The 144,179-nt window shown below is 45.7% G+C and overlaps 5 protein-coding genes and 3 non-coding genes across 9 annotated transcripts; 5 read left to right on the forward strand and 3 right to left on the reverse strand.

Annotated features, from left to right (window-relative positions):
• Window positions 1–2,187: 2,187 nt before the first annotated feature.
• Window positions 2,188–37,019, forward strand: LOC119450542 (apoptosis inhibitor 5). The gene is made up of 11 exons (XM_037714038.2): window positions 2,188–2,532; window positions 2,855–3,016; window positions 6,203–6,520; window positions 6,999–7,229; window positions 11,066–11,248; window positions 12,844–13,028; window positions 22,822–22,915; window positions 24,999–25,124; window positions 28,620–28,663; window positions 29,354–29,496; window positions 35,591–37,019. The coding sequence occupies exons 1-11, from the start codon at window positions 2,464–2,466 to the stop codon at window positions 35,677–35,679; spliced, it is 1,644 nt and encodes a 547-aa protein (XP_037569966.1). The 5' UTR covers window positions 2,188–2,463; the 3' UTR covers window positions 35,680–37,019.
• A 1,008-nt stretch (window positions 37,020–38,027) lies between these two features.
• Window positions 38,028–70,778, reverse strand: LOC119450541 (acyl-CoA synthetase short-chain family member 3, mitochondrial-like). The gene is given in 17 exon segments (XM_049665956.1): window positions 38,028–38,184; window positions 39,814–39,989; window positions 48,428–48,527; window positions 49,311–49,334; window positions 49,336–49,434; window positions 49,495–49,576; window positions 50,920–50,983; window positions 53,942–54,037; window positions 55,251–55,354; window positions 56,611–56,651; window positions 56,713–56,823; window positions 60,563–60,739; window positions 62,539–62,679; window positions 63,197–63,331; window positions 65,000–65,188; window positions 68,230–68,374; window positions 70,495–70,778. Coding segments are annotated over 17 exon segments (2,064 nt in total). The 3' UTR covers window positions 38,028–38,088.
• Window positions 42,180–42,261, forward strand: Trnas-gcu (transfer RNA serine (anticodon GCU)). The gene has a single exon. It is a non-coding gene; the product is annotated as a tRNA-Ser (tRNA).
• On the reverse strand, window positions 43,998–44,079 carry Trnas-gcu (transfer RNA serine (anticodon GCU)). The gene has a single exon. It is a non-coding gene; the product is annotated as a tRNA-Ser (tRNA).
• Window positions 70,779–81,504: 10,726 nt separating the features above from the next.
• LOC119450545 (transmembrane protein 41B) lies at window positions 81,505–111,160 on the forward strand. Of its 2 annotated transcripts, none has more exons than XM_049665953.1 (7): window positions 81,505–81,550; window positions 85,195–85,327; window positions 86,346–86,474; window positions 88,713–88,806; window positions 91,338–91,442; window positions 100,700–100,838; window positions 105,748–111,160. In XM_049665953.1, exons 1-7 carry the CDS (start codon window positions 81,517–81,519, stop codon window positions 105,915–105,917), a joined length of 804 nt encoding a protein of 267 aa, XP_049521910.1. In that variant the 5' UTR covers window positions 81,505–81,516; the 3' UTR covers window positions 105,918–111,160. The 2 variants fall into 2 exon arrangements, with proteins under 2 accessions (XP_049521910.1, XP_049521911.1); XM_049665954.1 differs by having other exon boundaries at window positions 81,506–81,550; window positions 85,198–85,327.
• A 2,534-nt stretch (window positions 111,161–113,694) lies between these two features.
• LOC119450544 (uncharacterized) lies at window positions 113,695–124,764 on the reverse strand. The gene is made up of 6 exons (XM_037714040.2): window positions 123,910–124,764; window positions 123,647–123,807; window positions 123,380–123,561; window positions 122,054–122,189; window positions 119,438–119,567; window positions 113,695–116,061 (listed from the first exon to the last, which is right to left on the reverse strand). The coding sequence occupies exons 1-6, from the start codon at window positions 124,274–124,276 to the stop codon at window positions 115,970–115,972; spliced, it is 1,068 nt and encodes a 355-aa protein (XP_037569968.1). The 5' UTR covers window positions 124,277–124,764; the 3' UTR covers window positions 113,695–115,969.
• Window positions 124,679–124,750, forward strand: Trnaa-cgc (transfer RNA alanine (anticodon CGC)). The gene has a single exon. It is a non-coding gene; the product is annotated as a tRNA-Ala (tRNA).
• Window positions 124,765–125,405: 641 nt separating the features above from the next.
• LOC119450543 (uncharacterized) lies at window positions 125,406–133,104 on the forward strand. The gene is made up of 2 exons (XM_037714039.2): window positions 125,406–126,696; window positions 131,922–133,104. Exons 1-2 carry the CDS (start codon window positions 125,821–125,823, stop codon window positions 132,123–132,125), a joined length of 1,080 nt encoding a protein of 359 aa, XP_037569967.1. The 5' UTR covers window positions 125,406–125,820; the 3' UTR covers window positions 132,126–133,104.
• Window positions 133,105–144,179: the final 11,075 nt, after the last annotated feature.

Consider the following 144,179-nt stretch of genomic DNA (forward strand, 5'->3'; position numbering starts at 1 on the left):
ATCCTTATTTTATTCTTTAAGTAACCGTCGCGTCGCTGCTTAGCACGAGGTCGTAGGTTCGATTCCCAACCACATTCCGATGGGAGCGCAATGCAACCACGCTTTTGCACCGCGCTTTGGTTGCATGTTAAAGAACCCCACGTGACCAAATTAATCCAGAGCCACGGCGCGTCTCTCGTGTAGGGTCCTCCGTTTTAGTTTTTTTTTTTTTTTTTTTTTTTTGAATTTCGGTGGGTAAAATCGGGTGGTATTTTTAAAGGAAAGAACCGGGGAGAAATCGGGGGTTTTGTTGTCAGGCAGCAAGAATTAAAGTTAGGGTATTTCCTGGTAACCTTTACAAAGTATTCACACAAGCAATAATCTCTCTTTGAACAAGCGAATTCACTCACAGGAAGATGCAATGGCGAAGAGAACTGCTCGCAAATCATGTGACTAACTGACAAACTCATCTCTACAAATCCTCGTTGTCAGGTATTATTATTGTTATTATAAGGGTGAGCGAGTAGCGATTTTTGAGACCGAATCGAATACGAATCGAATAGTGTCAGAAACGAATCGAATAGTTTTGAATAGTTTTTGAATAATGAATGTCCATCACAATTAATATAAAACGATGTTAACATCCTAGTATTCTTAAGGTTACCAAGTTTCTGTCATAACATAGTACGTTATGAAGCGTTGTTTATTGAAAACAGAAATAGAGCATTAGGACCAAACAAGTATAGTTTCTTCGCATACACAGGGCTCTTCAGAGTGTGTAAATGATCGCTGTACAGCCTGTACAGTACGGCCACCTAAAACGACGTAGCCTGCTCCACTACGTAAGTTCTCAGGTTTTATGTCTATACCATGCCTGCGGGGGTGGAAAACTTACCGTACTTTTGCACCAATTTTATGTTTAATTGGGTGCAGTTGACGTTTTGAAATACTCAAATAGCATTCGAAAAATATTCGCATTTATGATTAGTTATTATTCGATTCGAAGACCGAATCGAATAGAAAACTATTCGGTTCGTTATTCGAAAGTTTAGAATATGCGGACACCCCTAATTATTGATACATTTAAACGAAGCCATACTCACAAGCAACAGATATTGACGGGTTTGACGGTATTTTCTTTACTTAGTTCGCTGCACTTGAAGAAAGTACAAATAGTATATTAATTAGTGCACACGGGCATGCTTCGCAGGAGGGGTGATGCTTTTCCTTATATTACAAGGCCTTGTTGACGTACATTATCATATGCGCTGGAAGAATTCTGTCCATCCTAGACCTGTCGGGAATTTAGTCCTTGTTTGCTATCATCCTGTTTTACTGGTTCCCAGTATACACCCTTGCAACGAAATTAATGGAATAGTAATTAGACAATTTCAGCCACCCTTGAAAGCTTTTGCTTATTCAAGGCTGGCAGGCACTGAATTTGGTCTTTGTAAATGCTTGTTTTCTCTTGAGAGAGAGAGAAACAACTTTACTGAAATAAAGATTGTGCTCGGTTACTTTAGTATTAAGCTAGAATGACGCATATACCGTAACCATATTCATATGTTACCTATATTTATAATATGATATATATTTGACCACTTGCCCACAAAAAGTGAGCAGCGTGTAATAGTTTTGTAACACCTGCATTTATTAGTATGCTTTACGAAAGGGCAAACTACATGGATTAAAGAATGCGACTTCTTAAATTGAATTGAGGGGTTTGACGACCCGAAACTGCACACGTCCACATCACATGGTACGTTCAGCTGAGCCACACTGGCGCTGGCGCCCAGACGAACGTGTGACACCGCGCGAGTGCACTGAAAACGGCACGAGTGCCATCAGCCGAAGGTACCAATAGTGAATACCTACGACGCTCAACCAAGCCTCAATCTGCAATTTGCCGATCTTCATCTGGGAATTATACACGATACACATGATGCCGCGTTCAAAGAAAACGAACGAAAGTGGCTTGCACCAACCAGCATTAAAGGAAGAAGAAGACATTACTATCTAAACAGTGTTGGTTGACCCATCTATCCTCTACTGAAGACCAATTTACGTGTAATCAAAGTGTATTAAAAATGACCATGTTTGAACAACTTAGGACCAGTGCCTCGCGCGCCAAATTTTAAGAGCATTGCATTTGCGCCACCAGGGGCCGACACCGGCACTTTGCACGCGCCGTAGTTTCGAAGCAGATTAGCTGGGGTACATTGTTTCAAGAGCAAAGCCTCGAAGCGTTGGTAGCTTTGAAAAAGTGAAAAGTTATTTCTACAAATTTTACTTGCAACTGCTTTTCTAAAGACCTGACTTGCCACGAACGATAGCTGCGATTTCCATCAACGATTTCATCGCTCGAAATATTCGGCCATGTTGTGTAGTGAAGCGGTCTACACTTGATCGCGCTAAACACGTTTTGAGATTTTAATGTGACTTCTTGCTCTCTTTTCCTGACATTTTGCGTTACAGCCGACTAAGATGGATAAAGTGGACCTTCTGTACAAAAAGTACGACGTCCTGGCATCAGCAGGAGACAAAGTTTCCGAGGTGAGACCGTCGCGGTATGAATGGTAGATCCAAAGCTCGCCTGCAGCTCCTAGGCCTACTCAAACGAAAACACCGGCATTGCAAGCATCTGCTGTCAACTCTTGCAGAAAATGTGTGCGTGACACCGATTAGCAGCGTTGCGCACATTTCTAGAACTAAATTTTAGGTGTACGCATGTCTCTTTCACTTGCATTGTGAGGTGACGTACGCCGATGTGCGTTAACCCGTCTCTACTCGTCATTTCCATCGAGAAGTTGTCAAGCTTAACTTTCCAATTTGCTTACCCAGCTGGTTTATGGGTTTGTTTTTTTGTTTTTTGCAGCATGAGAGCGACTACTTAGACATTTTGGAATCAGTCAAAGGTACGCCGAGCGAAAAACGCCTGGCATCGCAGTTCATCGCCCGCTTCTTCAAAAGCTTCCCGCATTTGTCTGAGAAGGCCATTGACGCCCAGTTGGATTTATGCGAAGATGCTGATGTTGCTGTAAGTGATTTCTCCGTTCGTTGCTTGCCGGACTTGCATGTGATCTGCGTGAAACGATGCGTGAAAACGTCATCTTCATACCTTTCTCGATCTGTTGTATTTCTAATAATCATTTCGCTAAACAGCATATAAGGCAGTGGACCGAACGTGACCTGTAATGTAGTGTGGTCACTACTGACTCGTAAAATGACATCTTTAGTATTGTGTGACGTGTGCATCTGTAATATTGATTACGAATTTGTGAAATAGATTTAGAGCAAAGAAAAATAAAACGAAAAATTTACAATAAGGCGGTCATATCCACATGCGGCACTGTCGCTTTTGGTTGTGCTGCAGAAACAGATATAACAGAAAAATTTGTACAAGTATTACATGATTGCTCTTGTGCAAGGTGAATTTGTTGTCAACCTCTTGACATTCTACAACTGTGATATAGGACACTCAAAGCAGATGCACAGCTTGTCTGTGCGCCATGTGGAAAGGGGTTCAGGGTCGATCAAGCGAGTATGCCTAGATGTTTTTGCCATTTGCACAGACTGAGATAGACTTCTAATGACACTCACTGCAATGCACACTCATCACAGTCTGTACTTGTCCAGGTCTCTAGGCTTTGACAAACTGTGTAGCTTTACCTGCAGCATCCTTCAACGATACAAGAAAGTGTAGACAAAAGAAATGGTTTTGTTATTTTACTCATTATCAGGAATCTGTAAATGGCAGAGATTAGCTGGAAAAAGTGATCCTGTATAGAAAAGGGAAAAGGTATAGATAGGAGAATATGTAATATGAGCTGATGATACCGACAGTTCATTATTATGATGCTCTGTCACCTTTTCTTTATGTGAAAATTCATTAAAATCAGTCAGCTTTCTAAAACCGCATGTAACGAAAACCTGTTATACTATTATCGCTTACATCTTTGCCACCATGCTACCCACAGGCCTTACTTTGGTATAGTTGCGTAGATGAAAGAAGCCATTACTTGATTATACATGTGTCGCATGCACAAATGGCGCCGTTGTTGCCACCGTGCATGATGCAATAGGAGTTAAATTTAGCCTCTCCCTCTCCGTTCAGAGGGGCATAGCTCTGCAGTAAATTTGTCTATCCAAACGGGAGTAGTGTTAGTTAAAAGATTTGAAAAGCATAGCTCGGCAGTATGTTAATTCATCCAAGCAGGAATGGTCATGTTTGCGAGAGCTCACTATGCTGTAGTAGATAGAATTTATCAAACTCAAACTGGTGCTTATCAGGAGCAAATGGTTTACACGCTGGCTGTCTTGCTAGGTCTTCAAAGGTGTCACATTCTTACATCGTTCTTTGCACTTGTTCCACGTGTTGTTATAGCTGTAAATGCACTTAAGACTTTCAGACTTGCAATCTTCGAAACATGCCCCTTTGTCGCACATATTAACGGCAATTTGTAACTGACAAAAAAAATCTTGGTGTCACACATGCCGCCAGAGAAGCAGTGCTGTTTTGTCATTCCACTCATTTGTACAGAGGGAGTGTTGCTTTTCACCATGAACATTCTTTGAAAAGTTAATAATGTATAACAGACACCTTTTTGAACAAGAGGTGGGCTTAATTTTTATTTGTAGCCTTTATGAAGGACAGCGTAAACAGAACAGACAATAAAGAAACAGCTTAACTAGCATCTGCTATCTGCCATAAATATTACCAACTGATTTGGTCTTCTGCACAGCTAGTCTATAACTACATGGCAGGCAGCAGTGTTAGTATGCACCAAAGTTTCACTGCACCATGCTGCTTCGTCTAGTGTCATGAGACTCTGTGCTGTATCAGCTTTAAGTTTCCGCATTGAGCCTTTAAAGGGCGACTGCTACAAAATTTTCGACTGTCTCTGTGCAAAATTTTGTGCTTTAATGTCCAAGTGGATGTGCCACGAAAGGGTTGTCAAAAAAAAAAAAACATTTTATACCGAAACTATTACTGCACATCGGAAATGACAACATAACACGCAATGTTCAGAAGCCCTACGGCATTGAAACTTTTGAAGGACATGTTCTGGAAAGGCAATTAGAGTCAAGCTGAGATAATAGATTAATGCTTGAAAATGTTTAAGGGGTCACTATTACTGAGGACAGAGTGCAGAGAATTCAGTAAGCGAGAAAATTGGGTAAGTGTGGGACACAATTTGCTACTCAAGGACATTCAAGTACTAGCCCGATGACGTCGCACTGTCTCATTCTAATTGTCAGTAGTAGTCAACCACTGATAAGAAAAAGATGATTACATCCCATTTTATCATGGTAGGAAATGCTGCTTGTCCACTTCTATTTGATTCTCAGAAAGAACTCATTGACATTGCTGTTGGCGATGCTGTGGGTAGCCGAAAATTTTGTTTTCTCTCAGGCCCCATATGACCCATGCTATGGCTCTCACGTTTTATTCTAGTTTCGATATCTAGTAGTTCTGTGCTGATTTTGCTTGTGAAGCTCGTGCTGACTGCAACCAGCAGGAAAACACAACGGCCACGTTATGTCTTAACCTTGCATCACTAGATTGGAGGCAGGCATCACAAGCGAAAGTATCATTATCGGTGATGTCAACAAATAAAGTCCATGGCAACGAGCCTTTGAAAATTATCAGCGGGTCCTGGTTCCTAATAGGCACACGCTTTGCTTTGGTCTTGTTAATGCAGCTAACTGCACTGTATTAACTCAGTTTCTGGCCGCCCTTTCATGTTTGACTCAAAAAAATTATGGTACTGTCTCTCGAGCGCTGTTTAACTTACAGGCGGCAAGTGGTGATGACATATGCTGCAGCACACTGCCTTTCTCATTGCTGGCAATTTGAATTCCGGTAGTGGAGTGCTACACATTTAGTCTAAGTTGTTTCTTGTCACTAAACAAACATTGCAAGTTTTCTGGGAAGGTATTTGAAGTCTCAGTGCACAAGTGCTTTTGCATTTTGCTTCCGTTTTAATGTGAAGCTAATGACGTTTGGAATCGAAACTGCTACCCTCATGCTTAGCAGCAGTTCTCAAGCAGTTGTCAAGAATCAGTTGATACTTGTGAAACTAGCGCATAATTGATAGTGTTTTTGTTCTGCCCCCGTTTCAGATAACTACAGGGCTTACTTGTGCTTGCTTTGAGAAAGTTTATCAAGTCCTGTTTGGCCACTTTTCCTTAGTGATTCCATAGAGAACTTGCGAATGTGCAGATTCGGAAGCAGGCCATCAAGGACTTGCCGAGTTTTTGCAAGGACAGCAAGGAGTACGTGCCAAAGATAGCCGACGTCCTGGCCCAGCTGTTGCTGACAGAAGACCACACGGAGTTGGTGGTGATTCAGCACTCGCTGGTGACCCTCGTCAAGCTGGATGCTCGGGGCACCCTCGGTGGGGTGTTCTCCCAGGTGGTGGCTGGGGAGGACTTGGTACGGGAGCGGGCAATCAAGTTCCTCTGCACCAAGCTGCCTTCCATGGGTGTCGATGTGCTCACCAAGGAGGTTGAGGAGTTCCTCTTTCAGGAATGCTGCAAGGTACGCTGAGACATCCCCTTGCATTACCCTCTGCTCTCCCATGCTCTTTGTTGCGTGTTACACTCATCCCTTGCTGGTTTTCTTCCTGTCAAATTTTAAGCAGTCTTGTGTTTTAGTTCTCACTGGAAATTATATGTCTTGATGTAAAGTTCTTCATTAGCCACATTCCTGGACGAAATATTAGACCGTAAAAATGTAGTTTGGCTCATGTGATCCTTCAACCTCTGCACTCACCCTGGCTCTACAGAATAGCTGCGGATGATTGGCATCTGTAGGTGTTATTAAATAGACCCAGACACTGCCTGGGTGTCTGGGTGACTGCCTGGGTGACCACATATTTGCTGCTCTACAGGTTTTGCTTGCGAGTCTAACTGAACTTAGTATCTGTTTAATATTGAATGTGAAAAGAGTGCATAGCGGGGCTGTTTGTTTCAGCCTGCCCTCTCAAAAAGAGTGAATGTCTTTGTCGCATGCTCAGGTGATGCAGGATGTGACGGGTCAGGAGTTCACAAGCCTGATGCAGCTGCTGTCGGGGCTGAAGCTGGCCAAAACCATCCCGGGTCAACAGGCACTAGTGGACTTGGCCGCAGATCAGGCCGACCTGGGCAAGCCACTTGGGGAGACTGCGGGGGCAGGCGATACAGCCACGCGGGCTGAGGCCCTTGCAAAGCTCGTCCAGTGCATACGGCAGGCTTTGCCTTACTTCTCGGTGAGCAGGGTTTCTTTGCTGTCACAATTAATGTCCGGGGCACTGTAGTGGTTTTGATCCCTGCGAGGGCACACCCTCACGACATTGTGCTATTATGCGGCAAAGCAGCAGAAGTAGAAAAGCCAGTTACGTACACAAAGTATTTATGTGCTCCAAGGCATCCAAGATATAGAAATGGGTGGTGGTTTTAGGCACCATGCTTCTGCTCCTGAATGCCATCCCAGTGGTAAAAATGCACTGTGGTTGTGTTGCAACATAAGCCATAAAAGTTATTGCATTTAAACCTTGCTGTAACAATATAATGACTAGTAATACTTCCCAACTGACGCACATAAATCATTTGTCCTTGAATCAATAAGTTACTGTTCATTTTGAACCATGTATTCATTTCAAAACAATGTTAGATGCCGCCTTGCATAGCATTTTAAAGGCCCTGTGTATAATGTGTCAAACAACATCCTTCTAGATATTGCTCATGCACGTGGGGCTTCCACGCAGCAGAGTACATGCATCGCTTACCCTGTGCCTGTTTTTGGCACATATTTTGACCCGTTGCTTTTCAAGCTTTGGCCAGAACCTCGTTGGTTCTATCAAAAGATTGGCAACAAAGTTAAGTATGCCTTTACTGCGACTCTTCAAGCGGGACAATGCAAGTGTTATATCACAAGGCACTGGCATTTTAGTGTGAGATGTGCAATAAAAGGAACAAGCGCAGCCGGTCATCCGAGACACTGAAATGCACATTGCCGAAACTGACTGTGGTTGCTGTAGAGCTTTGCATTTTATGAAAGTTTGAAGGGACATTATGGTTGAAAGTACTGTGAAATGATTTTGACAATTTCATACAAACGTACTGAGTTATGGTATTTCCTTCTGATCATTGACACATACCGTATTTACTCGATTCTAACGCGCCCTCGATTGTAACGCATATCCATTTTCCGTGATAAAAAAAAAAACATTTACCGTACCACGCTCCTCATGCTTTCCTACAAAAATACAACTTTCTCTCAAATGGAAAAACAAAGGTTTACTCCCGATACACTAAAGTTGCGATAAATAATAAAAGTCACAGTTTCGCCCGAAAGGCGAAGCATCAAATGCGATAGCAAATTAGTAGACCGCTATACGAAGTAATGATAGCAGTTTTATCAGCCGTATAACCCTGCAAACATTCGCTTACTAAATAAATTCTTTTCTAAAGCTTTTGACTCTCTGATTCATTCTAAACTACTGGTAAAACTAAACGCCATATTCAACAATCCCCGTCTTGTTTATTGGATAGCCAGTTTTCTTTATTGTCGCTCTCAATTTGTTTCTCTTAATTCAGTGGAATCAACTCTTGTTGACGTCACATCAGGCATTCCTCAGGGATCCGTATTAGGCCCTCAATTATTTCTCATATATATTAATGATTTGCCTTGTAGCACCTAAACTAAAATCAAACTTTATGCAGATGACTGTGTATTATACGAATCTATTAACTCCATTGATGACCCTCACCGTCTTGCACAGTGTCACGCGCACACAAGCAAACATGAACACATCTCGCTTGTTGACCGCGGAAACTCGCTCTCAAAACACTGGAGTGACGAAGCAAGGCGAGCAAATTGACCTTTGTGCTAGCATGCCTCGCTTCAACGCAACCTATAAGCAACGAAAAAAAAGCGTGCGGTGGACTTTCCCCGTCGCAGATTGCTTTCAAGATGGGGCCAAGGCGATCATATCCCCAAAGTGGATCGTCGCAGAATACATCCTGCTTCGGTCCACTGAAACCCTTCCGCGTTGCTTTGCTGGCGAAAATCCGCTCCTTCTGCTTGCGCCAGTCCTGCACGCAAGTTTCGGATTCCCCGAACACATGTGTGCCCATTTCCGTCCGTCTCGGCACACACGATCACTTTCCTTTTAAAACCCGCCGTGGTTGCTCAGTGGCTATGGTGTTGGGCTGCTGAGCACGAGGTCGCGGGATCGAATCCCGCCAAAACCACGATCTGATTACGAGGCACGCCGTAGTGGGGGACTCCGAAATTTGGACCACCTGGGGTTCTTTAACGTGCACCTAAATCTAAGTATACGGGTGTTTTCGCATGTCGTCCCCATCGAATCCCGGCCCCGGCGGCCGTATTTTATGTAATACATAAACAAAAGGCAGAATGAATGCACTTTTCACACATAAAAGTTTTATTAACGAGCTGTATGTCATAAAAAGATATAAATTGCCAAAATCAAGATTGTGTGATAAAATTGAAGTTTGTAAAGACACTCTTGTATCTACTAAGAAAAAAGTGTTACGAAAATTATGAGATGTGCAAAATGTATTGCTGTCTAATAGGCACTATCCGAAAAAATGAAAATCTTTCATTGAACAGGTATTCCGCTACAAAAATTTAACTGCAAGCACTACAGTCGGGCGTGCCGGGCTGCGACCGCCGATGTTTCGGGCTGGTTTGCGTCATCGTCGCTGCGTTCTGCTTTGACGATTGCGAAACTTTAGAGCGTGTTTAAAAATCACCGCCCGGCGGGAAAAAAGTGAACTGCTTAATTAAAATATAGTTTCTCCTCCTTCACGTTCGATGGCGCAGTCTGTCCGTGACCGGCGCCGAAGGTCTCAAGCGGCATTTCAAACCATTGTTAGCGGATGGCCATTTTTCCTTTCTACTTGACAATCGCGAAACTTCGGAGCACATTCAAAAATCACTGTCTCGCGGGAAAAAAGCGAGAAAAAAAAGAAGAGAAAAAAAGCATAGTTTACAAAACTAAAATATAGTTCAGCTCCTTCATGTCCGCGAGCGGCATTTCAAACCATCGATAGTGGGCTAACAATGCCCAATGGGCGCAGCACGGAAGGAGTTAGTGCTCCGCATAAAACATGTAATTTATTATAAGGCTTTAAAAAATGTGCATCGCTACGGATCTCAGTGGTGCCGCTCCCTTGAGTTTTAGCCGCCCCGTCACCATCTATGTAGTGGGGGCGTGTGGCATCATTCAGTCAGGCTATCTGATTAGCTGCTGATGGATTTCCGAGGTTTCCTCCAGGGCTCCCGGTAGCTCTCTCTACCAGGTAGCAGAGAGAGCATCTTTGTATATTGGAAGTGGCTGCTATTTTCGTTTGATATAACCGTACTTTATTTTATGCTTATATTCTCATCGGAACATTATGGTGTATAGAAATTGTTCAACATATGGAATAATCTGATGTAAATGGGTTCAGTATAGTCTTGTTGAGCTGTATTAAGTTCAGCTCTATTGGTAAACATGTTTGAACAAGAGTAATGCAGGCACTCTTACGATAGCACCAGTTTTGGAAAGCCTGACAAGATGCAGATGAAATGCGGGGGACGATGGCGCTGAAATTTCCTCTCAAGCATGCTTTGACATGATCAATTTTCGCAGAATGCACTCAGGTCTAGTTTATTGTTTATGAGTAAAGAAGCACCACATTGCATTCTAAAGAAACAAAAAAATTAACAGCGAATTCTGGGCAGGGGTGCCTGTTGTCAACAAAAAGGTGATTTTGAGTATGCTGTTGGCAGCGCCTCACCTAGAAAACATTGTTAGTAAAATCAATGTTGTGGAAGTCTACAGTGCCTCATAAGCAATAATGTTGTGCACACCTTCACAGCAGCACATGTAATCAGCATTAGTTACAGTGAAAACTGGGAGGATTCTGTCAAAGATTCCTTTGGATAAAGGCTTTTAAACTTTGCAACCATGGCAATTCCATTCTCATTTTTGGGCAATTAGGCAATTGATGCTATGTTGAAACACAACTGCACTGCCTTATTCTAATAAGGAATGTCAAAGTACACTGACTTTCAACCGTCTGCTCTGTACAGCCATACGTATCATCATCGAAGTTTGTCACCCACCTGTGTCAACAAGTACTTCCTGGTCAGCCTTTGTTGGATGCTGAGACCTTGGAAATCCTCAAACTGTTGGCTGAAATGGTGCCCTTTGCCACAAACCTCTCAGCTGAGGATCTGCAGGCATGTCTCAAGCTGGTCTTTGAGAAGCTTCTGGTGAGTACAACCAGAACAGTAAGCTCCCCACTGAACTCCAACTTTCCCAAGACTGGCACTTGTAGGCAGCGTGAGCCTGGTGCCCTCGGCGTACCTTCTATCCTACAAACATGCTTCGAACAGGTGTACTAAAATTTTCTGGAGCACTAAAAGTATTTGATGTGATAGTTACTGCTAGCCTAGCATGTAAGGTAACTTCTCTTTTGAATAAAAGGCAATGAAGCTGCTGACAAAAATGCTACGTCAGTAACCTTTAGCGATACAGACCCAAATATCCCCATCCCTGTCACAGACCTAAAGTATTTTCTACGCTGTAAGCTGAGGAAGCATTGGCAAGGAGAGTGGGATACCCAGGTACTAAATAAGTTACACATGATAAAACCAAAACTAGGGAATTGGATAACTGGGAAAACGGCACGATATAAAGAAGTCCTTGTTTGTCGATTAAGAATAGGACACACTTATAGTACTCACTCTTACCTCTTAACTGGGAATGATCCTCCGATTTGTAGTAAGTGCGGCAATATTCTGACAGTTGTCCATGTTCTTATTCAGTGCCCTGCTATAGAAGCAGAGAGGAAAAGGTATTTCCCTTCTGCATATCGTGAAAACATACCTTTTCACCCATCATACTTTCTTAGCCATGAACCGCTTTTTAACCTGAAAACAGTTTTAGACTTTTTAAATGAAGTAAACACCCTGAAAATCATTTGGCCAGGTAATTTTAGCAAGTGATTAACGGCCCTTGTATTCAAGGGCTCTCTTCAAGCCCTAGTATCACTGTTATATGTCTTACATCATACGTTTTTAACGAAACCCATTTGCCATAGCCCACATCACTAACTAGGTAGTGTCATTATTTTACCACTTACATGTTTTACGCCATTTACAGTGACAGTTTTTTAGGCCCTTCTACAGCCATTTCAAATCTACATTGAGGAATTTATTGTCCACACCATCCACAATTCATCGATAACATTACCATTTGTCATGGCGCTCTTTGGCCATACCTGGCCCTTGCGCCATAAAACACCACACATCATCAACTTCTCTTTTGAATGAGCCTTTGTAATTTATGCCTGAAAATGACTCTTTGCCACTATCCTACACATAAAGATGTTCTGCCGCCATTTTTTTATGACGTTGGCAATGATGCTGGCTCTCATAGTAAACTGTTGCCAACACCATAAACACGGTTTTGGTTTCATATCCGATTATAAGGCGCGGGCAATTTTTAGGTTAATATTCTCAGGGAAGATGCGTGCCAGAACCAGCTAAAAAAACTGTAATCATTCATTATAAGCTGACTTTCTTTAGTTTCTTATTGAAGTTCGTTGGGCTGCCTGATTACTCAGACATTTTTTACGGCCCCTTCCGTGTACAAATTGTTTTTAAAAATCGGGCACCGACTGCACTTTACACAAAAGGTTGAGTTTCTGTATAACGAAGTAAAGTACCGATTTTACCGACTTAGTTATGTCAAGGTATAACTGTAGCGCAGTACTGCTTACAGTGCCAATATCCGTGACTCTGACAACCTATGAGTGGCCGACACTGTATGTACCATATCCTGCCTTTGTGTTAACCCTGTGCAGGAGCTCATGCCGCTGCCTCCGGCCGGGGAAGAGACTGAGAACTCATCAGAGCAGCAGGCTGAGCCCGAGCTGCAGCTGAGCCACGTGGAGTGCCTCATGTACGGCTTCCACCAGCTGGCAAAGCGCAACCCCCAGTTCCTCACCGCCGACGAATCTACTGAACGGCTCCGAGACTTCAAACTCAGGTAGGTCACGCAGACTTTGCCTTAAAGGCCAACTGCAGTGGAATTTAGGACCTCATGAAAACCCTAGTTTCAGATAGCATTCCTGTGGAGCAGCTTCTGTGCATAATTTTGTTACGTTAATTTGCGCATTTGCGCACAATTTGGGAGTCGCCAGAAGTAGTTATGTGCAATGCATTGCCACGCATCGCCACAGCAAGGTACGTTGTATTTACACCATCTAGACATACTTTGCCCAAAAATTTGCCCGCTGTACTCGATAGTTTGTTGAAGCCATTATAGCCTGAACCTCTTTTTGGGCATGATGAAAAAGAATATTCTCCGCATAGCATTCGCTACTGTGAGCATCTCATTCAAATTTTGCACTCGTGCACGGTGCGTGGAACTCGTAAGCGGAGTGCACAGTCGCCTTTTTCTCAAGCACTCTTTTCAACAGAGGCCTTCTCCTCACCCGTTTTGAAGCAATGTCGTCATATGCAAGATTCCCATAGACGGCTGCTATTGACCGATAGCTGACATCAATCAAGAAGCGTGTTTGGATCAGGGCCATAATATGGTTATGACACCAGCGTGTGCGGTACAGATTGCATCGAGAGAGCAATGCATTCCGAGATTTGCGTGCGTTGTCACGCAGCGCTGTAAATAAATATTGGACGCCATGGCTGACCACGCTAGTGTCCACAAAGTAAAAACAGAAGTCTAAAAAAATACGGATACCGTATTTATTCGAATCTAGGCCGATAGTTTTTTTCAAATAATCACATACGAAACTCTAGGGTCGGCTTAGATTCGAGGATTTTAAAAAACGCGCCAGTTTTTAACTGAAACTGATATATGGTGCATAGTTAGCGCCATCTAGAAAAGTCAGTATCGCAACCGCTACTAGCCGCGCCAGTAGCCAGCTGAAGTACACGATAGACGTCGCCATTTTGACCTGCGTCGTATCGGTAGTATCGGTATGGTGCAGCATCGGCGCGCGGTGTGGCGTTATCGTAATGGCACCAAATGGGCGATGCCACTATAGTACCGCTTTCTAAACGAATACTGTATTTACTCGAATCTAACGCGCACTTTCAACATGACCCTAATTCTGCGTCGGCATTTCAAAATGGCCGCCTCGCACGCGCGTCATGCCTAGCTACCGTAGCATGCGGAAGCTTCCTCCGTGTGCTGCCGTACACGTGCTTAGGCAATAGTCTACCGTCTGTCTTCACGTTCTCAGCGTCTGCTTTATCTATCAGCATGAAGTACTGAGTTCATCATGATGCTGCATTTAAAAGGAAAGTGATCATCTGTGCGAAGACGGACGGAAATCGGGCCGCATCACGGGCGTTCGGAGAATCCCAAACTTGCGAGCGGGACTGGCGCAAACAGGAGAGGATTTTCGCCAGCAAAGCAATGCGGAACGGTTTCAGTGGACCGAAGCAGGACGTAATCTGCGACGATCCACTCTGGCGATACGATCAGGCTTGGCCCTATCTTGAAAGCAATCTGCGACTGGTAAAGTCCGCCGCGCGCCGTGTTTTCGCCGCGTTGAAGCGAGAGGCATGCTAGCACGAAGGCGCGCTTCGTCTCCAGCGTTTTGACAGTTCGTTTCCGCGGTCAACGAGCGAGGTGTGTTCATGTTTGCTTGAGCGCGCGTGACACCGTGCTTGTTAATAGCGGTCTACTAATTTGCTACCGCATTCGATGCATCGCCTTTCGGGCGAAACTGCGACTTTTTTTATTCATCGCAACCTCAGTGCATCGGGAGGAAATCATTTTTCCAAATTTTTCCTCACGGAAAACGGGTGCGCGTTACAATCGAGGAAGCGTGAGAATCGAGTAAATACGATAGTTGAGCTAGCCGTAGAGGCATCGTCAAACGTTCAAACCGGGCGGAACTTCGGCATCGGTCTGTCGTTGGAGGGGGCCACGGGAGATGGTTTTTGCGTGCGCCGCAACGTGCGCTTCTTCCAAAAATGCAGCATCTCTAATGCGCTGGATGGTACTGAATATAGCGCACTGTTTGAAGATGTCAGCAGTAAGGAAGATAGCGACGAGGCTAGCAGCGATGGTGACATAGAATGAGCTCGGCATGTTCAAATTTAATAAATGCTGTTTTATTTTGCGAATGCTGTCCTCGCTTTTTCGTTCGGCCTACATTCGAGGTAAGTTTTTTTTTTTTTTTCGGACTTCGAACTTTTGGGGGGTCGGCTTAGAATCGGAGTCGGCCTAGATTCGAGTAAATACGGTATTTGTCCTGAGCAAGAAAAAGACACTGTTTTGCCAGGAAGTTGGAGCATTGGGGGCGATAGCAGAGGGATTACTACGCAAAGTAAGGTTTGTAGTTTAATCGGTGTCACGCACGCTCGGACAAACAGATCTCACTCCATGACCTCGAACTCACTGGCATAACGTGAGCGAACGCTTCGCACCGTGTCTCGGAAACTTGCGTTTACACGACCAATACTAGACGTGTGGGAAATCAATGCATACTAAGGCACGAACCATTCTGGCTCATCCTTTACATTTACTGTGGAGAGATTACCTCCAAGATACTACAGTGGCCCGCGTGCAATGAGACGCGCGATGGGAGAGAGGGTAGTGTTACGATTGGCGTGTAACACCCCATGCAAAAAGAATGGTGGAGACCATGCTTGAACAAAACGCCGGGTGGATCCCAAATTTGCTATGGGTGTCTGGGAGGGTTCCCGGTCTGGCTGGCACCCGCAGTGATTACGGGCCCCTTTGTGTGTGTGCGTGACAGAATGGGGGGGGGCGCCTCCGCGAAATGTGCAAGTCAAGGGGAGACCCCTTTCCATGAACCAAGTGGGACCCACACGTTGCCGCCAGCGGAGGCAAACACATGCAACGTTGCCTAGGAGAGAGGGGGCAGCCGCCAATCACCGACCGGACTCAGTACGTGTCGTGACGTTGGCGTGAGCAAAATCCCGCCTACGATTTGAGTGGGCCTATTTAAGTGGCCCCGCAATGTATCTTCTATTATTCTTTTCTTTTATTTCCTACTTCGTTACCATGGAATAAACAGTGCAAGTTTCACACTAGAAATCGTCTCGCCCCTGCCTGGTTGCCATGGTCTCCCGGACGCGTACAGCCTGCCGACAACGCCATGCCACCTAGTAGTAACGCCGGTCGAGGTTCGAGTAACGGGCGTCGCAACAGTAGATAGACACGCAAAAGAGTTAACATATTTTGTACCTAACGTGCCTTGATTTAACGAAATTCACGATGCGATGAACTACAGTTAAACCTGCTTATAACGAATTCCTGGATATAACGAAGTTTTTCTATTCCCCGCCGTTACTCTATAGAAGCACATGTATTAGAGACCTCTACGTAACCATGTGGCAGTGGGAGATCCCCTCGAAATAACGAATTTTCCCCGCCGACAACCTAGAGATTTAGCCACAAATTTTGTCATTTTTGCGCGAGCAGCAACCGGAAACACCTTCTCTGCCACGACGGAATGCAAAGCGAGCGAGCGTGTGCGAGGCGGGCCTGCATCCCTCGTCCTGGTGATCTTGCCACCGCGAGCGTGACCTTTCCCCCTCCCTTCATTCAAACTTGATCCTACCGCTTGCTGCAGCTGGCCTAGCCCGCCAAGCTGGCACTCTGCTTTTCCAGTTGATGTTGCCGACGCGCTGTCAGACGCTGTGACACATCACATTCAATGAGTGCGGACACGTGCTGTCAAACGCTGGCGGCGTGTGGAAGCGCTGCTGCAGAAGCGAGCGAAGTGACCTTCGTGCTGTTGTCTATTTCTTCAATGCAAACTGAGCGCCGAGAACACACAGCACGCACAAAGCTACGAGCCGCCGACGCACCTACACTGCCTAGACTCTGCCCCAACGCAGATCGCTTTCAAGATACGGACCGCGCTTCCGCGCCGTACGCTGTTGATGCCAGAGTACAGTACAACGCCGCCCGCTATCCCTCCCCCCTTGCTCCCTCACCGGTGCCTCAAGCGCAACGGAAGAAGGCGCGCTGCCGCCCTGCTTTTCTTTCTTGCACGCTCAAGATTTAGACGCGGTCATCGGCTCCCCTTGCACGTTTTCACTCGCACATACAGCCGTACGCGTGGAGACTGCGTTATCGCCCTTGGACTTTATACGGAACATCTATGAGCCAAAACCAATTTTATGGCCACAACGCGAATACAGATCTAAAGGGCCATACTTTTGTTGGCGGAAACCGAAAATACGTCATAGTTGTCGCCCCCGGCACTTTGGGCGGCCAATGCCATCGTCAAGCCACCAAGCCAAGCGACATGAAAAGTCAAAATGGCGGCTCGGGCCGGCGCGGGGTGGCAGTTCGCAACGTATGATGCGGCAATGGTCCCACAGTTGTGACGCAACAGCGGGGTTACCAATGCATTGGGTAATATGGGAGCTGTGCCGAGACCGGCCGAAAACGACGTAACAGCCGGGAAAACGCAGCACCGGGAACGTAACAGCGGGGTTCTACTGTAACACTATACGACGCTACGACCCCATCGTGGCGCTTGCTTTTCATTTCCGATGCCTCGCGCTTGTGCGAAACGACGCGCGTCCACGCATCCAGTACCTGGTGTGACATTCCAAGGATGAGTGCTTCGCCAAAAACGGAAAACGGGTGCACGTTACAATCGAGGGTGCGTTAGAATCGAGTAAATACGGTAAGTGCTTCTTTTTCGAATTTTCGTGCCGAACCTGCATATGTAAACGAAATCCTCTGTATAACGAAGTTTTTCGGGAATTTGTCACTTTCGTTATATCCAGATTTAACTGTATTTTTATTTCCCAGTTTTAGTTGCATTGATCTTTTTTTTTTCTCTCTCTCTTTTTTTTCCCACAGTTTAATGAAGTACTTTTGTGACACGGTTTCGTTTCGATTCATTTTAACACGTTTTCGGCCACTTCAAGCATTTACTTGGCTGGTAAATCTAGTGGAAAACTGGTAAATGTCGGCCGAGGACAAATTTATTTGCAAGCGTCCTTTCGTATGAAAAGTTCGAGCAGCAAAAAAAGCCTTTGAAGCGTGCTTGCCTTGACTCGATATGCAGGAAACCGTTGCGTCATTTGTTGCGTAACAACTTGTGGAGGCAGCGGGGCACGCGACAGCTCAAAGCGCTCGGATAAACATGAGCTGATAATGCCTTCAGCGCCAGTGGGTTGTGGAAGGGACACGCGCATGGTGACGTGCACCTATCCGCCCTCTCCCTCTAGCGCACGCATCTCATCTCTGACCTTTCCATAGCCGCACATGGCTGACCATGTGCATGCGTTGCGCTGTATCTTGGAGGTAATCTTCGACAAGTGCAAAGGCGGAGACGCGATGGTTCATATTTTTTTGCACTTTTGTTTTTAATTTTAGGGCGCCATCTGATGCCAGCTGTGGTCATTAAGCTCTGTCACCCATGCCGATGCATTGCTCTTGGTGCCATTTGCACCGCTTGCGCTGACGCTCATAACCATGCCAGTGGCGTAGCCAGAAATTTTTTCGGGGGGGGGGGGGGGGGGGCTCAAGTTGCAACGCGGCCTCCTCCTTATAAAAGTTGTCGAGGCATCAAATACATGAATAATAACTGCATTGCCATTGCCAATGGCATTGTATATTAGGTGCTGAAAACGAATTATTTAACGCTACACACAGTCAAGACAAGTAAATTATGTGTTTGTTTCATAAAAGAATAGCTTCGTATGTCCCAAAAATTGTGGCAGTAATAGCTGATATCAGTGCTTCCGCATTTTTTTTTTTTTTTCTGGTCTATCTAATAAGCAAAGAAAATATCACGCGAACTTTAGAACTATATCAGTTCGAAACCAGCAAAGCAGTGCATGCAGCTGGTATGAAAAACGTAAAGGCCATAAAATGAACAAGTTGACAAATATTTTGATGAATCTTTGTCATTTAACAACCTTGTTTACAGTTTTGTACATATGCAACGGCCAGGGAAAAACCTCAATGACTCTGTCCTTCGTTGCAATGGATTGCGCAGCAGCAGATGTTACCGGTCGTATATTGTAATTGCACCTAAATTATAGTTGCAACAACGAGTACATATAAAAAGCAGAAGTTCCGCAAAATATACATTAGAAATGCGAAGATAGAATGGAATATACAGATGCCAAGATAAACGGCAAGAAAGTGTCGCGTGAAACCAAGTTCACTGCTTGTATACACAAAACCTCGCAACAAGATATTTAAATATACGTATAAGTCTGCAATAAATCCACGTATCTAAGGAAACGTCATTGTATATAATGCGTCAAACAAGACAAATAAACATGCTGCGCAGTCACAGATAGTAAACTTCACGCATACGAGTATAAAGACAGACGATCCCAACCTTTAATAATAAAATTCTGATTCTGATTCTGATCCAGACAAGAACAAAACTATGATCTCAGAAATTGTGATATGCATTTGGGCCATGCTGCGATCGCGACAGCAACATGTGGCTAGAATAAGAGAAAAAGAATGCAGAAATCAATACGAAAATGCGTATTTTAACTGCCTGCACAGCGGCAACAATTATTCTGCACCCAAAGTCAAAGAAGGCTATTGCTTCGTTTCAAAAAAGATGTAAATACATGTAGCTAAAAAATGAAAGAAAAGGACAAATGAAAGCCACAGATGATGCGGCAAGTTGATTTACCCAACATCCGAGCGCGTTTTTGGGAAACGCCGCGTGTGCCGGGCTTTCAATGAGCAAGGTTTGTCAAAATTGGTTATTGATGTCCCTGTAATTTTTGTATTCGCAGCATAATTTTGATCATCATGCTAACTGTTACAACAAATGGTGCAAATTTCTGTGGTTTTAAAAGGTAATGAACAGTCATACGTTTTCATAATTACGAGCTTATATAGGAACGTGAAGGAACAGATATTTTTACAGGCATTGATGTTTGCTGCTTCGCTATCTAAACGATAAACTTTACTCGGCGGGGAGGTTTAGCGAAGCGTTCAGTAACTTCGGACACGTTGATGGCGACGTCTCTGTGGGCGTATAGAAGCGCCAGCATAACCATGCGTTCCTCATTGTAAAGCGCAAGTGGTTTTTTTAGTAATCTCATGTTTGAAAATCTCTCTGCGCTGGCAGTGGCACTGGAAGGGTGACTAGAATATGCAGCAGTTTGTACTAGAGCACTGCACGGGCCGGTTTTTTCAGCCCGGACCCGGCCCGGGCCCGTTTTTACGTTGGGCTGCCCGCCCGAGCCCGAACAAAACATTCATGGCGAGACCCGGGCCCGGCCCGGGCCCGGAAATAATCTACGTTACCCGCCCGGCCCGGCCCGCCACCCCTTTACCTCAGGCCCGAGGCCCGGCTCAAAACCGGACCGAACCCGGCCCGATACCGAAAAATACATGTTTGTCAGAGTTGAGACGCCCGAGAATAACTCGCTGCACGTTACATGCACACCACCAAAAAGCCCGAGCCCGGCCCGGGCCCGGGTCAAAAAGCACACGCCGTGCCCGAGCCCGAGCCCGGCCCGAGCCCGTGAAAAAACTGCTCTACCCGGCCCGGCCCGGCCCACGGGCCAGGGGGCTTTCGGGTAAGCCCGAGCCCGTGCAGTGCTCTAGTTTGTACACGTGTACATATAACCTGCAGTCTCCATGAGAGAGGGCATCCATTCCTGTGCTAAAACCTAAAAACACTTCGATATCGTTTCCTCAGCACCACGCTCGACAAGGTAGACAGCCGTCCTCTTACGGAAGCCACAATTCTTGGTCCCATGGTCCCAGCCGACGTCGGAACGAACTGCTTTAAAAGCGCTATTACGCTTTTTAAAAGAAACAGGACTTAGTGAAAAACTATAGAATGTGCGGACTGATACGTTTCTTTTCGTTTTCTTTTTAATCTTCTTTTGTTTTCTCATATTTTCTGCCCTTACCCCATCCTCCTGTGCAGAGTAGCCAATCGGACACTTAACCTGGTTAACCTCTCTGCCTTTCACCTCTTATTTTCCTTCCTTCCTTCCTTCGATATCGTTGACAGCCTTATTTGGTACCTTGCACAAACAGTAAGCTGTTCGATTCCAGCAATATGCGTTGTTTCGTCAGCAAGTACGGAGAAGCAGCCTGCAGCGTTCACTTTTGCATCTAGGCTTTCTTTGATAATTTCACCACAAATTTCTATAATTTGGTTTTGTACGTCTGGTTTAAATACGAGGCATTACTGGGGCAACTTTCCAAATGGTTCTTCAGATGTGTATCTCCACAATCAGCTCGCATGCGAAGAAGCGTTCTGGAAATACCAGTATTTTCAGCGGGGGCTTTACTTAAATCCATAGGACCAGTGTCCCTATCGCCACGGAGAACAAGACCTTGCCGCCCGCAAAAAAGAACTGTCTCAAATTAAATAGGCCGTTGAGTTTCTTCTGTTTTCTCTTATTTTACTTTGCCTGCCCTGGTCCAGCTTATCGATCACATTGGACGCGCTTCCTGAAAATGTTTGGAGAAAATTATCAGATGCCAGCTGACAGTCGCGGTGATATTTAATATTTTCCTGTGCGTGGAAGATTGCGAGCGCGTACTTCCATTTCTGGAACGGCTTAGACACGCGCGTTCGAGTGCGTACATGTTGTCCCAAGTTTATAAAAACATTAAACCCAGAAAGTTCCAGAATTAAAAATCAGAAGCACGCCTTTGGAAATGTCAGTGCACTTTCGCGTCAAAAGTGTATGAGAACTTCATACCCATCAAGTTTGGGAATTGAAATCTATGCGCTCCGTAGATTCCGGTGCCGCTGCCAGATGCCGCGACGCGCCTGCTCGCTATTGAAAATTCCTTGAAACTTTGTGCTCGGCTGGGGCTCCTTACGTTATGTGACTCCAGGTGCATGGGCGTTTCCACGAAATCCAGCCCGAGTTCGCAATTTTCGCCCCGAAATGTCTTTTCGAGTGTCAAAAAGACATTGTAGACAAAATCTACAATGATTTCCGGCGCCGGTGGTTGTTTTGGTCGGCGGTGCATGACAGCACGAAAAAGTTTCGGGGGGGGCTGAAGCCCCATCAGCCCCCCCCCCCCCCCCTGGCGACGCGCTTGAACCATGCTACTACAACCAGTCTGACCTCCTTGGGATTTTTTTATAAGCGATTACTGACAAGATGCTATCCACCAAATATGTTCTGGGAATTTGTGAAATTATTTTTACTGCGGAACATTTAAAACCTTGAATTAACGAAATTTGCAGTTTAACAAAGTTTTTCGCTGCAAGTACAACTTCGTTATATCGAGGTTCGACTGTTTATTTTTGCATAGGGAAATTCTTCGCTGCGGCTGTCTGAAGCTCCGATCTCTCATGTCTACGGCGATACCAAGATGGAGGGGCTGCGTGAATGGAAAGCTGCGCAATTCTCAGTGTGAAGCAGAAAAATTCAGTTTTAACAAATTCTGCTGCATGTTTCTTTGTAATATTTCGCCATGAAATAAAGATATTAGAATTGCAGACAAAAAGAATTATGAAATCGAAAATTTAGCCAAATCGTGAATTTTCAGATTTTTTTTCGCATTTTTTGGCGGATATGAATTTCAGGTGAGACGAATCCTGCGAGATTTGTATCATCGAGATTGTACTGCATGAGGGACATTAGTTTTGTTTATATGTGCGTCATAGATTCTTCTATAGTGGGCAGTCTTGCTGGGTGACAGTACAAAGAACAAGGGAGTTCATCCGTTATTCTTTCAATCACAGAAGGCGATTCTTAGCCATATCATCTTTCTTGCATTAATGAGAAAGTACCTAATAAATGTAGTTCATTTCTCTGTGTTTCTCTCACATCTGGCTGTGCTTCCTTTCCAATTGTTTCAGGTTGCAGTACCTTGCACGTGGTGTCCAGGGGTACATAAAAAAGCTTCGTGTGGCGCTTCAAGGGAAAAAACCTTCCGAGCTGAAGTCAGATGAGGTATGTGCCCACATTTTAGATGAACAGTACAAGTAAGGATGAGCCACTTTGCGATTCGGGAGGATTTTTTTTTTTTTTTTTTTCCCCATCGCAGCAATATCGCTTTTGTAAAACATCTGCAGTTCCTTTTCCTTTCTGGGCGGCTGCTTCCTGCAGCACCACTTCTCTGACTTGCTGGGCGTTTCTTCATTGTATAAACATTTAAATCTGCAAGTAATTACAGCATTCACTGTGCAGTAAGGATAGGTGGGGCTTGAAAAGTTGATACAGTAGAACCCCGCTGTTACGTTTTTCACGGGACCGTATAAAAAAAACGCAAGAGCCGGGAAACAGGGAAAATTGAGAAATGGGGGGGGGAGTAGTGTTGAACTGCACACAATATTATTTTAATTCTTACGTGTGACCAAAAGTAGTTTCGCCCGACAGCCAAAGTATCGATTGCGATGAGCTATACAAAGAATAGTAGTTTTATCATCCGTATAAACTTGTAAACATACGCTTATTAACTAATTAACAAACATGGTGTCAGCGCCCACAGGCAAACATGAACAAATCACACTCGATGAGCGCGGACACGCGCAGTTAAGTGCCGCTGCAGAAGCGAGCGTAGTGACCTTCGTGCTGTTGTCTATCGCTTCAACACAAACTGAGCGCCGAGAACACGCAGCACGCACAAAGCTACGAGCTGCCGACGCACTACACTGCATAGACTCTGCCCCCACGTAGATCGCTTTCAAGATGCGGCCTGCACGACCACGCGCCGTCGCGCAGTATGATGCCAGAGCACAACGCTGCCCGCTATCCCTCCCCCCTCGCTCCCTCGCCGGTGCCTCGAGCGCAACGGAAGGAGGCGCACTTCCTCCCTGCTTTTCTTTCTTTCGTGCGCGAGACACGGTCGTCGGCTCCCCTCACACGCTTTCACTCGCACATACAGCACACGGCGCGTGGCGACGGCGTTGTCGCCCTTGGACTTTATATGGAACATCCATGAGCCAAAACCAATTTTAGGGCCACAACGCGTCATAGTCACCATCTTTAGATAGCAAATGCGGATCTCAAAGGCCATACTTTTGCTGGCGGAAACCGAAAATACGTAATAAGTGTCGCCCCCGGCGATTTGGGCGGTCAATGCCATCGTCAAGCAACCAAGCCAAGCAACATGAAAAGTCAAAATGGCCGCTCGGGCCGGTGCGGTGTGGCAGTTCGCAACGTATGATGCGGGAACGGTCCCACAGCTGCGACGTAACAGCGGGGTTACCAATGCATTGGGTTCTATGGGAGCTGTGCCGGGACCAGCCGAAAACAACGTAACAGTGGGGTTCTACTGTACCAGTATTGCATTTCAACTCTCAATACGCATTGACTCTGTCATGCGTGAATGAATGTGAGTGAAAAGTCCTCATTAACCTTTTGAGGGGTCAAATTTTTTCGGAAGAACCATGCCCTTGTGGTCAAGCTTTTTATTGCAGTTTCCGGCAGTAGGAAATCGTTAACATATCATGAATACAGCAAAAAAAAAATATTTCCAAGCAATAATTTGTTTCAGAAATGCTTACTCTCACCAACAGTGTACGCGTAAATACATTATACAGTAAGAAATTGAGAAAATGCCTAGCAAACTTTATGGCTATCAATTTGTTGTCCCAAAAACTTGTTTCGTCAGAAACACTAGAGCAGTCGTCGCAGCGATACCGAAATCACAGCTGCGCAGACCCCAGTGTATGGTAATACGTGAACCGCAACCAAAGGGAAAGAAAAAGAAAATTGATTAGTATCTGAACATTGGCCGCACTGGGCTACCAGAAATGGGGTAGCGGCAGTTGTAAACAAATGATAGCATCTCCTCCACACACACCTTAGAGGTAGCAGACAATGTGTGCCTAACCACATGACGAAGTGCTCATACGTAAACAGGTCTAGTTGTGCACACCAGTAAGTGGAAACACAATTTAAGATCAAGAACTCTCTTAGGGTTAACAATTGTCCTGCGTGACTAAAATGCGAGTAAAGGAATGTTACACGTCTCTGCCGTGAAGTTCATCTGATTCCATTGCTTTTTGTTTTGTTTTCCCCCTTGGTGCAGAACAAGTTGAAGGTTGCTGCCTTGAAGACCACATCCAACATTAATGCTCTCATCCGGGACCTATTTCACGTTCCACCCTCTTTCAAGTCAGCGATCACCCTTTCATGGAAGCCTGTCACCACAAATGTATGTCTCCAGTTTCTATCCATTCTCTAGGAGTGGGAGGGCTGCTCTGTGATATTGCTGGGGCAGTATTCTTGGGCGACTGCTTTTGAAGATATGAGTCACTTCGGTGACATTTCACATGACTAGCACCACACACGCCCCATACCTAAATGAGTACAGTGTCAAACTTTTTAGTCAGGCGACATCCTGGGATTACCCATGCACACAGTCCGAGTCCCGTTTCGCTGCACCGCAAGCAGCTCGCTTTGCCCAGGCCACTTCCTCGCGAATAGACTTGCTTCAGAAGCTGCAGCATCTACCATCCCACATATTCAACTCGGACTCTCTAATCTCGCGGACAACTTTCTGTGGCAATGAAGGGTAAGCTACGGGCGTGTGGATGCTGCACATGTGTTACCGCGCCAAGTAGTCCAGTAGCGTTTGACAGTGCTTTTGGTTGCTCGGAACAGACGCTGAATCAGCACAGCTGCCACGTGCAACGGTTGTACGTTTGCTCAGACGCGGTAGGGAAAAGCCACAAGATTAGTGAACGTTTACATTCAGTAGTGTGTTCTGTTTTATTTAACTGTTACTAATAAGGTGTTTATGTTTTCTCTTCTTCAGCCTAAACTAACATGCACCTAAACGCAGGACTCTTCTCAGAAGCGCTCTCACTTGTGGGCGCTTTGCCTCCGTAGCTTTCCCTTCATTGCACCCCAGACATGTGTAAACCTATCTGCACATAATCAAAAAGTCGCCACCGGATTGGAAGTGCAAGATTAATTATGTCATATGGGGAACTGTTTTTCTTTCAAAAAATGGGGAAATACAGTCGAACCCGCATATAACGACCACATTTCCGTGCATTTACAATTTTCTGATCCTGCCTATTGGAACTGCTTCCAGATACAACGGACTTTCTTTAAATAACTGTTCTGTTACAACGAACGCTGTGAACCTGGTCACGGTAAAAAGAGGGCGCATACAAAGTGCCAAAGCACCGAAGCGAGACCAAACTGGGTGTGCGGCAGCACACATCCAGTGGCTGCCGCGCACGGATGTTGGAAGCCGCGACGAAGGTCACTCCATGGTCACACATGTCTAGGGAGGAACCGTACAGCATAAACAGCATAGCGCTGGGCGTGCACTGGCCCGTGCACTGGGGCGGGCGCCAGTGAGATATTGAATGCCACGGCAGTGGCACTCTCATTTTTGCACAATTGTCTGCGCGGCATCGCATACGATACGCCTATTTTTACAATTCGGAATGACCATCTGTGTCCTTCCACCATGGGAACAACAGCCGCTCAAGCGTTCCTGTTATTACTGTCGATATTCACACGGCCAGAGTTGGTGAGAATGCTGCACCAGGCATTGCTGCCATTCAATGTTGCAGAGGTTTGGCGGCGCTTCATTCACGCATTGCCGATTGCTGATAATGGTTTTAGGGGACGTTCCACCTTTTGGACATCGCGTCTTTTTCGGCCAAAACGACATAGATAACATAATTTTATGGCTCTTGTGTGGCTGATGCACAGTCGTAATGCCAAGGCCACGATGTCTGAGACTGTCGCAGAATGGCGGCATGCCATAGTAGTTTCCGAAGTTTGCGCTTGCAGCCAACTATACTCGCGGACAACTTTCTGTGACAATGAAGAGAAAAGAAAGCATGTACAAGTGAGAGCGCTTCTGAAAAGAGTCCCGCATTTTAATCCACGTTGGTTTAGGCTGGGGAAGAGAAAATATAAACAGCTTATTAGCAACAGTTAAATAAGACGGAACACACCACTGAGTGTAAAAGTTTACTTATTTTGCGGCTTTTCCCTTCCGCATCTGAGCGAACGCGAAACCGTCGCACGTAGAAGCTGTGTCGATTCAGCGTCTGTTCCCAGCAACCAAAAGCACTGTCAAACACTGCCGGACTGCTTGGCGTGGTAACACACATGCAGCAGCCACGCGCCCGTAGCTTTCCCTTCATTGCCACAAAAAGTTGTCCGCGAGTATAGAGCGCTTCGCTCTCTTGTGCAGAAAACATTCATGTCCCACTGGTAGTAAAATATATCTCGAGCTCTTGAATAAAAAGTGGTGGCTACAGTTCCAGTTTTGAAATGGCAGGTGATCGGAACCAGGCGCTGTTTAGAGAAAGCTATACAACACCGTGGGAATGCACTTCGAAGAAAAATAACACTGAAAAATCTGGTCTTAAGACCAAAGTGCTGCCGAATTGTAATTGCTGATGCCAGCTTTTTTTAGCAGATTTTTGGCAAGTCCATATATAACGACCTACTGATATAACAACCACTTTTTGCGGAACTATCGAGATCACTATAAACGGATTCGACTGTATATCAAAGTAACTTTACGGGAGCACAGACCAGGCCCATCTGTGGCACTCGAAGGCAAAAATATGGCAAGCGCACTTTCCAGTTTGGCCCTTCACCACGTTTGGGCATTGAAAACAACCTAGTAGCATGGTGCGTAGATCACGAGCTGACCGTCATCCCTGCAACGTTCGCCTCAAAACCAGCTAAAAATTCAAACGACCGTTCACACGGTCTTGTTTTCAAAGGAGTCGGAACAACACATCGAAGGGACATCTGTATCACGCCAAATGCCGGCAACATCATCGATTATGGCACATGGCCTCAGCAAATCATCCAATGCAGAAGGCTTCAAACTGCCACTGCATAAGTACAGCAAAAAAAAAGAGAACGCGAGAAGCGGGCCTTTTGACATAAACTCGACGTGGTGCCACAGCTGGAATGGATCTTGCGGGTGCTAGTTGATACAGAGGGAGAGAGTAGGGAGTTTTGTTAATAAAGTCCCAAGGTGGTATTGCTTACCCAAAAACTCCCAACTCCATAATCTGCATTTTGCTTTCTTTTGTACGCCTGGCCAATAATGTCTCCTAACTTTAAGTCTCCTATTTCTAAAAACCCCTAGTGTCTACATTGACAATCAAGCTTGCCTCCTGGCAGCATAGCAGTGTGACATTTCAGCTTCTCCAATCTTCTTTAATAATGATACGATTTGAAGAATTGCAGTAGAATGCTTGCTAGATGGCACTTTATAGCTTTATAGTGTGTAACCAATATTTGCAATAAGTCCTGGTGAAGAGACCCTTTAAAAAGATAGTGCAGTCTTTTTTAAGGCTCATGCAAGCTAAAGGCTCTCTAGCGGTGCCAGTACTGGGCGCTCGCGCTGATTGCTGAAAAATATGATGATCAGCTAGAAGCAAGCTAGAGCTCATAACAGCCTCCAATTAGCAACACTTTGAATTGCATTCAAATCTAGCATACACTTCAAAAGTTATCCTTCTCGACCCAGTGTCCTGCCCTAATAAAGTCTACACCTTTAACGTTTTCAGCAGAAAGTACAACTTTGTTGTATCAATGCTGAACAGCATTGCATTTGACTGGTAGACTGGGATGAAAAGGAAGTGTGCAAGAGCACTTACAGTTTAACATGAATTTGTAACATAAATTTACTAAAACAGCTTGTTTGTTTGTGTTGTAGGAGAAGCCCGTTTCTGACAACGTTCAGACACTTCCAACAGCAGGGTAAGCAGCGTTTCTTTATATTTGTAGTCTTGCATGTTTCTGCGAGGTTTTCTATTAGATGGTTGTATTATTTAATGGCATTTTTACATTTTGAAAATTTGTCAGCAAGGATTTCTTGATTGTATTGCTTCTATGTTTCATTATTGGCACTCAGGCTATGTGCCTGCACAGCCTGGGTGCTTGCAGAAGTGGTGTAGTGAAGAAGTGTGTTTAGTGCATGCCAGACGCACAATGAGCCACACTAGTCTGCACAACATAAGGCCACTTCCTGTCTAACCATAATGTTCTAAGTACCCTAGTCTGCCAGTTGTGTTGGTGCCTTGCAGTAATGGAAGGATGTGTGCAGGGGCAGTTGTTGGGCACACTCTTAAAAACGATCTGCATGCTTTGGGGACTCATTATTGTCCCACAACAGTAATCATTGTCTATCTTGCATGTCTTTCCTTTTCTTATTCCTTCATGCCCGGCTCTTACAGGTCACGAACAGCATGCGCATTATCAGTATGATATAGCATTCTTGACAGGAAAGTAGCGAGCGCAGAGTTTTCAAGAAAACGCAAGCAGGACAGGTGACGATTATTGTTGTGGGGCAAAAATGTGCCCGAAAGGGTGTATACTGTCTTTAGAGTTTAGCTGTGTTGGTGGGGTTTGTGGCTAATGCAAATGCCACGTGTCTTCTTCACTGCTCAGGGCAAAAGGAGAGAAGCGGCGCATCACTTTCCCCGAGGACACGAACAAAGGCACAAAGAGGGTACTCCCCACATCCAAGAACGAGCGGGAGCTCTACAGTCCACCTGGCGGGAAGTACAGTACCAAAGTACAAGGCTTCCAGAGTGAGCAGGTTTCTTGATGTGTACAACCACAGGAGGGGCTCTAGGGACACTTTCACTTACCGTATTTACTCGAATCTAGGCCGACCTCCGAAAGTCCGAAGCCAGAAAAAAAAAATTGCCTCCAATGTAGGCCGAACAAAAAAAAGCGAGGACAGCGTTCACAAAATGAAAACATCATTTATTGAATATGAACGTGCCAAGCTCATTTTACGTCATCGTCGTTGCTATCTTCCTTATCGCTGTCATCTTCGAACAGTGCACTATATTCAGTGCCATCAAGTGCATTAGAGATGCTGCGCTTTTTGAAGGTGTGCATGATCAAAGATCCTGGGTAAAGTCCATCTTCGTTGCAGTGCACGCAAAAAGCATCTTCTGTTGCCCCCTCCAACGACTGACGTTTTTCTCATCGGTGCCGAAGTCCCGCCTGGCTTGAACGTTTGACGATGCCTCGGCTAGCACAACTTTTCGTTTGAAAGCTATAGTGGCATCGCCTGTTTGATGCCATTATGATAACGCCACACCGCACGGCAATACTACACCATTGCCCCCTCCAACGACAGTCGTTTTTCTCATCAATACCGAAGTCCCGCCCGGCTTAGAACGTTTGGCGATACCTCAGCGGCTATCACAACTGTTCGTTTAAAAGCAGCACTATAGTGGCATTGCCTGTTTGGTGCTACAGATAAACCTCCATATAACGAAATCCTGGATATAACAGTTTTTCTATTCCCCGTCGTTACTCGTTAGAAACACGTGTATTTTGAGACCTCTACGTAACGAAGTGGAAGCGGGAGACCCCCTCGAAATAACGAATTTTCCCCGCCGACAATAAACCACAATAATCATCATCATCAACCTAGAGATTTCGCCCCAAATTTTGTCATTTTTGCGCGAGCAGCAACCGGAAGCACCTTCTCTGCCGCGACGGAACGTGAAGCGGCGGCGTCACACTTGGCGCACTCAAATTAACGGCGACTGCGAGGCAAGAGCGAGCGTACGTGCGAGCGTGTGCAAGGCGGGCCTGCATCCCTCGACCCAGCGATCTTGCCGCTGCGGGCGTGACCTTTCTCCCTCCCTTCATTCAAACCTGATCCCGCCGCTTGCTGCAGCTGGCCTAGCCCGCCAAGCCAGCACTCCCCTTTCCAGTTGATGTTGCCGAGGGGGGAAAAAAAAGCTTTTTTTTTTTTTTTTTCAACATGCTGGCAGCGCCATTCTATGGTTAGTGCGCAAGTCTCTGCGCTTCACTAACCTAACACTAAGTGACACTATATGATGCTACGATGGCTAGGTGGCGTATGCCACCGCGCAATTTAAAAGGTACAGCCTCATCCATCCATCCATCCATCGTGTCGCTCGCTCTTCGTTTCCGACGCCTCGCGCTTGTGCGAAACGACACGCGTCTACGCATCCAGTACCTGGTGCGACATTCCAAGGATGAGTGCTTCCACGAAGAAGCGCAAGATATTGACCTTGTCTGCAGTTCGCTTTGAAGATAAGCCCGCGCGGGCACACACTCTTTCCACATCGCAGATCGCTTTCAAGATACGGCGGCTGCCGTCGAAGTAAACGCCTCGCTTCCCCTGCCGTGCCTAGCGCGAAAGCGCGCTTCTGCCCCCTAGAAGCCGACCCTAGAGTTTGGTATATTGATACGGAACAGCCGCCTTGAAAAAAGGCTATCGGCCTAGATTCGAATAAATACGGTAGGTCTCTTCAATTTGGCTACACTTTCTGCACTAGTCCAGGGAGTGCAGCACTTTCGTCCCTGACTTAGACTTCATGCAAGGCCAGTTCAGCTCACGTTCACAGTTCTCCTACTCTCACTAGTTCTCTACTTAGGAAGTGCAGGTGTTGTGCAAGTTCTTGGTTGCAGATGTAGCGCGTCAATATTTGATACACAGTATGCGCACGTCATAGGTCGCATACTCACTCATGAGTAGACCGATTCATGCAGTCTCCACACTGGTTTGACGGGCACGAGATAGAGTGTTAGTGAGTGACAAAGGTTTGTAATAGACAGGAGTATGAATGGGAGTGAGTTCCAATTAATGCAAATACAAACGAAAGTCAGTGACTGTGATTGAGAGCGAGTGCAAGTACAAATGTGAGTGACTGTCAATGAGTGTGTATGTGAGTAAGTGCCAGTGAGTGGGAGTTGATGCAAGTATGAGTGTGAGCTTGACTTAGTGAGTGCGAGTCTGGAAGAGTCTATGAGCACGAGTTAGTGTTGGTGAGTAGGAACGTGAGTGAGTGCCGACAAATGTAATGTAAGTGTGAGGGAGCCTACAAGAGTATTGGTGAGTGAGTGTCCACTTGTTCTGAGGTTTGGTGCCGGAATATGATGGACATAAACTCTCTTGCTTTGGTTAATTAAGCAGTTTCACTTGCTGGCATAGGGAGGGAAGCAAGATACTAATATAAGTTTGTTGCATGAATGCTTGACAGAACATGTTGGTAAAGGCTTGTAAGAAGCTATGTTGCTTTGGTTTAAATGAGTTTTCTTTTGAAACCTACTTTCTGGTGAAAAAATCGCATCCACAGCCGCCATGTAGTACTACCATAGTTGTGATTACTGCATTAACAAGAAGAAAATGCCGACCCTATTGCTATGTGCGCTTTTGTCAAAAAGGCTTATTAAGCACTTGCAGCAGATGACAGAGTTTGATTCTTGCTACACTTTTCTCGTAGATTTGCAAGGGTCACGAGGAACGCGGGTGTAAAGCTGAATTTGCGCAATGTGAACTTGTGCAGCGCAGCTTGCAGCCCTCTCGAGAATCGGTTCAAAAAGTGCAGCCAAATTGACGTACCTTTTGTAACTCCAAGTGCAGGAAGCTTCGCTCTTCTTCTTCCTTCCTTCCTTTCTTAAATCGCTCATCACAGTACATGTTGCTCATTAAGTTTGGTTTTAGCCAAGCTTGCATTGGTAATGCATTCATAGCTTTACTGCAACTGTGATTGCGTGCACCTTCCTGGTTTTTATCCATTGCTCATAAAGGTCCAGCAGGCATTCTAATATTGCTTTCTCATGGCGGCACTGGATGTTGTCTCAATGGCTCATGAACCTTAAGCAGCTGCTTATTGCTAACAGAACCTCAAAAAAACATATTTGGTTGAAATGTCCAAGGAATTTCTTTCAAGGATTTTTCTGATAAGATGCAGCGGTAGCTATGCGAAGGGTTGTCGGAGTGAACTTGTTTCATTCCTAGGATTGTTGATGCTGTCCTTCGGTCAGCCCGCCTCTGGACAAATGCAATCGTGAACTTATATGTCTTGCCTTACTGTGGACGCTTGCACTATGTCCACCAGTGTTACTTTGCAACCAGTGACTGTGAAATTTTCTGTCACTGCACACTCAGTGACGTGGCATAACTGTACTGAGGGACAGCCTAAGGATTCAGCGCAAGTTTCAAGGACAAACCCACACTGCAGCTGGATTCTGTGGCTCTATACTCCAAAACTTTGTTGACGAGAGATGCAGATGTTGAAAGAAGTTTGCCTGATGAGTGAAAATGAGTGAAAGTGAAAGGCTTGCGCAGTGATACAAATTCTCTTCGAGTAGGACAGCAGTGCTTTTGCCACTGCTTTCTTATGATATGACTGGCCATGGAGTAGTCAAGGAGGTAAACATTAACGCCACACATAGAACATGAGTTTTTGCTGGTAATTTGTGTGCTCTACGATCCGGCATGATAACATTAGTCACAGGCTGTACTTGTTGCCTTTTTGGATAATGAAACACATCCTACCTTCTCTAGCATTAGTTTGCCTGCCTTTCATTTGTCCATGATGGGATGCTTGAAATGTACAGTTGTCAGACTTAAACAATAAAGCACATCTATACAGTAAAACCTCGATAATTTGAAGGTCGCCGGGTGATGAAAATTCTTCGAATTAAGCGGATTTTCGAATTAACCGAAATGAATAAAAAATAAAACAAGCAAGCACTTGTCGCAAAAAGAAATCACCTTTATTTTCCATGTCCGAGAAAGATTACTCGAAGTAATTACTGATGCGGGATTACTTGGCGCGGCAGTTCGCCGCTCCAAGTGCCATGCTCTCCAGTTGCCTCACAACACGTAGCATATAAATATCACCCGCACTGCACTCAACAAAGTTGCGGACGATGTTCACAGAATCGATAACTGCCACTAAAGCGGGCGGGCGGGTTCCAGACTCAAAAAATTTGGACTTGCTGGATATTCCGCACTTCAAAAATGCACCGTCAGGGTTCCCATTGAGTTCATGCATTTTCGCACTCAATTTTTTGGCCCAATTGAGACCCGAAAGTTCGATTTTCCGGACTAAATCGCTCGTTCCGAGCGACGCTACCCAATCTTGGAGGACGCCATGTTGTATTTTGCACTGGCTTGGATTCCAGTGGCTCGCTCTATAGCCTCCAAGATTGGGAGGCGCGCTATCAATAAAGAGCTCACGCCATCTTCCAGTCTCGGAGGCCATGCCCGCTCTTCCTTGGCTGACAAAACGCTCCAGAATACTGCACTTTTTTTTATTTCTAGCATATGCGGTCGGCGCTATCGTCATAACCAATTTATTGTGGGATTTTTTTTTTTTTTTTTTTTAATTTTTATATAGCAAGTATATGGACACTTCACGCGGATTTCTGCCGTCGGCGTTGGGAGGTTCCGTATAAAGTCCAAGGGTGTTAAAATCGTCACCGCGTGCCGTATGTGCGAGCTTTCACGGAGAGCGAACGCACGGCGGAGCGCAAACACGACTTCCTCCGTCGCGCCAAAGGCTGTGGGGGTATGGGAGGGGAGGCGACGCTGTACTGCGGCACCAAATGCATATCTTACAACCGGGCGCAAGGGGAACTGGCGACGCAATCTCCCACGCAAAAGGAGGAAAGCGGGAGGCAGGGAGGGGGGGGGGGGGCGACTTCTACTCTGCTAACAACTGCGTACTTAGCACCAGGGCGGGTTGTCGCGCGCACCATATCTTGAAAGTGATCTCGAGACGGCTCTGACCTTTGTATGCGCTGTGCTTTCGCCGCTCAGTTTCTGTTGAAGCAATTGACCGCACGAACCTTCGCTCGCTGCGGCGGCCGCGCTCGTTCGCGCCTGCGTTTTGGCAGTGGTTGTCTGCGGTCATCGAGTGTGATTTATTCATGTTTGCTTGTGCGCACTGACACCGCGCTTGTTAATTCAGTTAGCAAGTTTTTCTTTTCTCTAAAGTACGTTTCAGTTGCTATTTTGAACGTAGCATGTACACTGAGCAGGTGTCTCGGAGACCCATGTCTCTGTGATCGGCGCTACCTCCTGTGCCTTCGCGAGAGCTAAGTGGTGTGAAGCTCGTTTCTTCTATCTCCATGGCGAACTCCGTTGGCAGAGATTGCCAACACGAGGACGTTTATGTCGACTGTACACGGAGGCGACGTCACTGCTGCGCAAATCCAAGCAAGTCGATCCCCTCCAAGCGTAGTATGAGGCAAGGCATTATTAGAGATTTTTTTATAAGCCGCACTTAGGGGCCTAATAAAGAAAGCTTTTTGCCGAACGAGTTTTCGGACTATTTTTCAGTCCCCACGAGCTCGGAAAATCTGTACGGAGCGCCCTAACCTAACAGCCGCACGTTGCTGCCAGCCGGAAACTTCGAATTATCCGAATAGCGCCACACGGCCCATTCAAATTAACCAGTAGAATTTGCATCGAAAATGACGGAACCGCTCAAATTCTTCGAATTAACCGAGTTCGAATTATCGAGGTTTTACTGTAGTTACATAACTTAAATGTGGAGTGTAAGGACAAAAAAAGAAGACGAATACTTCGGAAGGAACACGCATTAAACTAGCACATTCATGGCACCCAGACCGGAAATCTCCAGTGCCCTCCGCAGGAGATACATAAGGAAACTCAACGCGGGTTCAAGCCAAGTATGACGGCAACTTTACAGGCCTTCAGAATTTCCGTAGGTACCCTTGGAACACCTCAGGCAAGAAAAAAAACTAGGAAACGAGTATCGTTTCATAATCCTACAGGATATGCATTATTGTTCAAGTCCGTATGGCGTGCCGTCGAGACAGCTGGCGGCAGCAAAAGTTCATGCTTTCGTCTCACTACTGCTTTTCTCAAACTTGCAGTGCCTGTAAACCGCGGCGGTGGACGAGGCGGCTTCAACAGGTTCCGGGGCAGCAGCAGAGGCGGCTGGCGGGGACGGATATACTCGTGAGCAGCTCGAGGTGCTGGGGCCACACATCCTCTCACATGCTCTCCTCCTCCCCTCTCTTGCTCACCAGCGTCGCACGCTCACATGCGTCGCTGTCAGCATCCACGTCTTCTTCCATTGTCAGCATCTCCCCTGCCCATGTTTTTGTTGTTGATATGTCCGTGCACTTGCCTACCTTGCGATGCCTCTCCCCCCCCCCCCCTCGCCTCTCATCCACTTTCCAGGTGTTAAAAGAAGGAAGGTCCAGACAACGGAAGCCGGCCAACGCCACATCTGTACAGCTGGCTCTCTTTCTCCTTTTTTGATTTCCCATGTGCCGTTGGCTCTTGCCAGATCAATGCTGCTGGCTGCAATATGTAGGTGACTTTCTATTGCGGTTGCTCACTGGCTGTGAATGGGTTGTCTGCGGTGGGGTTGAGTATCGGCAGTGCCTTTTTAAAGGCAGTATAGCCGCGTGAATGTGCTGCTCTAAGCTGTAAAGTTGCCACTGCACGCAGCTAAAAAAAAAGTTTGTGAGCGTGCAGCGGGGGTTCTTGGTTTCAAATACACGCAGCTGTCACATGCTGTCATGTGAGCTTCGTGTTATTAAAACTGTGCTGCACTTTTTAATTTTATTATAGTGAAGGCACATCGGAGCTTGAATATTTATTTTTTTTAGGACTACTTTTCTGGCTTGCTCTTCATGGTTTCAGAGGAGAACTGATGTGCAGTTTTCACATTTGTGCCACCAGCGACAGCACTAACAGTTTCCTTTACGCTGTTGTACTGCTTTGGAAGTTTTTGGTCATGTGTCATGAAGTGTAAATAGAGTAAGTTGTGCAGCGAGATTGCTTAAAAGCCCACCTTAATAATTGCGTGTATGTCCTTTTTTCCTTTGTGCTTGCATTTACATTCATTTAGTATGTAAAAAACAGAGAAGAGACTCTTATCTTCATGGTGGCCGAGGCTGTGCAATGCAGCTTTCGTGCAGCTTCACTAGTTGGCTTGCCCAGGGCACAGCGTCATGTGCCTTGTTAAAAATACTGTCCGCTGAAATTCTGGTCGTGCTGAGGTTGGGATGGGGGTGAGTGGAACAAAAGGGGGGAGAGGCAAAGGACTGTGAGTGATTGATCAGCCTTCCCTGCCGCGTGGTGCTTGCAAGTATGGGGCTGAGTGCCATGATCTACTTGTGGGTACTAATAAGCAGAGTACGCCAATTGGATGGTCGCTGGTGTTTGCCATCTTAGGGAACAAGGAAAGCTTCCTTAGTGTAGCAGTCTGCAGCAAAAATGTGATGCTTCCGAGCTCAAAGCGGTTGGCGTAATTTGTATGACATCTGAATAAAGTGTTTTTAATGAAGCCCATCACTGTGTGGCCTTGCGGAAAGTTAAGCTCTAGTTTAATAGTGTGCTTCTGTATTGTAAATGTTGGCATTTATTGTGGTAATGTGTGTATTTAATATCCTGATGCAAAAAAGTGGCGGCTTTACGACAGGTGCACTCGTGTGCAAAAATATCAAACACCCCCTCCGAATTTGACCTCTTTTTCCATCTCCTAGCTAGAAAACATTGTTGTTGTTTCTACTTGAGGATATTGTCAGGTATATTGACTATGCCTTAACAGGTAATGGTAACTATTTCGTCAAGTGATCCCTGTTTGGAAAACATTGGGGGGGGGGGGGGGGGGGCATTATTTCTGCATGTGCGTGTGCCCAAAGTACAGCCTTCTGTTTGCACTTTGCAGAATTCTGCAAGGTGGGGGCTTGGCAAAAATTGGAACTGGGATTTACAGAAAAATTCTAAGATGTTCCTTAATAAAAATTTTCATAATATTGTAACTCATTGGATGGATTTATTTACAAGAATGATGGATGGTTAGCATAGCGCAAGGGGTAGGATGGTCATCCAAGCCCAACAGGCAGCAGCCAGCTCCTCGCGCACTCTTCTACTTTCTCTTCCTTTGGCTGCGCCGTGCAGCATGACAATTTCTCCAGGGGCAGACGAAGCTATGCGGGCGAGTACACAGCAGCGTCAAAATTTCTCCGGGGGTAGACTTAAGTTCTTCAAGCGAGTTAGATAGCACAATGGTGGTACAGTTTGAGTCGGGCAACGTGCACGACCTGCGTGTTACGTGACCGCCGGTTGTGCGCAGTCATCCTTGCGATGACATAGATCACGTCACTCAGGACGTTTCAGTATGACGTATGGGCCGGTGTATTGCGACTATATGTGGGATATTGTGTCTGTTGATAGAATACATAGTAGTTCTCATTAACTTCTAATGGGCTATCAATTTTCCATAGTTATACAGTTCAAAGTGTTCAGAATAATGTGAACACAGCAGTCATAGATGCAAGTAGGTAGTGAGCTGGCTTTGAAATTTTAATATTTTTAATGCAAGGTCTTATTACATTCAACTATGCAGAATTTTCATTCATTTTGGATCGGGTGCATCCCTTGCATATCCAAGTTCAGAAAGTGCTGCCTTGATTGCCTTGTACACCAAAGGGTCCTCAATTGTGACTGGGATCTGCAAGAAGTGAAAAAAAAAAAAGTCATGCGGAGTTTTGAACTCTGAACTGGTGTGCAAGTAGGACGTCGTGTTTGCGTCGTGCATTTATTTCAGACACTTTTGGCAGACAATGTACAGCACGTGTTTGAGCAGTATAAGAACAAATCTGGAGATGAAAAGGCCTATTTTGGCATTAGCACCTTAGTAAGGCAAAAACTTCAACATGCAAATGTGTAAAGTACAGTAGGACCTCATTGATGGGACCCAGATGCATGCGATTTCTCTGGAACACAAAAAATGGCCCAATAGAGTTACGCTTATTTTTTCCCGGTTCATACATTCCTGGAAAATACAATATTTTGGCATATCGTCAAACTGCGATCATATAATACGTTCTCCGGCGCACCGCATTCACAGCTATCTCCGCCAATCCTATTGCGATAAGCATCTTCACCTATCTGTTTTTGCCGTTGGAAGCGTACTGCACGCTTTTAGTAGGCGATAACCCAAACATGCCACCGTTCCCTGCAGCAGGTGGCCCGATGTGAGCGTCGTAAAACGCTTGAAGCCTCACCAGCTCGACGCCTGTCGACGCCTCGTGCCGCAACGCTTCGCATTACGTAAATGTCAACTACAGTTGAGTCTGTCGAAAGTTTTCAGATTCGTACGTTTTTCTCGCATTTTTCTTCCAAGAACATATAAACGAGGTTCTACTATACTTGAAATGCCTGTAAAAGTAATACAAAAGTCTTCCTGTTCACATGTACTAGAAAATCTGCCACATGTGGCTCCTAGTTTACATCTTTCATAAGAAAGTAATTTGTACCAAGTTGTAAAGATGGGTCATTCCTGGCTTGATGTGCACATTTCACCAACCGTGTTGTTAATTTTTCATCTTAACAAAACGTATGTGATATCAAGGGCTACGTAAGCTAAAGATGTGTTGCTAAAATGCACCCCCTTCTTGTGTGACGATGTCTCAGTGCAAGCTGAAGGTAGTATTTGTCGGGGTAAACCGTCTAGTCTCTCTCGCATGACACTCCTCCTTATAAATGCTAGACAACATAAGTGGTGGCGCACGAGCAGGAGCTCTTTAAATGTGTTGCTTTGGCACTCAAGCCTCGTAACGAAGTTTTATCCGACACGAAAATACATTCGTTATACCCGATATTTGTTATAAGCGTACACTTGATATCGTAAAAAAAAATTTTGTATTCACTTCAACATACCTGACAATTCGCTATATCCGTGTTTCTTATATCGAGGTCGCCACACAACCTTTCATCACGAAGAAAGGAAAGCTTCAGAGAGGCCATAGCCAGATTGACTACATAGCATCAAGTATGACGGAGGTCTCTTGTCTGTTACAAACCAGTGCTGGCACCAAAGGTGGGCCACTGATACCGCAAGACAACCTCACTCCACCAGAAAATGGAGGGGGTGTGCATTTTGGGCTGTGACGTCACGCCAGAGCGATTACGTTTCGAAAGCACTTGCGCGCCTTCGCACTTCATTCATCAAAGCGTGTATAGGCCTTCTGTTGACTTGCGGGTGTCTGCTTCCTACATAGAGCTTCGTACGACTTGATAAACAAATGATAAACATTTGCGCGGAACAGCATGGCACAACACGGTGCAGGCTGCACACCTTGACGGCTTTCCCACGGGCCAGGTCCGAGATGGTCCTCCTGGGTATCTTGCCCGAGCGCGTCTTGGGCAGCGCGGGCACTCGGTTGCAGAGGCTGAAGGCAGCCACTGGTCCGACGTCGCTGCGCACCAGTTCAATGACCTCCCGGCGGATCTGCTCCAGCACCTCCGACTTGTCTGCAGCACAGGGTCGAATCGGCACGCACTTATCAATGGTGCACGTGGGGTCGCGGTATTCGCGAAGTGGTGGTGTGAAAACGCTGACGTTGACAGCTTTATGCTTCGCGCATGCTTGTAGATAAAAGAAAAGTGGGTTCATTACTCACCACGAGTGGCTATAGTGATGAACAAATTGAGCATAATCGGTTGTAACGCCGGTTGTAATTTAACGCATTTTATATTGCCCGTAGGCTAGTAAATAATCGACTCCGGAATTAATGACATGGTGAGGGGGTGGACTATTAACGGAGCGAACCAGCGCATGGGATGGTCTTCTGCCGAAGTTGTCAAATTAGTGTATGAACTGCCGTGACTTAACACATACTACATCGTCTTAAGAACGAAAGCAGCTTGTCCGTTAATTCTTGCTTTTCGTGTTATTTTTTCCCTCCGTTTTCGGTAAACTAGCCCAACGGCAAACTATCCCGACGGGCTGCTATACAAAATGGAAGTGAGAAACCCGTTTTCCGCTGAAACGTCCGCTGGTTTACTCCGGGAATAGTCCACCCTTGCCCAAAACGATATGCCTAGTAACCTGACGGAGAACTTGTTCAAGGTTCACGCCATGGAGGGGGAAAAAAATTCGTGGGTCGAATTGGTGCACTGTACCGCATTTACTCGCATGATGAACGCACTTTTTTTTTTCCCGGAAAATAAGCGCGAAAGTTGGGGGGTGCGTTTATTATGCGGGGGAAATTTTTGAGCGATTTTTTTTTTCGTGGTCACCTCTAAAAAAATTGCAGTTTCGCCCGAAATGCGAACCATTGATTGCGATAGCAAATACGTAGATAGCTATACGAAGTAAGAATAGTTTTATCGGTCGTGTAAACTTGGAAAGTAATTTAACCAGCATGGTGTCAGCGCGCACAGGCAAACACGAACCAATCACGCTCGATGACCGCGGACACTCACTGTCGAAACGCTGGTGTGAGGAAGCGCGGCTGCAACAGCGAGCGTAGTGACCTTCGTGCCGCGTATCGCTTCAACGCAAAATCAGCAGTGATAACGGAGCACGCACAAAGAAGCCGCCGTCGCACCTAGACTCAACACCCGACGCAAATGTAGTTGCTGCGCCGCCTCCCTCCCACCAGCCCAATGCGCGCGACGAAATACGGCGCGTTTCCTCCCCGCTTTCCTCCCGCGAACGCGGGAGATAAAGCCGCGATCGTCGGCGCCGACGGCAAAAATGCGCTTGGAGTATCCATATAACTGCTATCGTAATAAATGTAGGAGAGACATTGTACGATTCGGCGTCCGATACAATCGTACCCGCCGGACGTCTCTCCTACTTAACGGTAGCAAGTTTTGGGTGCGTTTATTACGCGGGAGAAAATTACCAGCCCTTCCCCTGTCGAGAAAATGGGGGTAAACGAAGCTTGTGTGTGTATCTGCCCTTCGTCAGGGTAACGTTCGGAAGTACGTTCGGTAACAGTGGGCCTCGGCTTCGGAAGCCCTCGGCTAGGGAAGCCCTCACGCTAGAATCAGCACGTCGACAGCGAGCCCTTTCTCGAGCGAGTTCATGCCGGCGTTCTTCAAACGCAGCTTGCTCCTTTGCGGACCGCACCACTCGTGTCCTTCCCATCTGTTCGCAGAAACTGATCTGAGGCGAGGGAAGCTCGGAGGAGCGCACGCCAACCCGCTTTTCCTTCCATGTTCCTAGGGCCTCACGACGCACCAAACGAACCTGATTGGTCGCACACGTGTCACGTGATCACGCGTGTAGCATAACCAATGCGGCTGTGCGCCGCACGTGATTTCTTTCTTTCTCTCTCTCTCTCTCTCTCTCTTTCTGTCTTTCTTTCTTGTCCCTGGTATGTGCCATTGAGCTTGGACCCTTTCTGCACTATCATCAGGATCGGCCCACACGACAGGTGTATGTGCCATTGAACTTGGACCCTATCTGCACTATTGCCAGGATCGGCCCATATTTCAGCGTGACACCACCACCACCGCCGACACTTGTGAGCCTATAAAGCTTCGCTTAAAAAAAAAATCCTAATTGTGACGACTAAAGTTGGGGATGCGTTCATTACGCGAGTAAATACGGTACTCCAGTTCAGACATGGGGCTCACTGGCAAATCCAAAACAGTTGCGCCAGCAGTTGACGTCACGAAGATTCTCAATCATAAAGCTCCGCACTCCCGTGTGACGAGGTGGCCGAGTGGTTAAGGCGTTGGACTGCTAATCCAATGGGCTCTGCCCGCGTGGGTTCGAATCCCATCCTCGTCGAACGTCTCTCCATTTTTTTTTTTTTTTTTAACCAAGTTTTGGTGTCCGTTCGAATAGCACTCGTAGTGTAGGGGAATAGCTGAAACCCCAATCAATTTGTAAGCGTGTAGTTACAGTATATATAGGCTTCGACGTTAAGTGTTTATCCACGGAAGCTCGCACCAGAAGCTCCCGAATTGAATTTCAATAGGCCGTGCACGTCATGCCGATCGAGCCGCTGTCATAGAATAACCAATGTTATGCTTATTACGTATCACAACCGGGTAGCTGGCTTAATTTTTCAACATGTGCCTCACTCGTATAGCTGGGCTAGCACACAGAACGCAGCTACGTAGTTCTAGGGAGCGTACATAGGGATCCTATCAGGGATCGCTCCTAGGTACCTGCTGGGGAACAGAGTCTGTCCTTCGCTTCAATCGCTCAATACAGGTGGCTGGATAGACCGCGCCATGGCCGCTGTTTGATTCTTTCACTCGGTTTGTGTAGCTATTAATCAAGCAAACGTGGCCTAAACGTGTCGAATAGCGGCTTGTTTCCGCAAAACGATTAAAACGACGAGTTTGAGCGCGACGACCCAGATGCGTAAAGCCACGTTGGCCACCTGCAGATATCCCTAGAACTAGCGACTTCTTGACAACCTCTGCTGCCTTTGGGACTTTTACGAGAACGGTTTAATCTAAATGAACTTCGGATAAAGAAATAAGTCCGAACCAATGGTAAAAAGTCTTGCTTTTGTTTGTTTTTAGAACAACGCTATTCTGGAGCTAAACAAAAATATTTTGAAAATATCCCGCGGACAGCACTTGCAAGCATGCACAAATAAAAATAGTGTAGAACAATGAAGCGGGCGGATTCTTTTGCAGTCGCTATTTCCGCCAGCTGGTCATTCGTTCGGTGCTCGAACGGGGATAAATGGCCGTCAAGAGCTGTCTGCTAGCGTACGAGTCCTCCCCCCCCCCCCCCCCCCCTTTTCTGCTTCCTTTTTTCTTTCTTTCTTGACCTTTTTTGCAGACGTTACTTTGGTGAACTTAAAACAAAACAGCAGATAAAACATCACTGCGGCAGTAGAAGAGGACGCGGCCAGAGATGCATCCGAAGCACCTGCGACCCAGAGCACCTGTCATTGGAGAAACAACACATGAATACCGAGCTAAAAAAAGAAAGATAGTGAATTTTCTGTGGGGAGGACAGCCCCGTGCTTTGATTCTTACAGCTGCATGTCGCTTGACAGAAATGCTAATCGGCACAGAAAACGTGACTTCAAGTTCACGCCATACCTTCAACATGACATTTTTCTAACAGAAAGGGCAATCGGCACATATAACTCGGATTCAAATTTGCCACCATACCTTTAACATGCAGTTGAAAGAATCAAAGCCCCGTGCTTCGATTGTTTCAACTGCATGCCACTATTGTAACAGAAACGGTAAGCTCGAATTCAAATTTGCTGTCATCCTAAGCCTTATTACCGCGCGCGCGCTTCGAAGTAGTTTCTTGATTTAGATGTTGGATTGCGCAACATTTTGACGGGATACACGGAAGAGAAACACACAGCGGAGCGCTCTGTGTGTCCCGTCAAAATGTTGCGCCATCCAACATCTACTATGCTATGCCAACACGCGCCCAGACTTGGCAAGTTCCTTCATTTGGCAGCTTTATGTACTAAATTTTTCTAACATGTATATCGTCGGAGAAAAAAAATTACTGACAGAAAAAAAAAAGTGATGTAAGTATTACGACGAGGATGGGATTCGAACCCACGCGGGCAGAGCCCATTGGATTAGCAGTCCAACGCCTTAACCACTCGGCCACCTCGTCTGACACACAATGGCGTTATGCAATGCCTGGCATGAAAGGAGGCCGCAGTAAATAAATTTTTAAAAGAGAGAGAGGGGGGGGGGGGCGATGGTTTGAAACACACTAAGCGTTTGTCTCTACAAAAAAATTAATAAGAACGAAATACAAAACAAAAACCCTATGTACACACGGTGTCTCTGCGAACACTTTCAAACTTTTTTATAGGTTACATGTGACAGATAGCACAATTCTAGTTCATTAGATGGTCTGCTCGAAGAGGCTGACATTACTTGCACAAAGCATTAAAATGCATAATCGACTAATTAACAAACATTCGCTAATTAAGTTTTTAACTAATTACCTTGTGGCCCATATTGCAATTTACAAGTTCTAGCCGTGGAGTTCGCAAGGCAGATCCACTTGGAACTAATTCTTAGGATGACACCAGTTTCGAGATATTAATTCCCGAACTTTGCGGAGAACTGCATCGGCGTTCCAGTTACTTTCTTAACAAAACGTAGTTTTATGCATTGAAGCACAAATGTAACTGGAACGCCGATGCATTTCTCCGCAAAGTTCGGGAATTATTATCTCGAAACTGGTGCCATCCTGAGAATTCGTTCCAAGTGGATGGCCTTGCGAATTCCACGGGTAGAATTTGTAAATTGCAATATCGGCCGTAAGGTAAATGCTTTAACTTAATTAGTGAATTTTTGTTAACTAGTCGATTACGCATTTCATTTTTTTCTTTTTGCAAGTAATGTCAGTCTGTTCGAGTAGGCCACCTCATGAACTAGAATTGTGCTGCCACAGGATTTTAGAAAGTGTTCGCTGAAACACCCTGTATAGATGTCGCTGTGAGCGCGACAAGTCGGATTACGACCGATGGTCGCATGAGCATCTTTTACAGAACATAACCATCGCGAAATTTCGTCAAGCTGACCAACTTTTACAATCATCGCAGAGAATTCTCGACGTGAGCCATTCTGAGCTTTTCTTTTTTCTTTTCTTTTTTTTTTTTTTTTTTTTTTTTTTTTTTTTTTTGATTCGGAGTCCTTTGTAGTCCTAAGGCGCACTTGGCACCAACCTCAGTTCTGTAAACGTTGCTTCGCGCCGCTTGCGCGCTGAACGAGCACAAGCGGTACCAACTAAATCTTAATTAGGACTACAAAGGCAAGCTAATAACACTGCGACCATGATTAAATACTCGCTATATCACCTATAAGGATAGCTTCTCCACGCTTAGCCGCAAAGCATTTCGACTTGACCCGATGACAGAGAAATTGACAAATAGGGTTCAGATGATCGAAATACTGTTAACTGCGAAAGTTTTTCGACTAAAATCAGTAAGTTATAATCAAGTTAGAATCATGTTTCAAGTTTGAAACATGAAACTAGCGTTAATCTGCGGAATACAATAATCTCAATGCCGCCTTTTTAGACCACACCACCACTCCCCGATGTCGCATTGCGGCGACCGGGCGAGTCATTCTATTCTCAATGCCATTATAAATTTACGCATGCGTAGACTGGCCGCGGTGACCCAGTGGCTGCTGAGCATGAGGTTGCTGGTTCGATCCTCGCGGCCGCATATCGATGGGGCCGAAATAGAGAAACACGCGTGCAGCCGGCCAAAATTAATTCCCTTTGATGATTTGGCTCGTTAAAGAACACAAATCAATCCAACTGTACACATTATATATATATATATATATATATATATATATATATATATATATATATATAGGTCGTCATACGTTGCTTTACGTTGCGTAATTAAGATATGTTCACTTTATTAATTATCCGATGTTTATGACAGGTTAAAGGGGCACTAAAGATAAGGTAGCCAGACGACCCGATTTCTCGTTTTTACCACCGTGGTCCCACTGTCCCGCGGCTTGCCTGTGACACGGTGTTTTGTCCCGCTTTTGCCTATCCGGACCCCCAGTTGTCCCGAAATACCTGCCCTGTGGTACCGAATCGGCTGTTCGCTTTTCAGGTGCGGTGGCTCTACCTTAAATAAAGAAAAAGAAAAACGGTTCTAGAGGCAGGCAACAAAGTGGAACATTGCCAGAATAGTGGCAGCAGCGCCTGTGATCTTATTGACTTACGAGCCATAGCCAAACAAAAGTACACTAGCGACGGCATCTTCATGACGTCTTGCTTGCGACGCGTGTGGTGTCGGATACGCGCGGAATAATGCCGAAAAGCAAGTTCAAATTTACTCAAAAGCTTGTAAAAGACTTCACACAAACAAAAAATGGAAGAAACGTTGAATGTAATTAATGTTATATCTCCGACATTCACTACCCCCCCACCTCCCTCCTTCCCTCCTGTCCCGCTTTGACTATCGAGGAATCTGGTCACATTTGACTAAAGAGTAACACTAACACTAAACCAATTCAGGCTGACGAATAGTATGCTTCGAGAACTAGTTTTGTTAATTTCGCGGTTATAAGTTGACTACTAAAATACAAAATAAAGGTCAGATTTCATTTCGCTGCTTTTTTTTTAATTATTTCGAGCCGAAACCAACGCGCCGGTACGCCAATGTGACGTCACGGATTTTGAATAATTTTTTCTTTCCTATTTGGGCCGTTGTGGCTCAGCAAAAAATATTGAAACTTATTCAGTCAAATCTCTGGCTCTTCTAGAAAACAATGTACTCATCTTTATCGATAAAAAGAATAACTGTAGGCTTGAGTAGACGCCGTCAAAAATATGTGACGTCACGGTGAGATGGTGCGCGAACTTCCATGCGGCGTCGCCACCAGTCTTACGGTCTCTTTTCTCTCTCTCTTTTTTTTTTAGCTTGTCAAGCCTTCTCTCACGGCATGACCTTTTTTTTAGTTTTCTTTTTTTTTTTGGGGGGGGGGGGTATTGTAAAAGGTCAATTTACTAACACAGCTCAACTTATCTTTTTCTTCTCTTAGGTGTCCCTTTAAGTTTACAACGAAAGCCTGCATCTTTCGTTTCATGCTTTCGTTGATATATAACTTCCTTAGTCGTCATATCGACCGTACCTTCCCGGCACAACGTCAAAGTAATATCTCCGCTTTACGGTGTATTACTATACCCGAGCAATTTCTCTAAACGTGAATGATCCTGTACATTGGACAGGATCTGTATGATCCTGTACACTGGACAGGATATAGACGATCTGGCTTGTCGCGTCGGAGCACACAAGTTATCGTCCAAGGCGTCGATGTCTTCCCGCTTGGAGTTTCATCGCAGTTGTTGGTATTATCAAATGCATCCAGTGTCTCGACAGATGGCATTAAAAAAAAAAAAAACGACTCTGTTGTTTCACCCGAGAAAAACAGTTCTCTTGTATTTGTTGGCAACCAAGGGTTTTATTACACTGCTTGTTTCAACCAATTTTTCCCACTGTCACGCAACCATATTCACACCGAAAATAGAACGACCTTTTTTTTTAAGTAAAAGTTTAAGCTCGAAAAGCTTTAAACTCTACAACACCGGAAGCTTGGATACGTCGATTTACCGCTTGTATGCCCTCGTGGGTACGTCCCATAATTTGCAAGGAAACGACAATATATAATACCTCTCTTAGAGCAGTGGCGCGATTACGAAACAACCAAACAATGCTAACGATCGTTATGATGACCTATATAATGTCATTGGGTTCGAACAGGAGTGGCGATTAATAGTCAGCCTGTGTGAGCTACTTGCGCGTTACCATAATCGTACTCTACTCTATCCCTTTGCCTATCCCTGCTTTATTTCGTAAAGTTCCATATGCCTGCGACGATCGACGCCCCATCACTCCCCTGCCTTTGTTTTTCTTCGATATTTTAAACGCCTCTACAGCACTTCTGGAAGCTGAACCTTCCCTACGGTTCCGGCTGGGTGAATATCTTGACATATTCCACTACAATGTGCCGAGTCTTTTTTTAATGCGTAAGCAGTCTTTGGCGAACACCCAGGCAAAATCTGTCCGTCACCCGAAAAGTGTAATGCCTTGTATCTGCACAAGAATGCGTAATCTGCGAAGTTAAGACATTTAATCGTTATAATAGCTAGCGTAAATTTTGTAGATGATTGGTAGCTTTATAAGTGATAAGGATCGATTGAAACGAAAAATAAAATTTATCAGAGAGAATACCCAATAGGGGGTGATCATATCACCCATAGGGCTGCATAGAAAATGCACGGGGAAGCATATAGTAGGGGTGGGTCAGCGTGAAATTTGCGGGTGGGCCAACTGAATTTTGGGCATATGCTTACGCATACTTAGACAACTCCAGTGGAGTTTCTGCATATTTTTTTTTTTTTTTCAGTAGGGACGCGATTCACCCCGTCGCGGATAACAGAAGAGCAAGAACGCGTTCGAGTTCGACGCCATATTTACCATCATTGAGAACGAAGAGGGCGAGCGGAACCTCTCCCTTGATTGGGTCCGGAACGCCGATGACCGCGCACTCTGCTACGCCGTCGTGCTTCATGATGGCCTTCGCGTCGGGGAAGCCGGTTCGGGTCATGCGTGGAAATTGCGAAAGCGGAAGCTGCAAGGCACGTACTTTGCGGTGCTGACCGCATTAGCAGCCAGTCAGTCAGTGCCATTGCTGTTGCAAGTCACAACAGTTCTTGAACACCGGCTTCCTACGCAGCAATTATTTCGCGAATCCAATGCTGGGTAGCACAAAGAGGATAGGGATGAGAAGAAAACGTGCAGGACACAAAGACGCGGTTTGCCAAGTTTCGTTGAACGATACGCACGCATATCGTTGAAAAAAAAAAAAACAGCTAAATTATCTTTCCTGTCGAACTGAGGCATTCAAGAACACTTTTTTTTTTTTTTCGTGTACGCGGTTCGCGAATGCAGTAGGCATCTGCAACCCTCTGCAATGGAGTAGGCTTCAGCCTCTTTGTAGAATGCCCAACATCATATTAATTCGCAGACGCCCTCAAAGTGAGTTTATGAAACTATATATTGCCAGTATGTTAAAATACTAATGTGCTCACCATGCATGAAGACAACTTTTACTGTCAGTTTCTGTTTCTGATAATGTTTCTGTTTCTTTCTGAAATTTATTTATTTATTTATTTATTTATTTATTTATTTATTTATTTATTTATTTATTTATTTATTTATTTATTTATTTATTTTCATCCAAAGTGGTCGCGCAATGTTGCAGTTTTATTATTTCTAATGTGTTTCTATGAAGTATCGAATGTGAGCCCTCTCTTACTAACAGCTTGAAATTACCAGCATAATTGTACAAATATCCTACCTCCTCAATTTGTGACGTTGACAGGACGGTGTCCGGCGACGTTGATGACGTCATCGCTCCTCGAAAATATGCTGACGTAGCCGTTCTTATGCAACATGCCGGTGTCCATGGTGTCGTAGTAGCCCTGTCAGAGACGCGCCCTAATATAGCCTCGCCCTTCCGTATAGAACATGCCTAAGCTCACCGGAAATTTCTCGAAGTACTTGACAATGAAAACGTCGTCCGCTCTGAACAATGTCGACATGGATCCTGGCGGCATCGGCAATCTACGGGAAAAGCACAAACCACATATTCACGTCAACCACGCAAATATAACTAAGTTTATATATTTTATATATAAAAACCATATATATAGACGGTGGTCAGCTCCGGACCCCCGTCAGTTGCACTTTGCTCCTCGAAGAGCCAGTACATGTGTCCAGTGAGCTCCCGAACTACACTTTGCAATGTGGTGAACGTGGTTTTAAATAATGGATCCGGGACTTCAAAGAGGTGAGACGTAATAGTACTAACGCATTTCTCTCCACTGAAGTTTATTTAACAAAGCGCCGTTTTATGAACTGAGGCGAAAAAAAAAAAAAGAAGACTGTAAGGCCAATGTATTTCGTCGCACTATTTGGGAATGAATTTCTAGAAACCCGTGCCATGCATCCTGCAAATTTGTTCTGAGTTAATACGTTTTGCGAACCCACCGGGTAGTACCACTCATCCTACGAGTAAGATTAGCACTGCTTTTGAGATATCCGACCTTAAAATGTGCTTGGTACGAAATACATTGGCATTCAAAAGCGTGTCTCTAACAGTGTGGGACAATCTTAAATCGCCGAGGCATTTTCTTAGCATATTTTGGGAACGAATATCTCGAAAGTGGTGCTAGTCTTTAGGAGTGCAGAGGGGGGGGGGGGGGGGGGGGGGCGTATTCTGTAAGAGTCCACGTGGTGGACATATCCATTTCGTCTGCTGCTGAAGTGCTGATTGGCTGTGGCGCCCGGCTCCTGTGGTCGCGCACCCCAGCCTATAGCCAATCAGAACTTAAAGTTCTGATTAAAGTTTTAAGTTCTGATTGGCTAGGCTGGGGTGCGCGACCACAGGAGCCGGGTGCCACAGCCAATCAGAACTTAAAAAGCAGACGAAATAGACATGTCCACCAGGTGGACTCTTACAGAATACCTCCTATGTTAAGCCAACATGACGTCACGACTCCTCGGGTTCAATTTCGCAGCGACAACATGTACCCGAAAGTTAATGATTAATAACGTATCATATTTCAGTTAATTGTGAAATTATCGTTTACATTTTTCTTGCTGCTAATGTCCGCCCAGTCACGTAGCCAATCTGCAACAAATGGCAGGGGCCTAGATAAACAGTTAATGTTTAATGTGTTCCGCATATAAGGAAACACATGTCTCTGTCGTAACTTTTGTAAAGGAGGTGTGACTTTCTTTATCAGCCTGGACAGGCCGCATACTAACCCACAAAATTCAGTGAAGGAGGGGGGGGCACCGGGTATATACGTGTAGACTTAATAACGCCTAGATTTTTGATGACAGGACTCAAAGTGCGTCCACCGCGTTATTTCCAAAGTTTTCGTGGTCTACAAAAAGTTTACCTGATGGCCACGTTACCCAGCTGGTTGGGAGCCGCTTCCAAGCCGTCCTCCAACAATACCCTCACTGCAGTAGTGAAAAAACAAAACAAATGCAAGTTAATCAAACACCCTAGGCTTTTATTTGAAAAATCTGAATGCTACGTTAATATTTCTTTATTATAAAACCAAAATCAAGCAGAGTTGAAGTGCGCCTTGGTGACGCTTTCATTTGATATTATTCTATGCAATTTTTCTTATAAAAAATTGAGGAGACCCGTACAAAAAACTGACCGCCTGCTCACTTGACTGGCACTCGCGCCCTCCTTTACCAGGCAGTGTTACGACGATCGTCTCTGTGAGAGAAACAGTTCGTGTTACGTCGTCAAAACCACGGCGATAACCCGGACGTTTAAAAGACGCCGAGAAGCCTGCGACGGTTACCGTTAGCCTTTTGTGTTCGCGCCTCCTTCCCCTTGGCAGGCGCTGCGCTGGTGGTGTCTGTCCGTGTGTGCACGTCAGTGCTTTCTCCGTCGCCACCTCCCTCTCCTGGGCGTTAACCCCAAAGCACAAGCTTAGAGCGTTTGTGCTGCCACCGGCGAGAAGTTTGTCGAGCTGACCGCTCCGTACGCAACGAAGTAATTAAATGTGTTATTACTCGTTGCGTTACTCTCCGCTGCTGCAGGTCAAGCTCCAGTAGAGGGTGAACGCGTGACATGCTATTGAAGATAGTTAATGACATAAACACACCACACTGACTTCGCAGTAATAAATTTTCACCTAAACAAGTAAACACTGTATATATGCTCATCAAAAGTATAAACATAATATGTTCACGAGTGCAGACTACTAAATAGGGCCACAAAAATATTTCTCTCTGCTTTTTTACTACTAGTTACAATATCTATTTTATGTTACGGCAGGTAGTTTAAAAGCTTCGAAAGCCTATGACAGAGCATCTGTGGGCTAATAATTAAGCGTGTGTAGGGTACAACCCGGTTTCCAGTGTACTTCGTGAAAGTTCTGGATGTGTCTTTATTCTAAGTTCAGCTAATGACTATAGTCTTCCATCAGCTATTTTGAGGCTTTGTTTAATCTAAGGACTAAATTGTACGCAAAGAGGCTCTGAAGAGAAATACACTTGGCAAAGCAATCCTGTCATCACTGCCATGTAAATTAGTGTGGTTAGCGAGGGCTAAACGTCTTAACTCACTCTTAACCCATTAAAGTTGACGAAGCAGGTGTCCTGTACTTCTCAACCTATCCCCTGCATGAGAGGGCTGGGACGGAGGCTATCTTTTTATTCCAGACATATTATGCTTTAACTTCATAGTGGAACACTTCACTGAGGTCCTTCAAACATACGCCGTTCTTTGGGCAGTGAAGCCGCTGTGCTCGCTGCGGTGTTCCCCTCAAGCCCCGCCCACTCTGCACGCCAAGTAATGCCGTGCGAACAGTATTTCGCTTGTGCACTCCTTAAGTGTATCATTCCAAAGCGAGTTAGAAAAACATGCGGGGATAAAGGCATTAAGGTTCTCAGCAGAAATTACCTGTATCTTTTGTCTGTCACCCTCAACGCACCTTAAAAGCACTTCCTTCCCTTACCACTAACTCTCAACCGTTGGAACGTTGGTTAAGTATACTTTAGAACTGTTTGACTGTATTTGCGCGGCATTTTTCGTGATGCTTGGTCTTGTCTCGCGATTTTCCACCCATTTATGGACGCCATAATACTATCTCGCTCTCTAACCTGTCATTTCGCACAGTCTTCGAAATGCGACGAATTGATCATAAAAGTTTAGAAGAGCTATGAATTGAGCTAGTTGATGTGCATTAATTTTTCTTGCGCTAAGTACTGTAGCTAGGGCGCAACAGGAACGAAACGAACTCTTCGTGTCCACTTCATATCCAGTTTTCAGCGTAAGAAAAATGAATGATTGTAAAAGATTACATGCCTTTAGCAGCACCAGCGCCTGGACAGCAAAATTGCCGTGACAATATTGGACTATCACTCACTGTCAGCTGAGTTACGTGTTAATGTGTCCTGTACTCAGCTACATCGCGAGAATCGGTCGCGTGTCTTAAAGAAAACCCATTGTGCGCCGTTGATTGGCATTTTCATTCGACAAGCGTAGATCGTAGGAGAATTATCGCTGTGAAATAAACGGGCCTTTCTTGGGGTTTTGGTTTCTGATTACCTTATGCAACCTGTAACTTTTGCTACAGTGCACGGAGATAAAAAAAAAGTCGTAGTTTCGCCCGAAAGACGACGCATCAATTGCGATAGCAAATTTACTAGTAGAAAGCTATACGGAGTAAGGGTAGTAGTTTTATCGGCTGTATCAACTTGGACGCATTCGCTTACTAACTGAATTAACAAACATTGTGTCAGCGCGCACAAGCAAATATGAATAGATCACACACGATGACCGCAGACTACCACTGTCAAAACGCTGGCTAGCAAGCGCGGCCGCAGCAGCGACCGAAGGTTCGTGAGGTCTATCGCTTCAACGGAAACTGAGCGGCGAAAGCACAGCGCATAAAAAGAGCTGTGTGGAGATCGCTTTCAATATACGGGGCGCGCGACAGCCCTCAGCCGCGCAAAGTACAAGTACGCAGTTGCTGGCAGAGTAGAAGCCACGCCCCCTCCCTCCCGCGCTGCCTTCCCGCTTTCCTCCTTTCGCTTGGGAGATTGAGTCGCCAGTTCCCCTTGCGCCCAGTCGCAAGATACGCGTTTGGTGCCGCAGCTAAACGTCGCCTCCCCCCTCCCTCCCGTCCCCCCACGGCCTTTCGCACGACGGAAGACTTCGCGTTTGCTCTCCGCCGTGCGTTCGCACTCCGTGAAAGCGCTCGTCCCTCACGCGCTTTCACTCGCACATACAGCATATGGCGCGCGGCGACGGTATTATCGCCGTTGGACTTTATACGGAACCTCACGACGACGGCGACGGCAGAAATGCGCTTGGAGTGTCCATATAATTGCTATCGCAAAAAAACTTAAGGAAAAAAGGGAAAAAAAGAAACGGAATATAGTTTTGAGTCTTGCCGTTCCATCCGGGAACTGGCAGTCCCGTCGCTTCATCTGGAACCTGCGTTGTGTTGCCTAGTCCCACACACGTAGCCGTCACAGGCGTACCGGTCTCTGTAGTATGAAAAGAGTTGGAGAGCACAAAATGAAGAAAGGAAACAACTGTCGCTATTTCGAAGCACACCTTCATACATCTAAATTGTGGCTGTGACTCACGATCATCCTTTATTGCGTGACCTTCAACAACACCGTGTTGTGCTATAAGGCCGCAAATTATAGATCAGAAAAGGAATAAATGCAAAGAAAAAAATGGTTTCATTTTCAGTTACAAAAGCATACATTCGAGCTCATATGTGTTTCCAGGGAACAAGCCACCTCCTGTAAAACGAACAGAATTGTTGAAGTGGCCTTCTCCTCGCAAAGACTAACATTGGGAAGAAGCTATCTTTCGCTAACGTTGTTCAGCACGTTGTGCCCTGAAAGCTGTCGAGGCCCTGCCACAAGCAGCAGATGGCACGTACAGGCTTGTAAAATGTAATGCAGTGTGTTGTGTATTGGATCCCTGTATAACTAGTGTACTGGTATTATACAGGCTATTCCACCTAACTTGGGCCAAACATTAAAAATACACAAATGCTACGTAGGTGGAGAGAACCAAGGTAAAGTTGTTTGCCGTCGCTTGGAGATACTCCTGATTATTTTTGCATTCCGCCTGAATTAGATAATTGCCTCGAGCGGCCAGTCGCGCGGCAATTTTGCGTGTATTCGCGGGCTTCTTTCACGCTCGGAAAAACACTTTTATGCAGCACGTATTGAGCAACAGAAAGTTGTATCGCGAGTTTTTGATGTTGCTCTACAACTTTCTCATTGACACTTTCCATCTAATTATAATAGTATTTGAGAAGTTGATTAATTATTAAGACTATAATATTGCAATTAGGCGGAGCGTAAAAAATAATCTGAGTATCTCCAAGCGACGGCAAACAACATTATCTTAGTTTTGCCCAGCTACGTGGCATTTGCATATTTTTAAATCTAGGTGCATGATAGTTGGTACACCCTGTACTTATACACAGCCGGTCAAGCTCCCATCTCACAGTATTTATTTGGGTACATGAAATAGATTTATTCAGTCAAAGCAAATGTGACTCATCCAGGACAAGAATAGGCAAACACCAGAAGTATATGAATCAAAGCAGCATTCAAAGATACGTTGTGACACCAAGCACATGGCAACGGCTATACGGAACAATACGGGTACATACACGTCACTAAACAAGAATGAACAGGTTTCAAGCCCAATACTGGTGCTTGTGTGTGCACTCACCAGTCTGCCACCAGTTGTCGAGCGTGGGAACGCCGAACGCCTGCTCGGCCCAGCGGAGTGTCTCCTGGTCGCACCGCTCGCCTGCCAGGAACAGGTGCCGCAGCCTGGAGTAGTATCCCGAGGTTGCTTGACGCGCACTCTCTCTTGTTGGAAACAAGATCGCGCACACGGTGCCAGGAAATCTAGCCGTGCTTCTTATATGTTGCGTAAGTTGGAAGACACGAGCGCCTTTCGATTGCTATAAGCGCATCACGATACCATGGAGTTTCCGCGTGTACGACATATAACTTGGGAAGTTCTTTGGAATCGCAGACCCACTGCTGCCACCGCGGCAACCAAAGTTGCCGAGGGCGTCTCAGCTCACCACAGTGCCTTATAAACGTTGCTAAACGATGCCATGACGTTGAACTCTATATATCGCCGCGCGAGGTCTGCTTTGGCGAACGCCGAAGCAACGATGGAGCAGTATAGAGGAGCAACGAAGGAAATCGCGATGAGCTACGGCAAGAGGCAGCGACACATTTAGCGCGCACTGTATGACTAAGCTGTCTCTTGTGTCATGCGGCATTCTTACGATTTATGAATGTTCTATAGTGCGATCCGTTGATCATTGTTATGCGAGAGGCACGTGGGATCGATATCCAGGCACCTCCAGTCAGATTGCGAGGGGACTTATAGTTGAACGCGGAGAGAACGTAATTCGAGCTGACCTCTCGTGCCTCAGCGGAGCGACAGATAGCGAAGAAGCGCTGCTTTCCTTTTACCACCCCCTTCGTCTTCGCATGGACCCAATCGAGGATGACTAGGTCACGGACACGATAGAGTGCCGGTCGTGTTTCTTTCTGTCCCCTGCACAGAGTCTTTCCCTGTGCTCGTCGCATCTTCCATCTATTTCATTATATATTGTATGTTTCAGTAGAACTCAGCGGTAGCGAGCATGAGCAGCTCTGCGGCGGCGCGACATCTCCTTCAGCACCGCAACGATGACGCAACGCTATGTCGAATTTAGCTGTCACCCGGAGTCATACTGACAAAGTACTTATTGGCTGGCGGTGCCTGAAATAAATAGTGGCCGCGGTGGTCCGTATCTATCTATCTATCTATCTATCTATCTATCTATCTATCTATCTATCTATCTATCTATCTATCTATCTATCTATCTATCTATCTATCTATCTATCTATCTATCTATCTATCTATCTATCTATCTATCTATCTATCTATCTATCTCGTAGCGCTTATTATCTAGCATCTCGTAGCGCTTATTATCTAGCAGAGCTCTAAGCTCGCCGCTGAACAGTACTACGGTCGACAGTAAAAGAGAGAGAGAGAAAAAAAATCGGCAAAGCCCCGTGCGTACTTTTTTCCCGGAAACTTCTTTCCCAGTTGTCCTTCGGGGTCCTGCGTGTATGTAATGAGGCACAGATTGAAGCAGTCACGACTGAGCGAGCGGCGCGCGCACCTCTTTGCGGATGACCCTCATGGCCGTGGGCGCGGTGAACATGCCGCAGACGCCGTGGTCGCTGACCACGCGGAAGAAGCTGCTCGCGTCGGGTGTGCCCACGGGTTTGCCCTGCGCACCGAGGAGAGACGAAACGAGCCGCGCGAGACCTCTGCAAGATATCGTGGTTGGAGACAGACAGACAGGGACATCTTTGTATGTGTATCATTGTATGTATGTATTGTATGTACTACGTACATACATACATACATACATACATACATACATACATACATACATACATACATACATACATACATACATACATACATACATACATACATACATACACACACACACACAACACACACACACACACACACACACACACACACACACACACACACACACACACACACATACATACATACATACACATACATACATACATACATACATACATACATACATACATACATACATACATACATACATACATACATACATACATACGGGACGATCATAAGTTATCCAGATTTTTTTAATCGCCTGTTGCACATAACATAATTCTAGTCCTTGAGCTGGATTATTCAGAGAGGCGGACATTACTTGCACCAGAAATCAAAACACATATTCAACTAATTAAATAAAAATATAATTAACGCCTTAATTACTTTATGGCGCATATTGCAATTTACGAATTGTAGCCGGTGAAATTGCAAGGCGTATCCACTTGGAGTGAATTTCCAGAATGACGCCAGTTTGGAGATATGCGCCATTAAACTCGCCGTAAAAAGGCACTCTTGTTTCACTTACATTTTTTAAAACAAAATACTGTTTTATGCATTGAAGCACAAAAGTAACTCGAACGCCCACGTATTACGTCCCACACTTTGGGAAATAATATCTCGAAAGTGGTGTCATCCTGGAGATTCATGTCAAGTAGATGCATCATCTTGCGAACCCCTCGACTACAATTCGTAAATTGCAATATGTGCCGTAAAGTAATTCATTCGAAATTTAATTGTTTTGTTAATGATAGTTGGATATCTGTTTCGATGTCTTGTGTTGGTAATGTTCGCCTTTTCGAATTATCCAGGGCAGAAATTATGCCACCGGCCACAGGCGATATTTAAGAATTCCGCAAAACGTAAAAAGACCACATAACGGGGCAGCGCGAAAAACACGGACGAGGAAAGGTATGTACACAGGACAGGCGCAAACTTTGCACCCGTCCTGTGTACATACCTTTCTTCGTCCGTGTTTTTCGCGCTGCCCTGTTATGTGTTCTAGAATGCACCAACTAGCCCAAACAAGAGCTTTACTGTAAAAATGATCAACCGTATAACGAGACAAGCGTAGCGCTGATTCGAAACCAGCTTCAGGATAAATAACCTAACTATGTCACATTTGCTAAAGTGCATATCATCAAAAATGTTGTCGCAGTTTCACCTGAAAGGCGAAGCATCAATTGCGATAGCAAATTTGTAGAGAGCTATACGGAGTAATGATATTAGCTTTATCAGCTGTATAATCTTGGACATGCAGCAGCACCGGCAACACGCAGAACTGTTGTCGACGCCGTCGGCGTTTTGCCCGCGTTCGCTCAAAATGCGTGCGTCGTTGGTGACTGTTGCCGGAGCCTCTGATATAAATAGCCACTTGGTGCCGCAGCTAAACGTCACCTCCCTTCCCTCCCCCTCCCCCACGGCCTCTAGCGCGTCGGAAGAAGGCGCGTTTGCTCTACATATATGGTGATTGTAAAGGAGGAAAGAGACGCCTACTTCTGCAGCCCTTAAGGGAGCACGGCGCAGAACGCACGTTTGTTCTCCGCCGTGCGTTCACTCCCCGTGAAAGCGCGCGCCCCTCGCGCCCTTTCACTCGCACATACAGCGTTCGGCGCGCGGCGACGATTTCATCTCCATTGACGTCACACGGAACCTCACGGCGACGGCGACGCCGACGGCAGAAATCTGCTTTTGAGTGTCCATATAATTGCTATCGCAATAATAACTAACGCACCCAGAAACGAAGAGACGAGAAAGGTCGTGAAAGAAAGAGGACTAGAGAAAAGAAAGCACGCACATTGCGAACAAAAACATGCGTGTGTCTTTTTTTTTTTTCTTTTTCTCGCGACGTTTCTCTCAGTGTGATGCATAAATATCACAGCTCTCCCAAATTTTGTGATCGCTGCGGACAATACGCGACCGGCTTGCTGCAGTTCGCCCAGCTTTCAGTTCTCTACTAGTGGAGACTTCACTCTATCAACAAGGCACGACAGGTAACACACTGGGAAGCTATACGTACATCGTCGCACTCATACATCGTGTGTTCCTTCATGCGTCCCGTTGGACGGCACTTCCCCTACATGGAGGAAAGAAAACGTCTATAAAGGAAGGAGCGTAACGTCAGGCCTCGGCACGCTAACCTCACGGGACTGCTTCTGGGCCCACCCGCGCGTTGATTCTTGAGAAGCAGGCCCAGGTCGTTCAGGGTACTGTTTGGTTAGAGGTATATCGCTTATAGGGATACTCTCGTCACGATCGGCCTTCGCTCTACTATATCCCTTGTGTATCACGCGGCGCGGGCCTATTTCCTATGAGCATTTCTTTAAAAATTTTTATGACTATACTTCAAGATTGACACGCGAAGTTACCCGAAGTTCCCTTTTGAGCGCAGCTCTTAGGAGCTCGCGTTCCTGCGGCGAACTTCGGCGGCGGCGTAACCGAGCGAATGAGCACAGCGAAAGATGAAAGCGGACGCGGAACACATCGGGGGATGAAAGACGCGAGGAGGAAAGCGGAGAGGAGGGTGCAGCGGAACCATGAGGCGGAAAGCGGAGGCGGAGAATATGGCGAACGCGTGAGAAGAAAAGCGTAGCGCGGCGACGGTGGCTACGAGATGGCACCAGAGTGGCGCTCGTCGTCTGGGAGGTCTGTCTGTAGGCGGCTGCTGTGAATCGCTCCCACACGTCACCCACGTGCTGGCTCTCGGGATCTCCAGATTAGCGAGGACAGTCGCGCCACACTTCGCTCCGTTTGCAACGTGCCGCACGAGACAGATTGTCCGCGCCAGCCACTATATCGCGAGATGAAAACACGTATAGAGTTGCGCTCAAATTTCGCGTTAGGGAGTATCGTAATCGTCGGTGAATTTTTTTCCCTTCCTCCATGTATACCCGCAATTCAACATGGAAAGCCAGTTCTAATTAGTACCCTGTTGCTGCAACATTCTGTTACCTCTATGTTTGTAAACAACGGATGCGCTGCAGGGGTGTACGCCTTTTTTAGAGCTCATTCACACCGGCGACTCGCAGAGGTTGTGCGACCAAGATGGTCGCTTCGGTGGAAAATTTGACTGTTTTGCGTCGGTCGCTCGGCTGCTCGATTTTTCAGTTGCGCGACTACAGTCGCAAAACCGCTGAACCAATCAAGGGCGCAGGCGCAGGACGTCTGTCTATTTATTTTAAGTGACAATGACGGTGCGAGCAAACGTGTGAACGACATCAATCGCGAGACATTTCGGTGTGGCGATGGGCATGCAGGATCGCGTTTGCCGATGTGAAAATCGGTCGCCGTGAGTGATTAGTCGCGGTCAGTCGCGCGACCTCTGCCAATCACTGGTGTGATTGTGCTCTAGAAGTGTTTTTTTTTTTTTTAAGTTTGGTCGGATGCAGTTAAACGTCATCGACAGCTGGGGAGGCCGAAGGGTACGCTCGCTTTCCCGTCATACAGTTATCGAGGAAATTATGTGAAATTTATTATGAAATCATAAGTTCGGTGTGTATGGTACAGAAAATATATGCACGGCAACCAATACGCGCCCAGTATAACGTTCCGACAGCGCGTCGTATGAGACTCCGTATACATACCTCGTACAGGACAGTGGTGACACCCTTGAGCAGGGGCGCGTAGCATATGTACGAGTGTCCGACCACCCAGCCGAGGTCGGAGGCGGCCCACCACACGTCGTCGTCCTTGACGCCATACACCTTCTCCAGGGTGTACAGCAGGTTGACCGCGTGGCCGCCTGCCGGACGAACCACAGCCTGTGCGAAACGCGTATACGTGATCGAACGCTGTTCCGTTGAAGGTCGCCTGTTAGCCGTTATGTACAGGGTATCCCAGTCAACGTAGGTCAAGCTGTCTTAAAGATATCCGATGATTACTGTATTAAAGGAATGCGACGGCTTCTATGTGAGGATAGAAATTGGGTGGGTGCGTCGGAGAGGACATACCGAACAAGACAGAACAAAATAAAAAGAAAAAATATTTTCATCGCCTTGAGGCTTGTACGGTACGATGTTATTACTAACCAAAACTACTTTATACGGGGGCGAAAACCACATCCAACTAAAGAACTACAGTCACCGCAATGTACCTAGAAATAAGTTTGAACACTCGTCGATGTAAACATTGGACCAATAGCAGAGGGCTAATGGTGAAAAGGCGTCGAATCAGGAATGATTATTTTTCTTTTGTGCGGTTTAATCATGCATAATCAGTGTGTACACAGTTATGTCAGATGGGGAGCTATCGCGGTTTTCGCGACATCGCGTGACAGACAGGCGAAGTTGGGAGTGGCCCGAAAATGTTTTGACCAATCGTGGAGGCTGATTTCAGAAATTGGAATCAAAACAGTTTGGAATCATTTTGCGTTATAGCGCCCCTGGTATACAAAACAGTGTATTCGCTCAATTAAGCCAATATGGAGGCGACGTCAGCCAGCTCATAGATGGCGCTATGCGTGCGCAATACGTCGGCTCACTGGATCAAATGGTCGATAGGTAGGCGAGCGTTTTCGCATACTGGTACTCGTCCACAAACCAGACTCACAGTGCAACTCTTCGCGGCATGTTTGCTGACTCCACGTAGATGCACTTCGGTGGTGCAAGTTGACTTTAAAAAATTAAGATGAACTATAGTGGCTTCGAACCTGCACTGAAATAGATATGAAATAGTTGCTTGCGCGTAGAAAATTTTCATAACATTTTTTTTTATTAACACAGGCAATAACAAGTAGAAATACTTGCTTATAGCCCGCATCACGCACCATATCGGAACATAGGCTGAAAATAAGGTAAATGAGGACAAGAATTATACTACTTAAATATTGTGTTGTTGCCCCAGGAAATGACTGTGGCGACCCTCGCCGACCCTCAGCCTATCTCTATCGTCACGCTTTGCCCTTCTTCGTCGCCACAACTCCCCTCAGGTATGAATTCTTGTTTCTCTCTGCGAGCCGTCATCGGCTCTGGCCTAACGGCTACGCGGTCCGAAGCCTGACGACTGGAGGTCCACCGAGCTATCAAGCGCTTTATTCCAAAAACAACGCGCCAGCCCTTTCGCGAAGAAACAGAAGATCGGAAATTATGATGCATATGATGTATGTATGGCTATGTACATACGAAAACGATCAAGTACATTATTACAATATTCTTTTTTCCACCGTACACTATGATTGAGTGAAATGGAAAACAAACTTCACCTTTTACAGTCAATTGCATGTTAGACATATATGATCATAATTTTATGCACCTGCTTATTTTTTCTTTTCATTTGCTGCATATACTTTCGCCTCTTTCGATGAACACATTTCGACTTTTCTTTTCTTTCCTTTCCTTTACTTTTCTTTTGTGCTGCACACATTAATGTGCTGCCTGCTCTTCCATCTGTCATCGGGGCTTTCTTACTGTGTAATTTAGATTTTGATTGGTCTATCATTGCACAGCAAGTTGTCTGTTCGGACGCCCATATACCCGGTGGCCCAAGTTTTCTGCTAAGCCAAGGAACAGCCAGCTCATACTGAGTGTCCCAATTCGAATGAGATTAATTACCCGCGACGCACCTTGGGCAAACCGGTGGTTCCGGAGGTGTAGAGGATGTACAGGGGTTCCATGGCCTCGATGGGGACGCACTCGGCAGGCTGCGCCTTGTCCACGGCCTCCGTCCACACTTCGTCACGACCCGGAGTCATTGGTATGTCGGCCTGTGCATATCCGAAGTCCATTGCGTAAACAGGCTGGCATACAGTGCATGGAGGGGGTTATGCGCTGAAATCGTCGCGACTACCTTAACCCTTCGATATTCAGTGCCTGCTAAGTGCAGACGACAAAACAGCTATTGCAGATGACAAAGACGACTAGTGCAGACGACAAAACGCACAGACAGGCAGGCACGTCGTTCTGCGTTATTGCGCGGTAAAAATCTGAGCGTTCCGGATTACCAACCATCCCGAATCAAAGGTTCGCTCGATCCGGGCTGTACCTTTGATTGGTAGCTGTAAAACATCATGACGTTGTACAGCTACGCACGGTGAAAAGCTACGCTTTTATCCCGATTCTCTTGCATTTAACTACAATGCCCAGCGCAAGGAGCATGCAGAAATAAATTGCGTTAGATTGTCTAAGTATTCTTTCATTCATTACTTGGCAGATAAGAACGATAACTGCGGCAGGATTAGAGACAATATGAACGCCAAAACGCGTCGTCGCTTTGCGCCTTGCCTGTCCCGGGCGTAGAAAGATGAGGCACTTCTTGGGCTTGTGTTCGGAGATCCTGATGGCTTCGTCCAGAATCGTCTTGTATGGCACCGTCCTTTTCGGTTCTATGCCGAAGTTGGCCGACAGGCAGGCGTCTGCCTGCGCGAACCAGGCAAAAAGTAAGCTCAAGCTACTAGGAAGGGCTGTGCTTCACAATGAATGTTCCTTTTTCATAGCTCTTGAAGCTTAATACGCATTATCTCTCCTATAGTTTGATAAGCATAAAATGAAACGTGAACAGAAAACAAACCGATGAGAATTAACGCCTGTTATACATCCTGCAAGCACTCTGTAGCTAGCTTCTAAGCATGATGTCGTCCCCAATGTACGTTTTGGACAGTGAATTAAGCAATTGTTATAAATGCCCAGCCGAACCTGAAAACGGAAAGACGCTCTCCGGTAGTTTTCGACTAGCTCGTGTTGGAGTTTGTGCTAACAGTACACTATGAAAAAAAAAGTAAAATACCAGTAAGAAGTAACCGCAAGCAAAACGATAGTTCACTATCCCTCACAGACTAAAACTAACCTTTTAACGCAGGAGGCGCGTGGTGCATAAAGAGCCATATAGAGGTTAATTTAGTGAAAGCTACTACTTCGTGTTGCTCCGCGTGGTCTATTATGCTCTACGATGGTAGTCTTTGTGGAAGGTTTAGGTTAACTAGTTTCTTCCATTATGTTGGCTGTGCAACTTCCCGGCGCGCACACGTGCAGACAGCTGGTTATAAAATTAGGATCCTACAACATCACGAATTTATCCAAATGCATAGGGCTCCCTGGTACGAATCGTGCTTTCGAAAGTACGGCTATTAATTGATTCTTCTCTTTAACGAAGTCATCATTAAAGACAAGCTGCAATGTATCTCTACATTCATTTGCTAAAGACGAAAGCTAAAAAGGAATAATGAGTTTTGCTATGTTAATTACTATGGAAACACGTTTGCACAATAGCTAAACGACAACTCTTACTGTGAAGGGATTGTACACAGTGACTATATGCAGTGAATCGCACGATACAACAATATATCGTTTGTATCGTTCGACGCGCTGTCCTTCGTAATCGTCTGTTCCTTTCTGCGAAGTGTATACAGTCACTCACAGTTTAATGTTTATGACGTTATAATCACTCACTATGGTTTACTGAACAACACGCGAAAATGCGTCTCTCCCTTTTCATTATTTTCATTCTTTCTCAATACGTTTTTCTTTCTTTAGTACAGAGACGACTTAAATGTGGCCACGCATGTGAAGCTATTACAATGAATCGGATAGACCCCACTAGAGACACGTTCTTCCGGTCGACCTCTCCTCCCTTCTCTTCATTAAGACATCCGTCTGTTCCAGCACTGTAGACGCGGTCAAAATCTGTGACGCCACGGGAAGCTGGCACGTAAACTTCAATGCGGCGTCGCCAGTAGTCAATCTCGTCACGTCTTTTCAGGCTTAACGAACCTCCTTTCAACGGTAAGAGTTGCCGTTTCGCACTTGTACAAACATTCTTCCATAGTAATTAACATAAGAAAACTCATTATTCCTCTTTAGTCTTCGCCTTTAGCAAATGAGTTTATAGCCACGCAAGAACGCGGAGATCGCAAGACGCGCAAGAAAGGAGACGTGTGTCCTCGATGTGCTTTTTTAAATGTACTAGTTGCGTCTAAGTAGCATGCGATTTTAGTATAGCAGGGTGCGCTTTAGTATACGGTGGGGTTTATGTAGTGGTTTATGTAGTAAACCACACCGTATGTTTTTGTAGTAAACCACACCACTAACCTTCGCGTGGTTAATGCGCACGGCGAGCTCCTTGGCGGCGAAACCGCCGAAGACGAGCGAGTGTATGGCGCCGATGCGCGAGCAGGCCAGCATGGCGTAGATGGTCTCCGGGATCATGGGCATGTAGATGATGACGCGGTCGCCCTTGCGGATGCCCCACCCTTTCAGAACGCCCGCCACGCGGGACACCTGGAACCGAAACAAATCGCGAGGTCTGTTCGTTTCGTTCGCGAAGTTTAACCTGAGAGAAATGGCGTAGACAATCTCCGTCATGGCAATCAATCAATCACAATCAATCAATCAATCAGAGCAGTATTCAAATATACGCTGTGACACGAAGCATGGCAATAAAGACACCAAGGACAGAATCGGGGAAATTACTTGTTCTTACTAATTGAATTAAAGAAATGATAAATTAGTGGAAATGAAAGTGAATGAAAAAACAACTGGCCGCAGGTGGGGCACGAACCCACGTCTTCACATTACGCGTGCGATGCTCTCGAATTCGGAAGTATTGATGCCTTCAGGTAGCATGTGTGGGTTTATTATAGCCAGTTGCCTTCACTCAAAAAGATCACGTACACGTGACGCCTGCGGCAGAACGGGTGTTCCACATCCGCCGCCTAGGTTTGCGAGTGGTGGTCTGGCTAACACACTCGGGTTTAATTCTAGTAGATAAACATAAATACCCCAGAAAGAGGATGGCAAAACGGTGGCGCGGTAGCCCAAGTGGTAAGGGCATCGCACGCGTAATGCGAAGACGTGGGTTCGTGGCCCACCTGGAGCCAGTTGTTGTTTCATCCACTTTAATTTCCATTAATTTATCATTTCTTTCATTAAGTTAACAAGTAATTTCCCCTATTCTGTTCTTAGTGTCTTTGTATGTTTGCTTCTTATAATATGACTAATAAAAATCGGGCCCTCGGTTTCCTCTCTTCTCGTTCAAGTATGGCAACAATTATACGGAACAATACGGGTTTATACACGTCAATAAACAAGAATAAAATGCACACATTTTATACAACAGCAACAACAATAAGAAGAAGAATTTATGTACACTGCAAGTCGACGGCCTCTCCCAGCGATCCCCTATTACCAGCTGTCTTGCACCAGCTGATTTCATCATATATGCCTGCCAACTTTCTAATTTCATCAGATCACCTATAGTTTTCCGCCTGTCCTCCGCAAATGCACTTCCCTAGCTTACTTTCGCACCCATCCGGTATAACCCTCATAGACCGCCGGTTGTCTGTTCGACGTATTATATGGCCTGCGCGACTTCGATTGCGATTATAATTGCGATTGCAATTATATGGACACTCCAGGCGAATTCCTGCGGTCGCCATGAGGTTCCGTATTAAGTCCAAGGGCGATAAGATCGCCGCCGCGCGCCGTATGCTGCGACGAGGACAAAGTCCGCCGTGCGCGGTGTTTTCGCGGCTTAGTTCGCGTTGATGCGAGAGGCAGCACGAAGGTCAATTCGCTCGCTGCAACTGCCGCGCTTCCTCACTCCAGCGTTTTGACAGCGAGTTTCCGCGGTCATCGAGTAATACGTGTTCATATTTGCAAATTCGCGCGTTACACCATGCTTGTTAATTTGGCTAGTAAGCCTATGTTTGTAAGTTTATACGGCCAATAAAGCTACTATCTTTACTTCATATAGATGTCTACTAATTTGCTATCGCAATCGATGCTTCGCCTTTCGGGCGACATGCACTGCGACTTTTTTCCTCTTAATGTCAACCAGAATATCGGCTATCCCCACTTGCGTCTCTAATCCACACCGGTATCTTCCTGTATCTTAAAGTTTTACGCCTAACATTTTTTGTCCCACCGCTCGCGTTGCGCGGTTCTTAGCTTATTCTCGAGCTTGTACGCTGAAAGCAAAGTTTCTGGCCCATAAACCAGTACCGGTAGAATGCAATGGTTGTACCCTTTTGGTTTCTAGGATAACGGTTTGCTGCCGGTCGTGACTTTGTTGTATGTTTCAACCCATTTTAAAATTATTTTTGTGTACATTTTCTTCGCATCATCCGTGAATAATGATCTTCTAATCGCGTGCCTCATAATCATATCTTGGTTTTGGCACGTACGACCCCACAATTTAATTGATTTTTATCTCCTTATCGACGCCCTTCCGGAGCAGTCACCTTATTATCTAAGCTAACCAGGAGGCTAGCATATTGCCAGAACAACGTGGAATCAATCGCCGACTCGAAGCGCAGGGTGGCTGAACATGACAAATCAGTTCTGCACGCAAGTCCGAAAGGTGGAGGACTGTTCACGAAAGGGTAAAAATCGTCATCCACCCACTGTACATCAAGGAGCTACAAAGGAAACCCAAACGGGTTTCCCAGAAAAGAAAGAAAAAAAAAACTTGACACTTGAAGAAACATCCGCCCTGGCCTGGGGATCGAAACCGGGACCTGGGCGGTCGCTATACCATCTGAGCTAACCAGGAGGCTAGCAGATCGCCAGAGCGAGGGCGAATTATTAGAGCGATAGCTCTACTACTCCAGGTACAAAGCCGGAAAGCGCATGGTTCCGTAAATCTGACTTTCACGCTCAGCCAAGGTCAAACTGGGACTTAGCCTGCCACTACCGGCGGCTTCTGCGCATGCCGCGTGGGCGCCCATATCGTGAAAGCGATCTGCGAAATGGACAAAGTGCGCGGTCGCGCGGGCCTCATCTTCAAAGCGATCTGCGATGTGTACAGAGTGCCGCGAGTGCTGGTAGCTTCGTATGCGCTGTGCTTTCGACGCCTAGTTCGCGTTGAAGCGAGACGCAGCGTGAGGGTCAATTCGCTCGCTTCTGCTGCTGCCGCGCCGAGCAGTGTCTGTGTGTTGTCTTGTGGTGCAATTGTAGATTCGGTAGTTGCTGACGGCGCCGAGCAGCATCTGTGTCCTTTCCAAAGGCAAGCAAAATCGTGCTATTGCTCGACAAACTTGGTTTAACCGCGTTCAACCACGGCAACTTTCCGACAACTCGAAGCACTTCCAGTGCTAGGAGCCCCCATGCAAATGCTGCCGCCACGGCCGGGATCGAACATGCGACCTCGAACTGAGCAGCGCGACGCCATAGCCTCTTAAGCTATACCTGGGCGGGTAAGGAATGAAGTAGCCACCATAAATGAAGTTTCCTAGCGGTTTTCGGGAGAACGCGTGCCGTTGACACTGAGAGCAGCACGTGCGTTGCTAACAGTTAGCAGACCTGCGGACATATACACACACCTGTTCCTTGAGCTCCTTGTAGGTGATCTTGGCCACCATGTTGGTCACGGGGCTGTCGTAGATGATGGCCACGTTGTCGCCTCGCCCGGCCTCCACGTGCCGGTCGACGGCGTTGTAGCACACGCTGATCTCGCCACCCGGAAACCTGCAGAGCGCGCGCGCAAGCCGGTCTGTTACCGACGTCACTCAATCGCGCAACCAGTTGGTTTAGTGTCTGCACCACTGAGCAAATCGTGACACGAAGTCTCGCCACTATGCATGCGTGTAGTTAAACCTGCGGTTCTGCATTCGTGAGCTTCTTTATTGTAATTACGCATTTCTGCCTGTTTTCGACCGTTGGTCAAGGCCTCCCACAAAGTTCGCTCATGGCATCAGATCATGCATGGTTAGTTGGGGAATGCAGCGCAAGGAAGACAGGGACAAAGAAAACACGGAACACTGGACGAGCGCACGGAACACTGGACGAGCGCTCGCCCAGTGTTCCGTGTTTTCTTTGTCCCTGTCTTCTTTGCTCTGCATTCCCCAACGAACTATGTTTTTGCTCTGCATTCCCCAGCTAACTATGGACCAACTCGCCCAAATCAAAGTCACGTTTGACAACATTTGTTCTACAATGGGCCTTATTCTGTCTGGAAATTTTCGTACCGACCCCGCTATAATGTGTGCCAACCTCATGGCCATTCTCACCTGCCAGTCCAGAGTAATCACCTACAGTATATCAAGCGGAAGCTAGTTCCAAATCAAGTTCAAGAGTTCTTCGGTTTAATTCAGCCATCATGGGGCCACTGTATATAGGCGCATGTGCAATATACTAAAATCCGAACAGCGCTCGTCTAGCGTTCCATGTTTTCTTTGTCGCTGTCGTCGTATTGGGGAGGCCATGTTTACGGGAGTATGACCCATTGCCTAAGGGGGTAGCCAATGAGCCATTTATTGTCTTACGTAACGGACAGATTTATTTTTGAAGGAATTTCATGGAAATCCATCCAGAATGAACGCGCTCGGGAAAGGCCTCGTCGTCGACGTGCCGATCGATTCTATAGCGTAGGCGAAACGTCAGCGAGGAACCGCGGACCGCGAGTTGAGGGAACGCAATGTTGAGGCCAAACGTCAGCGTCGTCTAGCCCTCCAGGAACCCGACAATGGTGGTGCACGCCTCGGCAATGCTAGCGCCAACTTCCGCGGTGCGACGGCCAGGTTTCTACACGAGTTTCTCGACCGGAACTTCGGAGCCAGCTGCAGTGCGTGTGACCGGTTGTGGTTCGAGCACAACGTGGTACGCGTCAGTGCAATTCGTTCGGAAGAACACCGAAGAAACACATGACAAGCTTCGCTTGCCTCCATTTCCTCGACAGGGGAAGGGCTACTATTTTTTTTAGAGCACAGCCCTTAGGCGCCCGTTCCTGCGTTGAGCGTCGGCGTCGCTCGGCGGCCTCGGCATAACCGAGCGCACGAGCACAGCGAAGAATTTAAAAGCGAACGCGTAGCGCAACGGGGGATGAAAGACGGCGATAGCGAAGAGAGCGCAAGGAAGAAAGCGGAGGAGGAGCGTATGGCGAAAGGTGAAGAAAGTGCAGTGGCATAGGAGACGTGCTTCGCGTCGATGACATCATCACTAAGTCATGCGGCGAACGCGTCCACCGATACAATATATGGAAGCAAACCGCTCGCATGGCTTCGTACCCACCACGCATGCGCTACATAGCCGCTGAGCAGAGGCTCAGCGCCGCCGCCGAGAGGACCCTGCCGTTCAGGTCCAAATTCTTTGCATCAATGTATTGCGAATTCAAAACACCTAAACAGCTGCGCTCAAATTTCGCATTAAGAGTATCGTAATCGTCGGTGAATTTTTATTTATTCATTTACAATACTGCTGCTCTAATCTGAGAGCGCGGCAGTTAGGCAATACAGTATATATATTCATGTATACGTCAGTACACAGGATTTAACAGGGGGAGGGCGGGAAGAGGGGGCGGCTGCTGGTGTATTGATGAATCGTAGCCTCGTGCCTGGGGTTCGCGACCCAAAATATTTTTTTTTTAATCTTCGAAGTGCTCTACTGTACGTATACCTTCTGCGATAGAGCTTTATAACTCTCGTTACCAGAGGAGAGAGAGAGAGTTTGTGGTTGTGAAGAGGAAGAGGCGACCACAATCTCTGTCTCTCCGCTGGTAACGAGAGTTATAAAGCTCTATCGCAGGAGGTATACGTACAATATAGCGGTCACCGACACAGACAGACAGACCCGCAGCCAATCTCTCTCACCACTTGGTGAACGGGCTTCGGTGGTCGTCAATGACGCGTATCCACTTGCGATCCCAGACGAGGCTGCTGGCCACCTCGGGCCAGAAGGCATCGGGTTCCTCGAGCGCCGTCCGGTAGGCGTCCGCGTAATCTGCGCCCACGACGCTCGCACCACCGCGCCCGTGCCTCTCGGTCAGCGAGCGTCCGTGACAGTGACGGCGGCCGCACGTCCATGGCAACGCCGGCGACCAGCAGTGGGACTTGGCGCCGCGCGGCAGAAGCAGCAGCCGCCGAAGAAGCAGCATGCTCGGTACGAGCAACGCGCAGCCGCTTGCTGGTTCGCTTGCCTCTTTGCTGCTTATTCCATGGCACTTGCCCACTACGGGGGATTGACCGAGCGTCCGGCGGTTAAGGGAGGAGGAGGAGGAATGAATGAATAAAGCCTTTATTTTAAGGAAGGGAACGCCTATAGGCCGCTGTTGGGGATTAGGTGGGAAAGGAATGTGGGTTCCCGGATTGTTGGCTGAGGCACATCTTCATCTCAGTCTTTGATCTTCCGCTCTATGCAGACTCAGGTGCATGTTCAGTTCCGCCGCTCTCGCATGGCCTGGTCGACCCCTTCTACACTACTCGAAACAAGCCACTTAGTCTGGAGGAGGAGGAGGAGGAAAAACTTTATTTTCGTCAGATATTGGAGCGCTTTGAATTATTGGGTTCCTTCTTCTGCCAGGCGTTGTGAGGTGGCCGTAAGCCCTTGAATTTCGGCGACCTCCAAAGCCGAGTTGACGGACGGTCCGCAGCTGGACCGCGGGATCCGAGCTTGACACCGCTATACCTCCCAGTTCGAAGTGTCTTTAAGTTGGAGTTCCGCCCTAGGCTTTAGCCCGGCCGCAGACAGTATACAGCTGTCTGCGTGATGTACGGCTAGGCGTGTGGAATCCACACTTTCTCCACTGACATTCAGTTTGGTCGCCACTGTGATCATAGTTTCACACCGAGATCACATAGTAGGAAGCTCGATCTATCGGTGTGGTTAGATAATTGCTATACAAGGCGCGGCTAGCGCTGGGTGTGTTCATGCACACAATTTCTATCTATGTTAAACTTCGCGCTATGCTTCCCGCGGAGGAGTGCTTAGAACTTCAGTGCACCAGAGAACGCACTCTAGCCGCTCTCGTCCCTGTACGGAGCGCGCGCATCCAGTCGTCCATTTCCGTACGCATTCAACCTTAATGCTTCGCACGAACGGTGGTGGGCGGCATACAACGCCGTAATTAGCCTCTCAGTCGTTAAGGGCGCCGCCCTGGCGGAAATAGACTTGCAGTACCCAGGACCGAACGTCGCTTTTAAACACTTGACAGAAAGCGCCGCTGAGGGAAAAACAGGGGGGCACACACTGATCGGTTGACCTTCTTCGCTGTGAGGCCATTACGCTGTTTTTCTTTCCGACTAGCTTGGCTTGTTTGTCTCCTTTTTTTTTTCTTTTTTGCTTGTCTTCCTGTTTGCAACAAAACGAGTAAGCTAGCTCGCGGACGCGGTGGTCGCTTGTTTATCGTACTTGTTTGCGGACTAATTAGATGGTACGTGTAGAGGGAATCGGCCACGCATCGGACCTTTTACGGCGCTATGGCAGATCCGCCTCTGTTTAACAGGCGCGCTGCCATTGTTGTAACGTGCGATGTTTAACGACCCGATGACGTACCGCCGATTAGATTTGGCTCATCTCTAACAAGTTTCTAAGCGCAGTCCACTCGCGACAGTTCAAACTCGGTTTATCAAAAATTCAGCCTAGTAATTCAAACATGTCTTTTCAAAATTTTGGTAGCCACCACGCGCGCTTCGTTTTTGAACCGCCCAAAACCAAGCCGCTCAAACCAAATAAACCAATTAAGAGATTTCGAGTAATTCAGTGTTGTTGGTTTTGGAATAGAAATGAGGACGAAGATGCCTAATGTGCGGAAGAATTGGAAGAACGGTGAATATCTCAGCAACCTTCAGCTTGCAGATGACATTATCCTATAGAGCAACAATTTGGGGACTAATTACAACAAATGATTGAGGACCTTAACCGAGAAAGTGTAAGAGTGGGGTTGAAGATTAATATGCAGAAGACAAAGGTAATGTTCAATAGCCTGGCAAGGGAACAATAATTCAGGATCGCTAGTCAGCCGGCAGTCAGGAGTACGTTTATCTAGGTCAATTACTCACAGAGGACCCCTGATCATGAGAAGGAAATTTACGGAAGAATAAAATTGGGCTGGAGTGCATACGGCAGGCATTGTCAAATCTTGACTGGGAGCTTACCATTGTCGTTACTCTAGCCGCTCTCGTCCCTGTACGGAGCGCGCGCATCCAGTCGTCCATTTCCGTACGCATTCAACCTTAATGCTTCGCACGAACGGTGGTGGGCGGCATACAACGCCGTAATTAGCCTCTCAGTCGTTAAGGGCGCCGCCCTGGCGGAAATAGACTTGCAGTACCCAGGACCGAACGTCGCTTTTAAACACTTGACAGAAAGCGCCGCTGAGGGAAAAACAGGGGGGCACACACTGATCGGTTGACCTTCTTCGCTGTGAGGCCATTACGCTGTTTTTCTTTCCGACTAGCTTGGCTTGTTTGTCTCCTTTTTTTTTTTCTTTTTTGCTTGTCTTCCTGTTTGCAACAAAATGAGTAAGCTAGCTCGCGGACGCGGTAGTCGCTTGTTTATCGTACTTGTTTGCGGACTAATTAGATGGTACGTGTAGAGGGAATCGGCCACGCATCGGACCTTTTACGGCGCTATGGCAGATCCGCCTCTGTTTAACAGGCGCGCTGCCATTGTTGTAACGTGCGATGTTTAACGACCCGATGACCGCCGATTAGATTTGGCTCATCTCTAACAAGTTTCTAAGCGCAGTCCACTCGCGACAGTTCAAACTCGGTTTATCAAAAATTCAGCCTAGTAATTCAAACATGTCTTTTCAAAATTTTGGTAGCCACCACGCGCGCTTCGTTTTTGAACCGCCCAAAACCAAGCCGCTCAAACCAAATAAGCCAATTAAGAGATTTCGAGTAATTCAGTGTTGTTGGTTTTCGAATAGAAATGAGGACGAAGATGCCTAATGTGCGGAAGAATTGGAAGAACGGTGAATATCTCAGCAACCTTCAGCTTGCAGATGACATTATCCTATAGAGCAACAATTTGGGGACTAATTACAACAAATGATTGAGGACCTTAACCGAGAAAGTGTAAGAGTGGGGTTGAAGATTAATATGCAGAAGACAAAGGTAATGTTCAATAGCCTGGCAAGGGAACAATAATTCAGGATCGCTAGTCAGCCGGCAGTCAGGAGTACGTTTATCTAGGTCAATTACTCACAGAGGACCCCTGATCATGAGAAGGAAATTTACGGAAGAATAAAATTGGGCTGGAGTGCATACGGCAGGCATTGTCAAATCTTGACTGGGAGCTTACCATTGTCGTTGAAAAGAAAAGTGTCCAATCATTGCATTCTACCGGTGCGAACATATGGGGCAGAAACTTGGAGGTTAACAAATAACAAGTTAAGGACCGTACAAAGAGCGATGGAACGAAAAATGTTAGGCCCAACGTTAAGAGACAGGAAGAGAGAAGTATGGATCAGAGAACAAACGGGGATAGCCGATATTCTAGATGACATTAAGCGGAAGAAATGGAGCTGGGCAAGCCATGTTATGCGTAGGGTAGATAACCGGTGGACCATTAGAGTTACAGAATTGATACCAGGAGAAGGGAAGCACAGTCGAGGACGGCAGAAAACTAGGTGGAGTGATGAAGTTAGGAAATTTGCAGGCGCAAGTTGGAATCAGCTAGCGCAGCTTTCGCCTTCGAGTCATCTTAGGGATAACATAAGAAACCCTGTGAATTTTTGCAAGCGTGCTATTTTTTTTTTTTTTTTAATATTCGTAGTCCCTGGGTACTCGAGTTAACACGAGTAGACTGCACTAGCTTCCGACATGACCGACGCTCGGCCTTGCTTTCGTGACTATTTTTCCAAATGGCCCCCGTTTTACGTCTACTCGCTATAATGACCATGTCATTTATGTGCCCCAATCGATCGTCGCGTCACAATTCCGCCAGCGGACGCTGTAGTAGTCGGCGTTCAGCAGACTGTGTGCACACCGCGCACATTGTCGCGAGGGATTGTCGCGGCGCTTACCGTTTCCATGGCAACGTTTTCAACTACGCGCATGTATTGTTAAATGCTTCGCCAACAAAACCACGGGATTTAGAGAAGCGAGCTTCTCCTTATTAAGACCGTTGATGCGGAGTAGCCAGCTTTAAAGGTTTCTACTACATACGTACAGACCGATTCGACACCATATCTCAACGTTCGCATACTGAGAGTCCATGTTACAAAGATAACGAACAAGGGCTACACTTATGGTTGCGCTCCTCAGGAGATAATAGTTTAATTACAATGTTATCATAGATTAAACTAGAGCAGCCACGTGTTTACCGTTGACTACCAATAGGAAGTGCAATATATTGTACCTGTACATGATGATTTCAGATTTCGTATCTAATAGTTATTAGTTTATCTGACACAGGGCTGTGCGAACACGTTTTTTTTTTTCTCATTATTATTATCCTCTGGTTCTCTCTTTGTAACTCTTTTTTTATTTAAGTATGTGTGTGTGTGTGTGTGTGTGTGTGTGTGTGTGTGTGTGTGTGTGTGTGTGTGTGTGTGTGTGTGTGTGTGTGTGTGGTGTGTGTGTGTGTGTGTGTGTGTGTGTGTGGTGTGTGTGTGTGTGTGGTGTGTGTGTGTGTGTGTGTGGTGTGTGTGTGTGTGTGTGTGTGTGTGTGTGTGTGTGTGTGTGTGTGTGTGTGTGTGTGTGTGTGTGTGTGTGTGTGTGTGTGGTGTGTGTGTGTGTGTGTGTGTGTGTGTGTGTGTGTGTGTGCATGTTTGCGCAGACATACCTAAAATTGTTAGCATATTTACTCTCGACTGTTAATTATTGATTAGATAATACTTTCTTGTCTCGGTAGTGGTATCTAATTGGGTTGTATCTGTCTTGGACTTGTATTTTCTTTGAAAAATTGTTTTATACATCATCTACGTGAGCGTTGCGGACTTGCTATTCTCCATGTATAGTTACCGGCTGTAGCGGATTGCCTGGACGCAGTTATGCATTGATTGATTGATTGATTGACACGCTATATTAAAGAAGGCAAAATGTACGATATCAGAGGTAAAAAAAGGTGGCCCCCTAAATGCGTCGCTGTTTTGCGGCCACCTGACCTATCACGCAACTGTTACACCTGTCGCTCTGGAAAGTGTCATGCTCAACTGTAGGGATGCTGTATAATGGGCCGACCTGCCGCAGCTCACACTGATACTCAACTTCCAGGGTCCCGGATAATTCGCACAAGATGAACGAATCAAACATAAACATTCAACGAACGTTGGCGGAACAAACAGAAAAACAAAACATTGAACGAACATTGGCCCCTCATCTAAACCCACACGAAAATTAATTTTGAGGTTATAATAAACTTATTATATTAAACTTACTTAACGCTGCTACGCGTGAGACCGGACCTCCCGTTGGGCCGCGTTTCGAAACCCGGCAGGAGATTCGCTGCTCCAGAACTATAGGCTATAAGATACACAACGCATCTCACTCGATCTGCCTATAGCTTTGGAGCGCCAGGTGTACCACGTGGTCCGATGATTGTCGCTCGCAGAGGAGCAGGTGGCTTAGAAAATTGTGATACTCTAGACGTACGACACGTAAAAACATGCATATCTAGTGCGCTGTGTGAACGCTACTTGCCACTTGGTCCGCGGCTTCCTGGCCATGTCGAGCACCCTGTCCCACTTGCGGTACCAGGTGAGCCTCGCGGCTGTCTCGGCCCAGAAGTTCTCGGGCTCATCCAGGGCACGTCTGCAATCGCGAACGTAGGGCCTCGAAGGAGCGCAACACTCCTTGGCGTTCACGTTGTTCGTACCGACACCCAGTCCCAGCTTGACGTTGCAGCACAGAGCCACCTTGGATGCCATGTCGTCCTTCTTCGGGCAGTCAGGGCACTAATCCGTCACGCTTCTCTGTATAGCACGCGTTGGTGACTATATTATAGCTGCGAACAATTACACCGTGCCGGCAGGAACAGTCACTGTCGCAAACGATTACCTTTCGTTGCAGCTGGTCAGTTGGAACCGATTTCCGTCAGCACATAGCTATACACACTTTGGGCGTCATGACGAGCGTTAAACTTTTCCCCTTTTTCGGGTGGCGCACACGACAAGAGTTCACTCTTTACGACGGCAGTCAGCAACGATGTCAAGGGCCACGGCGAAATGCTTTAAGCTTCGCCCCAGAGCACTGCACAGAAGACAACAATGTTGCGAAGAGCAGCGTCGCCAGCTTGAGAACCCCAATCTCTCTCAATCAGCGCAAACTGCCTTGTACGGCGTGGCTTCCTCGTTCGGGTCGCGGTCGAGAAACAGCGCGACGATGTCGACGACGACGACGACTGGGCACCGATGGTTACCCGTCGCGGGATATAGTCACTGTTGCGAATAGGCACGCTACAGCTTCGGCAGTGGGAATCTCTGCCGTAAATGCCCCGCACGCATGGACGGTCCTGCGGTGTGCGCCGAAACGGAAAGGCTCGCATGTGGCGCATTACAAGGTATATGCACCGTTGCTTTATTCATGTTCGAAATGGAGAAAGTGAAACGAAAGGCTAAAAAGCACGAGAGAAAAAAGAAAAGAACTGCTCTATGACGCTTGTTTGCCGTCCTTAGTGAGTGTGGAAACGATATCGAGAATTTTTTAGAGGTTAAATGCGAAGGAACGTCTTCGCTGAACGAGCTGTGCGGACCGCATTCTACTACTTCCGACGTGGGAGAATCGACTGAGAAAGGCATAACAGCCTCATTATGGGACGGCCTCATACGAGGCAGCGCCCTTCAATTATGAAAAAAGCACAGAGGCTTGTCTTTTATATATATATGCGGCCTCAAACGGAAATCTTTATAATACGCTGTATACGTCCGTCGGCCAACTGTGGCTCCGGAAGCAAGACGATTAGGCATACGTCTGGGTCAATTGAGACGTGTCTTTGCCTTGCGCTGCGCTCATTACTTGCAAAGCACTCAGCATGGCGTATACAATAAGTAAATGACTCGAGAAAAACGATTAGGAAGCGGTCTGGTGGGCCGTTGAAAGACGCTCCTATGTTTATATGCCGCACACATTATTTGAATGAAATCGCTACGCCTCTATTTTCGCTTCTTCCATAGTAAAGTGGGGAATCCCCGTCGCTTATGGTCTTAGTGATAACTCGGCGGAACGCTCACGTCCTTTCCACGAACGCTGCGACATTATATATTAAACTGAAACCCGCTTATAACGAACCTGGGTAGAGCGAGTTGTGCTCTATATATCTTGACAGCATGTTCGGGGGTAATCTGGGGCGCGATCTTGTACGCGTTCCAAAATGGAACGGAGGCGTTCCGTTCCATCGAGCCGCACACGATTGGTCAATTTGAACGTCGTGGTTGAAATTGGCCAATCGTGTGCGGCTCGATGGAACGGAACGCCTCCGTTCCATTTTGGAACGCGTACAAGATCGCGTCCCTGGTACAGCACTAAAAGAGTTGACTGTTGGGCTAGTTGGTGTTTAGACATAGGAACCATTGTTAAAAGCGCAAAACCACACAACACAAGATAAGACCAGACGAGAGGTATATATAGCTGGAGATCGGCCTTCAATAAATCAGTTGTCAGTTTGCGCCTGTGCTCGTCTGGTCTTATCTTGTGTTGTGTGGTTTTGCGCTTTTAACAATGGTTCCTATGCCTGGTACAGCAGTTTCGGCAGGGCGGCACGCAAGGACGGAGGGTGGTGAAGGGGAAGAGCTGGTGGGGCAGCGACATCCTGGTGCACAAAAATTTCGAGGGGGTGGGGGGAGAGAGAGAGAAAATTATAAATTAAAGGCAGGGAGGTTAACCAGGACTGAGCCCGGTTGGCTACCCTACACTGGGCGAAGGGAAAAGGGGAACGATTTCATCTCCATTGACGTCATACGGAACCTCACGGCGACGGCGACGGCAACGGCGACGCCGACGGCAGAAATCTGCTTTGGAGTGTCCATATAATTGCTATCGCAATAATAAGAGAAGAATAGAAAGTCCGATGTGGATATCACCGACGTAGCAACGAACGTAGAGGGGGGGGGGGGCATGTCCCATGTGCTCCCCTCCCCCCTGGTTACGCCTCTGGGACATAGGATGTGATATGGCGCATAACCCAGTGAATATCGAGCTAGATACTCTATCGGGTTGCTTTGTTATTTAATCATGCTACTGCAAGAGTCAGGTCACGATGGGGTGTTTCAGCAATGTGGCGCAGCTATATTCTATATCCGTGTACAACAAACACATAATAAAAGTTCGTTATACCGGGTTCGGATATATCGAATTACTTGATATATCGAAATACGTATAGGGCACGAGGAACCTGTTTGTTATAACCGAGTTTTACTGCGCTCCACCCCGCCAGTTCCAAGCAGTGCGGCGAAGCTATGCTGCCGGCTCGCGTCAGACAACCATGGAACGAAAACCACAAGGAGGGCTCCTCCATCGCGCACTTAATCCACGACACGGACTAGATGGAAAGATAACGCAAGGGTTGGAGACGCAAAATGAAAAGCCTTCTTCCTTTCTATGTTGCAGCCAGCCGACCCTCGTCCTGACAGGCATAACCGAGCAGCGTCAGCTGCACTGACACCGAGAACCCGTGAGACAGTGTAATTTATTAAGCGGCGCGATGTTCCTAAAACTGAATTAGAAGGACACTAAAAGCAATGCTAAATCATGTTTCAATTCTGGTCCCAAATATTCCTTCAAATTTTCATTCATTTGGGCAAAAAAACGTTGGTCTAGTGGAGAAACTTTTTTTTTCTGTTCTTTTTGCGTCTGTATCTCAGTGTCGTTACGTCAGTGGGACGCCTCTGATCCCAAAGTAATCCTTGTATTAGGGCAGTTTTCAAGGACGAAAAGTGGCCGAAGCTTGCTAAAGTTGAGCGCTTGGTTTCGTTAGGATAGGATGTGTAGTCCGTTATTAGTGATAAGCAATTATCTAGGCCCAAGCAAGACGATGTCGAAACGTATGACGTCATAGCGAACTCGTGGCGGGAAGTTCAGGGCGACGTCGTCAACCGTCTCTCGTTCCGGCGCCGTTTCTGACTTACCCAAGTATGCTCTCACGATAACAGTAGCTGTTTTTCTATTGAAGAAGTGCAATTTGCTAATGAACCTTAGCTTGCCGGTGCCGCACCCGCTGATGCCTCCTGCGATGTTATGATGCCCGCGGCCTCCCCTTTTCGATCAATCAGTCAATCAATTAATCAATTAAGTTTTATAATAATAATAACAATAATAATAATAATAATAATAATAATAATAATAATAATAATAATAATAATAATAATAATAATAATAATAATAATAATAATAATAATAATACTGAGAAATAAGACGGCCCAATAACATGCCACCCTTACTACGTTACCATCGTTACGTTTTTTACCAGGAACAGCTCGGACCCTTTGTATATACTGGTGCACTTAAAAAGAAGGCGGGGCGTTAAAGGGAGTTAATCAGACAACTTGATTACCTACACATGTAGAGAACACAGGGAAATAACTAAAATATGTCAATACAGGCGGAATACTTGTCGCATGTTTTTTGACGTCGAGTCGTAGGGCACTAACAAGATAATAATAATAATAATAATAATAATAATAATAATAATAATAATAATAATAATAATAATAATAATAATAATAATAATAATAATAATAATTTATTTACCGTGCCCAGTAACAACCATAAGGTCCGAGTGCTGATCGATGCGGATTATAAGTAAAAAGAAACAATGAATAAGGAGAACAATTTTGAAAAGAAGAATATACATACAAGCCGCAAGGTGAATAATAATGATGATGATGATAAAGTTACTGAGAAATAAAACGGCTCAATAACATGCCACCCTTACTACTGTCTTTCACCTCGTACTTCACTCTGCATTACACCTCTTCTCGCCATTATTCTCTGGACAAACATCAAACCGATCGCCTTTGTCCATCAATACATCACTGCGTCGACGTGCGTCTTATAGTGTGCAACCACCCGATTTTTTTTTTTAATCGCCTATGGCAGATAGCACAATTCTAGTCCGTGAGGTGGTCTACTCGAAGAGGTGGACATTACTTGCGCAATATCTTAAAATGCATAATCGAATAATTAACAAAAATCGCTAATTTTCTAGCTAATTACCTTATGACACTTATTGCAATTTACAAATTCTAGCGGGTGAGACTGCAAAGCATTGTGGGTGCTGTAATTCCATATCGACATTGTGGGTGCAGTGTACGTCGACAGGGCCTGTCATTTATTGCCTATATTTACTTGGACACTGATGTAGTTATTTGTCAAGTTTCTACAAAGATGTACGGTATATCAATGGCCAAACTATGCCAGAACGGGGACCTTCATCAGGCCATTTACACCTCTTGAAATTTAGAGAATACTTGATCAATCGATCAATAAAAATTGCTTTTTCGTGTGAATCGCATGCCCATTTTTGTTTATTGTTCAGAGTATTGAAAGAAAGGAGCCTCGCCTGTCGAATGTCATGTTGGTAAATGTCATGCTTTACCAACTGGTCCTTACTCATTTAGAAGCGGGTGTCATGATGAAGCCGATGAATGGAATTAGAAAAGATGAAAGGCTGGTAAATTATTTTATGCAGCCATTTGAGATACGTTACTTACGCGCGTAGGGGGTTAAGCTGAAATGAAACTGAAACTGGATAATACCTTTCGCTGCACATTTTAGTAACAAATTTTTGTAGAAAAATTTAGTTTATGTTTTACTATTTATGAAATGACATTTTCTTAGCTTGCGTTTTTTTCCATTCAAATGAACTTTCAGGAGCTTCGCGGGGTTTATTTTCGTCTTTCTTGACTGCCTTTGTTCCCCACCAGGTGGATCAAGGAAATTTGTTGGTTAAAAATGGCAGCCGAGTGTGATGCGAGTGTGAAGCAAGGTATGTTTCAGAATTTTTCTGCGTGGTTTCATTCTCTCATTGCGTAGATTGTTGCACCTATACTTAAACGTTAATCGTATCTGATGTCCTCTCAACAGTGTATGTTCCTTCGAAATAGGGTTGACCTAAAGCTTGCGTCGTCCCTGAAATCTGTTCGTGCTTCTAGACTCGAGCTTTGTTGTAGTAATAAGCCCGTTGCGACGGCTATGTTTCAAGGTTAAGTGTTTTTATTGTTCTACGTAGGCTCAACAAGGGAAACACGTCACTGTACACGTGTCGGTTATAAACAATTTACGCGAGTGTCATAATATTCTAGACTGACACTACTCCGCCTATCAGTTAACGTATGAAGGCCGGATTTGCGTCAACGATTGCGACCTTTTCCTTTGAATGAAATTCGTCAGCCGGTTTCAGATGTATCTTTGACATTTCCAACCTGAGACGTACACTTGCGCTTCTTTCATTGGGCGGCTAGAAAAGGTTCATGTTCTTGACATACTTTCGCCATACAAATGTGGGTTTTGGTTCTCGTGCGTAGGCAACGCACTGGATGTCTCTCAGCTGCAGTTTAACGACCGGACACTCGGGTTCTTACCCTGTTTGCGTAGTTAATCGCAGAGCTCAAAGGTCGATGAACAAAGCGCCCGTGAGATCGCCTGATGTTTCGAGCGGATGAGTGTTCCAAATGTTTCTACGCAGCGTGTCACGTTCGTTATTTTAGGATAGCACTGGGAAGAAAGAAAGAAAGAAAATAAATAAAGAAGAAAGAAACGTGCATTGCGATAGAAACTTGCAAGTACCGGAATACACCGAGTAAACGGTTTGCGTCGCACCGCTCAGGCTTTTATTTTGCAAATATATTCGAGCACGTTACGTTTCGAGTTCTCGGATGCCCCCGTTAACTGTACCATCTCTAACGAAAGTTTTTCTGTTATTGGGAATCTGTGTCAGAAAATTGGTGCTTTTGTATTGAAAAGGCATCTGACACTAGCCAGTTTCATAAATGTTGTTCAGCAATGGGGAAGGAACATATCAAATATCTTTTACAAGAGAAGAGGAATATTGGAACCTGCCCTATATTTTCTTTTGTAAAATGTTTTTCGTTCGTTTGGAACATCTTACAACATATTACTAAGCAAAACCTTCCGATGAAACAAGAACCTGCTTGGTGCTTTTTTTTTTTTTTTTTTTTTAAAGGGGGGGGGGGGGGGGGGGGCTGCTGTAGCTTGAAAGTTGTTTCCCACATGAACACCAGTCTTTTGTCTTGAAATACAGGTTCTGTTTTATTGTGCACATAAATGTGGCAGTTCTGTCAAACATTAAAGCATTTCTTTACTTATTTTCTTAATTTGTGCAGTGACAGGCCGTACATCTGGGTGGATCATAAATTTAGGCTGTCACATATTATAAACAGTGGCAAATTTATTGACTGTAATTGTACTATGATTTATATGTCAATGTGTTCTAAGCATTGCTGAGAAAGTACATAGTGTTACATTCTTGTCTGTGACCCACATTTTTCACGGAAACAGTACAGTGGTTTAGAGAAATTTAGTCATGTAATCTAGTGTTTGACTGTCAGATTTTAGTGTGATGCTTTCTCTTAGCGTACGATTGTTCAGCTTTGCTAGTCTTTTTAGGTTTCACTTGGAGGGACAAAATCGCCAATGTGGCCTACCCGCTGTCGCATCTGAGTGGCAGTGGTGTTGAGCAACAGGTCAGAAATGCAAGAATGCTTTTGCAGTACTCAGATTTACGAACATGTTGAAAAACCCTGGTGGTAAAAATTAATCAGCAACACTTCGCTACAGTGCCACTCATGACTCCATTGTTCTTTTGAAACCCTAAGCCCCCATCAATCAGTCAACTATGGTATGGCATTAAGTATTGCATGAAACAAACAAAATACATGAAACAATAATTTTGCTGCTTTATAAATTGAAAGAGCTTGTGATGCAAGCATTGAGAGGAATATAATGTTATGAAAGGAGAATGGGGGGCCAAGAAATTTGCTAATGAATGGGCGCCGCACAAGCATATGGTGGCATCTGTATTTCAGTGATATACTGAGATGGCCCCTTTAGCGTTGTTGTGGGTCTTTCACTAGCAGTCATTTTGTCTGATAAGAAAAATGTTGCTAAACCTGGTTCATGTGTAGAAAGGCTCAATTTTTGCCCAAGATCACATGCCTAAGATACGCTTTGCAATGCAATTTTGTGTGCTGTCCTCATATATGTGAGTTATCTGAACCCTTTCTAGGCCAGACTTTTTTTCCAGAAAATTGCCAAAATTCTTGAAATTATTTAATGGCTGATTCATTATGAACAGCTTTTCTAATAGTAATATCAGCAGTTTGTTATCTTGTCTGTTGCAATTAATTTTTTCACATTTTTGAGTTGCAGATAGTCATGGCCATAGAAAAAAGCTTGACATTTTTTTTATACAGAAGTCAATTGTGCTTTAGATATCTCCATGAAACGTGTCATTTCTGGCACTGTGAGAAGAGAAAATTTCAGAGGTGCAAGTGGCCAAACATATCTGTTGAGCTGCGTTGACGTGAGGGGGGTCACCAGAAGCTTATACTCTTCCTCGCAAATTGTTAGAACCAAGTTAGATCTTCAAACACGACTTGTTAGAGTGTTCTAGGTCTACGTGGTTATTTGAGGTGAAGAGATGTACAAAAATACCGGTTTCGTGGCATTGAAAAGAGTGGCCATTGTAGCTGCAGCTGCTTAACTCTGCACTACCATTTTTAAAACCCAGGGGAGCTGGACTAAAATTGCATTTCCAGCAACTGTGGCCACAATAATTCAGTTTTCTGGGAAGCTTGCACCATTTAGTAGTGCAGCAGTCATATCAAAATTGTAAAATTACTGCCGTACATCTGGGGCACTCAGTGGACGAAAGGAAATCTCTGGAGAAGTGAGGCTCGTCATTTATTCATGACATGGAAAGGGTTAACTTCTATGGTGTTGAAGACGAGCCCACTTAGTGTTTGGATACTGTGCTTAAATAGGATGGATAGACGAAGGCTGTAGTCTGGGCTAGGTGGTCTGTTTTTGTTGGGAAACTGAGCCGCACCAACAGGACAAAGTTATATAGTGCAACAACATGCGACCTTTTGTGTTGTCACACAATGTTCTCTTTCTGGTCTTTTCAGTCCTGCTCAGCTTCCTTACATAAATGAATGAAAATTGAACTGTACAAATCATATGTGGATAAATAAAAAAACAACACGCATCACAGGAACTGCATGCATCCCCATTGTACATGTTGCTGGTACCTCTGTCCATGTTGACTTAGTGCAGCGTGCTATTTATTATGTAATAAGCTTTCTGGCCCATAACAAATTAGTCAATATCCCCGCCTATTCTTATTAGCCCTGACAAAGTGTAGTACAGAAATACACAGATGGACATAAAAAGAGACTAGAGCTAACTACCAGCTAGCTAGCACTCATCTGTCATCTCTTGTTTTGGCTGTCTGTGTGTTTCTGCTATACGTTTTGCCATGCTGTCGGACCAGCAAGCCCCAATTCTTATTAGTCCACAGATACTCTTGAGATGCTTTAGTTGTGTTTAAATACTGCGGTGGGGGGGAAATCTTATGGCATGTATTCATTTCTGTGCTTTGTTTTCCATCAGCAGAGACCCTGTCAGTGCCTTTGAAACATGGAAGGGGGAGCACAAGACGATCATTGTTGATTCTTGGGACGATATTTCTATTTTCACTACTGTGCCTTTTTCTAGTCTACTGGAATTTCCCGACACTGGAACCGTGAGTATGAAGCAGGAATGGTATGATCTGCAAAATTATGCATGTTGCCTGCCCTTAAAGGCTTTGCTCTTACCATAAATTATCATTCACATATCCACTTCTAACTACATAGTTAGAACGTAGTTAAAGAGTGAAAGCAGGGAATACCAGCTGGTCCTCATCTGTAGTTGAGCATTGCGCAGAAGCCAACTTTCAGAATTTTGCTAGAAGTCAATTCTTACGTCTAGTTTGCAAAGCATGTCTTTTTTTCTATAATTGATACTTTCTCATACATCAGCACTTGTGAATGTAGAAGTGCTAAACTACAGAACTTAACTGATGATTGAATTTTGGTGTCATGTGACAATTGTTGAGTGAAAAATGCGAACAAGTGAGTACCATCTTTCTCAAAAGTTCCAGAACAATGCAGTTGTGACGGGACTGTACAAAAAGCCATGTACCATTGCTGTGCTTACCTGGCCGTGAATTAGCACTCGTTCACGTAAGGAATATGTCAACTCACCGAATTCGGCTTGCCACATGCTGTCTGATGGTGGTATCACTCATTAGCAGCGAGATCCAGCAGCAGCTGTACAGCAATGTAGCTAATTAGCAACAGCAGAATGGTTGCCGTGGCTATGGTGTGGGAGTCAGCAGTTTCATTCCTATTAGCCAGTATTACCAGCTCCAGCAGATCTAGCAATCTACGCCACAGTGCTGGCTGAATGTTTTGAAAATCACTATAAACTGCACTGCTTTGCGCGTAACTGAGGTGTCACAGTTATAGAAAGAGAAAAAATTGTTTTCATTTGTTCTGTCTAAGTGTGTAGTAGGTGGAATGGAAATATAAAGCTTATGTACCAAGCATTGGGTGCATCTTAATGAGGCCCAGTTGGTCAAAATTAATTCATAGCCCTCCACTGTGGTGTTTCCCATAGTCTTAGTGTTTATTTTGGCTGTTAAGCCCAATCAGTTGAACACTCAATCAGTAGAAGTCAGTGACTCAAATTCTGATGTTACCTGTTCACCCCCATTGCAGGTCTGAAAAGCAGCACATGAAGCTGCCTCGAGATATAGAGGATGCCAAGGGCTTGGGACAAATGCTCAACAGATACACTGATCGCTATTTCTTCACCGTCACATCTGGCTTCTTTTTCACCTACATCTTGTATCCTTTTGAAATGTGTACTTGACTTGCTTTTTTTTTTCTTTCATTGGTCATAAACATTGCATTTTATATAGCAAGGTATCAGTAAGGCTTGTAGTTATAGTTCAGTTACATTTCTATAATATACAGGCATTTCTCAGTCTTGTTTTCATTTGACCACGCGAGGTGGATTGAAATTTGAAGCTAGTTTCTTCCTTCGTTCTTTCGCTATTAAAAATTGTTTACTGCAGCCAGAAACTAGCAGAAACTAGTTGGCAGGACATTCAAGTTCTCAAGTTCCACACTGAATCTGATGAATATGCTCTGGACAACATTTTTTCAATGTGCAGTCTCGAACAGTCGTCATGTGGAGGTGGAAGTGTCCTATTAGTTGTGAATGATGAAATGTGCAGGCTGTTGAAAAAAAGTGGCAGATTTGCCTGCTTCGACTGCATTGTTTTCGTGGTTTGTAAGGATGCATGTGTAGAGCGGGCACCACTATAATCTAAGGTTGAAGCAGCAAGTGTAATTTCTCTTAGGTTGAATATAGATTTAAGAGATTGCAAATGGTAATTGAAATTTTTAAATATTGTGACAGATAAAAATGTTATGAACTGTATTTCATAGAAAGCGAGAAGGAGGAGGAAAGGCCGGGAGGTTAACCAACGCACTTATACGCTTATTAACGCTACCTTACACTTGGGGAATGCGAAAGGGGAAAAGAAAAATGAGAAGATATGAAAGATGTAGACAAAAAGTGTCTTGCAGTTACTATACGGCGTTTACACTGGTATGTGGTCGCATGGCGAATGCAAGTCTTTAGGCAGACCACCCCCCAAGTGCATGGCCTTCATTAGTTTCAGATAGCATTTTCTATTGCTTTGAAAATGAAGTTCTTCGTTTAACTGTGACTCTAGTGTTAGGATCAATCAGTTAAAAAAAATTTGATATAATAAAATAAAATGTGTCTCAATTTCCTGAGGCGTTCTGATTTTTTCTTGGCTTTGTTATATGAGGAGAGCGTGGAGGGGTAATTATAGGGACAAGAGACAATTGTCCTATGTTTAAAAATAGCTGTGCATGTATTTGGCTCCAGCATTATGGTAGGAGACTAGTACAGTGTAGACCGCTTATAAGGTAAGTCGCCGGAGTCACTAATATCCGCTCTATAAGTGGTACCGCACTTTAACTAAAACAACGATTTTATTGCAATAATGGACACTCTAGGCGCATTTCTGCTGTCACCGTTGCCGCGAGGTTCAGTATAATGTCCAGGGGCGATAAAATCGTTGCTGCACGTCGTATGCTGTATGTGCAAGTGAAAGCGTGCGAGGGTGTGCCGGTGATCGCGTCTCAATCTCGCGCACGCAAGGGAGGAAAGTGGGAAGGAAGGACGCCGTCTTCCGTCGCACACAAGGCTCCGGGGGGAAAGTAGGGAGGGGGGGGGGGGGTTAGGCGCACACCTAGCCTGTAGCGTTTTGACAGCGAGTTTCAGTGGTCATTGAGTGAGATGTGTTCGTGTTTGCTTGTGCGCTCGTGGCACCATACTTGGTAATGCGCAGAGAGCTGCAGCGATGGATGCACTTTTGCGCACTCCCGCCATTGTGTCATTCTGCCTGCTCCGCACGAGGAATGCTAGGATATGTGGCCGACACGGCTCAGTGCGGCGGGCGCAAAATATGAATGGAGCTATTCATGCACCTGCAATGTAACGCACCCGATGGCGCCAGACACACCGGTTGCGTCATGTCGTCGGAGTGTAGTTGCTGGTTGTTTGCCACCGCAAAGTTGCGGAGCTCAACATGCACGCGTGTTGGGTTGGAGTATATGTGCGGCTTGAAAGAAGCGTTCGCCGTCTCGGTTGACTGCTGACCTTCCAGGCATCCGCACTGCAGCCGATATTTCATCTCCCGCAACTGCACTATAAGGAATAGGTGTATATATATAAAGTGCTATGGGAAATTTGACGGAAGTCTGTAAAGACCGTATTATATTCAGACCCGCACTATAAGCGGTTACGTTATAAGTGGTCTATACTGTATAGCACCTTTTAACGTGGCACTGTGCTAATATTTAGTATCATGTATTAGTGCAGCAGGCTTTGGCCTGCTTACGTGGTTGTTTTTGAGCTGGACTGAGGAATGCGGTTGCTTTATGAGTGGCATTTACGCTCTGCGTGCATATAGAAGTACATGAGTTGAATTGTGAAAGAGCAAGTGTTTTTCCTTGACAGCAATGTGTGTGTGTGTGTGTATACAGCTTGCAGTCCTTTGCGATCCCAGGCTCAATCTTCCTCAGCATCCTTTCTGGTTTCCTCTTTCCGTTCCCATTGGCACTGTTCCTGGTCTGCCTCGTAAGTTTCATATTTATGAAAAATAAGTTTGGTTCCAATGTGTGAAATGATTTCGCTATGATGTATCCCTTTCATGCATCCTTTCATGCCAACCAGGGTTCTCCCTATAAATTTCTGAGGGATGAACATTTTGTGACCGAAAGTTTACATGCTACTAGCCCTCTCTCTCTCTCCTTTTTTTAAAATTTTTGTCCAATATGACCATGCTGTCATTTTTAATTTTAAGTTCATCAACCTTGGACACATTAATGAAACTAACATCTGCCAGTGACACATCCTACTCGATCGCCATACTTGGTCAGGAAAAGGAACTGCACAGCTCACCGCTGTTAAAATGTGTGCCAAGCACGTGCCAGGTGATTTAAACCTGTGCCAGCCTGTGTCCGCGTGGTAGCAGTAACAAATTGTGATGCTAGTCTTTTCATTTTTCGTTTGCTTCTTCTGCTTTATTTTTTCATGGCAAAATATGGTGCTATGGCAGCGTTGAGTCAACAGAAAGTCACGCTAGGTACGCACTCTGCGGTGTGCCGGCATCTTCCAACACCCGATTTTCTACCCGATTTTTGTCGACAGTGCACTAGAAAAGTGTGGTTTTCTTAACTTCTACATCACTTTTCTTTCTAATATTTCTCCGCATAATTACGGAACACCTGAGGATCACAAAAAAAAATAAGAATTTGAAATTTTGCTTGGTCAACCGCAGCAATGGGTGGCATTTCCACTGCCGCCCACTGTGGGGAGAACCCTGACGCCAACATAGTGCGTCAAAAGCGAAAGACCTGATGAAAATAATCATTTTTTAAATGTGTAGTATCTTGAAAGACTTCTTATTGAACCTGTACTGCAACTTATATGTGCTTGGTGTTTTAGTAAAACGTGTTGCGAGATAGATGTCTGCATTCCTGCTCTCCGTGTCAGTGTGTCCTCATGTAGCATGTTCACTTCTTTCATTGTTTTTCACTATTTTTTACACCCAGCATATATTTCAAGTGACTGGATCAGTGCTTCCCAAGTATGCTAGACACGAAAAAGTTGCTCGGAGTTCTCCCGCGGGGTGCACATTCTGTAAACTTGACAAGATGCACTGAAGAATTGAAAAATTCTAATTTCGTTCTGCAGCAGTATGCTTTTCGTGATTCTAAAGATGTGGTGAAACTAAATCTTCGGTGGACAGAATTGGTACCTGAAGGAGATATAAAAATTTTGTATGCACGCTTGTGTGCATCCTCATCTGAACATACCTACCCTCTGAATATTGTTGTGTAATGAGGGAAATCATCACCCAGCACAGGGGTAATTACTTCCAGACCCTGATCCAGCACTCAAACCGCATGCAGAGTTGTAGCGCGACATTGCGAGACTAACTGCTTTCAACCACGACACCAATTCGAGCACTTGCACAGCTCAGAAGAAACTCTAGAGCAGTGTCTCAACGTGGTGAACTTGTCACAATGTGCGACCATTGGCTGCATCATATTGCAAAACTTTCCTAGTGACCTCTGTATGACATTGCAAACTTTAAGATGTTTTCATGTGCCAAAGTTGTGTTTCTTCAGAAAACTTTTTGAAATTCACTAGTTTGAGTCCTTGTTTCCTTTGAACTGCAGTGTAATCCTGATGAAAATGCTAACTACTTTTTTGCCAATCCAGCTTTACCTAACATTCCTCTTAGTGTGCCTCCCATCATAGAAAACTGACTGTGAGGAGAGATTGGTCCTCACTGTGAGTAGTTCGTTAACGTTGTGGCAAGGGGGCTGTTGGCAGCATTTCAGTGTTGCAATGTGCAATGCTGCCAAGCTATATTGTCACTATCTTGAATTGCCTCTTTGTCCATGAGCCAGTAAGTTTTCTCTATAGCCTGAAGTCGGCAGATACCACAACTGTGGTACAGCATAACTGATGAAAATTGAATGCATACATTGGTGTTCAAGATAAATGCCTAGTGGACATAGTGCGTCAAAAGCGAAAGCACTGAGCCGGTCGACCCTTTTCTGTTAATTTGAACTTTCATGTATTTGAATTAATTTTATGGTCTCGCTGACATTAAATTAGTGAAACTCGACTTCTTTAATGAAATTAGGTCTGTTGATATGTCCTCAAATATGAATGCATAGAACGTTCAAATTGGGAGATCACTCATGGCACTTTCTAGCGCATGTTATGACTTTCTCAAGGTAAAGACAACACTGTGCTTGATTTGTGCAGGCAGTAAAGATTTCTCTAAGTGCCCCTGGTTCATGCATATAATTTTTCCTCTGTTACATAGGCTTACGTCACAGAACAAATGGTGCTACATAAAAACATACATGCATATTTTTTAGTAAAGCTTTGTCTCAACGCATTCTATCTCATGTCCGTTGCTGCTCCAGGACCGAAACCTTCAAGTGTGTGTGCGCAGTCTTTTTCCAAGGGCAATGAGTGCCCAGTATTATTTTCACTTCCTAAACTTTTTTAAATGTGATTCACTGTTTAAGTCATTCAATCAACCAATCGGTGAGATCTGTGAGTGACATGTGCCTGCTCCCCTGCAGTGCTCAGCGTTGGGAGCATCCTTCTGCTACTTCTTCTCGTACCTGGTCGGGAGGCGCCTGGTGTTCAAGTACTTTCCTGCCAAGGCCTTGAAGTGGTCCGAGCAGGTAATAACCACCGCAGCAGTTTACCATGTTATGGTGTTAATATAGGGCATCAAAGGCATTGCATTTACTACTTACTACTGCTACTGACAACAATGTACAGTAAAAGCTCGATGATACGATCACGGCTAATACGAATTTCCGGATGATACGAATTTTTCTGTGGTCCCGGCCGAGCCCCATTACTTTGCAACGTGCTAGAGAACGGTTGTTGCGAATCGATTTTCAGCCTGCGTCGGTTGATACGAATAAACGCCGCCCCACCGACGGCCGCGAAAGAGAACAGCGCGCAGTCACGCGCTTTCTCTCCTTCTCTTTTGGTGCGGAGGCGCGGCGCCGGAAAGCGCGGACTCCGCGACTGGGCGCGCGGTGGCGCTTTTGGTGCTTTTGTACTTTTCCTCCTTTTCTGCGAGCCGTCAGATGGAGTGGCTGCTGCGCTTCGGGCCGCGTTCTTCGTGTTTGCGCCATTTTGCCTAGTCGCAGCGAGCTATGTCTCGCAAGCGGAAAGCACTCTCCTTTAAAGAGAAATTAGACATTCTTCGAAAGGTCGATGAGGATCCCAAGAGGAAGCGGACGGAGTTGGCTAAGGAGCTAGGCCTCGCAACGTCAACACTGAGCACAATTGTTGCACAGCGAGACTATCATGAAAAACGTGCTTTCGTTCAACGTCAACGCGAAGCAAGCGAATTCGAACACGCTTATTTCGAACATACCGCGCACCGACAATGCTCTTAGCAGCGCGCCAAATCACGCGGCGGCGCCTCCGACCGGCATTGCTCCGACACCGCCATAGAGCAAAAGCTCAGGAGAGACCCCTCAATGCCGCGCGCGAAGGAACGGGAAAAAAATTAAAAAAGAACCCGCGGTGGAAATTTCTTTCTCTCTCAAATTGCAAGGTCGCCGTTTCTGCATCGCGCCGGAACAAGCGTGTACGTGCCGACTAGAGTGTTCTAGACAACCGTATTCTAGCACACACTAGTGCAGACGTCTCAGCCACGCGGATAAAATGGCAGTGAACCCTTCTCCTCTATTTTCTAGTCACATGTTGACCTTGCACGCTGCGGCAGCGCAGAGGGAAGCAGCGGCGGAGGCACAGTCAGGCCAAAGAAACTGCCACGCCCGCAAACGCTCGTTTCCCGATAACGGCAGAAAACGAAACTTCAGGGGGCGGCTAAAATAAGCTGGCGCCAGCACGGCGGCGGGCGCGCACGGAGATGTGCGCACGGAGGCGAAGGTGAGAGAGCTACGAGGGAGTTGAGAGGGAGGGCGAGGGGAGCCACCGAAGTGGCGGAGTTGACGCGGCCCAAATCCGCTTCCCTGCCGCCCTCCTCCCTCACCTTCGACGGTCTCCGCGCGCACCCGTGTGCCGGCGCCGCCCGCTCGCTCCCTGAAGCTTCGTTTTCTGTCGTTATCTGGAAGCGACCGTTAGCCGGCATGGGCAGTTTCGTGGCCCGCGCTTGCTATGCGCTTGCGCGCCGCGATATTTCACGACTCGCACCGTTCGTGCATCGTGCTATGGTGCACGAATACTTCAAAAATACGTCCTTTTAATTCGAACAAATTTTCGGGCCCCTTCGAGTTCGAATTATCGAGATTCGACAGTAGTTTTAATTGTGTTTCGATGATACGAATTTCGGCTAATACGAATATTTTTCGTGACCCCGTGAGATTCGTATCATCGAGCTTTTACTGTAATCACTGCCAGACCATAGCGACTCTGATTCATTCAATTTGTTACAGTTCAGTGCAGCGTTGTCGTTTTACTTTTTGCTGGCAATCATTTTCATGACTTGGGCTTGGCTCGTGGCTTTACAGGGATGTCTTGAATGTTGACAAAGAAGCACCTCCACCAGATGTCCCTTTGTAGTGATAGTGAAGAACCTAACACTGCTAGAAGTTTGAATTAAAAGTCTAACTCCTCATTGGGCAAACTTGTGCCCAGAAAAAACAAGCGACATTCAAATCACAGTGATAGCAGCGAGTACAGTGGTCGGTTTTCGAATCTGATCTCACGGACCACGTGCGCCCGCCATTTGTACATGACTCACTGTACATGACTCACTGTACATTTGTACACGACTCGTTTGTGGATGGTAAGCAGCAGCAAGTTTTTGTTTGGTCGCGCATCAGTGTAGATGTCATTAACAACTTTAGAAAGTAGTGGCCTCAGTCGGTGAGGCGCTGTCGAGTGGCACCGTGGTGAAGGATGACATTTTCTAGTAGGAAGCCGGCGACATCGGTTGCACAGCTTGTCGGAAGAGCCCTCATGATTGCGTGTCGGGTGGTGTAGTCTGCTGCTACAGCAATCCACTTATTTCCCGAAACAGACGTAGGAAAAGTGCCTATAAGATCAATGCCTACATGGAAGAATGGTTCTGATGGTACGTCAAGTGGTTGAAGGCAGCCAGCAGGGAGTGTGGTCGGCTTTTTTTCGTCGTTGACAAAGGTCACACTCAGCGATATAACGGCAGACGTCACGGTAAAGACCAGGCTAAAAGAAGCGCTGACGAACGCTGTCATATTATAAAGAGTAATCGCTGGCACTCGTGCAAATTTGAGAACACACAACAGCATTTGCAACACACGTGATGGCTGATCAGATGTGCCTCCTTTGGTATAGAATTGCTAACTACGCTCAAGAAATGTTGAATACTGTAGGTGCATCTTTCGCTGAGCGACAACTTGAGTGATAATGTGACGAAAACAAACAACATAAATAAGGTAATACATCGACGCTTGGCAACATAATACCGTCAACAACCTGATTTTCCGGATGCCTGATGTTTCGGACATGCTCGATAATTCGGACGCCTTCGCGACAAATGGCAGCTATAGCTAAAATCACGGACGACTGTGTGTGGCAACGAAGGGAAAACTGTGCGGAGGCAAACCGTGCGCCGTACCCCATAGAGTCAATGTATAAAAACGTCTCAAATTTCGGACACAGGAAACCTTCTCCATCTAATTTACCGGACTTTTTTCCATGACCACAGGTCCGAAACGACATTAATCGAAGCCACTGCTTCCGCCATTTTTATTATCTCGCCTCTTCGAACCGGCGCTCTCGTACACCTATCCGCTGGGAGCCGTGACACCACTGCGGCTACGCTAGGCCTGGCTACTAAGACATTCTCTATCATGCTTCTATCTGTTCGGTGCTGCATTTTTCATTTAAACAATTCGCCGCTGTTAGTAATGGTGTCGACTCCCTCTTTGTAATCCTTGCCAGTGTCTTGGAAACACGGAAAGCACAACGTGTTGTATAATGCCGGTTCCCGAAAGTCAGCTTTGCCTCCATACAGAAGTGCTATGCAGGGAAGCACATGTAAAGATTACTGTGAAGCATACCCAAGAGTGGGAAGGGTCAGTTGTCACGGGACACGGTATGTAGTCCTGAATTATACATGCGTGCACCCCCGCCGCCTCCTAGCACAGTACGAGCTACGATACGCCTAAGAAGTGTACTGGCAGGCCTTCGTAGCTATTTCGGACGTGCCTGTGGCAATTTGAGCCCTTGGGGGCAGTAAAAGGCAGTGCATTCATTTTTTTCGGACGTTTTCGCAACCCCTATGGAGTCAGAAAAATCTGACGTTGACTCTAAACCTTTTCACGAAGCTCTTGCGCACACCAACACATTTTTCATTGCTGTGGTCACATCATAATATGTTGAAGTCCTTCCTCACTTCAGGTCATTTCTGTGGAGGCTGGCTTTTGACCTTACACTGCATCACTTTGTGCTGTGGCAGAGCCACGGTTTAATGCAGTTACAGTTTGCATGTCGCTCTTCTTCTTGTCATTTTGAAGCAGCAGTTGCCGTGACAACTAAATGTGCAACTAAATTGTGGAACGGGTTGTGGAAGCAAATGAGCTTTGACAGCATTGTTTATTTTAGCCTTGTCTAGCCCTTTTTGGTTTACTAGAAAAAGCCTCTTTTTTAAGAAAGGACTTCAGTTTTCTTTAAGGAGTGAAAAAATAAAGAATACGCTTGTCGAGGGGCAGCTTGTATTAAATTTTCTTTCATTGGCTGTTCTACTGTTCTTAGCAAATAAATCCCACTCCGCTTTTCATAGTGGTTGAACTAGGGATGCCTCAGGCTAGAGCCAGCGTTTGATGAGGGGACATGTCTTTGTCAGTGTGTTATAAAGCCAAGTTTTTTTGTTGACACATTAGAGAGGTGTTAGCTTGCCTGTAAGCATATTAGCACTTGCAGAATACCAGGTTACCGAAAAGGTGTAAAGCCCGACTCTCATAGAACAAATTTTCGGCGTCCAAGCGGCGAACTTCGTCCAACGGCGGCCGCTCGTCGGCCGGCGTCAAAAATCAGGACGCGCGCCACCGATTTGGAGGGGATAGATATTTTCGCCTGCCACCAGAAGCGTTCAGCGCGCGGCGACAAGCCCGATCCAATAAGAAGGCAGCACTTCCGGCCGGTGCTTCATGGGATTGAGCTTACGTAAAACATGGCGGCGTTCCCGGTCGTCCGCTTCGAACTGAATTTGGCGTTGTTTCTGTAGAATTCACTTCGTTCGTAGCAAATGACTACGCAAACGCAGTGATTCCACTCCTGCGCCAACTGCGCCAAAGTGCGCCAAATGGGATTTACTGCGCCATCCTGATACAATCGACGAAAATTGCGCCTAACTGCGCCAAACAGTCTCGGATTTGGCGGCGTCTATCGCCGACAACTGAACCAACGGGGAATTAAAACGTGCAACGCGATGATAAGGCTAGCCTTAGTTGCGAACAGGAGACGAAACAGCACTAGCGCGTGCATCCCGATTAAGGGGGGACGCGGCTTTCGCATCGCGAAAAATGGCTAAAAAATCGATTTTTTGAAAATCACATTTTCAATTTCTGTAACTCTTATCTGATTCCGAAATATCATCGCTGAAAACCAAGTAGAAGTGCTCTAAAAAAATTGTTGTATCAGCCAACGTGCCGAAAAATTTCGCGAAAATCGCGAAAAAACGGCGTTTTTCAAGCCACGATATCTGCGGAACGGCGCAGCCGAGCGCCGCCATCTTGGACTCGTTGGAAAGCGCATTTCTCCGTCTTCAAATTTGCCCCTTCAGCTATCTCCTCCATACAGAAACAAGCACACAAAAAACAAAGTATTGAAGGTCGTGCCGGAGCCACCGATTGCCCGCGCCCGCCACGTCACTCCAGCGCGGTTCGCCATTGGTCCGGTGCTCGCTTCGCGATGGCGTCGTCTGCACCGCTTGTTGCGGTCTCTTCGCGAGCTCTGGGCAGTTCCCGTAATCTCGACTAGTATTAGAGCGGGCGCTACGTGGACATCGCAGTAGCGTGGCCGATCCTGCTTTTTGTAGACGTCTCAGACCCGCGGCTAAGCATTCGGAGCATCGGCGATGTGGATTCGCGACCTAGCTTCGGGCACGGAATCCTCGGTCACGCGGCTAAGCATTTCGTGCATCGGCGCCTCCGACTGCGCGACTAAGCACATCGAGCGTCGACTCCTCGAGCCCGCGGCTACGCATTTCGCGCGTCGGCACATTGCTCAGCGAGTCTCGACTCCTCGGACCCGCGGCTAGGCACTTCGCGCGTCGGCACCTCGGAAGGCGCGACTAAGCTAATCGAGCGACGCCTCCTCAAGCCCGCGGCTAGGCATTTCGCACGTTGGCACATCGCTCATCGAGTGTCGACTCGTCGGACCCGCGGCTAGGCACTTCGCGCGTTGGCACCTCGAGCGTCGACTCCTCGAGCCTGCGGCTAGGCATTTCGCGCGTCGGCACATCGCTCATCGAGTGTCGACACCTTGAGAGTTTATTCCTCGGACCCGCGGCTAGACATTTCGCGCGTCGGCCCCTCCGACTGCGCGATTGAGCTTACCGAGCGTCTATTATTTGGACCCGCGACCAGGCATTTCGCGCGTCGGCACCTCGTACCCGCGACTTAGCACATCGTGTGCCGACTCTATTATCGTAATGCCACGATATCTTGTAACAATACCTATCTACCACCCCTTCATAAAGAGAACCTCATCATGAGCTCTGCTTAGACCACTTGGGCTGGCACAGACACCTGGCTGCATAAGTGAGGCATGATACAAAAGTTCAGGCTGGAAAGCACCTAGCAGCTGCATTGCTGCCTATCTATCAGTGGCTCTCCTAACCTCCATAGCCATTGTCAATGGAAGATGATTCAGAAGTCTGCTGAGAGCCTTCATTCAGTAACATGGTCGATTCTACCAAAAGAAAACAATGCCTCACTGACTGCACTAGAGACTGCTATCAATGAGGCAGTCTGCAGGTACAACGCTAGAACTACTGTATATTTATGCCCACATAGTTCTGCACCTCACTTGGTTTGAAACCCAGGCACCATGCTCTTTGTAGAGCAGCAGTAAAGAATGCCATACAAACATGAAAAACGCAGAACAAAGGCACAGCAGCCCAGAGGCCACATGATGTGGGAACGGTCCCACATTTTCGACGCAACAGCGGTGCTACCAATGCATTGTGTACTATGGGAGCTTAACAGCCGGGAAGACGCAGTGCCCGGGAACGTAACAGCGGAGTTCTACTGTCGCTTGTTTGAAGCGCAGCATGACACGTGATTATAATAACTGCATGCCGCCAATGTGTCCATCATTTCTGTTTATGGATATACGGAATGACATCTGGGAAAACTAGCAATATATGACACGATATCAATTTGTGTGTGTGTCTGTGTGTCGCATGTACACTTGTTTTTTTGAAATGCTTCAGGATGTGAAAAATCTGCTGCTCCAAGCTGCTCCCAAATGCCAAATTGCCTGCTCCAAAGTGCTCCAAAATGAAATTTCTGATGCTCCAAAAATTGCTCCAAATCAGAAGTCCGCAGTAGCATCACTGCAAACGGCTTTTGCTTAGTCCCATGCCGCTTCGACGAGAGAGTGTTATGGCTAATCTTGAGGAATTTTCGAGATCACTTCTCGTTTCCAACGCGCCTAAGCCTAGCGAGAGAAATTTTCTTTGAGATGTGAGCGCCACCTGTCGGTAAAGTTGGGAGATAGGCGCGACGACGGCATATGGCCTCTGAGATGGGAAGATTTCGGAGGCTATGGTAGACAGCTTGTACTGCTTCTCTGTTTTGCTGCAGATCGGCGGACATGGGAAGTAAAAGTACAACGCGCTCCTGGCTTCCTATTGCGCTGCCTCTTGCACTTTCCGGACGCACACACACATAGAATTACTTAGGTGCCCTATGTATGCGAAATTCAAAGCGTAATGAAATAGCGTCCCGCACGTAAACTACGCTATTGCGCTGTACTAAAACTCTCTTTCTGTAAGTTCATTTACGGAACAACCCCACTATTACGCTTACGTTGAACTAAAGCTGTCTAATTACACTACCCACTGTATCCGCATGGACACAATATTGGCAGAGCTAAGCTGTTTCTGCGCTTTCTGGAGGTTGCGAAAGCGCAGAAACAGCAAGCGTAAAATGTGGAAGAAATAACACAAGAAAAATTTAAACACACTAAGTTATGACGTTATTAAGTGTCGCAACATGCTAAACCTTACTGTGGGTTACATTTAAAAAACAGTAATCTCCTGCTGCACGGCTGGCCACATTGATAGCGGCTCGGCGGCGTTCGCCGCTGGATCGTCGCATGAGGGGCGATGAGGCGAAAACACTGGCGGCGCGTCTCGCTACATTATTTTACGCGTGAACATCGTCATGGAAGTTCGCTCCATGAAGCCCGACCCTCGCTACCAACAACAATGTTGGTAGCGACATCTTGTGGTGCAGAGTTTAACCAGAGAGCACACAAAGACAATTCACATAATGCAGTGACTAATCCGTATTCTACTTAACTGCTGGCATAAAGCATCGGCAAGAACATGATCATTAAATATGCAGTTCTTTTGCGATTTTTTGTTTTTGTACAAGAGTGCTCGCATAACAAAAAATTTTTGAACTCATTTTAGTTGGACAAAGTGTCATAAGATGTCACTACTAGTACAAGCTTTGTAACTGCTGCCCATGGCTTCAATAACCCTGTAACCCATAGCCTGTAAGGAGTTTACGGACAAGTTAAAACTGTCTGTTCGCTCCGGCATGAGGCATCCCTTGTTTGACCACTGATGATTACTTCAAGGGTCCATCTTCGTGTGAACCTCTGTCTTGCTTGGATTGCTCCGCTATGTGCATTGTGCAAAATTTGTGTTAACAAGTCTTTTTTATGGAGTGGCCTCTTGCTGCACTATCTCAAGAGGTCAGCGGCATTCATTTTATCTGCATTTGTGACTACTTGCCACCAGATGGCTGGCACTGTCGGGGAAAAGTGTTCGATACCACCGAATTTTGTGGTAGCAGAATACGGTTTTGGCTCCCTTGGGGTTTAAGAATTTCTCACAGTTCAGTAGGGTTGGTTGTGACAACAATGTCTTGTACTTTTTGTGGTGAAAACATGGCTACATTAACGTTTCTTCAACATCCACCCAAGAAGCAATCCTGGAAAGCTGCACTAAATGATTAAGTGAAGTCAGCTATTAAATGACTGTAGTAACAAAGCCTAAGGATAAATTTGTGCTAACAGTATAAGTAACATCACAGTCAAGTTTCTGTGATATTTCCTATGTACACATGACTGGAAAACGTGTTTTAATACCAAAGCCCTCCACATTTCTTAATTCTTCCACCTTGTTGGAATTACTTGATGCCGTAGGAGGCATTCAGTGCCTACAACCGCCCTCGGCCCATTTTCACCTCTTACTGCTTGGAAATTGCTTACTGTAAAAAAGTTGTAGGCTTTCTTCTTGTATTGGTAGTACACCAGCATCACATTGGCATGATAAGCCCATGATGACTGTGTATGGTCTGCCAAGAGAATTCTGTGGACACCTAATAAGGGTCCACGGAATAGTAGTGCGAAGTGGGGGGGGGGGGGGGGGGGAGGAAAAGCTAAAAAATGTAGAGCTCTGTATTGCAAAAATTAAATGTTCTTAAATACCAGTACTTGTTCTAAACAAATATTGGCAATAAAAAAAAAACATGCTAAAGGTTTGTCTCTGAAAGAAAATTAAGGCAACATAAAATGCTGTTTGTGTGTCCTCTCGCACATTTTTTTTTTTCTTGTTTTTGGTAAGCGTGCATGCCTAATTTCAATGTGCAGTATGCTGTCCATAGATGTAACCTTGTAGCCTGTTTAGGAATTGCATTGAGGCTATTTAGCAGCATAGTAATTCGTGACATCTCGTATCACTTGCCTGTCAACAGGCTTCTTTACCTGACTCCTTGCTCTGCCCTTAATGCAGGTGGGGCGACATAAGGATAATCTGCTCAACTACATGATCTTCCTGCGCGTCACACCGTTCCTGCCCAACTGGTTCATCAACGTCACAGCACCCGTCATAGATGTGCCCATAGCCCCTTTCTTTCTAGGCACATTTGTAGGTGAGCACCCGGTTTGTCAAATAGTTTTGCCAGTCAGAGTTTGTGGACCAAGAGTGCACAACAGGCAGAGGCAGTTCAGTAAGAGAGGCAATGTTGGGGCTAGATGGTTGCAGATGTTCACTGAAGCCTGCTGCTGGAATGACAAAGATGCAGAAAAACGGGGTTGGGGGGAGGCATAGAAAACACGTCCTTTTTCGCACACTATGTGTTTCTCGAGTCAATTTTTTTCTGTATGTCTGTTGTTCCCGTAGCACATTACAGTGAACAGTTCAGTAGCACATCCCAAGTTGCCTTAGTCCCATTCAGCTGCTTGGTCAGCTGTGCCAGTGTTCCTGCCTGCATGTTAGCACCATCGTCTAGCAGTCTTGATGTTTACTTTCGTTCACAGTCCTTGTTCACCCACATTTGATTCCCTTTGTATGGAAAAACCCATTCATATTGGAGCTCGCAAGAAAGCCTTCATAAGTTCAACATAAGTGTGTAATTACTAAAAGTGCTTGTTAGACGTTAATGTTGATTTTTTGTTCATTTTATATATGCAATAATATCAACTTGAATTTCACAGCACTGGAAAAAATGTTCAAATTGACAATGTCAATTTATCAAATGGGCCAGGAAAGCAATAAACAAATGCTTAAAACTATCAACGTGCCTTTATTTACTAAGTAAATCCCCTATCCTCGCTACTATTTTGCACATAGTCAGTCAGCTGCCATTCTCATCTCGTGACTGATGAGTGGTCGCGACAGCGAGGGCATTGCAACTTCTTTTACAGTGCAGTAGCGGCACGAGACGTGCGTCTTCGTCTGAGTGGATGTGCAGTTCGCTACCGCATGCACATCTCGATTATTTTTCACCAGTGTGCTGGCCAGCAACTGATCGCCAATCAGAGTGTACACAGGCCACCGTAGAATCGTTTTTCATTCTCAACAGCTTCTGCGGTATTTGTGCCATTACATTTCTTGTACTGAATCAAAGTGAAACCAGTGCCCACTGCAACCGATACAGATGAATTCACGCTTGCCATCGTGTGACGATGGATGGCAACCATGCTGTCTTGAAGGCATGTGGTGCCATCCGCGGTGCTAAATGCAATTAAAAGGCACAAAATGTTCGTGTCATTCCCATACAATTCCTGCTGATGACTATGGCCATGCAGACGCTTTGGTGCGGTTGGGCACTAGTGCCATCCAGGCTGCTCCTTGCGGCGCACATTTGCGGTGCTCGTTACTCCTGGGGGTAACCTGTCCGAATTGACTGGTGCGCAGTAAAATATGGCCGATTTTCGGAATGTACAAGATTTTACTCTTTACAGTCGAACCCACTTATAACAATATCTAAGTGCCACATAAATTCATTGCTATAACTGATAATTGTTATAACCGGGTTGCATGAAAAAAAAATAGGAGGTTGGCAGATCTGTTGTGAGAAAACAGTGACAGGGAGGCCAGTGCCCCTCCTTACCACCTTCCATCATCCGGCTGCTGTTTGCGTTGACTCGTTTAACTGTTTAACTCTGCTTCCTGCACGCTCTGATGGCGTGTAACAAGTCGCCGCTGTCGGATTTCAAGGGACCTAAGAAATGTCCGAATCAACCGAATGTCAAGGAAACAAACAAATCCTTTCTACGTCAACAAGCTTTTATTTGCTGAATGAATCAGCAGAATCCTGTTTCTATTTTGCACGAAAGCAGTATGGAAGCTGCAATTATCGTCATCTCCTGACTGATCAGCGCTCGCAGCGGCGAAGGCCTAGCGACTTCTGTCACACCGCGGCCGCAGCGGGCATCTTCATCTGAGACACTCTTTTCACTACTGCACGCACATCCCGATTATTTTTGTCGCCAGGTCGCCAACCATCGCTATAGTGCTCTTTATCTTTAACAGCTTTGCACTGAGTAAAAACAAAACTATTGTTTGCCGCAGCCGCGGCCGCTGTCGACGCAATCACGGACGACGACCTTGCGATTCTGAAGCAGTGCGGCCGACGCGCGCACCAAGTCAAAACGAAACTACAGTTTGCTGCAACTGTGGACGAAACCGCGGTCGCTATTGACGTGATCATGGATGGCGACTACTCAGTTATGAAGGCACACGGTCGATGCGCGTATCAAGTCAAAACGAAACTACTCTTTGCCACAACTGCTGCGGACGAAATCGCGGCCGCTATCAATGCGATCGTGGATGGCGACTACGCAGTCATGTAGGCACGCAGCTAACGCGGTGCTTTGCGCGGCACTAAACGCAAGAATAAAGTCTTTAAAGGCAGAAATAGGCATGAAGCGTTCCGGCATTGTTATTCACGTACGATTTTCACTGATGACTATGGCGATGCGAACTCTGTCGCTTCGTTTCGGTGGACGCTAACGCTGTTTTGGCTCTATTGCGTCGCACATTCGTACACATTTGCGGAGCTCTGCCTGCTCAGCTCATACTTGTTCGGAGGTGTGGAAGGCCAACAGGAGGGAAGCGCACGAGGCTGGCGATGCGGGGAAGGCTGGAAAGCAGCGCGCGGCAGCACGCACACCGGCTGCAATTTCTTTTTTTCTTTTTCAAGAATTTCGCATTCCATTCTCTCTTCCAGAGTTCCAGAGTAGCCAGAATTCATCATTATAACCGATAATGGGGCGTGGGGGCATCGTACTAAGCGGGTTTTTTCACAATAGAAAACATACAAAACTTGACGTTTGCAGCAGCTTCTCATTGTTATAACCAATATATTGTTAAAACCAGTATTGTTATCCGACTTATGTATTTGCTGGTGCCGTGGTCCGAGCATGAAGTCTGAGGAAGGGAGCTTCTGCCTCCTGTGAGACACAAGAAGCCAGTTTTAGAGCGCAGCTCTTAGACGCCCGTTCCTGCGTTGAGCATCGGCGTCCCTCGGCGTAACCAAGCGAACGAGCCTAGCGAAGGATGAAAGAGCGAACGCGGAGCGCAGTGGGGGATGAAAGACGGCGACGGCGAAGAGCCCGAGGAGGAGAGTTGAACCTTGATATAACAAATGATGAAGTTAGGAAATTTGCAGGCGCAAGGTGGAATACGCTGGCGCAAGACAAGGGTAATTGGAGATCGCAAGGAGAGGCCTTCGTCCTGCAGTGGACATAAAATAGACTGATGATGATAACAAAATTGACAAATGCTAGAAGATTTTCGTTACAAAGAGGTTTTCGTTATATGCAGTTCAAGCATGAAAACAGGAAAAACAAATGCGCACAAATTACACAAAGGGGAAACTGGAGGTAGACCTCCACATTTACAGTCGCCGACGGATTTTTCGGACTTCTAAATATTCGGACTTGATGGAGGTAGACCTCACCCCAAAACACATTTACAGTCGCCGACGGATTTTTTGGACTCATAAAAAAATCGGACTTGATGGATATTCCAGACTTAACAAATGCACCGTCAGAGTTCCAATAGAGCTAATGCATTTTCGAGAACGATTTTTCGGACGAACTTGGGCCCCAAAGTTCGCTTTTCTGGTCTAAATCGCTCGTTCTGCGCCACGTTACTTGATCTCGGAGGCTGCCCTGTTGGATTCTCCATTGCCTTGGCCAGGCTTGACTGCCAGTAGTCCGCTCTCTAGCCTCCAAGATTTGGAGGCACCCGCATTGTTCTCCTATCTTGGAGGCTATGCTCGCTCTTCCTTGGCTGACAAAACACTCCTGGAGACACCACTTTTTTCTTTCTTCTTTTTTTGGTCAGCACTAGCGTCATAATGCAGGATTCATTATCTACTTTTTTTTTCTATTTTTATTTTACGTTTCGGTTGCTATTTTGCACGTGGCGTCGCATCTTTGTGTGTGTTTGTGCGGCTTTGCATTTGCGTGATTGGCGCCACCTTCTGTGCCTTCGCAAGAGCCAAGTGGTGCGAAGAAACGTTGCCCATTTTTATAAGTGTTTTACGTTAACAAGCGGCAGGACTAGGTTTGAAGAGAGGAGAGAAAGACAACCGCAGCAGCAAAAATATCATTGTTGGCCTTGCCGGCTCAAGGGACGTAGAGGGTGCCTCAATGCACGTGCAGACAGGCGTAGACAAGCGTCGTCCGCATTGTTCCTCCCTGCATGTTGCACCAGCGGCACTCTGCGGAAGCCTCGTGTCATGTGCACCAAGCACAATGACACTGCTTTGCGCGCTGGCGGGGCAACCGCTGGAGATGCATGTGGCTGCTGCTCGCGCTAAAATAACAAAATTTGGGGCAGTATGGCTAGGTGGTCAGCGGGGGCAATTCGTTATTTAAAGGGTGTCTCCCGCTGCCACTTTGTTACATAGAGGTTGAAAATACATGTGCTTCTATGGAGTAATCGCGGGGAATAGAAAAGCTTAGGAATATCAAGGAATTCGTTGTATGGAGGTTCATTATAGGCAGGTTTAACTGTATGTCGAAAGCATGAGAAGAGATGCATAGTGCCGCACAAGACGTGTTCTGCGGCGACGATTACTATGAGATGCTGCTAGAGTAGTTCTCGTCGTCTGTTCAACAGTCATGCCATCAATAAGGCATGCTGCATGAGCGGAGCTCTGTCTGCGGCGGCTGCTGTGAATTGTGGCCACGCATCACCCACGCGCTGCCTCTCGCGATCTCCGGATTAACGAGGCAGTCACGCCACACTTTGCTCTGTTTGCAACGTGTCGCACGAGACAGATTGTCTGCGCCAGCCAGTATATCGTGAAATGAAAGCACAAACTATAGAGCTGCACTCAAATTTCTCATTAGGCAGTATTGTAATTGTTGGTGAATTGTTTTTTGGATTGAATACTCGCCAGTCTATGCCGATTCCATGTCTGAATACCAGCAGTTTCCTGCCGATTAAGACTTTGGAACGCAGTTGAAGTCCAGTTAACGGAGTTTGGTTTCACCATGTTGGTGACCTGGACCTAACATTGCCTTGTCACGCGGTGCTTGCAGGTGTGGCGCCGCCATCGTTTGTAGCCATCCAGGCCGGCACCACGTTGCATAAGCTGAGCTCTACCCGAGACGCAATCTCCTGGTGGTCCGTGTCCATGCTGGCCATCTTTGCCGTGCTGTCCCTGCTGCCAGTGATCTTCAAGGGCAAGCTCAAGCAGAAAGTGCTCTAGTGCTCCTCTTCTGGCCAGGATGCACGTTCCTCGCGTGTCTCCTCTGTTGACTTGCTGACGCCCGCCCAATTTTTCTCACGTTTTTCCTCGTTTCTGTGCCCCCCCTTCCTCCCACCATGCCGCCGACCCTTGCTTCCCCACTGTAAAACACCCTCTAAAATTTTTAATTTTTTTCAAGAGAAATTCAGCGTGCCTCCATCATCTTAAGATGTCCAGAGACTTGCCCGGAAAGGTAGCTTTTCTCCCATTTCTTGGTTTCGTCCTCCCGTTTCTCTCTTGCGAGGTACAACTTTCAACACACTTGGCTCCCCACCGCTGTCTGTTCAAAAATTGTGTATGTCATGGACGAAATCGGACAATTTAAAAGATGACTGGAGGCATTTTTATTTTGACGTTGCCTTCATTGTTTACGTGCCTCTGCAGTTCGACCTAAATCTGATTTTTTTTTTTTTTTTTTCCTGATTTGGAACTAGTAACTTTGAAACACTTGCACGTACGAAAACGCAAATGTAATTGCGACCAGTGCCAGCCACTGAAATTGTAGTACTAACTGCATATTTTTATATTTCGGCTTTGCACATCTGACAGGTTGTGTTGTTGTCCAAGCTAGCCTCTCTGTTGTTTTGTTTGTTTGTTTTTTGTTTTGTTTTTTTCCTTTCTCTTTGAGGTGTTCTTGTGTTTCCAAGAGCCCAACACAAGCCTGGGGGGGTCAACTTCATATTTGTTACTGTTTCACTTGCTGATCTTTTCTCTTGGTCCCTTGTCTATGATGGGAGCTGCGTAAGCAGCTGGTATTGTACGATAGGTTGACATCTTCTGTCCTCTCTGTCATTTCTTTTTTTTTTTATCAGCAGGGCAGCCGCATTCTTTTTATTTTGTGTGTTTGTTTGTCATAAAGTTTTCACATTTATCAAAGTTACAGTATTCCTTTATCATTTTCTGCCACGTTTTATTCACTTTCGTTTGTCCGTAACCAGGGCTGTGCATTTGCCTTTTCCCTTGTGAGCAGACTTTCTTCAATCACTCGCTTCTGCCATTCGGTTTTGAAAGTGGCCAAGTTATCCGGATTGTGTCTGTAGCTTCCAGTGACGTCAACATACTTCTGGAAAGGCTCAGATGCGTGCTTGCTTGTTTTGGTCAACATTGCACTCGTAGCATGTTGCGAACAAGTAAAATATGCTACTTGAAGTGCGTGCCTGTCTTGTCAGTGCAGTTTTGAGTTGTGATGCAGTCTGTATATAAATATGAAGCGCACTGGGGCATGCAACTTCATTTCTACAGAGTTGTGCGAACAAGATTGCCTGGTTCTTGGTTCTTTTTTGGTGGTTCTGGAGGCTCGATCTACGACTGAAATCGTAAACTGTGGCTCAATGCTGTACAGCATGCGTTGTGGTGGCGCGTGTAAGCAGTTTTTTGTTGCTCTGCCATTTCGCAATCATATGAGAAGGGGGGGAAAAAACGTTGCATGGAAGGAATTTCAAGACTTAGCTCCGTTCTTCATCAGGCTAACAGCACATAACCCATAAAAAGAGCATATACTTTTTCAATCTAACCAGTAGAGAGAGTGCAGCAGGATGAAATGAATTGGGCATGTAGATATTGCGAAACAAGAAAGCGTGTTGTAAATGCATGTGTTCAGGCTGAGGAATAATAGCAAGGTTACCCCTGCCGTGGCTAGTTTCGGGACCGATGGCATGCGAGATCTGCGAGTGGCTGAACGTTTATTTCGCAGCGTAAGGGTGGAGTTGATGGTAATGAGCGCATGTCAACTAGGTTAATATGGAAGCCAAGTTTTTAAGGGGTAATCGTAATATTAAGTTGCCATTTCAGAGGTCTGAAAGCACTACTCTACTATTGCAGGGTCATCAAACCAAAGTGCAACAAAGTTTATCCGCACGGGCAGCCTAAGAAAACACATGCAATGAGTGGATTCACTTCAAGGTTCAGCAGAGTAATTGGAATTTGATGACTATAATTCTTGCAGTGCACTGCTGATAGGATCCTTTTATGAAAACGGTAATGAGAAAGCACTTTTTTTTCAATTTTGCAACTCCGGCTGCATTTGTGGGCACATTTTTGAAAGTTTTTTTTTTTCTTTCTTTTGGCTTTGAAAGTTGTTGACAGAACTAAGTTTAATATGACAGGTTGACTACCTCCAATGAAATAGCTCACGCGGTCGAGCCTTCGCAAGTATTACCAATAATGCTAACCCACCTACCACAATACACTAAAAGCTGCATACGACCTGCTTGACAGCCATTTCACATAAAACCAGCCACTACAATGAAAGGTGCACTACTTGGTGTTGCTATAGTAATATGCCCAGGCGTGTTTCATGTAATACATGCGATTAGGTGCATGGCAGCCAGTGGTGGGAAAAGAATACCGTATGATAGTTTCAAATGTCTTCAGAAAAGCCTCGATCTGCGCAGCTTCGAACAGGGTAGAGCGCGCCTCGCCTTTGTGCTAGGTCGTTTGGGATGGATGCCTGTATGCCCCGACACTTGCAGGTTGTGTAAACTTCATTGTACATTGTGTGCACGTTGTGTTTCGTTTGCATCCGTGGCTACCGTTTATGTGGTTGCATGATCGTGGGAGACTAAACAAGCATGTCTATAGCTTAGGCCTTGGAGCTCATAGAAAGCAAATTCGTGTTGATCCATTCGCTTTCTATGTGAGATCGTGTGTGTGATTGATGTGGTCTGCTGAAAGTGTCTTCCTATTAAGAAGTAATATGGGGAAAATGCAGTGCTGTCTTTTTCTTTCTTATTATTTCGTTAAAGAAAAAAAAATGTTACTATATTTTGTACTGCAGTGTGCCCTGTCACAATGTACTGAAGTTATTGCATTTTGATGTGCATGCTTTCCTTGTCTCCACTGAAAAGAGTTAAAAAGAAAGTATTCTATGTTGGAGTTTCAGCTGCTTTAACAAGTAAATGAAATGCGTGTTGACTTTTGCAATGTTTCATAAAAGGTTGTAGGCTGCACACGTGTTGCATGCAGGCTAATTTTAGTACAGCGATAACAACCTTGCCTTGCTGATGCTACGTTTGTAAAAAGGATATATTCATGCTTTCACTGTCCTTGACATATTATATGCCGTGAATGTGGCAATTAAGAGTCCGCGCAAACTTTTTGTCAAGCTTGAGCTATGAAACTAGGACCAACAATATGCGGGCCATTTCTGTTTCGCTGGCATCTTGGTGAATACATTTGCAGTGAAATTGCTCACTCAGGTTTTGTTAACTTGTTAATTTTTGCAACTTTTTGAGACTTTACACATGCATGTCCATCTTTATATAAAAGGCACAGTGCAGCGCTGTCCTAAGCTGGGTGGTGAAGAAAACAGTGCCACTGATGGCAGGAAATTTATCCATGACTCGCGAAGCAGACAAAATTGCGCAGGAGACTCGCTGCGATCAGTTTCACATGCTGGGATTCACAAAAGCATTAATTTCTTAAGCGACACGTTTGAGCTTTCAACAGTGAAAATGCTGCCGTCAACACAACTGACTGAGCGCTTGCAAGATCAAGGTGTACAAAAGAAAGTGACAGTGGAAAATCAAAGCGCAGTGCCCTCGATGATGCAAAGAGATATCTCGCAATTGCAGTGTGCAACCTTAGTGCCCCCTGGAGGCAGCAAGATTTGAAGCCTGACACCATGTCTAATCTCAAAGTAGACACCGCTAATGCATAGGCGAGAACTCTGAGACGCGATTGGCTTTGGCAATTTTTGTTTCTGCCTTCTGGCAGCAACAGCTCAACGCGTGAAAATTAGTGTTAATAGAAGTCAATGCAAAGAACCAAGAAACATATGGAACATCACAGCGTCAAGTTGGTAGGTTAACATCATCGAATTCAAACAGCGCGAAAGGAACAAAGAACAATTGACTCGGACAACGCAGGCACTAGTTGCGAGTCAGCAGCTGTGCTGTGCGGATCTATTGTCCTTTGTTCCCTTCGCACTGTTTGATTTTGACGAAATAGAACATATGACACTTGCCAAGCACGTTTCCTGGCGTGGCCATTTATTTTTGCATTTCGAACATTTTGTTGTTGACCATATACAGCAATTGTTTGTGTGTATGGGCACCTTTCTAATGCTTCAGGTTAAAAAAAAGAGTCGCTTAAATGTGAGAATTTTATCTCTTGGCAAAACATGCCAGTCACGATATGCATTTCTCGAGCGTTGCCTGCTCCACGTGTTATGTTCCACATAATTTGTTTGGAGTTCCTACTGCAGGTGGCACTGTTTGTTAAAACACTGGTGGTATTGTACAACAACTGCACTGTGCCTGCATTTTTTTTTCCCCCTTTTTGAAATGAAAGTGATGGACACGCAAAGTATATTTTGCACAACATGCAATAACAAGACAATTGTTTTAGCACTGCCGCGCGAAATCGGTTCTTTAAACAAGACATTCCTTGGGGTTAGCCACTGGCCTGTTTCGTGAAGTGCATTTGTTGTATGTAGTGTTCAGTAGTTCTAAGTGCTCAGTGTTGTCCAAGTTCAATCTTGCATACTGATATTCTCTAGGGGCAGAAAACTTGAAAGGGGCAGCAAAATGTGACGGATGCTTCCGATAACTTTTTGGCTTTCTTTAAACTCTCCTTCCCTTTCCTTTTACTTTGAAGGTAGATAACAGTATTTCTTCAGCTTGTCTTTTGAATAGACCTTTTATTTTCATAGCTGGATACTGAAAACTAGTCATGACTATAGCTTGTTCGTATAACAATGTTTTTAGCAACCAAGGCGTGGCAAGAGGCTCTTGTTATTACAGTGAAAGGAGTATATAAGCTGCGCCGTTAATATGCTCTTTAAGTGATAACAAAGGTAGCGTCTACTTTATTTGCAGTGTTAAAGAAGCGTTCATCGCAGCTAACTTCTGCAGTTAGTTTCTTTTTTTTCTTTACTGTAATGAATCTGGCAGTCTTCACAAGCGCACCTAAGTATTAGCAATTACGGCGTCAAGTGTTGGAACCTGTCAGAATCAATTGCTAGCTGCCACTGTTAACCAACCGAAATAATCGGAATGTTGTAATACATCTAAGCACTGCGTGTAATATTTTTCCCCTCTACATTGATACGTTTTATTTTCTGTTGTGTGCCAGGGCATTGCTTTGCAAAGTACTGGCCGTAGACCAGAAGTTGTACGCACACAGAAACCAAGTGAAATGTTATTGATTGCATATTGGTGTAACTTGAACTGCAAAATAAATGATGAAATCTCAGTTGTGTTCAACGGCAGCTGTCAGGTCATGTTTTGTTCATGGTATAAAATGGACTAAAGACACTCTTTTTATGACCACTTTATTAATCCAAACTTAAACAAAGTTTGTGATAAGCTGACTAGAATACCACGGTTTGCCTTAACCACACTGAAAAACGTGAAGAACCAGTCTCAAAACCTAAATATTTTGGTAAAGGCCCAATTACCCTGCTGGCTAGCAGTAAAAAAGTAAAGCTGCACGAACTAAAATACATGCCCGAAATAGCTTTGTGAACAATTAGCATCACAAGAATGCTTGTGAAACACTAAATTTGATTAAATTGTAACATTGAGAATGAAAATGTCAATATACAGTTAGTTGAGCACATGCAACACAGGTGTCGGCAATTCAGTCAGACGTTGCTAAAACCTTCATTCTTTAGCTTTTGCTTGCATAATACTTGCATTACTTGCAAGTATTAAATAATGCATGCATTATTTAATACTTGTCATAGGAAGGCACTGTCATGTACAAAATCCTTGTACGCTTTAAGAACAGTAACACAGCATCAATGACAGTGCTCGTACCAGCTTGCTTTTCCAAACACTTGCAACACTGCTGAAATGAAGCGCAAAAACATTGGCTCATTTAAATGCTGTCCGTGACATTGACATATCAAGCCAATTTCGTGCTCTTTGCAATTGCTGCTGCCAGCATATAATCTCTCTTTAAAATTTAAACTGACCCCTGTGAACTATTAATTTTCATCTGCATTTCTCAATATACTAGTTGATTCCCCTCAACTAGCATGAGTACTTCTTGGCACAAGAAAAAAAAATATTGATACAGATGTTGGACCATGTGATACAGACTTGCTGCTTCATTATTTCAAGCTGCTCCCTAGAGATGAGTGTCACGGACTTTTTCCTAAACAATGTGCAATCTTTTGCACAACCTGTAGGGATCAGTGTGAGAAATGCCATGTTTGTGTGGATCTAAACTAACGCTCTTTTTTTTTTTTCATGTTGGAGCAATCAGCGATTGAATTAGGATCGAGGATGACTGCCTTTAACAACACATTTGAAGTCTTCGTCATTATATTTAAAAATTGTGGTTTTACGTGCCAAAACCACAACCTGATTATGAGGCACGCCGTAGTGGGAGACTCCGGAAATTCGGACCACCTGGGGTTCCTTAAAGTGCACCTAAATCTAAGTACACGAGTGTTTTCGCATTTCGCCCCCATCGAAATGCAGCCGCCGTGGCCTTCGTCATTATATTGAACAGCTGGCTGAGACAGTGCACCTGCTAAACCTAACTTTGTTGTTGCACCAAATGTGCATTGCTAATCATTGGTGCTGAGGTGGACAGCAATTGTGTGGAAAAACATCCTGGTTTAGCTGGTCTTGCAACCTTTTCAAAAGCAACAGACAGAAATCGGCACACTGGGTGAGGAACAAAGTAACAAGCAGTCACTTTGTGTCGATGTAGACAACAATGAGTAAGCTGGTGTCATGAGAGTGAGCTTTTTGTCTATTATACATGCAATCACCTAAATAACTTGTGACTAGCGCAGTACAGGCAATAATGTGCAGGACTCTAGTGTTGCTGACATTCTGGTTGGCTAACATTCAAGGAAACTTTCCTTAATTTCTAGATGTTCCAACATCAGGTCACTGCCTTAAGTTTGGAATCAGGTTGGATTCAAGCACATACAGTACATTTGTAGCAAAAAGATAAGCAAACTTGCATACTCAAAATGTGACACCTGTAACTGAAGAAGTCGATAAACCTGCCGTGTGGTAAATGTTGCATCCCATATCCCACAATATCTTGCAATACTGTGCAATTCAATACAACGTAGAAGCAAGAATTTAAAAAAAAATACACCACTGTTTGCTCCTTGTACCTTCAGGTCACCTTTTGGTATATATAATAGAACCTGCCAAGATGTTACTAACTGATGATGGCACCTCTGTTGGAAGGCCAAGGAATGCATTCCAAGACAAGACCATTACTTTCGGCAATGCCTTCACTTCGGTGCGGTGGCGGCACAGTCAGCGCAACATGTCCACCACATTAGAGTGAACAAGCCGGTTTACAATTTCATTTTTGGCACCAGTATTAAAACACTTTTTCAATACCTTGAGTGACCTTTTGCTCAAACACCAAAATAATATGCCCTGTCACAGTCAACAACAGTGGTTGTTTGTTCATGTGGTTAACCCTTTCAGACGCCACTTTATCCTGTTGATTGAAAACTTACTTTCGCCACATTTCTTGCATCTTCTGAATCATAAAAAGCTTACAGCTACAGAATAGATAAGAGTTTTCAATTCTTTAGTGAGTTTTGTCAAGTTTACAGAATGTGGACTACACACGAAAACTCACTACAGGAACATCATATATAAGAACATCAACTATTTTGTGTATTGAAAGCTTGAAAAGCAACTTACACAGCCATTTGAATATTATGCCTGGTGCATGACATTGTGAAAAACAATGAAAGTGAACCCCCTACATACAACAACATATTGACACCAAGCAAAAACACCCGAACGTCTACCTTCCGACCCATTTTACGAAAACATTTTGCACATGTTATCCAAAATTGCAACACAATTCCAATCATAAGTGTTTAAAGATATATGCGGCACATGTTAAATATGATTACTTTCATCAGTGCTTTTGCTGTTGATGTACTATCTTGGTGTACATAGCGTCTGAAAGGGTTAATAGAAAGAACTGTGAGGCTCTTTCAGAGGGAATGTGTGGGACATTGTCGCTGTTTATCGAAACCCTGTGAATCTATGACACAACTAAGCTGTTCGCAAAAACAATGCTGATGGAAACAACACCAGCTCGCGAAAGCTTTTTTTGTGTTGCATTATCTGAGTATAGTATACACTCGCTATTCCTGGAAATGATCAACCTATCTTTGTGTGCATCAGACTGCCAGTCACAAAGGTGCAGGTCTAATGTGTGCTGTGTTCTTTAGCTTTGAGCAACATTTCTTCATGGATAAAGGGAATAATTACTACCAAGTTCACATGCACAGACAATTTTACAAGTGTTAGTAGCGGCAGCACAGTTGAAGCAACACGTAGCTACAGTGCGTGCTATTATTTATGGCTTGAAGGGACACAAGAGCAAAAATTATCAGCCTCAATTAATACATTATTGCGCTAAGATAAAGAGCATACCACTGTTGCTGGAAGGAGAGCTTCCCAACTAATAATTTGATGGTCATTTTAGAGCACAGCACAAAGAACAATGACGGACAGAAGAAACGAACACACACCACGAAGCGCTGTCTTCGCAATAGACCCTCCAGTTGTTAGTACCGCTTTACATAGTTTTACCTTCAAAGCCATGTAGAACCAAATAGCCTAGTGTTGCACGCTTCCGCTGTACAAAGGTTTTGTAGGAAAGCAACTATATTTGGACTCATCAATTTCGTGCACTGCAGCAAACACACGTTGGCCAATCCGTAATGAGAGCAGTCTGTGTGTTCTTGGAGGGGGGGGGGGGGGGGAGGCTCTTCTATTTTGCGCTACTGATTCTTTGTGAAGCTACCAATGAAAGAGCGAAGTGGCATGTTTCCGTGACCAGTGGCCACAGTGCACAGGCTGCGCTCGAGACCAAGACATGGCATGTGGCATACTGGAAGCGCTAAGGTGCACAAATATGTGATTTGATGCAACTTTATGACCACAAGTAGCAGTAATATACGAAGTAGTTACTTCGTGGAAAATGTCGCAAATCAGAAACGCACAGGGTGAGTCTTATATGACCGTACTACTTGCACAGCTTCCGCAACGTTGGCTGCAATAAGAGGGTCTTAACACAAAACAGCAATCCATTCAATAATCAGAGTAGCAAAAAGGCACCATTTGCACTTCTCATGGGCACAGCAGGCTGTTGACAAAACTTGAGTGTCAACAACTCTGCACTGGACAAACCATGAGTGGCATTGCTTATGAACACAGTAAAAAGGCAGCAGCAAATGAGGCGTACTACTGCACACTAGATGCAATTGCACACAGCCTTGTGCAAACTAAACAAAATGCTATGCACCTGCACACAATCACACGAGTAATCAGTTGGGTTGCATCAGATGCTGGTTTAGTGACCTGCTCCACCAAGATTTTGTGCCACACACAGCTCTCTCTCTCTCCTGTCACAGCTGCGCAGCTTATAGGTGGTTGGCAAAGCTTTCAAAAAGCTCATTTGATTTTAAAGAAAAGTGAACAACCAGCCAGAACACCTGAGTTACACCATACCTGCCGATTCTCCCGAATTTTGTGTTGAGTTTACATGAATTTGGGCTCGCTTTACTATTTTACGAATGTTGTGTAAGTTCTATGAAAAATAATCTGTGTTTACGAAAACGTTTTGCTCGTCATTCCCCAAACCTTTTGCTGGAAGTCTAATGGTGAAAAGATGCAAGAGGGCCACTGGCTTCAAGCAAGTTTACACAGAAATACCAAAGTCACCGAAAAAGTAATAGTGATCTAAAAACAATGTGTTGCTTGTGTCCTGCATCTAAAGATGAATCATCATTAATAAAAGTGCGTATGTACCCCACAAAAGATGTGTGCTCAGGGTGGGCATAAAAAAAAATGTGTGCTATCCTCCACCCCCTCTGGGTGTCGTGTGTGCAGAATTTCACTAATCCTAAAGTTCACAGGTTGGCAGGTGTGTGTACATAATGCATAGCACCATACATTCTATCCAGGTGCACCTGATTGCACAACTATAAAGTGCCGTGGTGTCAAAAAGGCAAAGTAAATGCTATTCCAAAGGAACTGTTCAACACTAAATGAACTTCAGCACAAGCTTCAGTAGAACGAGCCTAGATACGTGATGCTTGGCAGATCTCCGACATGAACAGGTATCAACCTTGCCTTGGAGATGGTACTGCTGAAGTACACTGAAAAAGAAGAGAAATAAAGTGCATTGCACACCAGAAGCGGTGGTTTTATGCAACAATCGAAACTGCAAAAAATTGAGGCCTCTAATGCTGAAAATAGACTTCACTGTGTTAGAACAGGGCTAACTTGGATATCATGTTGGGTAAACAGCGCAACACAGACACGGACAAGATCTAAGAGAGTGACGCGACAAGCGCTGAAGGAAGTGACAGGTCAGCGCCTGTCCCGTCACTTCTTTACCTCTTGTCCGTGTCTGTGTTGCACTGCTTACCCAAGATGAAGCCAAACCAACTTGCCCAAATGTCAGTTTTGTTAACTTTGATATCATCGTCCATGCTGCCATCCTCGGTATTTGTGAATAACTAAGTATCTGACTCATGAAACAAACTTTCAATGCTTGCACGCTTACATAGCTGTTTAAGACTGCAAGCAAACTGCTCCAGCATGTGCAGCTGAATTCAAATAATCAGTATGTCCATCTATGGACACAATCTAGTAAAGAAAAATTCTAAAAATTTTCTCTATTAGTACAGCAACTATATTGGCTTTTCTTCTGATATCTTAGTGCCGTATGCTGGTTTTGTGGGTTCATGCAATAAGTAAACTGGGGCTTAAGAATGTGAAGTGCCCAGCTGCCACAATTTGTTCTTATCTCAACAAATGCACCTTTGCTCTGTACAGTGCCATGGTACCTTCTTTTTCAAGGAGCACGCCAAAGTAGATATTGTACCATCTGTTCTTTTAAGCTATACTGATTATGCAAAAAAAAAAAAATTCCATCACTTTAACTGGATCAAAATGACCCTTCGAAATCAACGCGAAAGAAATGAAGGGCAATAGACCCAGTAAAAGTGAGGTCTAAGTCTATTGTTCTTTTTAAAGTTTGATTCTTTATTCTTTTTCGACAATGACTACAGCTGAATTACATGGACACATGGATGCCACGTGCAAGACAATAGCAACGTTAGCCAAGATACAAGGATTCACTAATTGGTTTAATTATACTTTACGGCATATGTTGCATTTGCAGTATACAGATTATGCAAAAAAATGAATTCCATCTCTTTAACTGGATCAAAATGACCCTTCGAAATCAATGCGAAAGAAATGAAGGGCGATAGACCCAGTATCAGTGAGGTCCAAGTCTATTGTCCTTTTTGCCGTTTGATTTTTTTTTTTCTTTCGACAATGACTACAGCTGGATTACATGGGCACATGGATGCCACGTGCAAGACAATAGCAACGTTAGCCAAGATATAAGGGTTCACTAATTGATTTAATTATACTTTACGGCACATGTTGCATTTGCAGTATACAGATTATGCAAAAAAAATGAATTCCATCACTTTAACTGGATCAAAATGACCCTTCAAAATCAACGCGAAAGAAATGAAGGGCAATAGACCCAGTAACAGTGAGGTCCGAGTCTATTGTTCTTTTTACAGTTTGATTCTTTATTCTTTTTCGACAATGACTACAGCTGGATTACATGGACACATGGATGCCATGTGCAAGACAATAGCAATGGTAGCCAAGATATAAGGGTTCACTAACTGGTTTAATTATACTTTATGGCACATGCTGCATTTGCAGAGCTAAATCATGACTTAGTTATAAGTATATACTATTGAAGAAATTTTAGCAAAATGGCAGCGCTGGTAATTGGCAAATTTTCTTATTAGCAGCATTTAAATAGCACCTAAACATACGACATGTGAACGGAGTGGTTAGCAGATATGACGCAAGTCCCAGCACGCTGCATTTTTGACAAGCAGTAATGGCAATGCTTTTTTTTTTTTAATCTGTTTCAGTATCGAAAACGTCTTTTTCAAACCTTTCGTGATGCAACCACTCATGTTTCAAATCTAAAATTTTGCACAGAGGCTGCTCTTTATCTACTACCCAATCAGAAACTCGGCTTTTTACACGGCCCAAGCTTTCGTAGCAGTTGGCACTTAAAAAGGGTGTATACAAGGACCCAGTAGGTGCCCCATTAAGTAGGAGCTTGACAGGTGTTCAAAAATGTGAGCCCAGTTTTCAAGTTTTTGTATAACAGCACAATCCGCTCATGATGACATGTACAAAGTTGAAAATTCCTATTGCTACAATGGCCACTATTATATTTGGGCTGAACTATACGAAACTCCACAGTACCGACACATGCATGTACCACGGTCCTCCTGCGACCATGACGACGAAGTCCCCCGACAAAGGCCAAAATGACCAAACTCACAGGTACTCAACCGTGAGTGCACTCGCTCCACCCTCATTTCACAGGTGTGAGAAAGAGTGCTAGGTAATGCCGAAGGGTGTGAGTGAACAAAAGTGCGAATGGGAGTGAGTGCCGGCTAACGTGAGCACAAACAAAATTCATTGATGGTGACTTCAGTGAATGTGAACGTGAGCGACTGTCGGCGAATGTAAGTATGTATGTTAGCCGGCAAGTGCAAATGACGCAAGTGAATGAAAGTGACTACAAACGAGAGTGAGTGTTGAGAAGGCAGGAATGTGAGTGATTACTTACGAGTGTGAATTTACATGAGTGTGAGTACATAGGCTGCGAAAATATTCATGAGCGAGTACTAGAGTATTCGCTTATTCTGCTGACCTATGGCTACACTATTTGCTCAGAGGATGCTCTCCTGTACTGGTGAAACTGCACTGCATAATTTGAATGTGCTACATGTCAAGCAAGGCTTGATTCTGTGGGAGGCAAAGCTTGGCAATCACAGTGGGCACTACACCCAGCTGTTTCACTACATTGTTTTGACTGTGTGAAACTGCTGTTTCAATTTTAGAGGTGCTTGTATGGGTTTGTCTCAGACAATTTCAGCCAACCTTGGCATTGGTTACTTTATGGAATTGAAGTATTTTTCTTTTACTTCATGCCCACTGTTTTCAAAAGTTTTAGAGAAGTCCGGAATTGTTTCACTGTATCCGATACTTGAAAAGTCAGGCACACTGCTATATTCGGTCCCTTATCACATCGAGCCAAGAGAAAATGTGATGATGCTGAGGAAGCCAATTATTGTTACAAGCAACATACGGTTGTAGATGGCATTGTTACAGAAAAACTGTGCAGTGCTGAGAACATATACAGTTTTCCTCAGTAGCAGAAGCCCAGTGGTACCACGGAGTGAAAATGCAAAGGTTTGTTCAGGAAACACAGTGCAAAATGTCACAAAAATATTGCGGACCACATGGTGCTGTAAAGATACCAACTTTAGCAAGGAGCAGAAACACTTTTTTTGTTTGAATTTCACCATGTTAATGACTAACCCACATCTTTAACAAAGTACTGAGCAACAAAGAAATACTACAATTCAGAATACTTAGAATACAACATCCCGATGGCCGTCTCTTGCAGGCACTTACAGACGTCATTGGGCTTCAGAAGCACCGACACCTGACGGCAGTCACGGATGCAAAGTTCCGAGGGTTCAAGCACCACAAGCCGGTTTCCCTCTACTTGCACAAGCCAGGAACTTGAGAAGTCCGTTTCGGGCTGCGTAGGACACCACCACCAATTGCCTATTAACACTGATTTCTGAACAATCCCTGCAGACCGTTGGCAATTTCATCAATCTCTTGCGTCATCTCCAAAAGGAGGACAGGAAAGAAAAAAAGGTAGCAGAGAGGTCACACAAAAAAAACATCTCGTGGCCTTTGTGTGATTAGGATGCACTTGTGGGATTGTAGCAGAGACAAGTTTGCTGCTCTCTCTGCCATCTGCTTGTGTCAGAAATAGAAGCAGAGATAAGAAATGTTGGTGTGTTGGGTGTCACCCATGAGATTAGGAGTGCAGGATATAGTGAAGCTTGTGTTTGACAAGCAAGAATGTTCTCACGATACTCATAGCAAATTGACACCACTGCACATGCATCAGGAATGCTTTTGCACACAATCACTGGCAATGTCCGTGTGCTGTGGTCTGCACTGGGACTGAACCAGTGGCATGATGAGACTGTTTGATGAGCCGCAGCTGGGCATATCATTAGGGTTCGAAACTTTAGAACAAGTCGAATATTGTCCTATTCGATTTGCTTTTTGTACCGAGTAATCATTGTTTGCAAATTTTGATATTTTTTATAGTTTTTGAATACTTCACAGTGTCAAGTATGCAAGATCAAACATGAAACAGAAACAAAATGCAACTACTTTCATACTGGTCACAATAAGCAAAAACATGAAAAGGAATATAGTAAAGCACATTGCATCACATAGAAAGTCATACTTTTCCAGCCACACCACTGGATCATTCACACTCAAATTTGACTCAAACAAAGAATTTTATTGTAGGCTTTGTTTGGTAATATTTATGGATGCCGCACACGCATTCTGTATGGAATAAGTCAGACATTTGCACTGTTGCAACATGTTGCACCATACAGTGTTCAAAACTTTGTGCTTTTTCTACTGGGTTTGGTTGACTGGTTAATCAGATAATGCCTAAATCAGTGGTAAATATATAAATGTAACATATTAATATATATCAGAGGTTAAGTGTATCAATGTCCAGTTCTAGTTAGTACGATTTTGTTCACTACTCATGAAGGCTGCAAAACCAAGGGTTGCAGCATTATCAATTCTTGATCATTTACTCAACCAAATGCCCCTCCATCATCCTTAAAAAGCAACATTACATTCTAAACACTGGTCATCATCATCACCACCCTATTTTATGTACATTGCAGGATGAAGGTCTAACCCACCGATCTCCAATTACCTCCCTCTTGCATCAGCTGTCTCCATTTTATGTCTGCAAATTTCCTAATATCATCACACCATCTAGCCTTCTGCCATTCTCTATTACATATGCCTTCCCTTGGTGCTGATTCTGTAACTACATATATTACACGGCCTGCCCAACACCATTTCTTCATCTTAACCTCAACTAGAACTACCCCTGTCTGCTCTCTAACATATGCTACTTTCTGCCTCTTAAAGGGGCCCTGCAGTGCTCCCTAGAAAGCTTGTTGGGGGGGGGCACCGATAGCAACAGCACAGTGTGGCAATTTCGTGCACTTCGTACGTCGGCCGTGATGTCGATGTGCAGCACTGTGATAATTGGTTAAAAATGGAATGCGCAATTTCTGTTCGCATTATATAGTGAGTACTGTAACTACGGCATTACCTTTTACGTCTTTTTTTCTTCTTTAATTATGGCCTATTTACCACACAGCCATGCACAAGGTGTTGTAATCACGGGAATGACGCATCAACGTGCTGAGCTCATGGCACGCCAACGTCAGTTTCATGGGTGCTCTTTTAACGATAGAAGTGCATAGAAGTGACACTATGACCCTCCGAGATCGGACCGTGCACTTCCCAATTGCGGAGGCCATGGTGACACCATCAACATGCCGCGCCAGCCTGGAAACCACGGTGCGCCGACTTCCACTACATAACACCAATGCCCTGCTACCATTGGGCGCCACAGTTCTATGTCATGGGAGAGTGAAATGTGGCATTCTGAGCCACTAAAATTTGAGTTGAGGGCAGCTTTAACTTTGCTTGCACTTTGAAGTTTCCACAATGTGTGTTAATTATCATAACTCCTCTTGCTTTGTTATTTGGCATGCTGAGAAAACATCTGGAACAAGAACGGTGGCTTCAAAAAAGTGTTGCAGGTCCCCTTTAATGTTACATCTATCATTTTTTTTTTTCCCCATTGCTCATCATGTAGCCCTTAGTTGCATCTTAAACACTTTTGTTAACCTCCATGTTTCTGTATGTTAGTAGCGGTGGAATGCAACAGTTGTGCACTGATTACTTCAAGAATAGGCTTGCTGATCCAGACATTGTAATACCTGCCATATACCCTCCACCCCACTTTATTCTGTAGATTTCCTTCCTACGATTAGGGTCCTCGGTGACTAAAGATTGGCCTAGACACAGGTAGAACTCATAAAACCAGCAAAAACTTCAAATCGATATTACTGCGAAACCAATAAGGTGTGCAAAGTTCACGGAGTAGAGTCTGCGTCATACCAGATAGTAACTTGGTGCGTCGGGACCATCAAACAACAGGAATCTCTGCAGGGACACCTCAGAGACGTTTTGCACAAAGTAAGGCCTGTGAAAAACCTGCCTGAGAATGCGTGCAGCTGGAGGGGATGCCAGTTCCCTGTAAGACAGACGTTCAAAATTCGAAGGTCATGGTGCACTGCATCGACATGTATACTCTTTTAAGGCGCATGGTAAAGTTCATTTGAGTTGCCTAGGATAGCATAAAATCTGAACTCAGCTACGCTGATTGATTCATGCGGTTCAATGTCCCGAATGTGTTGAGGAATAAAGGGATACAAGGAGCCGGATTTGTTTTGTCATAATCATCTGAAGAAACAGACAGCAATGCCAGAGAAAGCATAGTGGAAATTAAATGCTATGTTTAATTGAAATGTAGAAATAAATAGGTAAAGAGAAATGAAAGCAGATGAAAAGATAACAGGAACATTGTAAAATGCAATTGTGAAGAATGCAGATTCTGTTACTACCAGCGGCAAGTTATATTTTCATCTACTTTTCATTTCCCTTTACCTTATTACTTCTACATTTCAATCAAACATAGCATTTAATTACCACTGCGCTTTCTATGGTTTCATTGTTTGTTCGTATCAATGTCCCAAAGCAACATAAGTGAAGATTATGAGAGAAGCCATAATAGGGAGCTGCAAATGAATTCAAACCATCGGGAGATGTTGAACACGCAGAGCTTGGTACACAAGCAATTTTTTTTTTTCCTTCCATATTGCATCCATTGGAATTTACCACCACAGCTGGGAATTGAGCCCACAGCCCTGTGCTTCTCAGCTTCAGAATGCTGTAACCGATAAGTCACTGCAGCAGCTTGATTGTGGATGTGTAAGGCCGCTACGTTACTGTAGCTAAGCACTGCACACTGTCCTGGCCCCACTTAACTCAAATGCCACAGTAGAAGTTAGGAATATGGTGAACAGATATGACAACATGTGCAAGGCATCCACATAGAAAGACAAAATTTGTTTGCATACTAATAAGTTAGAGGTGAGCTTTCTTAGACTTGCTGCACTGGGAAGGAAGAAAAAATGAGATTCACAGGGTGCGTTAACTGTGTTAAAATACTGCGGGTGTTAGGAAAGTGTCAAGCTGCCTACTTATTTGGAGTTGGCGCCTTCTCAGGAAGCAGGAAAAGGGCACTTACATTTATCAACACAAAAATCAAATTTGTAAGCATATTCCTTTGAATGATGTAATGTTGCACAGTGCAGACGCAATACATTTGTCGAGTCATAGGCATTTAACTTGTAGGCAAGGAAAATACAGAAGTTAGCTTACCACGATATATGAAAATAACGGTCATCCACCTGTTGCCACTTTCGCCAGTCAAGTAAATGGCGGGGTTCCTCCACACCATGGAGAGTGGAATAGAACTTGGCAGACGTATCATCTGTTAGTTCATGGTGTGCCTTTAAAAACTGATGCATGTGCTCTCCACTGATGTTGTGCTTCAGAGCATCCTAAACAGAGAATGGCAATTTCTAAATGTTCGACTCGCGTTCTTCACATACTAGTTCAGTTTCCGCCTCCAAAAGTAAAGCATACCTTTACAACAAATGGTACAAGGCTCCATACGTAATTCACGGCAATCTCGGAATGACCGGTCAAGTCGACAATTGCCTTGAAATTTTCGCACGGCCAACATTCCGATTCGTTCATTGGGTTGAAAAATGGATTATGAACCAGGCACTTTCTATCATGGTAATCTGAAATAAATCGAAACGGGACAGCCCAGTGCACGCTCGTTACCGGCCATGAGTGTCGAAGCTTTCGTATCGGAAGAAAAAAAAAAAAAAAAAAAAACTTACATGCTAACGATGGAAACTGGCTCAGCAATGGTAAGGCAAGTAACCGAGCAGTTCGAAGCCCAGGGTACATGTACATGTCGTATAACCTGTCTAGAGTCATGCCCTCGAAGCAAATGTGAAGGATGACTCTGAATGATACCAAGAGAATCAAGCACCACATCAGGATGTTTGTGACTCGCGCGCAGACACTTGTTGCTGAAGTGCTCGCACATGTTGGCGATCGTTTCCGTCTGAAGAACACCTCTTTGATGCATTCATCGACGGCGCTAGGTGGCATGTTGAGCCTCACTGCAGTGGCTAACAAAGTTCGTAGTTCTGCGCGAAACGAAGTTTTTGTGGTTTTCCTCCGCACGCTTCCAGAACGCATGGTGCCTGATAACGACTGCCGTTTAGCTTGTACGACTTGGGCAGTAGTGGACGGGCCAAGCGTACTACCTGGCTACGCTTCGGTAAAACATTGATGCATGAATCACGATCACGTTAGCAGCCTCACTCTGACAGCATCTGCCGCTTCTGCCTGCCTGTGCTGAGCCATGCATTTGCCTCCTTTGGCTGAGCCATTGCTCTCTCGCCCAACTTCTCTCTCTCTCTCTCGATATAGCTTCTGTAATGACTATGAATAATTGCACGAATATTGTCAAAGCGGTTACCGCTGCTCATGGGAGCAATGTACGACAGTTTTATTAACGTAATAACGCTGAACAATCGCAACGCAGTTATTGTGATGAATAACGGATTTATAGGATATTTTCGAATATACGCGTGTCCTGGGGGTGTAGCTCAGTGGTAGAGCGTTCGCTTCGCATGTGAAAGGCCCCGGGTTCGAACCCCGGCACCTCCACATAGGATGATTTTTTTTTTTTTCTCTCTCTAGCGTCAAAATTTTGTGTGAACTTCACTGGGATATGAGAAAAACGTGACTCGCAGCTAGCATAGACCGTGCCATAGACATAGCAAAAGAGCAGCTAGATTTCAATACCGGGTGTGTATCTGCCGGGGCTGATGCAATCCCCACTGGCGAAACAAACAAGTGCTGTAGTTAAATATTACAGCGAAATAGTGTACAACTACAGCTCTCCTTGCTACCGAATGACTAACAGTGTGACTTTTCATTGCTTAAGGTCGCTAGAGAGTGATGTTGTGAAGAACTATTTGCAACATCGGAGTCGCAACCATTTGCTTTGCATTCCTTTTTTTTTTTTTTTTTTTTTGGGGGGGGGGGGGGGGGGGGGGCTTTCGATAACAAAAACTACTAAGGTTTAGGGCAGTACCGTACTGTGATAAAATTTCGCAAGCACGTCATACTGCAATATATGTAACAGTCACATTCAATGATACGTACGGCTGTCGATTCTTTGTTTAGGCGCGGAAGGTTTTCTCTGGGTTTTTCCTTCTGCCAGCCTTGCTTCTGCTACCGGAAGGTGCCGGAAGCCTCTCGCTCACCCAGCTACCCTCCTCCTCGTTTTCGTGACGTCGACAACGTCGATTTCTGTGCACGGATGGATGTGACGTAGGAAACAGCCATTTTCATTTTCGACTTCAGCTGTGGAATACCGTGAGAAATGGTCTGCTGTAAAGTTGTCGTTCCGACAAGTGTTTCTTTAGCGTTCGACAGTGATTATTGCATTGTCAGCGGTTGTGACTGTGGCATGATTATCGCTGAGCTCGGTATTCGCACGGATCCTCGAATTCAGGGGGAGACCGCCCGTGGTAAGCCTTACCTCTGTTCCATCGGCAAGCCCGTGAAGTTCGAACCATGGTCCAAGTGGCGGTCCATGTGTAGGAACCATGTCGCCCTTCTCACAGGCGAATGGTGATTGCGTAGCAGCCACTGGAAACACCGGACAGATTCTCGCTGAGCCAAAATTTTGAGTGACGCAGCTGACTCATCGCGTGCCGTCATTCCGTGCTATGAGCCAGCCATGCCAAAAACGAGACATTGGCACGTGTGACCTGGTCGCCGCGAAGAATGCCGTAAAGAATGGCTTCTTGAAGCCTTTCAAGCGCGGCTACAGCTGTCCTGTTGTGGCCTGCAGAAACCCTACGCAAGAATTGCTGACCGGACGCTCAGCAAAAACGCGCGAAGATTGTAGTCGCAAGCGATCTGCCACCGACCGTAGTGGAACGGCGCAAGGACCGACAATGTGCATCGATAAGCCCCACGACCAACCCCGGGTCGCCTCTAGCCCCGAAAGTGTTGCGAACAACGCCGCGATGCCGTCCAAACAGAACCACCACCACCGGCGTCGGCGGCGACGCGCAAAGCCTGTGCGCGCGTCGTCGACAGCCGACGGCTCCGGTGCGGCAATGGCCGTGCCGCCAAGCGCTGCTGGCATTTGCATTGCGAGGTCCCCCACCAAGCAAGACATAATATTTCGCGTCGAAACGGCGTCGTCACGTCCAAGCAAAGTGGACCGAAAGAAAAAGCAGGTCAACGAGGCGCCTACTGCGCCGAAGGTGTCGTCTTCGCCGCCGTACGTCAATTCCGCCATCGCGTTCATTTTGGGAGGCAACGAAGACCTCAGCGAAACTGACAGCGATTGGGATGAAGTGGACGACGGTGCCGGAGGAACGAGCGACTTTTCCTTGGACGTCTTGGTGATGCCGCTGCTGAACAGTTTTCTTTCGGTGTCGGTGCTCTCCGACGCGTGTCCCAGTTTGCAGCGCCGTAACGGGGATCAAGTGGACGGTCGCCAGCCCGTGTCTCCGCTGGTGCAGGACGCCAACGAAAAGTGGAATCGAACGTATTACGGGGAAGACGTCGACAGGCCGCCACGCGCAGCAAAGGTGATGTGCCCGATAAGCGCTACTTGTAGTACGGCCGCTCTAAAAAGCCGCCGCGAGAAGCTAAAGTGCGGTCATGGAGAAAGGCCATCTTGATACGCGGCCTCGGGGCAAGGGAATGAGCGAGCCCGTTTGTCTCTGCGCATTTGCCCCCAATTGGAGGTGTTTGTTCCCGCCGGCATTACGTGTGCGAGTCGCTAATTATTGCTTTATTTCGTCGGTCCTGGTAGCCGGTAGATAAGGGCTGGAAAGTTGCCACGCCGGTATGATGTGGCGGCGGTAACAGCTGTTTCTTTTGCATACTCCTGAATCTCATTCGTTGGTGTAAAAAAGCAAGAGCTCATAGCATATTTATAACTTCTCTGCTATGTACTAAATAATTTCCCTGTGTGATCCAGTGGTTGGGGCTTTGTAGATCACTTTTGAGCATTTGCTAGAGCTGTAAATATCACCGAAAGTCGAGTATCGCTAAATATTTTAATGTACTGCAATTAAACGAAAGTTAGTAGCAATTCTGTATGTTAGTCACGCGATTCAAAAATGTATGAGCTCGCAAAGGATGAACTACATGGGCGTACAGCAGTGGCATACCGGCACCTAGACAGAAATATGTTTGTGCAACAAGTAGTGACTTGGGATTTTGGGTGTCATGATGTATGTGTCAGAATATCTGCAATTGTTTAGTGTAATGCACAAAACCGAAGAAAAGAATTGTTGCCCCTCTGTCAACAGCAAGCTTTGTTTTTCACTGGTGCACCTGCCTTTGCAATCTTTCTTTTTTTTCTTTGCCATGCTTCTAAGTTTCTTATTTTGACTACATCATTTATATTCGCATATTTTGTAGAAACTTGACATTGTGAAAAATTTGTGGCCAGTGATTTTTGCAAGCGTAGTAATAGCTAGTCTTCAGCAAAGTCATACAGCGTTAAACATTTTGAGTGAAATTGAAGTGGGAAGGCATAAGTGACGTGTACCAGCAATATATCTGTCTTTGATTCATCCTGCATCACTAAAGCCCACTTGTACTTAAGTGCAGGGGTATCACATTGTGTTCAGTTTGTGGTGGTTCCAACGGCTCATACACTATCAACATACTTTTGTGCTACCACAGTTAGATGTTATGAGAGTTTACTTTAGTGGAGCTGTTTATAAAAAATTCCAGCTACGCTTTGCTTATAGATTGCATACAACACGTTCCAGGCAAGTCGCGGCTTGCTAGCTTTCCAAGCCTTCCCTCAAAAACTTATTGCAAAATTTTTCACTGCTGATCCAAGGTCCCAAAGTTGCAGTCTCCTGGGTCGGTACAACGTAAAACTATTCCAATCTGTTTTTATTCCAAGTTGGCCATTAGCCCTCCGTAATAGGTCAGAGTGGTTCTGGTCCAGCCCGTATGAGTGGACGCCACGTCCACATATGCAGAGCCCGAGCCATTTTGACCTATAAAGGAGGGCTAATGGCCAATTTGGAATAAAAACAGATTGGAATAGTTTCACGGCCCATATGGGCAAAGCCCGAGCCATTTTGACCCATCAGAGAGGGTGATTGAAATAGTTTTACATTATACCGGCCCTGGTTCTAAAAATCAGAAATTTGTTGATGTATTAGCTGTTGGTGCACACATTTTTATTAAGAACTAGTGTGATGGCAGGTGATGTCAAGGTGGCGGTAATGGCAATGACAGCATCTGGTTCTGGGAGGCTGCACAGTGTCGCTACCACCATCTATGCCTACCAATTGCAATGTGAAGTGCGCCTTAATATGATCTTACCTCCAGTAGTACTGTGGAACTGGTCAGTAGGAATGATGTGAGGATTATTCACACTTGAGAGATGCAGTTAAACTGAAACAGTGCACACAGATGGGACAAGTGCAAAGATGTCCATTTGTCCAGCTTGCTTGCGCTGTTCGTCTTAGTGACTAAGGACTGCTCAACTGAAATTTCCTATCAATATTCATGAACAACTTTCAAATATTGAATTGAATACCGAATATTTTCTCATTCCTAAATAAAGTGAAATGCAGAGGTTACATGGAATCCGTTTGGTAGGAAGTTTGGATTGACCTTCGCAACTGAAATTCTGGTCAACTGAGGAGCTTGTAAATGAGAAAGCTGAAATGTAATCGTGTCTGTTGCATCTTGAAACTGTAATGAAACGTAGGAACCAGATGTAACTAGATGCTGGAAACGCAAAGGGGCTGTAATACTACAGCACTGTACATTTTTAAGCGGCGCAAACACGGTGAGATTGTCGAACTAATAAATTGCTTTCCTGAATTGAGAAAATAAATTTGTAGGCTGCATAAAGGCGAGGCATCCTTATTGCATGACTGGAATTTATTGAGCAGAAGTAAGCTACTCCATACGTTTGCTCGACAAGTAATGCTTCTCTGCAGCAATTGTGGCTCCCCTGTAGCAGAATCGTTCGAAGCTGTCACCCGATGCATCTGGTTTTCTCCTGTTATCTCTTATTATTCTAACAAAGATTGATACTTGAGAACCTCGAGTAGTGAATTTTCGAATTGAATGTGAATTGAATATCAAAGATTGTATTCAAAATTCCAGAGATTCACACGCCCCTACGACTATGTACAGGTAGCCTAGCAACAAACCCTTTTCCTCTCAGATCTAGTATTGAGTCTCAGTGACAGTGTCTACAACACTGCCGCTTGGAAGCAGTTCTGATCGAGGCTCTTGTGGTGAACCAATGTGGTGGGTGTGGCAATGTCAGTGCATACCCTCTGTATGGCAGCTCTTACATCTTGTAAAGTCTCTCTAAACATGCTGCAAAAAAAAAAAAAAAAAGCATGATGCGTTGCACATGTCGCTAACAGTTCCCACAAATGCTGAGGGATAGGTTTATTTGAAGGAATGGATAAAAGTATGGTAGGATGTGAAAAGAACTGTAGCTTAGGATAGTTGTTGCATGTTATACAAAAGGCAGCAGCTTAAAGCAAATGATAGTATGAAGACACCTGGTAGCATGGGGGCGAAATGCACAAAACACCCGTGTACTTAGATTTAGGTGCACGTTAAAGAACCCCAGGTGGTCCAAATTATTCCGGAGCCCCCCCCCCCACTACGGTGTGCCTCATAATCGGATGGTGGTTTCGGCACTTAAAACCCCATAATTTTTTTGACACCTGTAGCACATTGGACAAGTAGGGGTACTTATAACTGAGATTTTCCAAAAGCGTATATAGAATACATATAGCATATTCTGGTTGAGTGATCGGCACATATTTCTTTAGTTCATTCATTCTATCTTGATAGATTATCACATACATGTGGCTATCTGACAAAGCAGAGAACTGCCACAAATATCTAAAACAGCCAGAAACTAGGCTGCAATGTTTTTTTTTTTTTTTTCCTAATATATCAGGACAGAGACTGAACATGACATCATGGTAGCCATATTGGAGAATCATTCATGGCCTGCACTATGCTGCTGTAGATAGGCTGATTAGATTAATGTGGAGCCTATCACTCTGCTAGTGGTTAGTGCCAGCCATGTCATTGTTAGTGATCTTTTATCACTGATGATTCATGGGGGTCACCTTGGACAGTGAAACTAAATAAGTGAAAATTTTCAATGCTCTGAAGAGATGTATGCAATTAAGCATTTCACAATGGGGATGAGCCATCATTTTGTCTTTTTCCTTAAGACCATTAGTGGCAATAAGATGGTTTTATCTCTTTCAGCCTACACATTCAGTGTGGCGTTCAGGCAATATCCAGAAATTCATGGCCAATTTTCTAAACATTGATTACACCATAAAAGGCATCAAGAGATCGCCAAACTTTTCTTGGGCTTCATATTTCAGTTGGTACATTGTGGTGCCGTGTGCTGCTCGTTACCCTATGTGCTTGCAGGCATTTGCCAGAAGGGAAAGGTCCTGATTGAGCATTATAGTGCAGGTTATATTTTAAGCTCATACTTTGAATGTTGCTGAAGGCAACACACTATGCAAGCTTACAACAATGATGTCCTTGCAATATCTATAGGTCATCTTTTCTTATGCCTGTAGCCCCTCTATGCTCTTACAGGCATACATTTGTTGCATTTTACTGTTATGACTAAAGTTATTGCATGTGATCTTAGGCAATATAGTTGTTTCTACTTTATATGGTAAAATTTTGAGATTTCAATGATTATCAACTTGGCCAGTCTCATATTCAGAGTAGCTCTCGTGACAGAGAGGGCTGACGCAAGTACTGGCTAAGTGTTCGCATTTACTGTATCCTTGTCAGACAAACCGTTCGCTTGATGGGAGCTCTCTCTTGTTAATTTTGCAACTCCCTTTCTTTTTCTTTCTCTTCACATCATTGCAAGTAAGTGCGTGGTATCATTACAGGGCTTTTCCCCAGAGTCATACTTGCCATGCATGCACTGCTTGGCCACTCATGCATGACGCAATTTGACGCTTTCTTTATTCTTTTTTTTTTTTGCCAGTGCACCTATAAATGTTAAAGGAAAACCCGTCAGTGGTGGCCTTGATCTTCGATGCCCTTTTTCTTTTCATTCTAGACTGCAAATGCACTGCCAAGAGGTTAGTTACAGTTTGTCTGTATGTAGTGACGTGTTTTTTATTCGCACATTAAAATTCTTTTATGTTTACTACTGTTTCAAGATTGCTTTCGGAGTGGGGGGATGCACTGCATTGGTTCAGTAAAACGCTTATCATTGTTTACATAGTTTTGGGGAGCCTTCAGTTGCCAAGAGGCAGCAAAACCAGTCTGCGGAAACTGGCTCATTCAACAGTTAGGTGTGCGTACAATAATGATGTTCCATTCCAGGCCAACAAACAAGCCAAGTGTATTATTGAAAATGCAGGCCAAAAAATTTAGTCTTGTGAAATTTGAGTGAAAATAAAGCAGCTGTAAGTGCAGCATCATCCTTTTAAAGTTGTTAGTATAAAAGTTCCGTAGGTATTAGGATTCATAGAATGCTGCAGATTTGCGCTCCCCCATCTCACTTCATGTCCTCTTTACAACCAGTGTTTGTTTGGTCCCTGTTAGTGTCTTCCAGCACACAGTGCAAGGAAAATGAATGCACACCAATGAGCACAAGTCATCGCTGTTCTAAATGTATGGTGTATTCATTAAAGGGAATAAAACAATGTAATGCCAGTCTTACTGAAAGAAAGGCCTGAGGCATGGCATTTTGGCAGATATATCAACAGTTGAGCAGTTTTTAATTTTTTTTTTTTCCTTTTTTTTTATGTTGCAGGTCAACTTCCCTATGGGTGACAGGCTCATCGAGGTGCACAATGCGGATGACTTGGAGCGCAAGGGGCCTTGGGAACAAATTGCCTTGGACCGCCGTCGCTTCCAGTCCCGGGTAGCCTCCGTGGAAAGCGTGCTGGCTCCTGTGCTCTCTCCCGACCATCGACAGAAGGTCTACCAGAAGATCTACACATCAGCCGCAAAGTGAACTGCTGCTTGCTGCAATCTGTGCATTCTTTGCAAGGATACAAAAATTTACTTGAGTGCTGCAAGCTCAGCAGACTGTGTCAGCACCATTGACCGAGAGGAACTCGGTAAACTTCCATGCAAGCTGACTGAACTTTTTCTGCTGGTTGCAGGGTTTTCTGTTGTTTAATTGTGCAGCTGTGGGAGCAGCTTTCATTTATAATGCCTAGTCCTCCAGCTTGAGTGCTATCTTGAATAGTAATTTGCCCTTCATGTTGTTCCAAGTGTCCTACAAACTGAACTGTGCATTGAGTTTATTGCTTATGCCGTAATATTGACCGGGGGATGGTCCGTTCTAGCACCATAACTCAATTGTACAGTTTTCATTTTGTGGTTTCTGTGATGTTGGATCAGCTCGCTGCTCTGGTGGAACGGCACACTACTGCCAAGATCTTCCGTAGGCCCAGCATCCTCTGCTAAAAGTTCATATGCCACGGTTAGGGCAGCTGTGTAGGTATTGCAAGGCAGGAGGTGAGGTAGCCTGCAGGGTCTGCAACAATGCAAATTTGAGTGTTTTAATGTATATGACTACTCTCGCAGTGCTCGGTAAATTGAACCACTGGACGAACAAAGAACAGATAAGCTAGACTTCGCACATTAGAATTAAGGTTATCCAAATATTCGAAGAAAGAGACAGTATCTTCAGCTTACCAGTAAATTTTCTTTCGCAATGCATTCCACAGCATGCTCAAGTCTGTACAATGCTAGATAAAATGTATATTTTCACTAAACTTGAGAAAATAATATATTCCCAGGAAATGTGCACATGTGTAAAGAACAGAATTCCCTGTAAAAAGAAATCCCAATATATGCTGCAGCGACGTTTCGTTCATGTATGACAATGCACTGAAAAGTGCTGTGATGTGCTCCATGCTTATGCTGTTGTCCCTTGTGCTGTTTTTCTGATGTTTAAAGGATATTAAAAATGTAAATTTTGTTTTGATGTGGTGTAGATTTGTGCTTTTGTATTGCTGTTAAGACGTGTAACTAGAAGCTTTATTGCAAAAAGATATATAACTCGGCTACTGAGGTGCTGTGCTGCTGAGCGCAAGGTCGTAGGTTCGATCCCAGTCCTGGCAGCCGCATTCAAACGGGTGAAGAATGCTCGTCCACAGTGCGCAGAGTGCTTGTTTAAACGTCAAGTGGTCCAAATTAGTCCAGAGCCCCCCGCCCCACTACAGCATGCCTCATAATCAGATCATGGATTTGGCAAGCAATTAAAATTAATGCAAAATTTTGTGCTAATGACATCAATGCAATGTGTTAGATTTTGTTGTTCATTTGCTCCTCTAGTCTCCTAGTAGTGTACCTGCCACTTTGGATTTCCTGCAAGTTAAATGCAACTGATAGACTTCGGCAGCCTTACTACACGATCTTCCTTGTTTCACTTGGCAACTGCCTTCACACAGAATCCCTGCTTTTCCTCTCAAGTTCATTCAAAGCCATGAACACTGTCTTCTCGCTCCCACGTTCACTAATCGACAAGATCAGCTCTGCATGTGAAAATAGATTGCTACACTGTCTCCTTGGTGCTAATCTATTGAATATGTTCACTATATGGTCCGGTATCACATTCTCAAACAGTGGCCACCACCAGAAACCTGTAATTTTAAGTGAATTTGTCATTTATGGAAAATTCAGGGGGGGGGGGGGGGACTTGATTTTCTCCCCAGTTGCTTAGAATCAGGACAATTGCTGTCTTTTGCTGATTTTGTGAGTGAACCTGGGCCGGTATTTTGTAGCGATGCCTTTAATGTAATAATGCCTTTTCGCGCTTTGTCAGTGGTCAGAGCGACGGTCCGCTCGCGTTATCAGCGTTGATGTCGTGAGCGGACCGTCGCTCTGACCACTGACAAAGTGCGATAAGCGCGAAAAGGCATTACTTTAAAGGCATCGCTACAAAATAGCGGCCCTGGCCAAGGGGTTGGAATAACTGCTTGAAACACATGATTCGGTCTGATCAGGTAGAGCATTCCACCTGATTTACAGCTTCCTGCTAGTAGTTGCTAAAAATTATGGGCTGGCATAGTAATTTGGCAAGCTATAAACAATCCTTTTTTATCTCTCTCTCTCTCTATTTCACTTGAACTTCCTATGTTGTAGACTGCCAGGATCCTAATTTCAACAGAAACAGTCGGAGAAAACATTGAAAAATCGGAGAACTTGAAAATTACGATGTAGTGGACACCCTGTCCAAAACACAGCCCCAGGAGACATCACTGGCCTTGACATCGTGATCTGCTCATAATAGTTAATTTCGGGCTTCTGGGCGTAATACCTAAACAGAAGACTGAGCAGGAGAATGCTACTATAATCAACTAGCCCTGCTTTCTGTTCAGAGCAGTTTGCCAGCCAAATGAAAAGGTTGTGCCTGCTTCTCTTTTGACTGCCTCCCATATTTGCAACACTCATGTTGGATGTTCACGCCAAATGTGTGGATGTGATGTCAAACAGCTTTCATGTGGTGGCAGTACTGCACATCTAAATTTTTTAGGGGCGAAGCTCCTTAAAGCGGCACCCGTTCGTCCCTCGTCGTAGTCGTAGTGCGTAACCAGTCTTACGCTTTGACCTGCAAGGTGGTGCCGGTGGGAGATTTCTCCTGTGCGTTGTTGAACAATAAAAAATTCGCAGCGTGCGCGTTAACTAAAAGCCGAATTCTTCTGTCTCTCATTCCCCATTAGCAGCCATTGGCATGTTCCAGTAGGAAACGTTAGTACAAGTAGAAGTGTAAGTGTTAGCTAAAAGCCGACTTCTGCTGTCTCTCATTCCCAGTAGCAGCCATTGTTTACCTCCAAGGTAGTGCCTGGTGAGATTTTATGAATTGCTTAATAGATGGCGTTGTGTGTCCGTATATGTATGTATACCCATATATACATATATATGTATACGTATAGTATAACCGGAAGCCGAAAGTCCGAAAGTTGTGTCCGTAGCGCGGAATCAAACCAGGGACCCCTCGCTTCCGAACGCGCGGCGCTAACCACTACGCCACGAAGCGCACATAGACACACGCACCACGATGGCAATAAATACCCAACATTAAGGAAAGGCCGCGTTTCTAGCGCGTTTCTAACGCGTTTGTGCTAGCGCGTTACGGCCCGTGTAAGAAGCTGGTGTAATACGCTGTGGCCTCTCCGCCTTACCTTCAACGCGTTTCGAACGCGCTGCCCAAGGCGGTGGCAAGTCAAGTTCAAGTCGAGGAGCGTTTATGAATACGAGGGGTATACTCTCTCAGCAGTCATGTGATGGCGTCGGCAAACGCGGTGCACGTTCCGGCATGTGTAAATGGCTGCGTAAGACGCTGTGGCCGCTCCCCCTTACTAGAGAGTACTGCACGTTTCTAACGCGTTTGTGCTAGCGTCCCCTTAAGCGGGAGATCCGATGATTCCCTCCGGAGCTTCGCCCACTCATCATCATTCACCCCGTGGATATGCTGTGATTTTTTTGATGCTGGAGTATGCATTTAAAATGTATGCGTCAGGTGACATCATCACTTAACGAAGACATCGCATGACGTCACGTGAGACGAGATGACGTTATCGCATTACATCATCCGGCGATATTGTCACGTGACGATGACGTTTCACAACGTTCGACGTGATGTCATCACGCGACCTTTGGTGTGATGACATCACACATGGGTTTTGGTACCATCAGATGTTAACGCCGGATTTTTCGCTTCATGGTACGTGTTACGATCGGCCAGCGGGGGCAGCGACCTTTGAACCTCTCCTGCTTTCCCGAGATGAATCGGCTGGTCACCTAGGGAAATGAACGGCTTTAAAAGCGGACTTTTTCGACTCATCTGGAGTGCTCTGCGAGAACGATGTAGTCTGCTCTGACATGTAGCTCATCGTGATACGAGGACGATGTAGTGCGCCCCGTGCTCCGGCCAGTACGAGTATCCCTTGTTCTGTAAATAAGATTGCCTTTCTTAGGTAAATAAACCCCCTGTTCTGTACCTTCAACCTCTTCACCTCGTACTCGTCACTAAAGAAGCAACCCTACTCAAGTCTGCTCGGACGACGGAGTGTGCCCGCTAAGCCTCCGTGTGACGCCCCGGTAGCGCAGGCCAGCTACCCGTTGCGAGACGCACCGGCGGCGTAGGCTAGAGTGCGACCCTCTCGGCTGACGCCAGACTCCGAGTCCACGACACCCGAATCCTACAATGGGCCATATAATGATTTCGTATTTATAAAGAATACCCCCCTCCGCAGTTGTAGCGGCGATTTTCCACAGCTTCGCTGGACATCCACTTTCGCAGAGCCGGGATGGCGAGTCATTTTTTTTTTTTTTTTTTCTGTAGACTGGTAACAGGTGTTTTATGCCTTATATTGCCACGTGCGTTAATTCGGCTTCCAGCGACGCAAACGACGCGAGCGGCGTCGCTTGACGCGTTTCGATCGTGGACGCAAAAGGGTATCAATACGGGTCCACCGCTTGTGCTGCCAGAGTCCGACGAACGCCGTAGGCGCGCTTGCTGTTTTCGCTGTTGCCGAGTTCGCTTGCTTTAGGAGCACAAGTTCGCCCAATAAATTCTATTTTAAGTTTACCGTCGACGCAGTGTTACTTTCTGTCTGCCTGCGTGCCAGGCAGCTCACCGTCACCTACGTGACAATATTCGAGAAAAAAAAAAAAAATCGGGGTAGCTTAAGGCTAAAGACACAGCGGAGCTGATCGGTTCCTAGCTGGTTCTGTCAATATGAAGTGATGCTAAGTTATACGAAGTGTATAAGCATTTCCTCGTGGTCCGTGGCATCGAGGAACGCCTCGCAAAGCACTTGCAGTCCGAGCACACGTAGGGGAAGTGGGGCGAAAGCTATGCACTAAAGCCCCTGTATTTATATATAGGGGCTTTACTATGCACAGTGTACGGGCGGCGCGCAGCAGACGAAACGCCAGGATGACGTAACGGCGCATGCGCAGTAGCGCGCAGCTGGTGGGAGCTCGGTCGAACCGCCGCCAGAAGCGCCTGCTGCAGTCACGGACTAGAAAGCCTCCCTATCACGGACCAAGGACGGAGCACAGACACCAGGACGGAGTCACGGACACCAAGGACGGAGCCACATGTGCTTGCTGTGGTAAAGCTACACTCTAAGAACATTGTTGTGTTGCAAAATTGTTGTGATTATTGTTGTGTGGCAAAATGCACCCTTTGGGGTGCATTTTTGCCACACAACAATAATCGTCATCTGTCTTGCTTGCGTTTCCTATCTTGAAAACTCTGCACTTGCTACTTTCCTGTCGAGAACGCTGTGTCACGCTGATAACGCTCTTGTCGTTCGTGACCGAGAAGTGCCGGGCGCACAGCGTTAAAGAAAGGAAAGCCACGCAAGTCAGATGACGATTATTGTTCTGTGGCAAAAAGACGCCCCAAAGGGTGCAACTGTTTTTAGAGTGTAGAGAAACGGTGGAACATGTTTTATTGGAATGTGAAGAAATCTACCAAGCTGCAAGTCTAGGCTCCTCTGACCTCCTTGAAGTCCTTGGGTTCAGGGATAGCACGGGCAAAGTAAACATGTCAGCTGTAGAGATTAGTAAGAGGCGGTTGGAGGTTTGGTGGCAGAAAAGTAGTCCTAGGGAGACCACAAACAACGGAGACGTACAGAAACAGAGTTCCCAGTAATGGTTCAAAAAGGTTGATGCCTGGAATTCTTTGTATTTGTGTGTTTCTCAAAACTAAAGGTAAGACATTAGGCAAAATAAAAGTTGTCGCAGTTTCACCTGAAAGGCGAAGCATCAATTGCGATAGCAAATTTGAAGAGAGCTATACGGAGTAATGATAGCAGCTTTATCAGCTGTATAAACTTGGACATGCAGCAGCACCGGCAACACGCAGAACTGTTGTCGACGCCGTCGGCGTTTTGCCCGCGTTCGCTCAAAATGCGTGCGGCGTTGGTGACTGTTGCCGGAGCCTCTGATATAAATAGGCACTTGGTGCCGCAGCTAAACGTCGCCTCCCTTCCCTCCCCCTCCCGCCCTCCCCCACGGCCTTTCGCGCGTCGGAAGAAGGCACGTTTGCTCTACATATATGGTGATTGTAGAGGAGGAAAGAGACGCCTGCTTCTGCAGCCCTTAAGGGAGCACAGCGCAGAACGCGCGTTTGTTCTCCGCCGTGCGTTCACTCCCCGTGAAAGCGCGCGTCCCTCGCGCCCTTTCACTCGCACATACAGCGTTCGGCGCGCGGCGACGATTTCATCTCCATTGACGTCATACGGAACCTCACGGCGACGGCGACGCCGACGGCAGAAATCTGCTTTTGAGTGTCCATATAATTGCTATCGCAATAATAAGAGCTTGGTGGCGCAACCCACCACCCCGTTTCAAAGGGGACGCTCATAGCATCCATCCATCCATCCATCCATCCGACACCGCGAGCGTTCGGCGCTAATGCGGGGAAACGGAGAAGCGCGGATGGCGTCGACAGCACCTCTGCGCGTTGCCTCGTTGGTGCTGCTACAATCTGTTTCTCTCATTTTCTCTTTCTCTCTCTCGGGCATAGCGCGCGATGCTCCGCGAGGTGGTTGCTAAGCAACGCAGTGGCAGGCGGCACACATTACGGCCGACTCGCTCGCCGTAATATAATTGAATAGCAAGGGCTATTTGATTCGTATATGAATATTTACACACCCCTACAAATGGATTCTATTTCCCACACTTATCTCTCACTGAACTGTTTCAATAAATCTTAATCTACACAATTAATGAGAGGCATTATGATCAGTTGGAATTGTTTTAACCATGCTCGGAAGCTCCGTTGTTTAGAAGTACACTACAATTCTAAACTGCAAATATGTACACATTCTTGTGCCAAATTAGCGGTCTTTACTCTTCTGTAATACACGACATTATTTAATAACTGCTCAGCCCTGTTTACAGATGTGCAATTTGAAAGAGAAATCGGCAGACTTAAGCAATACCTCCAGGAGTGAACTCATTTACTGTGACTGCAGTAAATGAGTTCTCGCAGCGGGCACTGCCATCTTGCTCACTTGCTCCCTGGCCTGGTCTGGCTGGCACAGGCGACACCTTTGGAAGACCAACATCTTGTGACACAATCCAGCAAGCACTGCTGCAAGCACTGCTGCTAAGGCCAACGATTTCCTATCGGTCTCATATTGTTCGCCAATGAGGTTTGATGCCTGCAACGCCACTGCGCCGTTCATCACCAGGCAAGCAGTGCAGCAACAGTTGCCTTGCCTGCTGTATTGTTCCAACATGTTGCACCACGCTGTCCGATGAGTTCAAGTGCAATGCTATAGCTTACCATCACTTTCACTGCTTCACTCTTCGGGCGAAACTGCAGTTATATTTAAGTAGAACCTCGTTGATACGATACGATCCCAGTATACGTACGATTTCCCGGCGCCAACGTTCGCAATCGAGAACGCAAAAAAATGACCCAAACAGTTACGCTTCGTTTTTGCCTGCTCAGAAGTACCCGGAAAACACGATCTTTCGGCACCGTGCAACGTTCGGTACATCGCTAAACCGATCGAATGATACGTTGTCCCGCCGCTAGACTCCATTTAAACAAGGCGCGAGGCACGTGCGATTGAGAACAGTAGCCGCCCGCCGCAGCTTACCCGCAATACTCGTCCGCCCGTCTCACGTGGAAACGCCGGTGCGCACTAACTTTTTATTCCAGTACCAGCAAATCTCCTCTCGGGTCGTCGCACGTCGCATTCACAGCTATCGCCGCCAAACCTGTTGCGATAAGCATCTTCGCCGATCTGTTTCACAGCTTGTGGGACGTAGTGCCGTTGGAAACGCACTGCACGCTTTTAAATAGGCGACAACCCAAACGCACCGCCGTTCCCTGCTTGCAGGCGGCGCGAAGTGAGCATCGTTGTTTCGCTCTGGCGGCGCCCATCAGCTCGATTTCGTTTCGCTTCCCGTCACTGTCTCAAAACACCAGGCAATAGGAAAACGACGAACGTGCGTCTCGGGTCGCTCGGGTGCACGTCGGCGACTCGCGTTGGAACGATTCACGCAACGCTTCACATTAGGTGGATGTAAACAAAAGTTCAGTCTGTCAGATTTTAGTGATTTCGGATTGTACGTTTTTTTTTCGGTTAGTACGTTTTTCCTCGATATTTTACAAAACGTATGAATGAGGTTTTGCTGCACTGCAGTGCCCACATCATCTTCGTCTGCAACAGTTTGCCGTGCTCTCCGAAATATATGCACAGGTGCCACCATGCATAGTGTGTAGCACACAAAATCCTGCACAAATTGCAAAGCACAAATGTCTTGCGGTCGCGCAGTAGTTGGGGGTGGTGGGTGGGTAAACTTTATTTAGTCACGCCAGAATCATGTGAAGGGGAGGGGGGGGGGGGGGGGCGAAGAAGCAGGACGACGATGGGCCCTCGGGCCGCTCTAGATGGCCGGGCACATTTGCGCTTCGGCGACCCCTCTGGCCCAGCTCACTGTCCGAAGCTGTAGCTCCGGTTGCAAGCTGCGCAGATCAGCATCCCATCGCTCCTGGTGTTCTGACCTTCGCCACGGGGGCTTGGGCTTGTTCTGGCAATTTAGAAAGATGTGGTCAAAGTCGGCTCTGGTGCTAGGACACAAGTGAAAGTGAGGAGAGGTTTCACCGTGGGTAATAATGGACAGAAGGAAAGGGGTCGTAACTTAAGCCGTTTGAAGTCTGCGCCACAACGCCTGGTCACTTCTGGGAAGAGATTTATGCGGTGGGGGGTAGATTAGGCGGGAATTTCTGTAAAACAGGGTGAGGTCATGGTCGCTGAGGAGTCGCATCCTACTCCTAACTGCACATTGCCGCAGGGTCAAGCGTTCAATTCCCATGGCTCCTCCTTTGCCATATCGTGAAGGTAAAGCTGATGATGAAGGGGCGGTCTGGCAGCATGACAGGAAGGACGTGGACAGATGGACAGAGCAAACAGTTTCGAACTTTTAACTGCTATGGCAGTACAATAAAAATATACACTGCTTATATCACGGCTAAAGCAAGCGCACCACGCAAGGCGGGGACGCAGAGAAAGACGTGCACATTCGGCAGACGCCACAGCAGAATATGGGGGCGAGGACTTACGAAGTCGCCATCTGTCGGAAGCGCCTCGCTTGCGTAACGCGACGCGCTCCTCATAGGTTTGGCTGTCGGCGCTCAATAAAAACACCACGCGGGAGCCCCCCTGGTCATTTCTGTAAGTACCCCCCACACGAGGGAAGTTTCCTACTGTCAAAATAATAATATTGGGCGAACAGAATGCGCAGAATATATAGTTCACAGGCGCTATCTCTTTACCGAATACGTACAGTGAACGCCCATTGCAGTGATGATTGCACGCGGTCGCCGTGATGGAGTCCCCCGAACCAGCTTCTTGCGTGAAAGGTACGTAGGCAATCTATGTGAAATATGTTCTTATAGTGTGCTTTCTGTACAACCAAATGGAGCATAACAAAATGAAGCCTCAATGCAGCGATCGCACGGGTTCGCAGCGACCGACTGCGCGTCTGCGTGCATGTCCGCGCACAATGTTTGGCTTTCGCTGCGAGCGCGTTTTCGCACCGTGCCATGAGCTTCATGCCGCAGCATATGAACATTTGACAGTACACAAGCAACCATTGTTGCATGGACGCTATCAGAGCTGTTCAAAAATAATTTCGTTATAACTAGAGACTTCGACGCTATACGATGACTCGTGATGTGCCATCGTGACGATTCAATCAGTTTTTTTCTTCTAAATTCTTAGACGTTTCAATATCGTTATTATTGCGATAGCAATTTTATGGACACTCGAAAGCAGATTTCTGCCGTCGGCGTCGCCGTGAGGTTCCGTATGACGTCAACGGCGATGAAATCGTCGCCGGGGGGGTAAGTGGTTCTTGAGGGAAAGGGAAAGGTTGGCGCTATCTTCTGCAGCCCTTGAGGGAGCACGGCTCAGCGCCAATCGCTCCGGACGCTGTATGTGCGAGTGAAAGGGCGCGAGGGACGCGCGCTTTCACGGGGAGCGAACGCACGTCGGAGAGCAAACGGGCGTTCTGCGCCGTGCTCCCTGAAGGTAGAGTGTACTAGATTGGGGGAGTGGGTCCAGCGGACGGCATGGCAAGCGCGAAGGGTGAAGCAAAAAACGCGGAAAATGTGGCGGCGCTGCCGTCGCCTTCTTCTGAATCTCCGGCCAATAAACGTTGGCTCGGCTGTTTCGGCAGCGCTCATTGGCTGAGGCGAGCTCGCGAGCTGAGTAGCTGTCGTCTGCTCGACGCACCGTCTTTGGTGCGTCGTTTGCGTTCTTTCCGCCGCTCTTTTTCCATTTTATTGACAATAGATCGGTGGGGGATAATCTCAGTGTTACCGCCACCGGGTATCCGCCTGTCAAAGCTCCATGCAGCTGCGGTAGGGTCTCCGAAGCAACAAGCGTCCGGCCGGCGAGCGGGGCCGCTCATTCGGAAGAAAGTGACAGTGGCGCCACCTGGATTTTCAATAAAAAATGTCTCAGCGCAGAGCCGCAACTTTTTCCGTCGCGCGAACGGCCGTGGGGGACGGGAGGGAGGTAGTGGAGGCGACGTTTAGCTGCGGCACTACAGTGTACTAGAATATTATATGCGGCACCAAATACGTATTTATATAAAAATGCCGCGCGCGTTCGGTGCGAACGCGGGCAAAACGCCGACGGCGTCAACAACAGTTCTGCGCGTTGCTGGTGCTGCTGCATGTCCAAGTTTATACAGCTGATAAAACTACTATCCTTACTCCGTATAGCTCTCTACTGATTTGCTATCGCAATTGGTGCTTCGCCTTTAGGGTGAAACTGCGACAAATTTTTCTTAAGTTGTGTCGCACTATATGTTTATCGGTCTTCTCAGCTAGCAATTTCCCGGTGCTTCTTTTTGTTAATCCAGTACATTCATTGTTTGGTGCTAACACAAACATAAGGCATGCCTTTTCAGAATGTGTTTCTTACCGTTACCTTTCCATACTGGTGAACGTACTTGCCAGTATCTAGCACCACCAAGTTCATAGACCAAATCTTCAAGACATTAACGCGGGCAGCGCGCGCGGGCGAGCTTCTCAGCGTGAGCTTTCTGCTACTCACCGAACATCGCAGCCCAAAGCCGTATAGCAGAAATCTTCCTCGCTGAAGTGCTTGCTACACACCCAAGTTGTAGTCGATGGCTGCTTGCCAGTTCTAAGCTACATACAGCGTCTTGGCCTGCGGGTAAGTGTGAAGGCTTACACCGGGCTCCGCTGCGTACGCGTCCGGCACTGTGGTACCGAGCAATAGCCTAGGTACCATGTCAGACGCCTTCAAAGGCAGCCACTACCTATTACAGTGATTTCAAGTACTGTCAAGCAGACACCCCAAGCAGGAAAACATTCCCACTTAATCAGAACCGTAGTGCAGGTGGGTCTAAACTTTCGTTTTCAGCTCACTTCAGCGCTTCCGAAGCAGACGATGTGGCCGCTGTGTCCACATGATCCCTCTTCCCACGTCACGCCGACGGTGGCGACAACTTTTCCAGTGTAAGGGCCGCACCCACAACGGCAGCGCAAAATTGGGAAAACAATATTTAAACGGAGAAACAATCGCGTTTGGTGCCCCGATGCCGCGTGAGCCCATCGGCGAATTGCGCACTTCTGCAGGCTGCTAAAGATGGCGAGAGTTGCGCGTTGATCTCTCATGCAATAGTGCATCCAGGCAATTAATTTGATCCAGGGATCCGGGGTGTGCACAAGTCAAGGCTGCGCCGGCACTATTTTGATGAAAAAGTTCGGTCTCGTGTAAGGGCCGCACCTCACTAAAGCTGTGAAAAAAGAAGTGCTGCCCACGTAATGCGAAGCGGTACGGCCGGAGACGTTGACACGCGTCGAGCTGGTGAGGCCGGAGCGGCCCAATATACGTTTTGTTGTTTTGCTATTGCGTAGTGTTTTAAGACTGTGACGGCAAACCAAACGATATCGAGCTGCAATGAAGCCACAGCGAAACATGAAGCTCACGAGATGCCACACCGCTATGCCGGCTAGCCTAGGGACAAACACATACAAAACGAGCAA

This window comes from Dermacentor silvarum, chromosome 4 (genome assembly GCF_013339745.2).
Source record: "Dermacentor silvarum isolate Dsil-2018 chromosome 4, BIME_Dsil_1.4, whole genome shotgun sequence".
Classification (NCBI taxonomy): Eukaryota; Metazoa; Arthropoda; class Arachnida; order Ixodida; family Ixodidae; genus Dermacentor; species Dermacentor silvarum.

Excerpts from the sequence above, each read along its gene's own strand:
- LOC119450544 (XM_037714040.2), bottom strand. The coding sequence starts at position 124,276 with ATGCGTTCTGGAAGCGTGCGGAGGAAAACCACAAAAACTTCGTTTCGC. Across the intron at positions 123,808-123,909 it reads CCAGTTTCCATCGTTAGCAT|ATTACCATGATAGAAAGTGC; the intron begins GTAAGTTTTTTT and ends GATTTATTTCAG. Across the intron at positions 119,568-122,053 it reads ACGCACCAAGTTACTATCTG|CCCGAAACGGACTTCTCAAG; the intron begins GTATGACGCAGA and ends TGTCCTACGCAG.
- LOC119450543 (XM_037714039.2), top strand. The coding sequence starts at position 125,821 with ATGAGCCAGCCATGCCAAAAACGAGACATTGGCACGTGTGACCTGGTC. Across the intron at positions 126,697-131,921 it reads GGCCGCCACGCGCAGCAAAG|GTCAACTTCCCTATGGGTGA; the intron begins GTGATGTGCCCG and ends TTTATGTTGCAG.
- LOC119450542 (XM_037714038.2), top strand. The coding sequence starts at position 2,464 with ATGGATAAAGTGGACCTTCTGTACAAAAAGTACGACGTCCTGGCATCA. Across the intron at positions 7,230-11,065 it reads AGGCTTTGCCTTACTTCTCG|CCATACGTATCATCATCGAA; the intron begins GTGAGCAGGGTT and ends TGCTCTGTACAG. Across the intron at positions 13,029-22,821 it reads CTCCGAGACTTCAAACTCAG|GTTGCAGTACCTTGCACGTG; the intron begins GTAGGTCACGCA and ends CAATTGTTTCAG.
- LOC119450545 (XM_049665953.1), top strand. The coding sequence starts at position 81,517 with ATGGCAGCCGAGTGTGATGCGAGTGTGAAGCAAG. Across the intron at positions 88,807-91,337 it reads CACTGTTCCTGGTCTGCCTC|TGCTCAGCGTTGGGAGCATC; the intron begins GTAAGTTTCATA and ends GCTCCCCTGCAG. Across the intron at positions 100,839-105,747 it reads CTTTCTAGGCACATTTGTAG|GTGTGGCGCCGCCATCGTTT; the intron begins GTGAGCACCCGG and ends CGGTGCTTGCAG.